Source organism: Primulina eburnea, chromosome 5 (genome assembly GCF_022965805.1).
Source record: "Primulina eburnea isolate SZY01 chromosome 5, ASM2296580v1, whole genome shotgun sequence".
Taxonomy (NCBI): domain Eukaryota; kingdom Viridiplantae; phylum Streptophyta; class Magnoliopsida; order Lamiales; family Gesneriaceae; genus Primulina; species Primulina eburnea.
This window is the reverse complement of record NC_133105.1, coordinates 1,862,497-1,984,392: the sequence shown is the minus strand read 5'-3', so window position 1 is coordinate 1,984,392 and position 121,896 is coordinate 1,862,497. Positions and strand designations below refer to the sequence as shown.

Genomic DNA, 121,896 nt, shown 5'->3' with positions numbered 1-121,896 from the left:
CATTAATAGCTTGTTTATCATGTTTAATAAGATTGGCTTGAGCTCGACTCGTTTTCAAGCTCTTAAAACATACACAATTGAGCTCGAGTTTAAGCTTATAAAATAATTTTAAATAACATATAAAAATGTAAATTTTGTGAGTACTAATGTTTTTATTTGTAAACTCAACAAACGAGTCAAGCTCGAGCTTACGAGCCACCTAAACGACCCGAGTTGGAACTCGCGAGTCTATAAACAAATATGTTTGCAAGCTCATCAGCCAAATATCTTGATGCTTGAGCTTGATTTGATCAAATTATCAAGTTTGAAATCAAGCTTGAGCTTGATTTGATAATGATTAACAAACGAACTCAAACGAGCTTTTTATCGAGTTGAAACATCCCTATTTGTACTTCTTGAACCCATAAGAAGACGCCAAACATTTCGAATAAAAAGATGAGACTAAAATTAGGATAATTTTGTAAAATAATATTGATAAATTAAATTATTTTTGTAATGATTTCTTCATGAATATTAAATTTTATAAAATAATTTGATTTATTATATTTGAGGATATTATTTTCTTAAAAAAATTAGTTGATAATATAGGTTGAAAAAGTGTATAATATAATTAAAAAAAATTGTGTTCATTTCATATATAAAAAAGAGGGGATTGGGAATATATTTTTAATATTAAAGTTTGGACATGGCTGAAACGTAGTTTACAGATATTCCGAGGGCAATTAACAAAGAGTTATTCTACATAAACCCCTTGAATCCAGTTTAATGCATGCGGCTCTCTAAGGACTAGTAGTTAAGCCTTTCCATCGGAACACAATGCAAATCGGATACACGCTTCCGGCGCCAAATCTCCAGCTCTTCCAGGACAGACGCGCCGTCTTTCAATGCTCCGGTTCGCCTCTAAACCCTCAGAATCGAGCTCAAAAACAAGAAAATATCACCACAAAGCACCTTCCAAACCTTGAAAAGTTGTTGCAGACGGAGCCTCCAAAGGAACCACCCGACCAAATACCGTTACCGAAAGAACACCACCTAGAAACTCGATCTAAAGGTTTCTTCGAAAGGTTGAATTTGGCCCGAGTTTGGCCGGCAATGAAGGCTGCGGAGGAAATGTCACCGCGTCATTTAAACAGGCTGCGGCGGCTACTTTCCACGTCGCCGGAATATTCTCCTCGGAATATTCTTGGCATCCGGTGGAGGGAGTATCACGGTAGCAATGATTGGACTGGTTTACTCGACCCTCTGGACGAGAATCTCCGGCGAGAAGTAGTCCGGTTCGGGGAGTTTATTCAGGCAGCGTATCATTGCTTTCATTCAAACCCGTCCATGTCAATGGAGGAAGCTCAAAGGCTGCGCCACGTGGCTCTTCCTGATAAATCTTACAAGGTCACGAAGAGCCTATATTCCACCTCTTCGATCGGGTTGCCAACATGGGTCGATGACATGGCCCCGGATCTTGGGTGGATGACCCAACGCTCGAGTTGGGCCGGGTACGTCGCTGTTTGTGATGATCGGAGGGAGATCCAACGGATGGGAAGGAGAGACATCATCATCGCCTTACGTGGGACTGCCACTTGTCTCGAATGGGCCGAAAATATGAGAGATTTATTGGTTCCAATTTCCCAAGAAGAAGAAGAAAATGGAGGATTACCCAAAGTGGAATGCGGGTTCTTGAGCTTATTCAAAACTCGTGGTGCTAATGGTCATATCCCAAGTTTATCTCAATCAGTAGTTGACGAAGTTCAAAGATTAATCCAAAAATATAAAGGTGAAACTCTTAGTATAACAATAACCGGACACAGCCTTGGTGCCGCCCTAGCTTTGTTGGTGGGGGACGAGCTGAGTGCATGCGCACCTAACATGCCTCCAATTGCCGTGTTCTCCTTCGGCGGCCCTCGAGTTGGAAATCGAGCTTTCGCAAATAGACTCAACTCGAGGAACGTTAAGGTCCTAAGGGTCGTGAATTCTCAGGACGTGATCACACGAGTTCCTGGCATGTTTGTGAGCGAAGAACTCGACAACAAATTGAGATGTTCCGGAGCCAAAAAGTTTCTAGATGCACTCGACAAAAGTATGCCGTGGGCGTACGCACACGTCGGGACGGAACTCCGAGTCGATACCAAGATGTCTCCGTATTTAGAGCCCCATGCAGATGCAGCTTGTTGCCATGATTTGGAAGCTTACTTGCACTTGGTGGATGGGTTTTTGGCATCAAATTGCCCCTTTAGGGCAAATGCAAAGAGAAGTTTATTGAAGTTGCTCAACGAACAAAAATCAAACGTGAAAAGATTGTACACAAGCAAGGCGAAGGGCTTGATCTTGAATCCTGAAATACATAATCTGTCGGCAATACCAAGTTGTTTGCCCAGTCCATCTGGATATTATAATAATAATAAGAGAGAAAAGATTGGATTTTGAAATATTGAAATAGCAAAATCCATTCGTATTAATGCATTTGAGTCAATATCAATCCCCACCATTTGTTGTTTCCTTGCGATCACTTACATTTTTGGTAAAATGCATTTGAATCCCTATGATATTTGTAAGTAGTTATATTTTTTTCTTTTTTTATTTTCTTGCTTATTTTTAAAAATTTTGTTGCTTTTTTGGTCACATGGTACATCATAGTACGTAATTAAAAAGGTGAAATCATAATTTATCTCTGAATTATAATTTCAATCACAAACTTAATCCATCAAAATATATATATATATATATATATATATATATATATATATATATATATATATATATCCATTATAGCTCAATGTCCTATCAAAATTATCTTACCCAATCCATCCCTCAAAATTTAAACTTGTTCATGGTATAAAGAATTATTACAAATTAATTTTGTTTTAATGTTTGGTTATCATTTTAGAACTACCAAGAACAAACCCATGCAACATGTCAAATGTTTCGTCGTCATTTTAGAACTTCGAACCTCCAAATATCATTCGTCTTGCCAAGAATTTCTCTGCATCTCAAACCCCGCTTCTATGGAAGAATTCAAAGCGCATATGCCGCTTCAAACCAACAAGAACTTCCCTCCGAATCCGATTCTTTCACGATCCAATTTCAATCCTCATCACCGCCACTTTATGGTGAGCTAAACCATTGTGCATTTGAGTCTAACCAAATAATCGCGTTTAACAAAATGATTAGCTCTTATATTCAGTATGGGGACTTGGATTCAGCAATGAAAGTTTTTCTGAGCATGAAAATGAGAACCACGGTCACCTGGAATTCAATTCTAGCGGGGTTTTCGAAAAGGCCGGGGATGTTGAAAGAAGCCCAACAACTGTTTGATGAAATCCCCGCGCCAGATACTGTATCGTACAATATCATGTTGGCATGTTATTTAAAAAATTCCGACGTGGAGGAAGCAAAGGGTTTCTTTGATCGAATGCTGGTTAAAGACATTGCGTCTTGGAATACCATGATTTCAGGGTTGTCGCAACATGGGAGGATGAATGAAGCTAAGGAGTTGTTTTCCGCTATGCCAAAGAGGAATCTTGTGACATGGAATGCAATGATTTCAGGATATATAGAAACTGGGGATTTGGAATCAGCATTAGCGTTGTTTGGAAAGGCTCCTGTTAAAGGTGTCATTGCTTGGACTGCTATAATTACTGGATATATGAGAAGTGGGAGAGTTGAGTTGGCAGAAAAGGTGTTTTTCGAAACACCGGACAAGAATCTGGTTACATGGAATGCAATGATGGCAGGTTATGTTGAAAATGGTAGAGGCGAAGATTGTTTGAAAGTTTTCAAGAAAATGTTGGAGTTAAGGATTCGAGCTAATCCATCGAGTTTTAGTACCATTTTGTTGGCGTGTAGTAATTTATCGGTGTTAAAATTTGGGAAACAGGTGCATCAGCTTATGCAGAAGTCCCCTTTGTATTTGGATACAATGGTGGGGACTTCTTTGATTAGCATGTACTGCAAATGTGGGATTTTGAAAGATGCTTGGAAGTTGTTTCAGGAGATGTCGTCTAAAGATTTGGTCACTTGGAATTCTATGATTTCTGGATATGCCCAACATGGGGTCAGTGGGAAGGCTCTATGTTTGTTTGATGAAATGAGAAATACCGGTATAAAACCAGATTGGATCACTTTTGTGGGCATTTTATCCGCATGTAATCACGCGGGATTAGTTGAAGTTGGGATTCGTTATTTTGAGAAAATGCAGAAGGATTACAAAATTGCAGTAAGACCAGACCACTATACTAGCATGATTGATCTTCTTGGTCGGGCCGGTAGGCTGACTGAGGCTGTGGATTTGATCAAGAAAATGCCTTTTGAACCTCATTCTGCTATATTTGGAACCCTTCTAGGTGCATGTAGAATACATAAAAACTCGGAAATTGCCGAGTTTGCTGCCAACAACTTGCTTAGTCTTGATCCTGGGAACCCGGCTGCATATGTTCAACTTGCAAATGTTTATGCTGCGAAAAAGAACTGGGAAAGTGTTTCAAAAGTTCGAAGATGGATGAAGGAAAATAAGGTAATTAAAACACCTGGATACAGCTGGATTGAGGTCAAGAGTGTCGTTCATGAGTTCAGATCAGGAGATAGGCTTCACCCTGAACTGGAACGCATACATGAAAAACTCACCGAACTTGAGAAGAAGATGAAGTTGGCAGGATACGTGCCTGATCTTGAATCTGCTTTGCATGATGTTGGAGAGGAGCAGAAAGAGCAGCTACTTCTGTGGCACAGTGAGAAATTGGCCATTGCCTTTGGGCTAATACAACTACCGTTGGGTACGCCGATTCAAGTATTTAAGAATCTAAGAGTTTGTGGTGACTGCCACGAAGCCACAAAATTTATCTCAGCAATTGAAGGCCGGGAGATCACTGTGAGAGATACAACAAGATTTCACCATTTTCTTGATGGAAAATGCTCTTGCCACGATTATTGGTAACTGGTAAGCCTGAAACAGGACTTCACAAGTCCATGGATGTAACAAAATGCTGATTTGCTATGCATGGATGTTTCAACCCTGTATTCAAAGTTGTCGCAGCTGTATTTAGATAAGCTGCCCTTGGCGTTGATTTTTGTGCATCGATCATTGTAAGCTCATATGTAGTAGTTTACTGGTGAAACGAGGAAGGTTCTCCACTGTTTAATCCCGCTTGTAATGTTAAAATTCTAGGTTTCACCCATCTTGACCAAGCTCTCAGCTAGGACTAGCTTGTCAAACAATTCGATCCATAGCGCTGAAAACAGATAATATACTGGCAATAGATAATTTTGATTTTATTATAATGTTTTATATGCTAGGAAAGGAAGCATGCAATTGATTAACAATATATTTTGATTTGTATTATGTGAAGAGAGTAGTTATTCTGATTTTTTGAGCCTAAAATATATCAAAAGTATATAGTAGCCTATTTCATGACACAGTATATAATGATAATATACGGGTATTTTAATGCAAGCTCCATCACTGCTCATCGTGAATATTTATTTGAATTTTTTTAATTACATTGGGTATAAAACAAAACATTAATCATGTAAAAGTAAGTTTTATGGGTATTGAATTCTAGCGATTTTAAGAAATAATAATAAAATCTATAGGATTGTTTTGGGAGACATGCTCACTAAGAGACAAAATAGGCATAGATTGAGTTAGATTCACTAAAGCGGATAATTCTTGCATCGTAGTTCAACTCACTCAAATTCTCATCCAACGCTGGATTTTTGAATGGTAAACAATATATTTATTTTGATGCATACATTCTGTTGATCGTAAAAATCAGCATTTAATTCGAGCAACAAAACTTGATCAATGTGTTCATTATAGAGGCTCAAATTCGAAATTCGTATGTTCTAGCATTGGTCCAAGCCGAACTAGCTTAGGTAGAATAAAATTGTTTCGAAGATAACACACAAACGGGTTATCCAGCTGCAGCAGAGCACCCACGAGATTTGCACGGATGGTTAATGGAAAGATTTGTGGCCATCTTTCACTTCCATAAGACCTAAACGCTTCTTCTACAGAAATGGTCCTAGATTTTAAGGCCTGTGCAAGTTTCTTGGCGAGTACCACGCTATCTTCTAATGCACAACAGCCACCTTGCCCAAGATTTGGTGTCATTGGATGCCATGCATCGCCAACAAGAACAACATTTCCTACTGAAGCTGGAGGGCTGATTCCAGGCCACAACCAACGATCTACCAGAGGGGTTCGTATGAACATATCATCTGGAGTAGATTTTATGATGTCCAAAAGATCTGAGGACCAGTTTTGGAGTAATTTGTTAGTTTCCTGCCTCAAAATGGAGGGATCGGTTATTTTTGGACCTGTCATTAGGCATTTATAAAAAAATTAAGCATGGGGCTGTGTAGTGTATCGTAGCAAAAAAAGGAAGCTCAACTTCAATCTTGATATGTGGGACTGTATAGTGTATGGTAGCAGGAAAAGGAGGCATGAGTTCAATCTTTAGTGCGTACTGTGTATGCAGATAAGAAATGTTGTTTGAACGACTAAACTCACCCAAATAATGTTGAATTGAACTCTCCAACTAATCATGTATGTGGTTCGGAAAATTACATCTTTAAAATACAAAGCTTACCGTTCTCAATTCAAAGACTACATTCTTTTGAATTGATTTGGTTGGTGCAACAACTAAAACCAAGAATAAGTCAGAATGAAAAGATGAAGGATTTGATAGTTATTGACAAACAAATTACGTAGTTTTCCACGTGGTTATGAATATGTGATGGAGTAGTCCGGGGAAAAAAATAAATGTGTGAAACAAAACTCGCCTACGAAGAAACTGTCATGAGAAGCTATTTCTTCTTCAAGGGTGTGGAGGGAAAATTTAACTAAAAAAACCCAAAACAAAACAGTAATAAGCATAGTAAATGATGGGATAAAATAATCCATGGACTTCGTGGCTTGAACTGACTAATGCCTATGTGAGGTGCACATTTCAAGTCCAGATTGAATGGTCTGTGAACAACTTGAACTAGAAGCAACGGAAATACACGTAACTTGTCCTCTTCGGTAAATTGATTGGTGCCAAAATGAAAAGATTATGGCTATTGGTAGAGACTAGTCACTTGCAGATATGATAATTTTTCTTGTAATTTAATTAGAAACTAGCTCCATTATAAGCGTACCTGGTGAAGGACTGTTAAAGCAGACAAACCAATACACTTTGGTGGAAGAGATAGGTAAATAGCCAGCACGCACGCCTCTGCCATAAACATAACTTACTTTTGACTCCATCGGTTGCCCATCAGGGTAAATTCCAATGCCACGAATAGCACAATGTCCAACGTAACTGGGCTCTGGAAAACCCATCCACTTAGCCACTGGAGATCGTGTTCCATCACACGCAATAACAATCTACAACAAGCTACAACGATCAATGGCCAGTGATAGCAGCACTTACATATAATCCACTAGTCAATGTTATTCTTAGGACCAAAATCAGTATTAAGCATAAATCTTTATCCCATGGCAAATCTAAACACATCAAGAACGAAGTTTGTCAGTCAACCTACCTTAGCAGATATCTGAGAATCATCCTCGAGTTTCAGCAAGATCTCATCCTTTTCACTTCTTTCCATATTTTTAATCTTAGATGAGAATGAAATAGTATTTGGTGGCAACTGGCTAGCAAGAGTCTCCAAGAGCATTCGTCGTTCTACGGCTCGAACTTCTTGACTGTTTCATGGAAACAGTCAAATGTCATATACATAACTTTTGAGCATCAAACAACCGAAAAGGACATCGAAAAGAGTCACCTTTCGTCCTCATCTTTGAATACTGAAGGATCGCAATTCCCTTCCATCTTCTGATTTCACCACCATCCTGTACAGCTGGCAACATGAAATAGTCCAGGATCGACAATTTACACTAGTTCAGAATTCTGTCTCTGGTCCTCAATAGAAGATCGATAACAACTCGTCTAATAACAATTTCTCAATAAAAAATTTATATAATTTTTTCATGACAGAAATGGGTCAATATGATGCAATTTATCAATGCTAAAAATTGGATAGAATAAACATGAAGTTGAAATGAACACACAGGTCTCTTGAATTTCATAGTGTGACTTATTATCACACCACCGCTACAGGGACCGAAACAAGGAACTTTATGACCCATGGCACATTTTGACCAGTTTTTAACCATGTCAATTATACCTGAACAATCAAATGTAATAAAATCCTTAAACTGAACCTGACCGAATGGAATAAAGAAAGCCAAATGCAATTTTTCAAAGACATAATCGTTTATCGAACTTTGCAGATTTTGGGTTTGGGCAACCCCTTGATTACAGGATGAAGGGCCAAAGGCTGGATATTGAGAGGCATAACCAGTGTTTGAAATATATATCCAGGTCAAAACAAGAAATTCAGTCGCTTACATAGTGTCCTAAAGCTAGAGTGTTTTCAAAATGTATCACACCCTTTATTGATAATATTTATGTAAGGCAAAGTTCGCAATCCATTGGCCGAAACCATGAACCTACTGCATACCCTTGAACGTCAAGATATTGGCTTCGCAGCTGGCTTCCCACCCCTAGAGCATCCAACACTTTCCATCCATTTTTGAAAAGCGTAATCGATGTTCCTCCAGTCCTCAGAGACTCAGCCTGCTCCAGCACCACCGACCCAATCCCCACCCTATCATTATCCATTCAACCGACAAAACAAACAAAAATTGAATTTAAAACTCCTTAGTAAAAAGAAAAAAAAAAACTCTAACTCCAAAATCAAGTAGAATCAGCGGTAATTGGAAGAACTTTTAACCTTTGTAGCGAAACAGCAGTAGCAAGCCCAGAAATTCCAGCCCCCACGATGACTATGTCTTCCTTTCTACTTACACCACCAGCTTCAGCATCCGCCATGGACCCGATTATTCTCCTTATTTTGGTGAGGTGGATTGCCTCTGGCCGCGATGAAGGCAAGCTAGACGGCCATCTCGGAGGCATTAATACGACACTCGCCATGGATAACTTTGCTTTGCTTGTTTTGATGATCGTTTGGAGCTTGTGGATATTGCATGAGTGGTATTATCTTATATTTTGAAGGAAATTTATAATATTTTCATGAAATAAAATCGATTTATAAAAAAAAAGTGTAGCTTTTAGAATATATTTTTTCAAAAAAAATTATAATGTTTTTAATTTACATTTTATAAATGTAATATAAAAAAATAAATTTGTTTTATATGACCTTATCATTGATTGGTTTCGTATCTTTATCATAAAAAATCTCAGTATAGGATTATTGTTTTCATTTTAATCTAAATTAACTATATTATAACCATATTATATGGTATGATATTCGGAGATAAATAAAGAAAACATTTTAGAATATTATAAAATCCCATTTTCCCAGATAACTGGGAGTAGTTGCGGCGTTTTGGCTTTCTTTCGGATAGGAGAATCTGTCAATGCATGCATTGCTTGCATTTGGAGACAAATTACGCTATATACTATCGGATGAGACGTCGGAATGATATATGCATGGAACTCGAGAGAACATCCAATGGATTTTCATTTAACTGAATTGGTACGAGACAACGAACTCCGACCAAAAAATATGATCATGTGTTATAAATGACAACACCTGATTCGTAAGAGGTGCTTTTGAATGGGTAGTTACTGAAGTTGCTCGTAATTATCTGGCATTTTCGAGAAGCTCTGCTCTCCGATCATCCCATCTGTCTCTTTTATCATGTTTTGAGACATTATGATATATACGATAATAATGGTGGTGACGACCGGCTAGCCCATTTTCCGATGATGGTGACCTTGTCCTCGGCTTCTCTTCGTATACTGTGACTAAGAGAGCTTTCTCCCGACAGTGGACGATACTCTAAGAAAATCGATCCGATGAGCAAATTCACACAAGGTTTAGTTTGGATGAAATGGAAGTTTACAATTTTTAGGATTGATTGATTGTCACTTCTAAGCTTCATAAATGAGCATGAATCCATCAAACAACATGATGAAAACTCTAAAACTCACCATTTGGCAGTGGAGATTTGGGATGGTATGGACAAGAGGAGCAATTTAGTTTATGAGTTCTGTCAACTTGTGCAGGCCCTTGATTTTTCAGGTAAAACAAGACATGATTCATCGTACTTATCGAAATGTATTTGTCTGATAGCTGAGGCCGTGCGTTGATATCATGAAAATTATTAATATTACTTTTTGAAGTTTTTACACACGAATTTGTTCAAGGACACCAAGTAACAATATAAAAAATATCATAGGACCTAATATAATTTTGGCAGATCAACGGCTGGGGGCAGGGCAGAAGAGCTGCCCTAACCGGATTTACCAACTTTTGTGAAATTAATTTATAAATCATAGTTATAATTACATTTCAAAATACGGGTTAATCACAACCAGAAACATTGAGAAGGATACGACACAAAACAGCCATAGGCAGAAGGTGTGAAACAAATTACGCACACATTTATGTTTGTGCTACTTGAAAAACCTCGTATATGTAACATTAACCAAAAAAGGTATAGAAACGAATGCAAGTTTCCAAATCAGTTAAGTCGCATTTTAGAGAGCTTATTTCTAGGAAACACAGAACGAAACTACTGTCATCCTCACAGTCGGTTTCTCCTCACAAAATCAGTTTCTCCTCTTCTTCTTCTTCTCTTCCTTCTCGGATGCATTCTTCAACTGCAATGTGATCAATTAGGGATATAAATTAGCAAAACTCGAATTAAGCTTTGAAAACAGCTCGAGCTCAACCTTAAGTTCATCTGAAGCTTTTGAGCTTCGTTTGAATGAGGTTAACTTGATCATTATTGTTGAAATTCTTCAAATTTTAGTTCGGTTAATATTACTGCTCATTGTAGCATGAAAGAAAAACTGCATAAATTTATTAATATACGATGAAAATAAATAATCATCTGTTTTTATTTTGGACTACTATAATGTAAAGTATCATATAATTTCAACAAACTAAATAAATTTTAAGCTAAAGCCAAGTAAAATTCAACCTTGCAAGTCGAATGTGCTCCAATGAAAAAGTCCTTACCATGATGATAAGAATACGCACAAAGACAGCAACAAAATCAGTGAAAAGGGTCAGAGTGTGCTTCACGTAATCGAGATCCCCAAAGTGTGCCTTCTCGATAATATCCTGAGTGTCAACTACTATGTAACCTACGAACACCAAGAGCCCGAAATACAACTGCAAGAGGAAAACGAAGTGGTATAAGTTATATGCTATCACCAGTCATGAATGGAGAAGACAGGAACTCTCAGGTCAATAAATTTTTCTCAAGTTTAAAGTTTGAAACATACCAGACGGACATAGGTAAAAATTAAGAGAAGTAAAAAATAAATCATATACCTCAAATTTGAAAAGGGCCATAGAACCACCAAATATTGACGATGCAAAGTGCAACCAGAATAGGATGGACAGACCAGAGGAAAGAAGGCCACCAAGGTACAAGTATTCCCTGCGCCTGGCTACCATGGCAGCTGCTGAGAAACAACCGAAGGCCACAGCACAACCAACGAAAGCACTAACAATAATGCTGGAGCACAAAAAAACTTGTGATATGAGATTCATAATTTAACATAGGAGGGTGGGCTTAGCCGAATAAGAAAACCAGATGTCTATTATCAGCTATTATCAGGAAAAAAGTAAGATCTCATGTGCGTCCAAATAAAAAAAGGCACCAAATAAAGTCAAAACCATATGGACCCGGAATATAACATATACCTTGGGTCAAAGTCAATTGCCAATTCGATCAACGGACCAACTGAGGCCCCTTCAAAGAGTGCTGCGGCCATTAGAAGAGACATCCGCTTTTTCTGTTTATTATAATGAAAGATGATAAAAATTTGAGAACGTGCATGGATATCAGTTTTACTAAAAACTAAATTTAAAATTTCCAAAAATTTAATAAGTTTAATGCCAAGATTTTGAAAAACTTCTGACACGAAAGCATATACCAAAGATTCCAAATAAACCCCAAAATTCAAAGTATTAATTCATCTGCTTCGTATGCTTTCAGAAATTTTCATAAGTAAAACATAAAACTGCTTTCGGCGTAAAGTCAACCAAAAATAGTAAATACCCATCCATTAACTTTTATAGATGTAAACAACTGACAAAAAAGATAAATACCTCTTCATACTGAGGCACAGAGAGTAGCCAAATTATGCTACCCGTGCATCCAAGAGTTGTAAGAAACCCACCAAGGTTAAAAAGAATGTGAAGATAAGCTCCAACCGCAGACGCTACCAGGGCGCAGCATAGTGAGAGGTACACCTGAGATCAGACAGCATTTTCTCTTCAAATATTTGTGGATAAAAGGCCAACAAACGGAAGGAATGATTAAAGGATTCGGAAGAATTCTAAATTATATTTTTCAACACATAAATATACAAGAAACCTTATTGTTAGAATTAGTCAGAAATATTATCATCCCGAAAATCAAATCAACGGAGGAAAATCAAAATAAAATCTTTAGCATCAGTTTAATTCAATACCAACAACCAGAAAAAATTGACGACGTAACCCTAGTTAAATGGATAATCTTTGATTCTCAACGTATGACCTCGATTCCAATCGTCACTCAGATAAAGACATAAAAAAAACTTATTAATTCTCGAAGAAACCATCGACAAATTCGCAGGAAAAAAGGAACCTGTTTGAGATGATTTTGGACGACGGGAGAAATCTGGCGGAAATTCTTAAGAGAATCGTAACTCCACCGATTGCGCGACGAAGATTGCGAATCGAAGAAGGATGCGAACGAATCCATTAGCCTCTCTAGCAAAGGGGAAATTCAATGAAAAGGGAGTGGGAAATGAAAGTATTTAAAAAAAAAGATTCATAAGTCAATTTACTTAAATATTTTTGTGTTTTAAGCTTATATATAATCTGATAATATTAATGATTATTTCGATTTATTATTTATTTTTGTTCGTCGATTGACTGATTGAAGAAGAAAATTTCGACCATATTTTGATCGACCATTGCTTTGGTCTACCAAAAAAATAAACATCGATGGTCGACCATTGCTTTGATCGACCAAGCTTTGGTCTTCAAAGACATAACACTGGTTGATGACCAACATGGTAGACCAAAGCTTTTGGTCTTCCTGAAATGTCGATCAAAGCTGGTCAAATCAAGTTGTCGATCATTTGGTGATCTGATGGTCATTTTTATTATGTTGGTATGATTACATATTAGACATTTTATTTTTGATAATTCGATTTGTATTGATTTTATTTTGGACATGATTGATCTTTTGTTTCGATTATATTTAGTGAAATTCAGTTTTGGTTTGGGTCGACCATGGTGATTTCTGCGGTTGACATTGTGGATCAATATTGATATTGGGTCGACCATGTTGATCTCTCGGTCGACCCATGTTGATTTTGGGTCGATCAAGGTTGCTTTTGGGTCGACCTTTTTTCTAACACATGAATCCATGATTAAAAGAAAAATATGACCGATAATTATTTAATTTTGACGGATAATTATACATTTTTGACCAATGTTGCATGTTTTTAACATATGAATCACATAATTTCACAAGTATGTTCTATAATGTTACATATTATGACATATGAGTCATAATTTCACAACTATGTTACATATGTTTTGACATATGAGCCACAATTTCACAAATATATTCTATTTTTAACATATGAATCACAATTTCACAACTATGTTACATGTTTTAACATATGAATCAGAATTTCACAACTATGTTACATGTTTTAACATATTAATCATAATTTCAAAATTATGTTATATGTTTTAACATATGAATCACAATTTCACAACTATGTTCCATGTTTTCACATATGAATCACAATTTCACAACCATGTTACATGTTTTAACATATGAATCAGTGTTTTAACATATGAATCAGAATTTCACAACTATGTTACATGTTTTAACATATGAATCATAATTTCACAATTTTCAAAATTATGTTATATGTTTTAACATATGAATCACAATTTCACAACTATGTTCCATGTTTTCACATATGAATCACAATTTCTCAATATGTTTTAACATATGAATCACAATTTCATAACTTTGTTGCATGTTTTAACATATGAATCACAATTTCACAATTATGTTACATGTTTGAATATATAAATCACAATTACATAATCACAAGTATAGTATGTTCTATAATGTAATATGTTTTAGCTTATTATGTTACATGACATATAAATCTCAATTTCACAACTATGTTACTATTTTAACATATGAATCACAATTTCAATTGAATTACATATTTTAACATAAAAAACACAATTATATGTTATCACAATTTCAATTGAATTACATGTTTTAACATAAAAATCACAATTACATGTTTTAACATATGGATCATAATTTCACAACTATTATGCATATTTTAACACATGAATCAAAATTTCATTACATAATATTACATGATTTAACATATGAAACACATATTTAACTTGGGTCGACAAAGTAGCATTTATGTATACCAAGAAGAAATTCTTCTTGGTAGACCAAAGGACCACCATTTGGTCGACCAAGAAGAAGTTTCCTCTTGGTCGACCAAGGTGTTGGTCGCCAAGAAAATTCTTCTTGGTCGACTAATTTTTCTGGGTGGAAAGATAGATGGCTCGTAAATTTTAATCGGAGAATATGTGTGTCGACCGAGAAGAAAGAGAAGAAGACAATTAATTGATTAATTTAAAAATATAATTACGGCTAATATAATAATCAGGAGTCAACTCCTTGTTTCTTAAAAAAAAATCAGAGTCCTCATTTTTTAAATAAATTCTTTCTCACTCCTAGCAAAGCAAACGACTTTCAAATGTCTTTTCTTTCTCCAAGTAATAGGGGTCAATTAAAAAAATGGGATTGAAACATAAAAGATTTAAAAAACAAAGACTCTGACTTTTTTTTTAAAAAAAGGAGCTGACTCTTGATTATTACATTAACTCTAATTAAAACCTTTAACATAACTAATTCTCTTTTTCTTTTTTTTCTCGGTCGACACAGAATCTATTTAGAGAAAAAGTAATAGTTCATCCAAAAAATTGCTCGACCAAAATTAAGATAATTTTTTTGGTCGACCAAAATTTTGTTGGTAGACCAAGAAAAATTTTGGTCCACCAAGAAATTTTCTTGGAATTTCTTGGTCGACCAAACCATCTTCTTGGTCAACCAACATAATTTTGGTCGACCAAGAAGAAAGTTGAATGTTTTTTTTTATTATTAATTTTTGTCTTTTATAAGTATCTTATTTTCTTAATTTTTATTGAATTTTGTAGGATATATCTTTGGGTCGACCCAAAAGCAAAGCAACAAGGGTCGACCCAAAACAACAAGGTCTACTTTGTGTCGATTCAGCTAAATATGTGATTCATATGTTAAAACATGCAATATTATATAACATAATTGTAAATTGTGATTCATATGTTAAAAACATGTACATAATTGTGAAATTGTGATTCATATATTAAAACATGTAACATCGTTGTGAAATTGTGATTCATATGTTAAAACAACATGTAACATAATTGGTTGTGAAATTATGATTCATATGTTAAAACATGTAACATAGTTGTGAAATTGTGATTCATATGTTAAAACAACATGTAACATAGTTGGTTGTGAAATTGTGATTCATATGTTAAAACATGTAACATAGTTGTGAAATTATGATTCATATGTTAAAATATGTAACATAGTTGTGAAATTGTGATTCATATGTTAAAACAACATGTAACATCATTGGTTGTGAAATTGTGATTCATATGTTAAAACATATAACATAATTGTGAAATTGTGATTCGTATGTTAAAACATATAACATAATTGTGAAATTGTGGCCCATATGTCAAAACACATGTAACATAGTTGTGAAATTGTGGCTCATATGTCATAACATGTAACATAATAATGTAACATTATAGAACATACTTGTGAAATTATGTGATTCATATATTAAAAACATGCAACATTGGTCAAAATTGTGTAATTATCCGTCAAAATTAAGTAATTATCGGTCATATTTGTCAAATATATGGATTCATATGTTAGAAAAAAAATCGATCAAAAAACAACCTTGATCGACCACTTCCAAGCACTTGGAGGTGGTCGATTGGTCTTGGTCGACCACCTCCAAGCAATTCCAAAACCTTGGTCTTTTGGTCTTGGTCGAACAATTCCAAGACCTTGGTCTTGGTCGACCAAGACCAACCAATGGTCGACCATTGGTTGGTCGACCAAGACCAAAACCATTTAAAACCAAAATGGTTTTGGTCTTGGTCGACCAATTGCTTTGTTTGGAAGCGGTCTTGATCGATCAAAATTTTGGTCGATTTTAAGTGTAGATTGATTTTTTTTTTTCAAGTAAATTGACTAATCCCAATAAATCGAAATAAATGTGAAAGATAAATTATCTTGAGAAGAAGTCGACGGAAACGAGATTTAGATTTGAAGTCGACTGAAATGAGAATGAATACAGTGTTAAAGGTTTCAAAATCAAATTTAATAATATATTTATGTTTAAACGTAAGGACATTTATGTAAATTGACTCATGGATCCTTTTTTTAAATAAATCACTTTTGGATCCCTTTTCCCTAAATTTCCCCAAGTAATAGCGATTTGAATGCTTCAGAAAGACCACGCCAACTTATATAGGCTATTGACAAAAACGTATGTGAGAAGCATGAATCGTATTTGTGGCACGAATATCTTATTTGAGTCATCTATGGAAAAGTTTTATTTTTTATGCTAAGAGTATTATTTTTTATTATGAATATGGATAAGGTTGATCCGTCTCAGATTAGGATTCGTGAGACTGTAGGGTATTTGTCATTTCTTATAACCAAAACAATTTGATTGTAATATAAATTTCCAACCATGGATATATTTATTGTTAATAAATTCAATACTATTAATAATTACAAGTCTGAAACAATATAATATTTATCAAAAAGAAGAAGGTGGAGTGTTCCCGCCAATAAATGAATGCCACGTAATGCAATACATAAAGATGCACCTCAGCCAATGAGATGCGAACGTAGTAAAATCTATATGGGCCCTTTAGCCCAAATAGTCAGACGAAGATATCCTTTACATTACAGTAAAACACGCGAGTTCATCAATTACGAGTTCAGTTTTGAACAAAATTTTGATTAAATTGAGCGAATCGAATAAAATTGGAAATTCGATTTTTTTTTTAATTTTGTAAAAATCAGTTAAATATCGGTTAAACTGAATTAACTGATTTATTTTAAAAATAAAATTCAATTTATTTATAGGGCCAATTTTAAAATGGTATAATGTTTGGGCTATCAAGAGTACGCCCAAAAATCTTTTACCCTACGAAGCCCATAAGAAAATAAATAGTTTTATCTCTAATTGCCCTAGCTGGATTCTAAATTCGATTTCAGTTGTCGCGAGAATCGAACGAAATCCACGTTAACAGCTGAGAGAAATCGACGTTTCTTTGATTGCCGATTTTTTTTTCTCCGGTTGCACTTGTTCTTGAAGCTTTGAATCTCGTCCTTGAGGTGTGTTTTACGTGTATTTATAGTTAATTTCCCATATAAGGAGATCTGACGCTTCATGTAATGGAATAGCTTTCTTTGTTTTTGTTTTTTGTTTTTATCACCAACTTGAAAAGCCAATCTGAGTGATATATATATGAAGGTAAAATTTTTTTTTAGCATATCTTGAATTGTTCCGTTTGAAAATAATGAAAATTGTTCGTTCCTTTGTTTCTTCATCCCACTTTTGCGCATTCTATGTTTTACGGGAACGAATTAGGTGCATTTAGTGAAGATATGTGGAAATTCTCGATTCGTTATCCCTCGTTTAATATTATGTAGACATTGTGTATGAATTTTTACGTCTGATTCTTTAATCGATCTTTTGCTCCCCTTAAAAATTTGGTTAATTTTGTTACAGACTGAAATAACCGAATTTTATTCTGTTCCATTTGTTCGGTTTTGCCGAACAAAATTTGGTTAATTCTGTTTTTTATTCGACTTCTAGAATCTCATTGTGTATCTCTCTATTTCACAGTCCAGTTTGTGGTTTTGGGGTTTGGGTTATGAGTTGTTTTCTAGGATTTTTGTGGGATTCTGTCTTTCAACTCTTTTTTATTATTACTTGTTTTGTTTGTGCGTTCCAAATTCGCCCTGGCTAGTGTGTGTGTTAGGCTAAGGTCAAATCAAGCTTAGTTAATGAAACAATAGTATAAAACCCATTGAGTTGGGGTTTTGGTCATTATATAACTTTTTACGAAAGTGTTCAAGCAAGATTATGGTATATTCATGCAACGGGGTTTCCGTGTTCCTCCAGTATATTTGATTTACGCATGTATATCTGTACATCTAAGCTGGACCTCTGATTTATATGTTATAATATATTCTAATTGCTTGATACTTAATAATTCAGAAGTCTCTATCGTTGACATCTTATATTGATACTTGCATTCTCAAATGTTTTTCCCTCTATTTCTACTTTCTATTATCTGACATTAATTCACCCAAGGTAATTGATTGGAATGATTATTCATCCATCCACTTGTTTGGTCCGCTTTTTACAGGGCACTGTTCTGACCTGTTTTAAGATGGATGAGTATCAGGAAATGGAACGGTTTAGTATGGATAATGACTACGACGATGGTCAGTGGATTGGTGGCGAATTTATCGGGAAGCGCAAACAAAAACGAGCTCAGACAAAAGATGATATCCTTTATGGTGTATTTGCTTCTGGTGATAGTGATTCTGATTATGAGGTGTCTGGTTCAAAGAAACATAGGAAATCCAAGACGACTGATTATACGAGGCCTGTCAATTTTGTCTCGACTGGCTCTGTTTTGCCTAATCAGGAGATTGATCTAGATTCCAAGGAAGATAAGCAAGCAGCTGAGGAAGATAATACCCGACCTATGGGTTTGGGTCTTGGATTTGGTTCATCCTCTTCCAAAAATGCCAACAATGTTGCTGGACATATTGAAGCTGACAAGGATGAAGACGATGATTTTTTGCCTGCTGGATTTGGAAAGAGGATAAAGGAAGGTGCGAAGCTGCGACAAGAAAGGGAAAAGGAAAAGGCCGTGTTGGCTAAGAAATCTTCTCAGGCCATGAGAAGAGAATCGGAGCCATCTGATGTTGGTTCCTTTGAAAAGCATACCAAGGGCATCGGGATGAAGTTGCTGGAGAAGATGGGTTACAAAGGAGGCGGTCTTGGTAAAAACGAGCAGGGAATTTTATCCCCCATCGAGGCCAAGCTGCGGCCTAAGAATATGGGAATGGGTTTTAATGACTATAATGAAGCTAGTCGTTCAGTGTTACCACAATTGGATGAAAAACCACTGGCTCAATTAAGTCAAGCTTCAGAGGGTCGCCCGAAAGAGAAGCTTTGGTCGAAGAGAGCTCCACAGAAAAAGAAAGTTTATATAACTGCCGAAGAATTGCTGGCCAAGAAGCAAGAGCAGGGTCTTGAAGTTTTTCAGAAGGTTTTTGACATGAGAGGACCCCAGGTTCGAGTTTTGACCAACTTAGAGAACATAAATGAGGAAGAAAGAGCCAGGGAAAACAATGTTCCAATGCCTGAACTCCAGCACAATATCAGATTGATAGTTGATTTGGCCGAGCTAGATGTACAAAAGTTGGATAGGGATCTGCGGAATGAGAGGGAGACCGTGGTTGCTTTGCAGAAAGAAAAGGAGAAACTTCAGGAAGAGGCATATCGCCAAAGGAAGCAACTCGATAACATGGAAGAGATAGTTGGTGTACTGGACCGAATAAGTGACCAGAGCTCAAATGGATTGCTGACGCTAAAATCACTTGCTACATCATTTATGGACTTGCAGACTAGATTTTCTGATGATTACACATTGTGCAATTTATCGTGCATTGCATGCTCATACGCCCTTCCTTTGTTTATTAGAATATTTCAGGGATGGGATCCACTTCAAAATCCAAGACATGAAGTGGAGGTGGTATCCACGTGGAAGAAATTGCTTCAAGGGAAAGATTCATTGAGTATCTCTGATGCCACATCTCCGTATAATCAATTGCTGATGGAAGTTGTGTTTCCTGCTGTGCGAATATCTGGGACTAATACTTGGCAGGCACGAGATCCGGAACCCATGCTTCGGTTTTTGGAGTCTTGGGAAGAGCTTTTACCTCCTCATATTCTAGGCATCATACTTGATAGCATAGTCATACCGAAATTATCTGCTGCAGTAGACTCATGGGATCCACGCAGAGAAACCATCCCAATTCATTCTTGGATACATCCATGGCTGCCTTTATTGGGACAGAAGTTGGAAAATTGTTATCATACAATACGTAATAGGTTGGCGAGTGTCCTTCATGCTTGGCACCCTAGTGATATGTCTGCTTATTACATATTGTCTCCTTGGCAAACCGTGTTTGATCCTGCTAGTTGGGAGCAACTGATGGTTCGTTACATCATTCCAAAATTATTGGTAATCATGCATGAGTTGCAAATAAATCCTGCCAATCAGAAACTCGATGAATTCTATTGGGTACGAACATGGACTGCTGCTATTCCTATCCATCACATGCTACAACTGATGGATATCTTCTTCAATAAATGGCAAGAAGTTTTGTATCATTGGTTACGCTCAAGTCCAAACTTTGAGGAAGTAACCAAATGGTATCTTGGCTGGAAAGAACTTCTTCCACCCGAACTCCAAGCAAATGAGCATATTCGATTTAGGCTTAATATTGGTCTGGACATGATGAACCAGGCTGTTGAAGGCATGGAGGTGGTGCAGCCTGGCCTTAAAGAGAACTTAAGTTATCTCAGGGTGCTTGAACAAAGACAATTCGAGACACAGAAAAAAGCATCGGTACAAGCTCAACAGCATACCTCTACTGGCCTGGGCAATGGTATTCAAGCAGATGGTATGGGTGGTGGGGTTGAGATGAATTTGAGGGAAGTTATTGAAATTCATGCTCAACAGAATGGTCTCTTGTTTAAACCTAAACCTGGAAGAACCCAGGATGGACACCAGATATACGGCTTTGGTAACATAAGCATAATAGTAGATTCCCTTAACCAAAAAGTATTTGCACAAAACGAGGATATGTGGTCTTTGGTATCCCTTGAACAGCTGTTGGAGTTGCACAATCGTTCTACTTTGAAGCGACGTTGAGTTTCTGAGTTTCTCACCGTAATCTTATCAATGAAATGCAGTTAAGGTGCTCAATAACTTGGGATTCATAACCTCTAAGGTTGGAATCACATTTATTATGCGTGGAATGAATATGATTGCTGTCATTATCTTGATATATTTTTTTGTATGTGATAGAAGCCTATGTTTGCATACCACTCGCACTAGTGAACTGTCTGGAATTTTCTTTCAAGAATGGAACAGCGCCATTTATACGGCCACATTTGACCCACTTGTCGAGTATTGTATAAATTTTCTTATGATGTGAAAAATGATGATGTGCTATGGTTGTAACTTGTTGTTTTCTGAATGATTATCCATATAGAAATTAAAGTGTGTATTCATGTGTCAATATTTAGTTTTACTAGTAATTTATTATGGCGTTTATTTATTTCAAGTTGCATTTTCGTGTATGTCTCCGTCATTGATAAAAATTACACAAGCATTTGATTGTCATGAGATTAGGGTAAACTTCTTGCGATGGTTACAATAAATTTTTGTACGAAGTATAAATATATTGGAATAATTTTTCATCATCAAATGTTATATTTGAGTTATTTTAAGAGTGTCACATCGAATCGTAGTATAAATAGTATATATAGGGTTGTACTACACTATTGGCTATTTTGAGGCTTTGCTGCTGCTATCAATCATGGGGAAGCTGAGCTTCTTATTTCGCCTATATTTACTTCATGTTTTATGTTTCTGTTCTAAAAAGTCCTTATTTATTTGTTTTCAGTCACTGTGTCCTCGCTTTGTTGGTGGACCCACTGCTGCTGCGCTTAATGCAGGAATCCATCAGGTTGTTTGAATTGAGCTTGGTGTTTTAACTTCTTTTTGTATGTTCTCATTCGGTTGCTGAACTCTACTTTAATTCAAGAAATTACTAGATAGATAGCCTTGCTCAAGATCTTTGTTAGTATTTGCTCAAATTCCCGTGGTTGGACAGTTTTTTATTCTGAGCCTTTAGAAACTGTTCTCTTTGCGGATGCCAGATAGTTCCTTCCTAATAACAGTGTTACATGTGGTGTTTCTGAGTAAATTTCAACGACTGGAATTTAATTAACATTTGAAGCTTCGTTACTTGTATTGCATTTACGTGCAATTGATCCTTTTAGGAAACTCTATTACCAGATGTTTTTTTCTTTTCTGAAAGTGTTCTGATAGTTTACATGTATACCCGAACATCAAAATATCAGTTCAGTTTTGCAATCCGCACCAACAGCTTCTACGTTTTGCACTTTTCTAGAAACAAACAAGAACCCACGGCTAATTGTTCTGCAATGACAGGAAAACATTCCCTTTATTGTGGATCGATTTTTCAGTGGAGAGGATATTTTGGCTTTTTGTTGCTCCAGTGCCACTAAAGAACATGTGCTTGCTTCCAGATATAGATGACGACTGTTACAAATGGAAGCCACAAATATGCTGGAATATCTGCTGAGGTAACGTCTATTAGTAAAATGATGGCGTATTTATTTGGTTACTTTTTTTGATTGGTGTATTTGTATGATAAGATCTCTTAATTTAGATGCACGAAATGACAAAACATTGTTGTTTAGATATTTATCTGGTTCGCTTGTTCTGTTTGTTTTTTGTTTGCGTATGCATGCAAAAGTTCATCCTTTTCCGCATGGGAACACATGTAACTATAAGTTTGAAGCACACGTTTAATGCTGATGTATCAGGCTTTATTCGCCCACTTCTAGTTTCAAATTTGATAATATAATTGTGATATTTCTTGAATTCAATTTGCATATCATATTAGAACTTGTGGTTATGCCAAGCAAAAAGGTTGTTTCATGTTGCATTTTCATTAAAAAGCAATTGTGTATTTCTGCTCGTAAATTGAATCAGGTTAACTGAATTGGAATAAAATCAGTGATCAGTTTTCTCCCATTGGATTGATGGCGGTCGGCGGAACTTGTTGAACAGATCAATGTTGAAACTTGATCTCACTAGCTTAATATTGGCTGGATGATCTGCGATTCTCTTTCAATCGTTTATCATTTTCTATACGGGATTACTTCTGTGTAAACAGAGAAATAGCGAAATCTACTTGCTACCATCTCTGTAAGAACCAAAACAAGAATCTGGAGGAACTGATTATTTACCTGGATAATCTTTCAGAAGCCGTTGATGCAGCATTTTGATGGAGTTGTAAATACAATATTTCATATTTATGAAAGCTTAGATATGCTTAAAAAAATATTGTAGGGTATATTATAATTGTGCCTTTGCCTTTGCCCTTGCCCGTGTATACATTGATATATACGGGTCTGTCAAAAAGATTATTGAGAAATGGACTCAAAATGAGTGTTTTTGTTGTTAATTTATGGTGTTCAACTAAAACTCTGGAGTTCAGAATGTGGTCGAGTGTCAATATGGGCGGATGCACCACCCCTCGCGGAGCCAAAATGTATCCAGATCAGATCAAGCTTGCGAAGGCAAGATTTCTTTATTTGCAATTTCCCAGGGCATTGTGAATCTTGAATGAAGATTGTTGCTGCAATGTGACTTGGTTTTTTAGATTTAAATGCACAACACTCAAAACTCTCTTGCACTATCTATGTATTACAACTTGTTCGGGGGGTTTTGTCAGGATAAAAATAAAATTCGATGGTCAAAATCAATTTCAGTTTAATCCAATTACTTCACTAACCCATGTGTGTAAAATGATGATCAACGATTAATTATGGTTGGTGTCCAATATTACTATTTTTAGCTTAAATGCCCCGATCGCGGTATTAGCATATTGAAAACTGAAAAAGAATCCAATTACTAATATTCATTCCAAACTCCCATATTATAATGAGAAATATAATATTCAAAAGTAATTTTAACAAATTATTTATTGACATAATATATAATTACCCCGATAACATTTTAAATTTTTCGTACTAAACCAAACGAAAAATATATTTTATTTTCCAAAAATATATTTTCCCAATATCAATTCCAGAAACTCTCAAAGGCCCACATAAAACGAAACAATCAAGCCCAATAATAATATGTAATTAATCATTTTCCAAGAAAAAAATAAAAAGCCGAAAGGATGAAGTTTCAGTAACTTTACTACACTCACTGATACTGATTGATTGAGAGAGGGAGAAAGCGTTTTTCGTTATCGCTGAAATGGCGGTGAGAAGTGGTGTTTTGAAGGCAGTTGTCGGAATCGTGGCATTGTGTTTAGCAGCGTACATTGTTGGCCCACCTCTGTACTGGCATTTAGTGGAAGGCCTTGCCGCATTCAGCAGATCGTCTTCCTCCTCCTGTCCTTCCTGCAACTGTGACTGTGTTGATTCTCTGCAGCTGCTCTCCGTTCCCGAAGGTAGTTGCTTTCATTTTGATTTGTTGCACAGCATATGACTTTCTTTCTCAGTTTCGACTGATTTTTTGGGATATATGCATTTTTTGTTATGTTTTATTCCAGAAATTAATGGGAAGAATAATTTTTTTATGTGGTGGTTTAATTGTATATTTTTGAAAAAAGACTTGTTGTTTGGACTAAATAATGCCGAAACTGGAGAGAAGAGGAAGCAGAGAGATTTATGAGCCTAATTCAGTGTTGGAGCTTGATCCGAGTCTCTCAAACTCGAGCTCATTTTGAATAGAATTCGAATCCACTGAACGGCTGGTGGGGAAAGCGAGATCGATAAACCTCAAGATAAAGTTATGGACGAAATCTCCGTTCCCGGAAATAAATCAGGCATAAAACATCTTGAGGCTCTGGTGCTGGATCTGAGTTCAAGCGACGAATTTGAGTTCTTGAACTTCAAGTCTTATAACGGATGGCTATTGGTGAACTATCCAAAACCGTCCTTCCCAAGAAAGAAAGTTTACATTTCCCCTTTTTGTTTATGATTCTGAGAGTTCTAAGATCTTTGGGACCACCTCAATCATGGAAATATTCCTCCATTTTTAGGCAACAAAGGGGAAAGATTGAGAAAGAGTTTCTCGATTTGAAATGGTTTTCGAATGAAAGAAAGTGAAAGGGAATGTAGACATTGAATATCAAGATTTTTTGGTCAATCAATGTCAAACTAACACGGGCCAAAATACGTTAATCAGACAATTTTGTATGGTATTTTTTTATTATACTCTAATATTCATTATCTAATATAGTATAATCTAAATTCTAATATTGCCCTTCAAACTTAAGTAGCCAAGGAGTTTGCTAACTTGAGTTTCTAAATAGAGTCACGAGACTGCCCTTGCCTGGAGAATGGGCTTTGATAAGGATGGCAGCTGGCTGATCAATAGAAATCACTAAAATGAGATGAAGAGTTTCACTGCCAAGATGATAGCAGACAAAAGCGACAATCAATTTCAATGTATGTTATGCATTATTGAAAATCGTCGCAATGCGCAATTTGAATTGCACTATGATTAGATAAACTCTAAGGTAGAGAGCAATGTGAATCAGATCACCTGCTAAGTCAGCATCAAAATAAGCATTTGATATGAGTTAAAATTGAGAAGAGAAAAGAAGACCATGGAACAAGGTATGTAGCTAGTTGCCATGTGGTAATACGAACTGCGAGGAGTAGCCATGAATTGAGTAGCAATATGAATGAAATGCTATATCTGGTCAAGTCAAGATTAGAAAGGTGAAACTTCCAACTGATGGCCTATACAAAGTAGACTCATCTGAAATTGTCCCCTCCAAAGGTGAAAGTTTGATATTGGCGAAAAATGGAGTTGTTGATTGTTTATATCTGTCAAGCCAACATGAGGCGAAAGATCCTTGTCATACTTGGCTTAAAACTAATAATAGCCTGATTTGTCGAAGGAGACTTCCAACCTGATGAAAGAACTCAAATGACCTAGATCCTTCATCCAAAGTGTCTCTCGTGATGGTCATATCATCTACATATAATAGCAAAAGAGGATATCACCAATAAGTTATAAGGATATTGTTAGCTAGAATAGACTGTACCATAGCCGATCCTAAGTCTACTAAATCATTAACATTTGTTGAGCGAGAGTGTACGATCTAGCATTTGTTGTTTTACCAAAAGTTAGAGCTAGTGGTAATGACGCAACTCGAATTTTTTAAACTGGAGAAGCACTAGTATCACGTTTCGATTGTTCTACCAACAGATACAATTATTGCACCCAACAATATTCCTCTCAATAATTGCAATCATTGCAATAAATGAGAATCATACTCGTGGCCTTGGCTCTGATACTAATTGTAGGACAGAACGCTTACTGCTTTACTAAAAGCTATAGCTGATGGTAATGGTGTAACTCAAATCTTTTAAATTGTACAGCAACACAAGAACCACGCTCAGATTGCTCTACAAGTAGAGATAATTATTACACCCAACAAAGAGCGATCAGTTATTGATTATTGAAAGTGAGTTAAGTTGTTTTTAGAAACTCGGGCTTATCTTTTTGAAGGATTCGCAACTTTCCACTGTCCTTGGCAATTAAGATTCTCATATTTACAGAAAAGAATTTTTTTATTGTGGCTTCATTACCAAATGTTAGATATTCTGCTAAATAATCATTGTGTTGGAGTTAGATTTTGGTCGACAATACTTCGAAGGCCCTGTGGATAATTTGGGTTGCCAAGCTCTAGATTTTAATATGTGCTAGTTCTTTTTTTGAATGAGTAGTCTAGAGTCTTGAATAGATCGGCATCAATGTTTTGGCTTGTTTACCAATATTTTCTCATGTGCACCGAAGATGCTTCTCTCCCCCGCCTTAATTTGAGTATCACGGTTTAAAGGTAGAGGTCTTGCCAAACCCCTCATCTATCATTAGGTGGTTTTAATTATTCCATAAAATGGTAACGTTTGCTTTAGTTTCTTGAATTTTGGAACTTTTATGGTGAATTTTTATCTTCAACACCTTACTTTATTTTTCACTTTCGAGTCTGACAGATTGTGCAAAGCACGATCCAGAAGTAAGTAACGACACACAGAAGAATTTCGTGGAGCTACTGTCTGAGGAATTGAAGCTGCGGGAAGCGGAAGCTTTAAAAAAGCATCAGCATGCTGATATGGCGCTACTCGAGGCTAAGAAAATGACATCTCAATACCAGAAAGAGGCAGACAAGTGCAATTCTGGAATGGAAACATGTGAAGAGGCCAGAGAAAAGGCTGAAGCAGCTTTATTAGCACAGAAACAGTTGACTGCTAAGTGGGTGCTGAGGGCTAGCCAAAGAGGTTGGAAAGAAGGAATAACAAATCATCGATCCTAGCCTCCTGGTAATTGGCATACTGATGTAAAATACGAACACCTCAATATTTTTCATTAGCTCGGTTGTTTTGTTGAATGCTAGGTGTTGTTTGAAAGAGAACATCATCATGAAATCATCTGAGTTGAAGCAGATGATCAAATTTCAACACAGAGTTAACATTATTGCTGGAATGATATTGACTTGAAGTTGCAACTATGTATGACGATGAGCCTTCTGATGTTTAGTGAATTTGTTAGTCAAAAGTGACCTTGAATAGAGATACTAGGTTTGATATGATTGACCTTCATGTATATAATGTGTGGAACAGATGACTAGTGATTTCTTATGGTCGAAACTGAACCTTCGACCTTCATGTATAAATTTGCCGGTGGATAAATGGTCTACTAGGTAGAATCTCGTGTATGAATTAGTAATCTATTGTTCAATATGATATTTCAATGAGTTCAGCCATGTTAGTTTTTTGGCTCTTTATATCTTTGGCCGTTATTCTTCAATCTGAAAATAGATTTGGTCCCTCCACTTTTTAAATTTGAACAGATATCATCCTCACCCTCAAAACTTCTGTCAAAATTCAGACGACTCTCCCACAGAATGAATATAAGCCTTATCACGTATTAACTATTTACTGAATTTTGATTTATATAATTTGTTTGTTTTCCTTGTATTCATTTTCATACCAACAATATTAACCATGAAGTTGATGTTGATGTCATAAATATTTTTTTTATCAAGGCAAACTTCATTTTATGTACACGATTGTCGAGTTTGATGGCTTTTGGGCCATATTTAATTTTAGCAAATAAATTCGAAATTGCCTGCCAAAATTTATTATTATTAGACACTTAACAAATAATATCTAGGAATAGTTCAATTTAACTACCGTAACACAATTCATGGGCTAAATTCAAAATAAATAATTTGCTTCTTCATTATTATGCCACTAAATAAATATAGGTACCATCGCTTTTCAAATAAATTATCCATAAGCATTATTCACACAAACTCAAAACAATTTGTGATATTGTCTCAAATTTTAAATTCACGATACAAATTTATAATCCAACTCAACTCATTATTTTTATGTCAAATATATTAATTTTTGTATTAGGCAGTAGTAGGCAACTCACATATATTCAACAAATGCTTTACAAATGTTAAGTTATATACGATGATATCATTACTTATTTCATCAATTTTTTTCCCAATACAAGGATCGTATGTTATGTGAGAGCTTGAAGTAAAAAATTGTATTTTCAAAACATACACGAATTTTTTTTTTATTATAGATGGGACACATTTAATGCTGCTCTTTTTCTTCTCTTAAATAAACAAATGCACATTTGAATTTTTAAAATGATAAATTGGAAGTTTTGAAAGAGTAAAATAAATTATGTGACACATGTTTTTATTCATTTATATATATTTTAGAGCTTTTTCTATAAAATAATAATAATTATATCTGATAAATATTTTAATTTTTACTGGGCTCAAAAAGGCCTGCCACTGTTAGCAGCTCTATTCCTAATTCAAACGGGCCAGATCAGAATCTATCGGCCCAATTTTAGCTTCTACTTTTATATTCTGTTGGGTGGCTGCAGCCCATCGTGGGCCATTTATTCCCTGGACTCTTCACCCAAGTCAACGATATGCCCTTCTAGGAAAGTCAAACGTTCCGTTTTTAGAAGAAAAATGTTAAGAAAAGAAAAGGCCTAGTCCAAGAAATTTATACGTAGTGTCTCCTAAAACTTAAAAAAAAAAAAGAAAAAAAAAATTTGTGTTAGAAGATCTCATGGATCGATTGATTTTTTATTTGGATCACTCATGTATATTTATAATATTTTTTTATATTTAATTAAATAAAAGTTTAACAAGTAGAAGATTATTATTATTTTTTTATCAGAGGGATATTATTTTGTTTCCTATTGATTTTTTTATTTATAATAATCGGACATGCTAATTTTAAGCAACATTGCTTCGATATGTGACTTCTTCCCCCCAAATTCCCAATGCCTTCCAACAATGTATCGAGGAGAAAGCACAATCCTAAACCTTCGCCAACTTCCCCCGATTCATTCCGTGCAGAACCATGGCTAAAGTCTATGCCTTCGTCAAAGGCCGACCTCTCCCGGTTGATCGCCGTCGTTTCCATCGCTGCCGCCGTGGCGGATGGCCTGTAATTTCATAGCCAACTCCATCAATCACCACCCAAAACCCTTCTGCGATAATAACGACTATTCTCTGTCAGGTACACTTATCATTTCTTCAATTTCCCTTTTCTTTAGGTTGATCGAAATGCATTTTTTTCTGCTACCGGTTTCCTCTTTTATTGTAATAAATTACTCGTTGTACGGCTCCGGGATTTCTATATTTGGCAACAAAGAAGCTCACTTATCTACTTCATTTGAACTATTATTCAACTTTCCATTGTATCCACTCTCAAGGTTTGGAAAAATGCTCCTCCCATTTCTGCTGGCGAACAATTTTGCTGACATGTATGCATTTTTTAACCATCGCTTGCCTCAGATCGCTGTGATCCCTGTCCTGAACATGGGCTATGTTATGATGGCAAGATGGAATGTGGCCATGGCTATAGGAAGCGTGGGAAGGTATGTGTTGAGGATGGAGATATTAATGAAACGGCCAAAAAGATTGTGAGTGGTTATTGCCTTTCATTTCGTTCTGAAAAACATACCCTCTTTCATTAGTATTTTGTCAAATTTAACTTGTAATTTTTAACACCACTAGTAACTGATTAAATTGCAGTCAAAATGGGCAGAAGTTCGTGTTTGTGATGCATATGCTCAATTTTTCTGCAGTGGAATAGGAGGCTGTTGGGTTTGTGTCACTTCATCAAATTATTTTAGAATTATATCTACTAAAAAAGAAAATATACCTCTGTTCTTTAACAAGTAAAACGCTATACAGCTGTCTTTATCCTAAATTGTCTTTTAGGTTGGGCAAGATGAACTTTGGAATAAGTTATATGAAGAACAAACGAGGGACAAGGATAAACTGGATGAAGCTATTTACATGTCTGCAAGAAAAAGAGCTAATGAGACCATATGTAAACTTTTAGAGACAAGAAGAAACAGTCAAGGGTAAGCATTTCTTCTGTTTCTAATTGAAGGAAATGGTACTCTTTTTCTTAAAATGTATATTTATATATACACACACTTTTGTTGATTATCTAAAATCCTGTGCTCAGGATGGTAGAGTTCAAGTGCCCGGAGTCGATTGTTAACTATTACAAGCCACTGTCATGTCGTGCTCGAAAGTGGATGGTCGAGCATGCTTTACTTTTAGTGCCAATATGTGCATTGGTATTCGATTTTTGACTACACAGCTTTAAAATCATATATTACAGTATCTACATGATAAAGCTTGTTAATTATATCAAGGTTTGTAGTTCATGGGAGGAATATTAATAGCATCCAGGGCCTACAGAAGGCGTCTCTTGTCTGCTAGAGCTGAACAAGTTTACCATGAGGTATACTCCATTCCAACCCGAATTAAGCCATTATTCTGTTACTGTTTAGAAATTGAACTTTCATCCATGTTGATAGATGCAGAGCACCTCTATCTTTTCATTCATTTATGTAGATTCATTTTTCATAACGTGAATTATCAAGATTCTTGGACTCATATTTCACAAAACTCTCATCCAAGTTGACAGATGCAGAGCACCTCGATCTCAACTCATTTCTGTAGAGTCATATCACCTCCATCATCAAGGTTCTTGGACCCCAATTTCATAAGTTTGGAGTCCCCACAGTGGTCCATGAGTCGGAGAAAATGTTTCACATTTTTTAGTATGGTAGACTGTCCTGGAGCATTTACAAATTGACAATTTTGAATGATCTGGTAACTTACTTTAGGTTTGCGATATACTCGAAGAGAGGCCATTGATGTCTAGGAGTGAAAATGCTGTGGGTGAGCCTGCTTGGGTGGCTGCCTCGTGGTTGCGAGATCATCTTCTCTCACCCAAGGAAAGAAATGATATGGTTCTGTGGAAAAAGGTACAAATATCTTTTAGGTAAGCTATGGGTTTGATTTGCGCTTATGTAGAGCTGGAAAAAGTACTTCTATTCATGGGTTTACATCTAAATTGACTGAATCCAATTACTTAAACTAAAAAAATATTTTATTTTACGACTTTGAAGCAGGTTAAGTCGAAGCTTAGGTCTGCTCTAATCTACTTCGTAACTTCAAAAATGGTTTCCTGTGTCCGATCGGACCTTGTGTTCATTGAAGATCAATTGTCTTAATCTCTTATGAATTTACAGGCATATTTGTGGAACTGATTTTAAAGTTTTAGTTACTATGGTATGCTATTTATAGTTGCTAGTTCAGTCAGTAATTACTTGAAGCACTGTTGCTTCTATCTTTTATGTGATTTGTCAATTTCTTCCTTTAAATGATAATATGCTTTTGTGTTTCTGGCACAGCTTTCCGCTTTTAGAACAAAAGTCCGTTTATGTATTTTAAACAATTTCAATGGTTTCACTTGGTTCTCAAGTATTTTCTAGAGAGAAAATGCATACTGGATCAAATAGCCACCTTTTTAGAGAAGAAAAATGTCAACAATGAGGTTAGGGTTTCTTGGATGTAATTCCGGTATTATTAGTTGATGCACATCCAGTTCCATGGAATTGAAATTGTAAATAATTTGACCTCTCTGTCCTTTAAAAAAAATGTGAATGAAAAAACCTACAGGTGAGTTAGAGGACCTTACAAACCTGTTCATTACGACTTTCGGAGAAGTGCTCACTTTCTTGTTTAGGTCGCTCTCACGTTACTCTTTCAATGTTGTACTTTGTTTTCACATAGAAACTATTTTGGGTTTCTATTGGTCCTATTGGTTTTCAAATTTTATGTTGCCATGTTATTCTTATATAAAATTTACTAAGAAGTACACCATTGTGGATCCATATATAATTGAAGAGTGTGACCTAATGATTAAGCCATTGATAGATATTGTCCTCAAATATGTACCATTTTCTTCCCATACTAAAATTTTCTAACTTTTATTTCTTGTTCCTTAGTGGATAGATTCTGATGCTATCTGTTGTATGAAGTTAATTTTAGGAAGCTGGTCATTTCTATTCACATTTAGTTAAATCTGCTTTCTCCTGTGAGTTGTCACCATATCTGTCAAGCTTCTGTTCTCTCCAGTCATACATAAAAATTGGTGCTTTGATTCAGTAATAACCACTTTGTGAGCTTTCTTTGTCTGCTTTTTTTTCCCTGTCTTCGTAGGTTGAGGAGTTGGTCCAAGAAGATTCTCGTGTTGATCAATACCCAAAGTTAGTGAAGGGTGAATCTAAGGTGGTATGGGAGTGGCAAGGTAATAATTAACATCTTATGTAAGAAAATATACAATTATACGTTATTGGGGAAAGGTGTTGAGCATTCCATAAACATATGCTTTTCAAGAATTATTTAGTTGTGTGATGGCCTGTTGTGATACACGTGCACTATCCTGAGCGGAAGCATAATTGTTGTGCATAATGAGTCATATTACCATCTCCAAGTTTTTATTATCATGGGAGGTAAGTCCCTAAAAAATAAAAATGTAATCATGAACTCAAAGCTGATGCTCACAGTAAAGGAAGTGATTGCTCATTTGCTTCTGTGCATCTGGCAGTTCACATAAACTATACTACTTCCTGATGACTGTGCATATGCAGAATATAATTTATTATTAGCGAGTAACTAAATCATTGTTGTTGCCACGAATATGCAACCTATTTAATTGTTCCCTAGTCCATTTAACTCATTTCAAGTACGATACAGTTTGCCCTGTTATAGCTCCACAATTGTTCCCTCACTTTTCAAGTATCTTGTCACACTCACATGAACTAGTGTGAATGCTTACCATGGTTAGATCTATTAGTAACCTGGTTGGCAAACTATGACTCAGTTAATTGTTCTAAGTGAGGGCTATCACCTGGTCATCTTCCAACATCGAGATCTTGATTAGAAATGCTCCATTTCTATCATTTCCGGTGGATGGGTGCCACAGATTATCTATTTTCTGTCAGATATTGTTGACGAATACTCTCTTTTTAAATCTGAGAATTGATCATGGTTCAAGGTGCAGATCCTGTTATTTCGGTCCACAAATTCTGCCCTCCAAACATAGCATTATATGCCCACTTTGACCATTAGAATCCATAGCTTTATGAAGATAGAATAATTTGATATTATAAATTATTTTGGCAAAATGATATTATATTTTGTTCACGAGAGAAGTTGCCTTTTTGCATCAATGGATTTCTTTGGTCTGACATCTGTGGCTTTACCTCTCTTCACAGTTGAAGGTTCGCTAAGCGCATCAAGAAAAATAAAGGGAAGTGAATCAAAGTTGAAGGAAAACGTGAATTATCCTCTAGTGCGCAAAGCTGGACGCGAGAAATTGAGCCTCCTAGTTAGTGATGTTGATCTTTAAAGGATTTTGCATGATGAAACTATTTTTTAATTTCAACTGTAATCATATTTGGTATCATACATATTGTATTCTTTATGTGAAAGGCGGATTGTTATTATAGTTTAATAAAACCTGTTGCACAAGGTTAAGAAGGATAGGTCAGATAAAGAAAAGATAATTAGCACTCCAATTTGGAACAAAGTGAAGTGTAGTTTCCGACATTGATATGTATATTCCCTCGGTTCAAAATTCAAGTCACTCGTTACATCACGATATTGTGCGCGCACTTGAAATTATAGGATTCTGATAGGAAAGGAAGGATTCTTTTTCCTAGACCACCGCTGATGGAATATAAAACTCGTGTCTTGTCTCGACTCTCGAGCGAACAAGGTGCTTGCTAGTAGTGGTGCAAAAGATCGATGCTGTAAATCATTTTTGTGATTTTAATCTCCGTGCAAGTTAGAGATTTTACTTTTCAAGACCCTAAAATGTTTAACAAGTTGTGTCACTTTATTATTTTATTTTGTAGCATGATAAGTACCGTATTTCATATCTTTCCGTCACAATTTTATAATTGATTCAACAATTTCTAGTCTTCTTCTATCTGGTGCAGCAGCAATGAGTAGTCCTATTGCTCACGGAAAAAGTAAAGCTGTGAAGCCCATCCGACCGATTAATCAACTAGGAAACAGATCTCATTATTAAGTCAAACTGTGCCAGACACAATACACTTTCCCTGCATTCCACCGACATTGATATACCATACAATATATAAATTTCTAAAAATAAACAAAAACCCAGCGAAGCCTCAGATAGTCGATCTTACATCAAAGTAAATGTTCAGACGGTAATTCCAGATAAAATCAACAAATGATCCTCATAGGCTTCTGTTTAACTTAAAAAAAAAACACTAATTCCAAGTGAATGTAATCGCACAAATCGGCTCCGAAGATGAACCGAAAATAATCAATCTGCAGATTCCTATCAACATGCGAAATTGTGAATTGATTTCGGCCCAATCAAAGCATCGCCGATCATTGCCGATATTCAGCTATAGGCGACGTGGCATCGGACCATGAACGAAAAAATCCCAAAAAACATATTGAAAAAAAAAAGTTAAAACAATTTCAAAAAAATATATATCATCGCCAAATCAAAATCCCAAAAAATCAATAAATTAATTATGACGACAAACTCATTACTGTTGGGATCACATCATCACGTAGAGCAGCGTAACAGTGAAATGGAAAGACTTGGCATGCCTACGCAGCCCAAAGACGATAAGCATCGGTCCGTTGCCCTAAATTAATTAAACGATTAAAACACAAAATTGAAAGAGGGTCAAGTCATCAAGACTACACAAAACTGCATATTTCCAGTAAATTGATGTCAAAAGATAACCGGATTTAATGAAAATTATTAAGTTAAGGAAGCATCAGTTCTCCAAGGTGATTTAGCATCAATAATTCATATTTCAGCCGCAAATTACCCATTGTCACATGAGATTCATCCTTTGCTTCCTTACGCATAAAAAAGATTAAAAATTGAAATGGATATTTTGGTTCCAAAAAAATTAATATAATCTAAGATGGATGGATGAAAGACAGCAGCGATCAGAACCTGTCGGGATTCACTGTTGACATCAGGATTTAATCAGTGGATTGACAGACTTCATGAAATCTATCTTCACCTCGCCAATTTGAAGAATTTAAAAACTAAACGTCATTAATGTATTGAAAAAAAATTTAAGAAAAAAAGAGTAATTAAACTGAAAAAATTTGTGAAAGCTCAGAACTTCTTAGAGGTATTAAGCGCCGTCATCGACGAAACATCTCCGGAACTAATTTCAAATCTTCGTCATGGCAAATAAAACTTGATTGCAAAAAACAAAATGGAAAAGCATAAAAAAAGAGAAAAGAGATTTCTTTTTTTCAATTTAGAAATTGGAAGAAGTGCAGAGAAAAATGGGAAGAAGAATTCAAGAATATATAGAGAACGCACGACAGAAACCCTAGATCGTTCAAAAAGTTAATTTGTTTAAATTGCGACGGCGCCTCAAACCCTAATTGGGTGGGCATATATATATAATTAATGTTCGGGTAAAATTATAATTCTGCCCTTGAAAACTTGTAATTTTCCATTTGCTCCTTAATTTATATTTCTTCATATCGTGAAGCCAGTCATATTTCTTATTCCTATTATCAGATTTTTTTAAAAATTTCCTTAATAAATAGAAACTTTATTTTTCTTCCATGCTTAACGTATGTTATTTTTTCTAAAATAATTTTAAAAAGATACAAATTAAATTTCAAATCTCAATCACTTAAAAGAATTATAACATATTTTTAAATTTCAAGAATCAAGCATTTATACATTTTCTATGTTTTTCCAAACTATATTACTAATTAAAAGTTTAATCATATCTACTTCTTACATAAAAAAAAAATTGGATAAATATAACATAATCAGTAGAGATATGCAAGAACAAACTATTTCGATTGAAAACATTTTGGAACACAAGAATCATAATATAGAACACAGGTTGACAGCACAGTAACTGCAAAAATTGAAAATTTTATTTCGAAAGCACGGAATATCTAGTTCATTAGACTCCATCTTCTAACTGTGCAATGATACTAACAAAGACCCGATATCCCTGGCACATGTCCGAAAGCAGGCAGTACTCATTCTTTGCATGGTACGTCGCCATTAGACCTGCACATTGCACCGAATCTTGTTAATGAATGCGTGAATTTGTCTTTGTCAACAAATATGGTACAAGTATACTGTGTCCCCGAAACGCAACTCAGCTTTAACCTTTCTAGCCCGACACTGTATGAAGATTTTTCTGGGAAATCTTCATTTTCTTTAAAATTACTATACAGAAAGATGCATCTGGTATCTTGAATAGATATATCCATATGCTGTAGATAGGCTGGTTACTTGGTAAATAAGGGGTATCAGCAACACAAATACTTGCACCTCGATGAGCATACACAGCCTATTTACTTGTGCTCGTTAACATTCAATTTTTTCATAAAAAGGACAAGTGAATTCACCATTTTCTGATTTGCTTTCATTTAATTCCCATGTTTGAAATTTAGCCACAGGCCTAAAGGAATGGGTTTTCAGATATCGACCTTCAATCTCAACGTTGAAGACAATGTCAAAACTTTCCATAGTCCTCCCCATACAAAACTATTACTTAGACCCACATTAAAAATATAGAGGCAGTCGTACTCGCTCTCGCTACATTAAAAACATAGCAATTAATTTTCATACAAACTGCTTACTTATGGAACCTACAAACCATCATCATTTATGACTACAAAATCACAGACTAATAGTGAAATTTCTTGTCAGGGACTTTCCTGAAGACAAATATAAAGGATATATATAAAGGTGATCGTAGCAGGATATCAACTAATAGTAGAAAAGATTAAAAATCTTGTACGTAGTGAGTGGATCGTACCATAACCAGAAGTCTGAACATCGAAACCTTCATCCTACAGTAAGACGTAAGAATGCAGATGAGGTGGAGAAAATCACATGTTTCCAAAACCCAAAAACTCACATAAATGAACTATTATACCTGTAATTCCCGTATGAGAGGCAAGCTACCGGTGATAGAATATGGTTTTACATGCCCAACAACTTCTTCGGTAGCTTTGCATAATACGTGGAAACCACGAGAATCAAGATTACAAGCTACTCCAGACATTGCTTCGTCAAAACTTATATCAATTCTGCGGAATGAAAGAGAGAAGAATAGGCAAGAATCCAAAGAAAATAGAACCGAAACGATACGATGAATTTACAAACAGCCAGCTGGAAAAAGAAGAAAGAGACAGTTAAGCACCTTCCCCTGAGGTTCTCGTCAGGTAGACAGTATTTTGAAACAGGCCCTCGAGTGTCCAGCTTTTCTATGTTGGTGTTCAAGTCATCAACATATTCTTCAAGCTTATTAATCACATCAGTTACACTGAAATGAAGAATTTATTAGGAATTCTTTTCTTTTTCAAATTTTATGAAGTTTAAAAGCTTTCAAGGATCTCAAACAAACAGTGAAATGTGCAATACCCACCTATAGAATGGGGTCAACCTGAGACAGTACAGTAAATTGTCAGATGTCAATCACAATGTGATAAAGATTATGTAATAACCTCAAATTTAAATTCAACCTAACATCTCCAGAAATTCTACACTCGGCTGGAATCTGATTGATGCCGCCCCCTGGATCTGTCATTAATATAGTGACTTAGGAGAGAAAGGCCCCATAACAGACAAACAAACTATAGATACGCCAGGTACCATGTTTACGGTGGAGAACTTACAATTCCACTGAGTTGGTTTCATGGTTGATGGTGTTGCAAAGCCATATATACTTTCACTTGGATGTGGTGGAAAGTCTTTGTAAAACCGTGACTGAATTTCTTTAAGAGCTTCCATAGCAAGCTCCAATGGATTGATTGCCTGCAGGTATTCAGTAAGAAAAAGACAAAGTAATATGAAATATAATATGCAATCGTGGTATTAGCGTAACATATCTCAATTGCTAGAAATAAACGCAATTATGCGATCCAACTATAATTTCAGATTCATTTCAGAAAGTGGACGTCATTGTTTAACAGATACCTATTAGGATAAAATTACGTTTGATGTCGATTTTAAACTCGAAACCATAGAGAGCTAACACTGAGAGGTTGCTAAATAAACAACGATGCTGTTATTAACAAAAGTGTAACTTTTATCACTCGATATCATGAAACATACCAAAGGTAACGCGTTCATGCAAAGTCTATCATATTAATCCTTTCAAATGAGTTTATATAAGAAAACTCTAACAGGAAGTACTTTGTGGGGTAGACCACTGTGAAATAGCTTCCCACTAACATGAAGCTTCCATGGTATCATGCCACCAGTACCAATACATGGCTGTTTATCCGCGGTGTCAATCCAAAACCTGCGAGGAGAAACAAAACCACTTATTTATCAGTGACATCATTTGAATTTCCTATCAACACACTTAGTTCTAGAATTGATCATTGGGTTGGTCAAATATCCGTGGCACGTGGATTCAAATACTTAGGATGATGCAACGCACAATGGTCCGTGCTTTAATTTATCAAGTAATCCAGCTCTCACTAATGCATCAACTCCAACTTGAGGAATAGATGAGTTCTCTTCACTAGCAATAAATACTGCAACCACAGTGGATTTAAGTGTAGGGTTTGACTCCCCAAGCTTCCGCAGTAGTTCAGTCACAAGGGCAACATGCCCCAAACAGTCAGTTGTTCCGCGCCCTCTGAGTTTGTCTCCTTCAATGCTCAAAGAAAAAGGATCAAAATCCTGCACAAAGTAATACAAAGTTTGCAACAGGATCTGAGTGGAAACATTTGCCTATTGATTACACCAACACATCAATATAGCTGCAGATTCCAATTTTATATAGCACATTCCTCTTTTTAACTGTTTATAGAATCCATAATCAAACCTAAATAAGAAGAAAGGATTTCCTGATTAATCAAGGAAAAAGATCATTCCTTCCACTTTTGAAACTTAGCTAAAAGTTAACCTTAATTAGCATTTGTTAAAATACATCTTGATTCTTATACCGATAATCGATAGCATTTTTCAAAAGATGAGAGCGTTCAAAGCAATGATTTTAATCTAATCACACAAAAGGTGAATTTTGAGGTAACAAATATCAGCCTAGAACAACAAATTGTCCACATTTTCAATTATAGATGGAACTTGAAGTCATAAAACGATAATACGAGTTAAACTCAAAATGAATTTGTCCTAATCGTAAGAAAATTAAATCCCAACAAATACTTCACTGCCTTCACATATCTGCATCGTATATATGAAAAGAAACAACCATCGGCACCAAAAAGTACAAAGTTTAAAAATAGCATCTCCTTCCAATCAGCCAAAACATGAAAACAAAAATAAATAAATAAAACTATAAAATCCAGCACCACAGGCAAAATATCCATAGAAAAACACGAGAAGCACGTTAAAATCAGTGAAAACACAGCATTGGTCTAGAGTTTCAAATTCTAAAAATTGCACCACATCATAAAAACTCAATTTACCAATCGGACACATACAAAGAACTTTCATTCTCTTCATACTTGCAATCACAAATATAAATATTCACTCTCCAGTCTCCATAAGTCGAGCATTTCATTTACTTAAAAGAACCGAAAATCAGCAGGATAACCAATAGCAAAACCATTCCAGAGGTCGTAACACCCCCACAGGAAAGAGCACAAAAAATAACGTCCCTTTCGATCAATCAAATGATACAAACAAAAAACATACCAAGGAAATATAAAAAAGGGACACACGTAAATCAGTGAAAACACAGGATTCTGAAAACTAAAGCTAACTGGAAATGCGACACATACCCAATCAGAAGGGTTGGCAGTGACGACGTCCATGTGCATACCAACAAAAGACAAGATCTTCCCGGGCTGAGTCCCGGGGTACTCAACAATGAGATTCCCTCTGTTGGGCTTGTAAGTAACGTGGTTCAGGACAAGTGGACCGCCGCCAGTGGCGGTGCTGAAGGGGCGGAGGACATCAAGCACGTGCCTGACGATCCTGTCCTCCTCCGGGATGAGCTCCGGCGGGTTGTTCTGCACGTATTTGGACTCCCCGATCAGCTTCCCCAAAAGGGCGACAAAGGAATCCTTGTTCAGGTCCCCAAGAGTGTGCTCGACGCTTGCTGTCGCCATAGCCGCTGCGTACACTCCAAGCAGGCCAACTCAACTATAGTACAGAAAAAAAGTTGGGCTTTGGGCTTACACTCAACTCACGCTGACTTATTCTACCCGTGAAATTCAAGTTCTCGCTCTCCCAAGAAAAGCTTGAGAAATGAAAATAGGTAACTGCGTGGGCCTATCCATGTCATCATTTCTTTTGTCTCATAATCGTGGGAATTTGGACTAGTCGCCAATGGAGATAAAAAGATAAAGAAGTATCATGCTTTAAAAAATATTTTTTTACACATAATTAATTTCCAAGTACTTTAATTTAATTTTATACATAAAAACAAGAAATTTGAAATATTTTAATTCGGCTTCCGAAGGTTCTTCCAATTTTTATTTTTATTTGTAAAAACACCAAGAAAATGGTTGCAATTCTCAAATTTTACTCTGTATTTATCGCTATTTTTAGGCCGCCTTAATTATTTATTTTACCAACACTATATTTTTAGCTTACACCAATGGTTATGCTGCTATTTGGTCTGATCGAGTTCTTCAAGTTGGTATCGTATTCTCGTACCTCATAAATTATAAAAATCATTCCTCGTAATTTCACATAAAATGCAGGGATTTGATTTACAAACTATGCTACCCACGGGCGGAGCCATGTGTTGCTCCGTTACCTGTTTTTTCCGATATATTTTATACATTAAATTTTGTTTTATTTTCCGTAAGTTTTGTGACTCCATTTATCAATATGAGCTCATTCATAATTTACAAAATTTTAATCCAGATAAAAATAAAAACTTGACTCTGCCACTTACGTCACGTTATGCCTGGACTCATTATTATTATATGAACGAAAATAAACATTTATAATAAGCATTTCTATCTCTCTCACACATCATCTTCTGTTTGTATGACGTATCTGTATATTAACATCTCCAGCTGTCCCATTCCCTCGTGTTTGACTGTCTCAATTCCTAAGATTACATTTATTAACATCTCCAGTTGTCCAATTCCCGTGTGTCTGTCTTAATTCCAAAAATTACATTTATTATTATAACATGTTAACTTCTTGGTTCTGCTTATGCGTACTTTTTTAAAAATTCTCTTAGGACTTTAACATGAATAATATCAATACCATACATACAGACTTTCTAGTAATACCTATGGGCAATGAGCGACTGAGCAGAAAGCCAAACGCGTGGTGGAAAGAATAGAGCGAAATAGTCAATAATGCCAGCGCGGAAGAAGAGAAAATACCAACCACATTCATACACAAACAAGAGAAGGAAATGTTCAATCCCATCTCAAGAATTGAGGAAAAGATATAAAAATAAAGCTCCAAACTCCAGAAGTAGTTGAAAATTTAACTGTGTAAATATTGGGAAAATAGCAAGCAATCAGCATCACTATTCAAATGCAGTCATTATTTGTTGCTACACAGCACTGTAATGCCCATCAAACATAATATCACTACAAGGAGCAAGAATTCACAACTTACAAAAAAAGACATGTTACATTAATAACTGAACAGGTGCTAAAGCGCAAAACAGCATTGATGAGAACGACAAGGTTCAATCTACATCAGAAAGCCTGCAAGAATTTGAAACTTCTATTATCCTACATGCTACATGCTAAAGATCTATCCAAGTAAAAGAACCAGTTGTGCGCTCTTCATCTCATCTCATTGCCTAAATTAAAACCTGTCGACGAAATAGACAAACTACAGCTGTAAAATAATACAAATGCCAAACATGGCAGTATACACAAACAACAAAATGGCAAAGAACCAAGGCTGTATACTACAAGAAGGGTAACTTGCATCCCATTTGCCTTGCATTATCAACAGAGTATCAGCGGAAGAATTCGAATCAGCATCAAGAAATATAGCGGCATCACATAGCTCATTTATTTAATCTGATGTCAGTACTAAATGTTTGGAGCAAATTACTCCCTCCAACTCGGGCTTGGAAAAGGGAAAAATCCAGAAGGTGATAGAGGGAAACCATAACCAGGGGAGGGAGGTAGTGGAGGCCCAGGACCCAAAATCCCAGACTGGCTAGCCGACGAGAATGAGAAACCCGGTGAAATTGGGGGAAGATACTGGTAGCCTGGAGAAAGAAGAGGATAAGGTGAACGAGGTGACAACAGATTCCAGAAGCCAGTAGGAGAAGGCACAAGAAATTGAGAATTTGGAGAGGGTAAAGGGGGAGGAGTCCCATGCATCCTAGGTGAAGGAAAAGTTGGTGGAGGACCATTCAAACGAGGTGATTCAAGAAGCGGTGTAGGGCCATTCAATCTAGGTGATGCAAGAAGGTGTGGACCTCCATTAATTCTCGGAGAAGGTAGCAGAGGCACAACAGGGTTAGGATGTGGATACGGTGGACGCAGAGATTGGGGTTGCTGGGGATCCTGGTCCATGATAGAATTTTGAAGGTAACGCATGTAAGCAGATATAGGAGACTCGGTAGTATTGGTCCAAACATCGGTAGGGGTTGGGGGCAACCATGCGGTTGGTGAAGGTTGCCGATCAAAGTGGTGATGATGATGAGGAGGAGGGGGTCTCATATAGTTGTTGGCATTAGGAGGTTGTGCCGAAGGCTGTACTTGTGCTACCGGGTCCCGTAAATGATAATGAATTTGAACAGGAGGTCGACTAGTTGGCGCCAAAGGTGGAGGTCGAACTCTCTGTAACCTGTTATTAGGGGGTTTAGGTTGGTTTTGTAGAGGCCTGATTGGTTCTCGGGATGGTGAACCTGTGAGCTGCTGAACTATGTTTCGAAAATCGTTCTTATTAATATTATAGACACGGGGCTGAGGCTGCGGCCTGGAAGGGGTGGCAAAGTTAGGCTGGTGCAACGGACTTTTCTTAATGCTTTTACCAAACTTGTTTACCCCAAGATGATCAGCCTGCCTGCTATTTTGTTGATTGCTGGAATTATCCATAGCTTTTCAGACAGCTCAAGCGCATAAAAATTCGACCTCTTACTTCAACAAAAACTACTACTTCCCAGAAACAGTGCATCAAATCAATCCAAAGGCGCAGCAATTAACCCAGATCTTATTTTATCACCTAAAAACCAAGAAACCCTTCGAACCCGTCAAATTATCGATCCCCATACATCCCAAAAATCGACCAAGAAAAATAATATCAACTACGACTAGTTAGAACAAAACACAAATAGACCGAAAAGAACCAGCTGAAGATCGAAGGGGGAGGAAATTTACTCCTTGCACCGTGGAAGAATGGACTCCAGTTCCGTGTGGATTTTGCAGAAGCGAAGCTAAATCTAGAACGAAAATGGTGAAGGGCGTTTGGTCAACGGGAAAGTGGAAGACAAATAGAATGAAAAATTGAAAATCGATTATTTATTTATGAGTTAAAAAAGTATGAACACGTGGTTTCCCCGGCTGCTCCTCAAAGGAGCAGGGGATAGCAGCACAAAATTAATTAAAGGGAACCCCGGCCCTTATTTTAATTAAAAATAATTAATAATGGACCGGGCCAGGCCTTCTTTATTTATTTATTTATTTTTAAAAGGTTAGCTCTTCAATGGCCCAGTTTGTATGAGAGTACTAGACAACTAATAGAAACAATTCTCGTGTTGCTATCAATATGGGCCCGAAAGCCTATTTGTTTCGGCCTCATTTGTGTCACGGTACTAAAATAAATTCTTATATACTTTTCGAATGAAATAATTTATACCCGTGTATGTAATTTAAATTATATTTTGAAATTATTTCGTGAATTTATATGCGTGATTAGATCGTTAAAAAATAACTTATACATCACAAAAATTGTTTCACGTATTTATTTGCATGATGGACTTGAAACCTCTCTCTCTTGATTTTAGTTATTATCTTCAAGAGTTATCTAAAGTGGCCATTTAAAAAGATAAACTTTATTTTGATAAAGATTAAATGTTGTATGTGAGACGAGTCAATCTAACAATAAATATTTCCCAAATTCATCGTGGCCCAGCTCTATTTTCTTCTCACCAAAGATCAAATCCAAGTTTCTCACGCGCTCCAGGTATAACTTCTCCTTCAATGACCCCACCGATCCATCTTCTAAACCCCACATTTCATCAGATTCCGGGCCCGAAAATCCCTCTATTGTAGATGAGTGGGTGAAAAGTCGGGTCCTTAGCCCGAACCCACGTCTAAACTCATTGGTACGGATCCCCCGATTGATGATGATGAATGGGGTGGTTCTGCTGTTATCTCGTGTAACCCGGTTGTGAACGAGGAAGCTGGTGGGAACGTGGTGGAAGAAGAGAGGCTTCGGGAGCTGAAGCGAGCTTTGGTGGATACGGTTTACGGGTCGGACTTAGGATTTCGGGCCTCTGCCGAAGTTCGGGCGGAGACCCTCGAACTTGTATCACAGTTGGAGACCGCCAATCCAAATCCATCGCCAGTCGAGTGCCCGGAGTTGCTTGATGGAAACTGGGTTTTAGTGTGAGTTACTCTTCAGTTGCCATTCCTTTAACAATTTTGAATTTCGTGAAAGTTTACATTGTTAATTGTTATTATCCCTTCAATGGCTCAATGCTGCCTTTTATGCACTTATTTGTGCTTATTTGAATTGCTATATGGGAAGATTCCCGGTGGTGAACATAGATGTGAACGTAGTATGCATATGTAATGAGATTATGATCGATGAACATGGTACTAATGAATAGAGATCCGTGGATTGTTTCCCATATTATGCGGTTCTAATTCCTAATAAAAAATTTCTTTTCAAATTCGATGGGAATGCTTAAGCCACTGACTCTAGGAGTGAACGTGGTGATATTTTTATTTTTTAAGCGGTATTTATCAAAAAGTTGAGGAAAATTACTATATATATACACTCAACAACGAAGAAGACCTAGCGAAGCACAGCTACAGTGAAAAGGGATGCATGATTTGATATGTAATTTTGAAGGAATACATTGTATGGTATGTACATCTCTCTATATGACTACATCACTCATACTAGAATACATGTATAACTTTTTTTAATACTTACTAGCTGTATGGAAATATCTAGAGTCCAGGGTTTATGTAAGCACGAATTCTGACTTGACGAAGTATTTTCAGGTGCCATCTTTAGAAAGCCTGCATTTACTTAGCAATACAGCAGAACCTCTCTATTCTCATTCTATTGGGACCGAAGTTATTTTATTGCTGTTATGACTTAATTGAGTTGTGGTTATGGAATTTTTATTTTTATTTTGATTTGATTATTCTTGTTGCAGATTATAAAGGGTTAGAATATGTACCGTTTTAATATAATTGGTAAGTATAATTATTTTGGAAAATTAAATAGAAGCAATTTGAAACTTCTAATTATTTGTATGCAGTGTTAAAACTGTGCAAAGTAATCTTAGAGGTTTGAATTTGTATTTGTTCATCACCTTTTCGATTAATTTTTAACTTGCATTGCATAGATAGCATAGTTTATGCAACATTGAACTGATCAAAAGCGATGCATTTCCTAATTTTCCTTTTCTCCTCAAGAAAATTCAGTATACCAACTCAACTAAGTCAAAGTGAGAACTGATCCATTTTTCCTCTACAAATACAAATGTTGTATAAACTACGTTATCTATACAATCTGCTTGAGTTTAATTTGCTGGCATAGACTTGTCTTACTGGAGAGCAAGGCTGTGTAAACGTAGAATTTTGGTATGGAGGCTTAATGTGATACGGTACAATCGAATACATTTGCATGTAACTATACGAAGTTTGCAAAAAAGTAATTGTATTTCTTTTGACTCCTATTTTATGCTGTGCTAGTAATCAATACCTTTTCATTCCATGTAGGATAAATGCTGAATAAGGAGGTGGTTTTCCAAAGAGATTGGAGTACATCCAGATTATTATAGAATAAAAATCAATCAATTTTTCTCCTTGATATTTTGTAAACCACATAGAAGTTCCAGAGCATGCATGGTCATTGAGCTGTTGTGCTGTGCCTCAAAATAGACATACATATAATTAGTGTGGTTTGGGTTTAATTAATCTGATTTTATTTGTAGCTGAAGTTTCTTGTTTTTATTTTATACTAAACAAGGTGGGTACCGTTACTTTGACGAATTTGGCATGAGGCCTTTTTCAGCAATAAGGGCCTTTTTAATAATTCCTGTAGCTTGTGCGTTCATGTCCTGTATTGCCACTAATGAAAAAGTTTAAAATATCACCGTCTCTACTTTATGACCTTTTTAGTTGTTTCCATATGTTCCAACGATTATGAAGCCTGTTTAAATTTTGTTTGAATCTAATATTTACCGAGTAATGAAAAAAATGCAATGTTTCTTTCATTGATATTTTCTCAGCGCGTAGCGCTTGTGCTTCAGGAATTAAAAATACTGAGTAAATATGAAAGAAGCAGATTGATTTAACAAGTTTGATAAAATCTAATGATTTTTTCTTGGTTATGCGCCAGGTTCACAGCGTTCTCCGAACTATTACCCCTTCTCGCTGCTGGCAGTATTCCGTTTGTGATAGTCGAAAAGATTGGTCAATCAATCGACACTCGTAGCCTTACCTTAGAGAATAGTACCACATTGTCGACCCCTACTTCTACTTTGTCTTTTAGTGCTTCTGCATCCTTTGAAACCCGAAGCCCATCAAGAATACAGGTAGAACATTCTAATACTCTACACCGTGTTCCATTACACGACACAACAGGATCACCATTTTGAAAAGAACGTGGTTTATCAAATAACTGTTTGGTACAGCCACATTTGAATTGTTATTTGTTCTTGAATCTGTATCATAATGGATGGTGATTGACAAAAGTCCCAAATGATTTGATATGTGGATAAACAGTTTGGCACTTTACTTAAATCTGAAAGCGCTCTCTTCCTGCTTTTGTTCAAGTATTATACGTCAAAAGTTCACTGTGTGTTAGGTAACTCAATAGTGTGATTATGAAGCGATTGAAAAATCGGCTTTATGTATTTTCACCAGGCAAAGTTTTGCAGTTTGAATTTAAGGAAGGGTCATTTAATCCTCCAGAAATCAAGTCCAGCGTAGATCTTCCGGAGAACATAAACATTTTTGGTCAAAACATAAACCTGTCATCCGTGCAGCAACTTCTCAATCCACTTCAAAATTCAGTGGCAGGCATAGCACGAGCTATTTCTGGTCAGTCTCCGCTTAAGATTCCAATTCGTGGTGGGCAAACAAAATCATGGCTTCTGACGACATACCTTGACAAAGATATCCGGAATTCTCGTGGAGATGGTGGCCTTTTTGTTCTAGTGAAGGAAGGGAGCCCACTTCTAGATTGATAGCTAGGTACCTTTACATAATCTTTGTGACGAGTGGCTGTTGTATATAATTTATATATGGCGTATCCTTCTCGACGAGACATTGCTAAATGAGGGGATTCCATTTGTTTATGCTAGGCGGAGTTTGCCTATTCAGTGTATGCTCTGGTACTACTACTCAACAGAAAAACATGCCTTGTAAACAAAGAAGAGCTAAACTTTTGCCAATCACGGGTAAAAAGTCTCGACTTAATAGAGGTGTAGTTAAAAAAAAGTTATTTCAGAATAATTATTTCTTTGTTACAGTTGGTATAGAGATAAAACACGACTTTAAAAATTACCTCCAATAACGTTTAATAGCTATTTTACAACAAGAAACCGGTAATGTTAACGCATGTACAACTGCACTTTACTGTGCACATGGGCAAGAGTCAAATGGTGACCCTAAAAGATCGGTGGAACCATTTAAATATTCAAAAGAATATGAACTTTAAGTCACAAGCTTGCTCGACGCCGAGTCTCTTAAATCTACATGATATGTTTCACGTATCATAACACTAACTAAACTTCAACTCGAATAGCATACTAAAAGGGTCACATACTAAGACGAAGAACGACAACTGATTCGCGCCAAAGTTTGATGGTTAGCTATGCATAGAGACAAGTTTTACATGTAAGCGTTATCCCCAACTCTTGAAGCCCTTTAATCAACATTTTGGAAATGCAAAGTAAACCTCACATAATGAATGATCTGCATAATTAACGTACGAAAAATGTTCCAATTAACTTTTCACGGTCCTTAGAATCCTCTACAAAGGCAAAATACTCTTCTTCTTTTTTTGAGTTAGCAGCATTTGTTGTTTCTTGTACCTTCGGAATTTCATTAATTCAAGTGCATATCATGCATGTTGGGATAATTAATTTAATTTGTGGCATATATCACACCATATTAATGGAAATACACTCGATATGTTTCCACAACTCTAGCTATTTTATTATTATTATTATTATTACCATTAAATATTTTCTCCCATTACACACATTTATATATTACTTGTTTTTGAAGCACCAGTAGTTATGTATTAACAATGCTTGCCTTTGCCGGGATCGTGCGCGGTGTTTGCCCCCCCTTCACAGTAATCCAACATTGCAATCAGCTCTCTTTTCACCTGCTGGCTTCCCACAAAATCCACCATGAACGTGCGTAATGCGTGTGAAGTAACAATTAATTACTTCTTACAAAACTAAAGCTTGCATGGAATATATATATTTGTTGCATTAATTATGTAAAAATATATATCATGATATATATATGTATGTATGTATGTATGTATGTATAGGTGTGTGTGTTTATGTTACATACCTTGTGATGAAGATTAGGGAACCTTCTCTGTCTTCGAGTTCATATTCCTGGCCTGTTTAACAGATAACAAACATGGTTCTTTTAGTAGTCATCATGGATCGGAAATTTTGTTCTCAAATCATTACAAAAAGCACCAATGAGATTTGAAAGAGTACTTCTCTCAACCTAAAGAAGAAACACAAGAAGATGCCAATATTAGGAGAAATACGAGAAGAAAAATCTTCATGCTTCGAGGATTTCTACAATTAATTTAGACGTGCAAAAGTAACATTTGTGCGAAATGGGCGCCTGTGTGCTTTTTTATACTTGAAGTTGTATGGAGCCATTATATGCATATTATCACTCAAAAGCCTGGTTGAATAAGTTTATGAAACCAAATTCCCACAATGTTTTTTTCACTCTCAAAGTCAAATATGCCATGCTATATAGAGTACAAAAAACTTAGATCGATATACGTTTTTGTAAATAATAATAATTATTATTAGATATTATCCATGTGGTTGGGACTACGCCAAATTCATGTCAAAATCATCTACTTCGCTCATACAATATCAGTACTTTTTGGCACAATCACCGCCGAAAAAACGTTTATATATCATCAAACTCATTGATAGATATTACACTATCGATGATCATAGTCGGCATGCATGATGTGGTTTGACTGTATTTTCAATTCTCAGTGATTGGACAGAAAGAAAGCACTTTGGATGGAGGAGGCACATGCATGAAGATCAATTATCTAAAAGTTGTTTCCACTATATATATGTCGTTTGTTCATACAGATAACAGACCATTCACGAGTGAATGAAACTGTACGTGGATGTCGCATCAGCAAACTTGGGGATAACGATTTGGGCAGGTTTCACAGTAGTACGCCTTAATTCCCACTTGGACATATAAACAAGATGCCCACTGTGAATTTACTTTGGGTCGTGAGTTTTTTTTTTCTTTTTAAACGATGGAACCTCCTGTTTATTATCTTTGATACATATTTGGATAAATCACGAGCCAATGCATGCTGTAGCCAGCAAACTTTATTATAATATGAAATATGGGAGTTTTTGAATTCAATTTCATACATTACAATACTATTAATTTTATTTGGTTAAGTTATTAATATATACATTAAAACTATTTTTTTTTTTGTAATAGGTATAAAATTATTTTAAAACTCATAAGTTATTATAATATGAAATATGTGAGTTTTTGAATAATTATTTTATCTACCATATAATATTTCATCCTTTGTTCTTTTCAAATACTAGAGTATATATTATTCATGTATAATAAATTATTATCTAAAATTCATGAAGTCTAACTGTAACACATTTTAAATTTGAAACCGTAGATAAAAGAACTTGGATTTGTGATATTTTATTTTAATATCTGAATAACTATATAATGTAAAAATAATTACAAATAATAAAAATAATAATGTTAAATTCTAAACCAATATAAATTGTATATCGATATATCGATATTTATAATCATTATATTATTATATTATGCTATTTTAATTCACGAAACATGTTGAATTTTACTTTTGGTTGTTGAACTTGAAAGTATAAATATGACAATGTAGTAAAATTCACTTGAAAGAAGTATGTTTTTTTACCATACGACGACTTCCAGAAATATGAGCTGAAATTGTTTGATTTTTACGAGGTAAGTTCTTCATAGCAGAGATAAATTTAAGAATTGATGTATATGTCGTAACACTTTAAATTGTATTTATTTTTCATCATCATCCCAACAAAATGCGTGGCTAGTAAATAACAATAAATTAATAAACAAACCATTCTTTCAAAATTTCATTTACCATGAGATACATCTCATTTCAAATTCCAAACATATATGCAAAATATTGCATGCATGTTCTTCACTTTTTAATAGCTAAAAAATAATATCAAAATAAATAATAAGAACAATAATATTGCACAATTCTTAACAAATAGAAAATTGTATTAATAATATAATAACCATCATTAGAGTATTCAATGGCAAAATCCAAAAAAATATAATATATTTCCAATTTTGTCCCGGCTCCTCTAATTTTATGTTATTGACTTTTCTGCCCTCGCTTTTCATCTCTATCTGAACCCAGATCTCTTCAGAAACTGTACGCATTCTCCTCTCCCAACACCGATAAATTCTTTGTCTGTACTGTACTCTTGATGCTTGTATTTTTTTGGAAGAACAAGGTACCCATTCACGAAGATGCCGAAACCCTGTATTATGTGGATTATTTGCAGTATTTGTTTGCTTGATTTAGTTATTTGAACATGAATGGGTATCGAAAGAAGAAAACTTTTCATGCCCGGATTTTGAGCTTTAAATTTGTAAATGAGGCATAGTTTGTACCTGATGGAACTTGCGCTCGATTATATCTGGCCAAGATCGGATGGAAATATTATTTTATTCAAGCTTCGAATCGAGTTTAAACTTGAATTTGAACTCAGCTGGTTTGGTTGGGGGCCCTCTTTCAAGTGTTGTCTTTTCAGCTACAGCTGCCTACTTCCCATGATTTCTTTCTTTTGAGCGCCGTTTGATTTTGTTACATATGATTTGCGAAGGCTGATTATGTGATTATCAGGTTGAGATACACCTCGTGGTAAAAAAAAATTAGTATTTGATCATCAAATATATGTAGGAGATGCATTTAATTGTGGTAACCCAATGGTGCAATTCGGTGCTAGCAAAATGTTGAAACTTCTGTGCTTCTGTGCGTTTAATTTCAAACTTATGTGCTTGTTCATACTCCGCTTTGTATTTTGGTACGCCTTGCTTAGTTTCGTAATTCGAAGCTCCGATGATGATATTAGCAATTTACGCATCGTTCCAATTTCCGAACTGCTCAACCATGTATAGTGGTAGTGCTGTAGGTGGAGTTGAAGGGACAACTGAGGAGCTTGTGTATTAATTATATATATATATTTACAAATTTTGGTTTTTTATTTTTATTTTGTTGAATCTGATTGATAATATATTTGTTTAATGGTGTGATGATGCAGAGGGTTGTTAGCGAATAGAGTGTATGATACAGCAAGAGGAATTTTTGTAATCTTATTTCACTTATCGATGAATACGGCTATGTTCCGAATGGCCCAAGGGCCTATAACACTAATAGGAGGTATATATGTTATTGATCATCGAATAAATATATGTTATTGATCATTGAATAAATATCATCACCTCTTTTGTTACATTTCTACCTATATATGGCTTTTCTCATGTCTGCAGCCAACCTCCTCTCCTGAGTTCCATGGTTATGAATGTGTACAATCGGACATGTGATTACGAGTTGGTTGCAAAATCCCTTATGGATTTGCTCAAGGAGCACGAGTTTTGGAATTCGGGCAATTGATGCAAGCTTAATCTCTTGTATAAATTGTATGTTGTTGTGTGTCTCGTATTTTTCGAGTTTGGCTCTTATTTTGGTATTGTAGGAAGGGATGCATAAGGTGATGATACAAGATGCAGAAGGTTCAAGCCACACATTGTGTCGTTATTATGCAATGTGGGATCAACCAAGGCCAGAGTAATCAACCATTGTAAGAACGTATCTATCTTTTGTTTTTACTTTTCGAAATTTCAAATTCACAATATGAAAGAATTGGTTGAGAAATAAAATTCTACACTTCAGGACAGGGAAACGGCTTCCAAGCTTTCAAATAGTTGTGAGAGAACACGACTTTTTTGTGAATTGGCAATTGGCATCAGCTATAGAATCTGGTTGGGACATTAGCACTAGATGGATGAGGTGAACGTTTAGTTTGTGTTTGAATAATAGCAACGAGAAATTTCGAAAAAATAATCTTTTACATGGCCCTTTGTGTGTATATTTTTCTTGTATAAGGTTATATATCTAGAAAATATAAAAATATACGCCACATGATTTCGTCCTATGGTATCTTTGTCTGAGCATCGTTTTTGAGGAATGAATTTGATCTTACAACATTAGCCACAACATCAGTCATACTGTTAGGTCGGTTAGGGGGATCATCGTTGAGCTACAATAGCTCGGTTCTTGAAATATTGAACACCGACAAATTAAATCGAGTTTGGTTAAAAACCAAGCGGAAAACACTCGAAATAATCCTTCGTAGAAACCGAATAAATATTTTGGAAACCATTTAAAATATATGCAAGTTGAATGAGTAAAAATATTTTACTTGAAGCATTTTATCAAACACTTGGTATGCAATATTTTGGTATTTGAAGAACACATAAAATGCTTCAACAATGCATCATTTAAACACTACGAAAATGATAAGTAAATGCAATAAACAAATAGACACGAATTTGTTTATGGATGTTCGGAGATTTCAAACACTCCTACGTCACCCCTTGGGAAGGATCCACTAGAAGACTTTGATTTATACAACACGTTTTACAAACCCATTCAGCTAGGACTTACTCCACTGCCTAAACTGAACTTCTAGCACTCAAGATTGTAGGCAACACCTCACAATCAGCATATTGTTTAATGTCTCATATGCAAAGACTACATACACAAGTTTTACGTCTTTGTGCAAGACTCACTCAACTAATCTTTGAAGTTCAACTCTCTTGTATATGTGTGAGTGATTGTGTGTGAGGAATTTATCAATTACAGTGTACATCTCAAATGTATCCTCACACAAGGGCTTTTGCTCTCAACTAGCTGATTTTTTCATGCTAACTGCCCATGCTTTGAATCCACTTCAAAGCCCTTGTTTGATCTTCAAAATATTGTATTTATAGGCTCCAACACTGATATATATGTTAGACACAATAATATGACCGTTTGAAAAGTTTATGTACTGTTTCTGGAATTGCAACGGTCAAATTCAGCTTGATGGGCATTTTCCCGACTGGTCAACTCTGGTCAACTCAGCTGGTTCAGTTCAGTTGGTCAGCAGCTGGTTCAGTTCAGTTGGTCAGCAGCTGGTTCAGTTGGTTCAATTTCAGCTGGTGTGCTGAAATTAGCCTAGCTGATTTCAGTTTGTGCTGAACCAGTAGCTTCATCGTCATTTATCAGCATCGTAAGCTTCGATTCAGACTTTGACTTCTAAGAATGATTTGTAGATCTTTGTCTTATCTTTCCAACGCATACTGAATCGCTTCGTTTCGATAACCGAGCTGAGAGATATGAGCAAAATACCGCAGCTGCTCAAACCCAACTGATTGCTGTTTTCGTGTGATCAGTTCGGTAATTGAGCGATCAGTTAGACCATGATAACATCCGATTTGGCCCAACTGACGTGAAATACGACTTGTTCCAAATTGAGTTTTATGATCAGTGTAATTGGCGGATTGTCATTTGAATCATCCAGCTGGGAGATATCATCAAAACACCGAAGCTCGCCGGAAATTCAGTTTGTGCAGAATTCAGTTTCAGCTTGCTTCTTGAGTTTGCAACTTCACACTTGAGTAAATATGTTAGAAACACAATAACAAGTTTTGTTAACATCAAAATCAAGATTGCGAACATGAAATGTTCCAACACATACCAATGGATTTGAATGCATTCATTCTCAAGTTAAGATTTAGAAAAGAATCTGTTTTTATCGGCTCATTCAGTAACTTTTAATTTTCTTCTGATATGGCTTAATTTGTGCCGTTTCACCTTAGATGGAACTTGACATATCATCTATGGCGCATGTTACTGGGAATTCTAGAACAGCTGCATGCTTTAGAGACGCAGCTGAAGCTAGAAAAAAGACTATAAATTCAATTTTGTGGAATGCAGAAACGGGACAATGGCTCAATATTGGCTGAGTGATTCGATGCACATAGAATCAAAGGTACCATCACTTAGATTTGAATATTTCCTTGTTTTGACAAAAAAACAATTTTCAGTGAAAGAATTAATGAAGGTTTAAGGTAGTTTTTATGATTATTTACGACTACCTTAAAAGACTGTTTTCAAACACACAGGAAAATTGCATCTTAATCTTGGGGAATGGGCAGGAAAATATAACGGAATATTTTATCCATAAAGGTACTTTTTTAAAGCATAATTTGAGCAGTCTCCGTATTTGTAGGGTTGTCGAATTACCTGAATTTGCCTTATGATTGATATCTTGTACACGAGGTCGTACTATGATTCTACAATTATTTTCAAAGATGCTCTTTTTTCCATTGTACTGAATCTTTATAATATAAAATTGAGCATCACTAGGTGATTCTGATTTTCATATTGGTAAAATCGTAGCACTACAAAATTTGCCCCTGATCCATAACTTTGATAACATCCAGTTGTTGGCTAGGCATATTAACAAGTCTGGCAGGCGACATGGTCTTTTATTGCTTTAAGTATCATTCTTATTGCTCTGCATCCTTTTTCATATTGATTTAAGTATAATGGCAGATCTTATTTGGGTACGACTGACGAGTGGAATGAGTTCATTACTTGTGGAAGAAGTTTTTTTTTTTTTGCTTCTCCTTTTCTATGAATTATGTGATTGTGTGTGGTTAACATCTTTGAGAAATTGGGGGAAGTCGTAAGTGCTTGGAGGGATACCATCTGTGAAGGACAGAATTACCTTGTACGCCAACTCTGGGATCTCACTGGAGATATCCTGGTAATGTTTCTAAACCCAATTTTTAAGCATGCGTATTACCTCTTTGTGATTGCTAAGTTGTTTTTTGGATTATATCTCATTTGTTCTTAGTATATTTATCTCTATTTCGTCCATATTTCTTGAAACTATCCTTTATATGGGTTTGTGGACACAGCCAAATTTTGGTGCCGTCTTGGCATCAAAATATTTAACTTATGCAATCAATAATTGAGTCACAATTGGAAAATGTTTGCAGAGTCACTTCTCTGGCATATGGATGAGGATAGAGGTAAATTTTAGGGCATTTAAGAATTAAACAAAGAATGCAGATTCAGGTGCCTTGTATGCATCTAAATTTATTCTAGTGAATTTAAAATTTTCTGAACTATTAATGTGTTTTGACGCTATTAAGACTCCACTATGAGTAATCTACTTTCTCTTGTATATAAGCCCTTTTTGCCATCTCTATTTCCCGTTGTAAATCATCTTAATGCATGTCAGATAGTTGAAGGTTCGTCTATTGAACTTTATTTGCTTCGTCTTTGGGCTCTGAAAACACGGCTTAGCGTTCAGAAATGACTAGCATTGGCTTGAATATTTTCTAAAATAAATCAAGTATCAGTCTCTGTTTTAAACCAATAATATGCCACGAACAGCTTGATCTATACTATGTTAGTTAAGAATCAATATTTTAATTTCATTTCATTTCCTAGTTTCCATCCAAGTAAATGTGCTCAAAAGTACTCGATGAGTATGTCATGTTCCTCATTTTAATGTTACGTCAATTTGATAAATTAATTGGTTATCTCGAGCAGAGAACCTTGGCCACTTGATGGTGTGAAGTTTGATACGTTAAAAGAGAAGAATTTTAAAAGGATACCTGAAGATCTAGACAAGGATGTTGGTGAGTGTTCCAATTTTTATATTTGACTTCAAGTACTTGTGATCATCTCATACTTGTTTCTATACCAATTTCTATCCTCTCGAGGAATACCGATTAAACTTTGAATTGTCGCCCCTTAGAGCCTAATTTTTTATCGTAAAAGAGCAGAATGATCTGTATGAAGCAGAGGAGAAAACCGCTGCATCTGATTCAAATGTGTCAGAAATTGATTCATCTGTGGAGAATAATGATGTAGAGGAAGAATACGGAGAGGACGAAAATGGAGAAATGCCTAGTGCTGATCTTGGAAGCGGGTGGGGAAGAATCATTTATGTGCCATTTCGAAGGGGTAATTTAGTCGACTTGGATGTGTGACATTCGACCAATGGGCAAAGGAACAGAAGGCTCCTTTGACCGTGTTATCATCACGCAGATGAAGAATCCCACTTTGCAGCATCAAGCTCGGCGATCAATCTGGGGTGACTTGTGGCCACTTTGGAGCGAAAAAGCTCAAAAGTTTTACATGGAAATAATATGGAAAAGCTATCATCTTCTCACTGTCAGTGTTTGTACTAGGTTTTTTTACTTCTCTTGTAAAAATATTTACATCCACTTCCTATCCAAGAAGAAGGTGCAAGTGGATGGATATCGTTTTCAGCATGTTCTATGTATTTTGGTTCGTTTTATTTTTATTATTATTCCTAATTGGCGTTGGAAATGGGTTAAGCCAACACTTTTCCAAATTCATTGAATTCAATCTTATTCATTGAATTCAATCTTTAAAAAACAATCAAAAGTTAAAAGGGAAAAAGAAACACAGGACTTTTTTTTTTTATCTCCTTTTTTTTCTTTTTTTCTTTTATTTTTTGAAATCGATCTTTTTGATCTTTTAGGTACCTGACAACATTTTTGAAAAAAAAAATCTGAAAAATTAATGTCTTTAAAATCATCCTCAACAAGAGTAAAAATCTGTAAACATTATTTATTAATTTTTTAGAAAGAAAATAATCACAAGTATTTTCGAATTTGTCGATTCTTCTCTAGCTTAAATATTAACCTCATTCATTTAAATTTTATTTTCCATGCAGTATGTGATTGTTATTATATTTTTTATTTTGTAGTTATAATAATTTTATAAAAAGAGAAAGTAAAGGTAAAAAAGAAACAAGAAAAAAAAATCAAAAATTTGTGTGAGACGGTCTCACGGTTCGTATTTGTGAGATTGATATCTTATTTTGATCACCCATGAAAATGTATTATTTTTTATGTTAAAAATATAATTTTTTATTGTGAATATAGATAGGATTATCCGTCTCACGTATTAAGACGGACTCTAATGAGATTCACTCAAAATGGAATAGGATGTCCATCCGGATAGCAATCAGACAATTCATTTCCTTTCTTGGATCCTCACCAAATTGATGACTATAAATATAAAATATATTAGCTTGGCAGACGGCTACTTGGGCTGACAAGCTAATCCCACTTCGCTCCTTTCTCTGCATTATCACTCAACTCGAACCCATTTCGATTCAAAGTTCCACGAGAAAGCCCCGTTACGTCAAAATCAAGACTTGCGGTGGGTTTGATGTGTTTTTTTTATAACTCAATTGATGAAGAATTTGGGCGACGTTTAATTGTGAGTGCCTTTTCAGTTCTTGTTTTGTGAGAATTTGATGTTTTACGAAAAGTTGTGAATGTTCGTTCCCCGTTTAGTCTTGTAATTGCTGATAAATTTATCATCTTGAGCTGCGGATGCATATTTAATTTCGATTTTTCTCTATTTTCAGAGCCTGTTTTATTACTTAGCCGTGCTCTATAATGACCCAGCTATGGCTTATGAACTTTATGCTTTTATGATTCCGATTAAAAGCATTAACATATGCTTTTCTCGCTGAAAATTTGGTTGATAATGAATACGAGGGACCATACCATAGGCATGATTCATGATTTACTTCTGAAATATGTATGCTTGTCTTGCTCCACCGAGCGAAATTTTCATTTCAATTAAAAATTTATCCTTAGTGGTATTAGTAACTTTCCTGGTCTTTTCATTTCCGCTGTTTAATAGTCCATTATATATTTCATTACGTGTTTGAATTTATTTTGTTGTTGACATGGGCAAAGGTGCTTTGCTTATTTTGGTTTGAATCTTCATGTTGTGGGGAGATATATTGTAAAATAACTGTGTTGGTAAATGTTAATATAATGCAGTTCATGTGCATGTGTTCTTATTTGAGAATAAGCATCTCTATGTTCTGAACGTCTTTTGCGTGCTTGAGCTTGACTTTTACATAAGGTGCTATTTGCATCCTGTTCGACTTTGCGGTAGTAATTGATGTATATTTATCTTGCTGGATATAGTGAATGCCTATTGATCTATCCTTTGTCTGGCTCATTAAAATTAAAAAATAGCGTGCTTAAAGTTTTATGAAGCATGGTGTTTGGTGAGTTGAAGTGTGATGTATAGAAAAGCAGAGGTCAACTTGCTTAAATTTGACGACCAGCGTACGAGTGATGTTGCTATACGGTTAAGAAATAAGGTTGGAAGACAGGAACTCTACTATTCACATTCACTTATTCTTAAAAGCAAGAGCAAGTACTTTGCAGATAGACTTTCGAACCAAAGTTCTCATGCTTCTGTTGAGATAGAGTGCTCGAAATTTGATTATGATCGCTATGTCAAACTTTTAAAGCTACTTTATCTTCCTTCAGACTCGGTTTTGGACACATGAGATTCTGTTCAATCTGCTCTTGGCATTCTTCAAGTGGCTGAAACCTTACAGTGTGAAGCAGTAATCAACAGTTGCATTCAGTACCTGGAGGCTTTACCTTGGGAAGATATTGAGGAAGGTGAGATTGTTAAAGTAGTTTCACGATTAGGTCCAATGGCCATGCCTATACTAGCAAGAATCCAACCCGAAAATATAAATGCCTCGAAAGGTGTTCTAATATCTGCAATTCGCCTTGCTACCTCTACTGACAATCCTTTCCCTCCTTTTGGAGACGAGCTTAGAATTTCAGCCCAAGAACAAGTTGATTTCATGCTCCGGGATGATGAAGATATGCCGTTGGTCACAGCTGATAATGAGGTAAAAAGGGAGGCAAGAATTGGCCTGTCAAATACATTTTCTTTGTTTGAGAGAGAACTATCCTCGGTTATGAAATTTGACGTCACATGCACAGTAGCTGAGAGTAAAATTATGCAGAATTTATCTGATATTGAATGGATGTGCAATATTCTACCTAAAATGGGGCTTATGGATGAATTTGTTGTCAAATGGATTGATTTATCTGATAATGTATTGTTGGTTGTCGAAGACAAGAAACTCGAAAATATCATGTGGCATTTAAAAGTTAAGATAATTGAAGTGACGTCAAAAGTACTTGATGCGGTAGGATATGGGAATGTGATTCTTCCAGCGCCACGACGAGTGAAGCTGCTCAAATCATGGCTGCCGTTCATTAGAAAACTGAAGCCTATTCTTGATTCAATGATTGCCAAGGATATGGATTTCCCTTCCAAAATGGACGAAGATACGTGCCAAAGCATCGAAGGGGCAATACTTTCCTTAGTTTTGGCGCTACCATCTGATGATCAAGCCGAAATTCTTGCAGATTGGATGAGTACAGAGCATGTAACGTATCCTGATCTGAGCGAAGCTTTTGAAGTATGGTCTTTTAGAACGAAATCTGCCAAGAGAAGATTAGTTTCAGGTTTGGACAGCGTTGATGATGCTGCTGTCATACTCTGATTTTCGCGTGTTTTTTTTTTTAGTTTTAACTTTTATGAATCTCTTAGCCTGGGGGTGTTTAATTAATTAACCTCCATTTTACCTTGGTTTTATACATAATCTGCCTAGTTTTTATCTATGTAGTAGACACTTTTATCCATGTCAAACCCATTCTTCTGCTCCCTGTACACAAACGAAAAGATCATCTCCTTGGCTATGGTGACAAAAACAGAGGCACCGAAAACGTGGTAGAAACCCAGCGTGCCTGTGTTTAGTAAATACAGCAAATATCCTATCAGGATAAGAGTTTGCTTGAGGTTTTTGAGATTGAATGTTCCGAAACAAGAAAATCTGTAGAAGTGAACATGATGGATAAAATGGAAAACATGCCAAAGAATGAGAGGGGAAGGAGTTACTCAGCTGTCGAGTCAGTGGTGATTAGTGAAGGGTGGTGCGACACCTGAGTGCTCAGCCATCGAGCAGGCCATGGATGGTGGTGCTTTGGGTGTGTGTTGCAACCATGGATTCATGGACCAAGATGTCAGAGAAAGATAAGGAATGTCGGATAAAGCTTTGGGAGGCAAATGAGTAAGGTTCATTTTGTTGAAAAAAAAAAACTTAAATATAAAGTAAATAAAAAAATAAAATGTGGAGGAAGGCTATAATATCTGTCCGAGCTCAATAAAAGTATAAAACAAACATCGAAACTCCGGTTAACGGCTTATGTTATTTTGTTTATTTCTTAATTTTTTAAAAAATAAATCGTACGTTTTGCTACAATAACAGCGATATTCTTAGTGGACGATAATAGCTCCTTCCTTGCATGATCTTTAACTGTGGCAGAACGTCGGGCATATGAGTTTTTACGCTATCTCATATTCACAACAAGGCACACAAAACCATGCTCATGCAGAATAGACCATGCATGACATCGGAAACGTCAATTCTGGTGAGCGTAAAGTCCATTGACGTAGGTGAGCTCCTCAATATCTATTAGGGAAGCTAATATGTTAAAAGAAGTTTAAAAACAGAGTATTAATATTATCCTTTCACTTCCGACCGAAACGGAAGTTCATGCACATTCAATTTTTTTTAAAAAAAGTTATCTATGTATACGTACCTTTTGAATTCAGTTACCTTGTCTAGTTCGATTTGTTAAAAAGTGTGTATTCAATTTACTTTGCGTCTGGAAACAGTTCGGTTAGTGGGTTTTAATTTATTCATCCAAATCTTTTTTTACTTTCATATTTTTCAAGTAAAATCTTTATTCAGACACTTGAAACTTTGTTAACTCTACAAAGAAAATTTCTCCGCCTAAATTTAACTCTACACTTGAAACTTTGTAAATGGTATTAACGAAATGTCATTACTTTATAAAACTAGACATCTAATAATTAATTAACGAAAGATTTAAAGATTGAATAATAATGATAATAATATTTTTTAAAAAAATAAATATAAATGATAGCTGAAGTAATTTATAAAGTTCTAGCAGTATAAATAGTATGGACTAAGTTCAATTTGATATAGTATTAAAAATTAAAAATCAACCATTCGATCTATTTATGAAAAAACTAATTCAACTGAATGAACCTTTGTGATTACCCTTATAAGAAATAAATGTTCAAATTTTTATTTTTATTTATAAGAAATAAATGTTTAAATACAACTTTGGAGTATTTTCCTGGGGATATAGTAGAATTATCGATGTCATGCAAAATCATTTGGATTCAATCTGCGTCGTTAATTGCCCCCGTATCGTCTTTAATAATGACAATTCATGATAATTAAATTCGGAGATATCCTAATAATATACAATTATTATTTTTAAATGCACCCAATCATTTGGGAACAAATTAAAATTTATTAAATCAATATAAAATCTAAGTTGACTTAAAAATTGAAATCTATATTTTGAGAATTTTTTTTTCCCGAAATATTTATTTTCTCAAAGCCAAATTATGGTAAATGAAAATTTATATATCTAATGTTGGCAGCAAAGTCCATGGAGGTCTTATTAGGAAATTATGAGAGTTTGTCTCACGTTAGAAGTTTATGACTTTTAACATATTCTTTGTATATTGTTTTGTGTGTTAGATTATAGTTAGTTTAAGTCAATTAAATCATTATCTTCATCGCCACTTCAAATACCGGTTGAATTAACCCATATAATTTCAAATTTATTTAAAGAATATTGATACAATAATATATATATATATATATATATATATATATATATATATATATATATATATATATATAAATGCTAATATTACTCAAACAATACGATTTTATGTAATCCACGAGTTTTATAAAAAAAAAGATGGAATCACATAATTATCATAAGTTGACGAGTTAGATCATAAACAAGATTTGAATGTTATGAATTTGAGTTTTTTTATTATTACAAAAATCATTGTTACTAGTAATGATATTATTATCGGAGGTATCAGAACGAGTTCGGTGATGAAGATAACATTCTCATACACATCATCGATTTGCTTCAAGGATTTGAAAAATCCACAAACTCGTTCAATTTTGGGTTTTCTCCAAAAGAAAAATTGTCATCTCTATCACCCTATGTGATCCAATGGATGTGACCTATTGGATTCGTTGAAATCTGAGAATAGAGACACAAATATTCGCACATAGGTCCCTCCAACCTTTGGTATACTACAAATATACTCTGTATCATAAAGTAATTTTTTTTAAAACAACCATAAACTCGAAAATATGGATATTTTCGTAGGGATGTCAAAATACGACACGATTCGTCAACCCGACGCGACCTAATACGAAAAAAATCAGGTTCGGGTTGTGTCGATTCGGGTTAGTGCCATATTAGACGGGTTTCGGGTTGGGTCGCGGGTTGACCCGCAAATTTTTTTTAAAAAAATATTACCTGTATTTTTATATATTGTATGTTTGAACAAAATTTATTGTATATTTATATGATAAATTTTCATCATTTAATATTTATTTTGCATATTTTTATTTTTTTAACAATTTTTTATTTGATTTAGTAAATATACTTTTAATTTTCTACGATTAAACTTTCAAATTTAAATCGAAAATTTTGTTATTATGTGTTTAAATTAAAATATTATTATTATTTTGTATTTTTTTGAATTTTTGTCATTAATTTTTTAAAAAAATTTAAAAAATTAATAAAATCTGGGTTATGCGGGTTAGACGGGTTGAGTCGGGTTATACGAGTTCATGTTCGGGTTAGGGGGTTTTCGGATTGCTTCGGGTTCGGGTTGAAAAAAAAATAAAAAAATTTCGCGCGTTGACCTGAAATCCGACTCGGCCCGACCCACCCGATTGACATCCCTATATTTCGTCTATTTCATATTACTGCATTCGCGGGTTCAACAACTGTGATATTGTATAATTTTGTAAGAAATCATAGTTCAGCAAACATTCTGACATCACCAACCTCGAAAACGGCCAACACTCTCCTCTATTCTTGTTTCGAAAAATTCCATAAAAACAATAGTTGTCATAAATAAGTTTTTTTGTTTTAGGTGAAAATCTTCCACAAAGATATTCCAGACAAACAGAGAGAACCCATTAATGAATGAAAGGAAATGCATGAACACAAACAGGTACAACAGGTACCATGTATTTATTTATTATTTATTATTTAATAATTATAATATATATTTTTTAAAATTGCACTAAACCTTTATTTGATCACATTATTGTATACTAAAAAAATAGTAATAAACATTAATTAAAATCATTCTTATGTAGTGAACTAATAAACCATAAATCAGCTTATTTTTTTGATTAAACATGTATAATGCTGAGTGTATTTTACATTATTATGTAAGGAGTATTTTACATATTTATATATTAATTTATGTTAGTATAGAATTTATCTTTTTATTTATTAAACCTCTTATTGGTCATTTAATTTTAGATGAATTTAAAATAAAATAATATTTACAAATATAATTTTCAATAATAAAATATTTTTTTTTAGTCAGGGCTGTTGTATGACAAACGAAATATTTTTCAAAGACACACAAAATAAAATAAAAATCTCCGTAACGAAATACAAATATATTTAAGAAGATATTACCACAAAACTAATTCATATGGCTTCCAACCCTTTTATATGCTATAATTAATTGATTTGAACAATAATAAAAACTTTCTTTCAAATAATATAATTAATTAGGATAAAAAATTAATATGATTATTTTGAGTTTATAAAATTAGTAAAATTTAATGTAATCTGATTTTCATAATCACAATTTTAAAAAACAGTAAGCTGAGGATTACTATTATTATCGTCTAACTGTTTAGGTGATTGTCTAGACGGTTTTTTTTTTTTAACTAAATATTTAATTTTTCGTGTTTATCTCCGTATTTTTTCAATATTTTTTTTATATCGAATTTAAAACCAAAATCAACGAAATATTTTTTTTTATATTATATAAATTGATAGAAAAATACGTGAAAGACGACCAAATATAACTCTACGTAACACTGTTTATATCTATAGAGATCCTTTTGCCCCCTACACCCGATATGTACAGACATATTGTATTCATTATCTATACAATAATTTTATTTTATTTTTTTATAAGTTTCCCTTCTATCTATACATCTATACATTTAACTTTACCTTTTATCTTTCTTGTCTTCTATCGATTATATCTTTTCCCATCTCTACTCTTCGTCTTTGCGTTTCTTTCTCCTTTTTAATCCATTTGGGTTCAGAATTCAGACAAACATCCAACAATAATCTCTTTAGTTAGTATTTTTTGTATGACACTGCTGTTTCTGTTTTCTGTTAGCTACTTCAAACACTCTCTCTACCTTCGTTCTTTTCCCAAAACAAAAACTGGGTTTCACTTTAATTTTATTTCTTGCAGCGCTCTCTTCGATTGCTGAGCCTGAACTTCCTTACTTCTGTGGAAAAAAGATTTGATTTTTTTCATAGGTGTTTTTTTTTTCTTTTATTGGATTTAAATAAATATAGAAGAAAGTTGAAAAAGAAGAGTTTATTTTGTGGCTGAAAGTTGGATCATAGTGATTTCTTGGTGAGCTAGCTTCTGCAAAGGAACTGCTGCCTCTGCATTCTTGGATTGCTTCTGCAAAATGGGTACAGGACAAAAGATTGATTCAAATACAAAAGAGACACTAAGGAATCTTTGTTGCAGTAATGGATGGAGTTATGCCCTTTTCTGGGGATTTGATCACACAAATTCTTTGTAAGATTGTTAAATTTTCTGCATGTTTCTATTATATGTCCTAAATTTTTATTTTTTATTACATTTTTTCATAGTTCATGTGTCGTTAATCTTGATTTGAAGGTTAGGAGTATATAGAAATTTTACTATAAACCATTCATTTATTAGTTTTCTTTTCAGATTTTCTAACTGATATATTATATAGTATATCATGGCTACCATTTTTTCCTTCGTATTTTTCATTTAAGTACAGTTTCTTCTGCATGTTTTTTTTTTATTCCCTCTAAAGAAAATCAGGAAAAAGTGCCATCTTTTTCGAATTTCTGTTTCTGTTTTTTTTCCCTTCATAAGTCATTAACATCACCAAAATTACGAAGTGAATTTATTTTGCTAAATGTACTTTTCTCGGATCAATGATTACATGTCGTCTTTAGGATGACAATATGTAATATTATGTATTAAAGTTCTCATTGAATATGATTATTTTATTGCATAAATAAATGCTTTGCCTTTACTCTACTTTGGAGATCTGATATCAATAATTATTTACATTATATTATTTTTATTTGCATTTATACTGTTTCCTTTTTAATTATTTTCTGCATATTGTATTGATTATTTTAATCTACTTAATTTTTTTTTAATATGTAGCCTGTTTTGGGTCATTGCAGGTTGTTGACATTGAAAGATGAATATTATGAGGAACAAATGGGAGCTATGATTGATAATATGCTGCTACAAGTGCATGTTCTTGGAGGAGGGTAAGCTTTATTAATATTTATATATAATTTATACCAATATTGAATTTTACCTTATAAGTTTTCATTTTATTTTCTTGAAAATTGAAATTATTTTTAATGAACACCATACTAAAATTCAAGATTTTTTTTAACAGGGTCATTGGTCAAGCAGCATTTACTAAAAATGATAGATGGATGTTTTCTGAATATCACAATGAGAGACAAAGTTCTTTAGGATCATTCCAAAGTCTTGAGGTTTTTCAGGTATAAATCAAGCTGGCCTTCCATACATGTTCCCTTAGAATTTTAAATTGCATGTTATTTCAGCTGTATAATTCTAATGGAAAATGATTCCATGTCGTTTTACAGGATGATTCTGAATTGTATTGCCAATTTTCTATGGGGATAGAGGTGCTAACTATTTCTTTTAGCTGAGAAAATTATGTCTTTTTCAATTGTTTCTATCTTGATGTACAAGCTAATCTTGGTGATCACAAAAATTTATTTGCAGACTATAGCTCTAATTTCAGTAGAACCATGGGGTGTTGTGCAATTTGGTTCCACTCGCAAGGTTAGTATTCATCTCAATGATACAATGTAATGCACGAAAACACATTTTTCGAGTCATTGAGATTTGTGTATTCAGATTTTATTTGCAATTTTAAGAATGTTAAGGATATATGTCGGGTAACATATTATCCTCCCTCTGAATCAACTCTTTTTACAGTAGCATGTGGTTTATAGATGCATCCTATTATCCATGATTACCGTCACGGTGTAGCTACATGCACTATGACAATCACAACCCATCACCTTGATCATATGTGTTTTCGAAAAGTGTCTTAGCTCCCATCTATCCTCTTCATGAGAAACAAGCACACTTACTTGATTGAAGCACCAAAATGCTTCATGCAATGCCTGCTTTGTGGGCGGCTAGGAGCTTTACAGCATTAGATTGAGGATTCTAGATTCACGACTTTGGTCTGATGAAGAATCACAGATGGAATCAATCCAATACTTCTTAACACCTTTATGAAGGTTCACCAAGCATTTATTTCGAGAAACACAATCAGACATTGCAATATATACATCAATCTTTCCCCTTAACTCTCAATTCTTTCACCTCTTTACTCTTTTCTCCCGAACATTGATTTCCAACATCAATCTGGAAAGGAAAAAAGCTATTGTTGTATTTGTAATATTAATGAAGGTTCCTTTTTCAAATCTCGTTTACTTTTTATCTCCCCATGGAAAGGTTAAACACTCTTATCATGATATAATATAGTGATTCTAGCTAGATCGTGCTTAAATAATAATCTAAGGGAGGGCTCTACCTTATTATGAAGATCACAATATATGGTGTATACTTAATTATATTGCTATCCTTCTATTGACAGTCCAAATTTTGATGCAGATTCTCGAGACAAAAGATTTTGTAGAACAAGTGAAAGGACTTTTTAGAGTAATGGCTGAAGGTAAAAAATTCCAGTCGGCAGAAAATGAGCCCGCGTCTTCCAAAACTCAATTCCATGAGTCCACTACGCAGTTTATGTCATCGCTATCACATGGCATTTCACATTCCATGAATCAAAATATTCTAAGTGATGCATTCTCTGAAGATTTTCTGGACTTGAATAGTTCGATGGTTGTCTCATCTCAGCTAGATAATCTCTTCTTGGAGTCGGGGGACATTTTTAATTTCCCAGCCACCAAAGAGCTTAGCAGTAATAGTGAAATTTCAGCTGTAACTTCATCTTGGCCTCATTTGACATCCAGATTGAGTGAAAATGCAGCTCTCTCAAGTTTAAATGCCAATGTCAACTCGGCTTCCACTTCATCACTAGAGCAAGATTTCTCCGAGGAATTTACACACTCTCGATATTCTGCTTTGTTGCTTGATTCATCTAATTGTGGGACTCAAAGGCCATCTGGCCTATTGACATTGGAGGAGTTATTTCAGGAGAATGATTTTGAAGAGGCCCTGTCAAAATCTTTCCCAGGAGATGATCTTTCTAAGTGGTTTTCTCCCTTGAGAGGCCAAAACAACACCTCATTCCCAGCTGTACTAAGAAGTAGTGATCCGAGGGGATGTAATTCTCCAATCAATATCCCCGAAAAAGTTGTTAGACATTGTCTGAGTTCTATTACAGATACATTCAGAACGGATCATGTAAAAGAAACACAACAGGATTGGAGTGAAACTTTGATGCCTGTTGTGGATTGCGATGACTTGAATTTTGGTGCAGATGACACCAACTGCATTTCTCAGAAGTGTGTACAGTCCGATGTCGGGACGATCTCTAATAGCTTGTTCTCAAAATTAGGCCTTGACCGCATTTTAGATGGTTCTGCTAGTAATTCTTGTACATTTTCACAATCAAAATTTGATATTCAGTCATCCTCTTCTGCTAAAAGAAGAAAACTAGAGAGCTATTTGTCGGGCCATGACCAAGTTAATTATCAAGACTCTCCTATCTTCGATGAAAAAAGGAAATCGCTTAATAATGCGGCCTCTTTGAAAGAACCAGGTTTGTGTATCGGTAACAGATGTAGCTCGAGTGCTCAAAACTCTAGTATGTCAAGGGGCCCAGATGAGCTGAAAAAATCTGGGAAGAAAAAGGCTAAAACTGGGACCAAACCGAGGCCAAAAGATCGTCAAATGATCCAAGACCGTCTTGTGGAGTTAAGGGGACTCATTCCTAATGGTGAAAAGGTATATGGAGTTAATTATTGGTTTGATAAATCTAAGTAAAGTAGGATTTACTTTTTTTTTTTACTAGATGTTGATTGATGTAACAGATGAGCATTGACCGTCTATTGGAACGAACCATAAGACATTTAAACTTCATGTCTGGTCTCATAAAGCATGCTGAAACTCTGAAAAAAATTGACAAGCCAAAGGTGAAAATGTCTTTTCTTATTGTCTATATGGCATTCTTTAGTTTTTTAACACGGGCTTGGACATTGGTATTGGTTATTAGATCGATTGGCTAGCATAATTTTTAATTATGTTTGCTGATTAACAGAGTGGGGTTGTCTCAAAAGACAATTTTGATAATTGTGGCGGAGGTGGAATTACGTGGGCATGTGAAGTAGGCGAGCAAATGATGGTTTGTCCTCTGAAAGTTGAGGACCTTAGCAATCCTGGTCAAATGCTTATAGAGGTAAGATAGAACTATGACACACAAAAGGACATCGAAGAATCTCTCTCATCTTATTTTGTTGCCTGCTCAAGGCAAAGTTCAGAGTTAGGCATCTGATTATTTTAGCTTTTAGCATATGTATTCTCCATATTTAACCACTTTCAATTCATCATATTTAACTTTTCGCTGCAGATCCAATGCGAAGAACAAGGTTTCTTTTTGGAGATTGCAGATTTAATCCGAGGTTTTGGCTTGGTTATCCTCAAGGGAGTGCTAAAAGCTCTTGAATCTAATATTTGGGCTCAGTTCATCGTGGAGGCTGAGGTAAAAACTAAAAAATGAACTACTAAATGCAATAAAAAATCCAAGGCCTCAACATTCCTTTCTTCCTTAATATTTTTGTACATTCATGTAAACTTAACTGCTTCAGGAAAACCGGCATGTCACACGCCATGAAGTATTCTCCTCCCTCATTCAGCTTTTGCAGATGACTTCCCAAAGTACAGCAAATGCAACAAATGATCCACTCGGTAGAGTCATCAGTTCGGGCATATCCTTGTTCAACCATCACAAACCGACCATTTCATTTCCTGTCAATTTAATCAGTTGATACTCTTTGGTTGAGTGAAAATGTACCTGTAATATTACTGATTCTGAAGGACTTGGCCTGCTGCAACGGACAGATCGCCAGCGGGAAATGGATAAGGGGGAGATCTGTGTGTCACAATTCATTGGTCTTTCATCCCCTTTTGTTGTCCATGTACGATCACGAATCTAAACTAGCAAAAGTGTGACAGGTAAATATCAATTTTTTTAGGAGGATTAGTGTGTGCTTTTATAGTGTGTTGGGAAACATTTGTGACAGGGGAAGAACGATTGTGTTTTTCTGACTGATCTTCAATGTTTCATTCATGAATGCTAACAAATCAAGTATTTATTAGGCTAATTTCTGATTAATCTCACAATTATTTAGCTGTCTTTTGTTATTTATGTCATAATAATATCATATCACTTCAAATGTGGTACAACGATAATTATAGGAAACTCCAAATATTTATTGCTAAAATACTATATAATATGACAATCGGAGATGGCTGATTAGTTCTTATCTATTTTTCAATTTTTATTATAAAAGATTGAACAAAAGGGATAATTTGTACATAATTAAATAGACTGCACATGTAATTTTATTTGTACTTTTTGAAATTAAATAAAAAAAAGGACAAAATTCGAGTCGATCGTGGTACTAAATAGACTTGTAACAAAACATAAAATTCTAGAAGTTCCTAGTTTCCTCAAACAAAACAATTACGAGATTCGTTATCGGAGCGGGACAAGGTTTATCTGTGAACAAGGTACGGTGCTTGCCAGTTGCCACTGTTTCAGCCGCTCCTCCGCCTTGGGTCGCCGATTCTGCCCTAGCGAAATAATTTCAGATGACGGACAATATCATCACCTCAACAATCCCTCAATCAACGCAACTCACCGCTAACTCCCGCATAATCTGTCGCGTGTAAGTCCACTTTCAGTTCCTAATCTTGTTTTTGGCATTTAGCTTCGTTGATTACTTTAAGGCTCGAAATTCATTTTTTTTGTGCATACTTATCTTTTTATTACTACATTTGGTTGAGTTTGGTTCGGGATTGAGCTTTATCGTTTATTTTTTTAGTATGGTTTACTTAACTACTATGTGGGTGGATGTGTACGGCGACGGGCAGACATAGTCACACAGGGATGATTGAGAAACCTCTGTGCAGATATTCACCTTATTCTATTACAGTAGATGGGATGAGGATGGATGGGTGGAGTGTTCTAGATATGAAATTAAGTTGGAGGGGATTGTTTGGGGTGTTAAAATCGGAATCCCTGGAAGAGTTCAGTTTTAATGCAACCACTTCAAGCAATCTCGTCTTGCATTTTGTTTTTGATATATTTCATATTCTTGGTGGATCCAAGGATTTAACGTTCAGAAAATGAAGGATTTGAGACTATGAATCTTGTCTTCTGAGGATGGTTGTGACCATAGCTTTTATTCTGATAACAAGCATGCAGTTGATATTTCAAACGTTTCAAGTTACCTACTCCCTATAAGGAACCTATAAAAAAATTATTTAATTGTGGTATCCATATTGTGTATATTTCCTGAGCAACTTTCTGAAAGTGAGCACTTTGTTGCAGGTGTGAAAAACAATTTACACAATATACATGCCCTCGGTGCAATATTCGGTATTGCTCTCTGCAATGTTACAAGGTATTTAAATTTTTTGCTAGGATTTAACTATACAACAGTGAAGTAATTAATGTATTTGGATTCCGTGGCAGATTTGGAAATTTGTCAGATCATACATAGTCTTTAATTTGGCAGAATTATACAAGTTTCAATAACGTGTTAAAATTTTCATAGAAGTGAAAATTGATAGTATTGATGTGCTCTTTGTTTCTTCCCTTCCTTTATGAGATAATATTTCCATATGGTATTCGTGGCAGTCCCATAATCTTCGTTGTACCGAATCTTTTATGAAAGAAAATGTTGTTCAAGAACTGCAACAACTGCAACCTGACGAAACAAGCAAAAAGAAAATGTTGGACATACTTAAACGGTTCCACGAGGAAGCGGAAACAAGTGGCATGGATAGCGATGGTATGTTGATCCTCCCTTTAGTTTTTCTTGCTGTCATTTGCACTGTGAAGCTGTCTTCTTGAAGTGCATCATTCATTTCGATCGGAGGAGACTATCCAAAAATTCTATTCTATTCCAAAATGTTAGATATTGTAACTCAGTCAATTTCCATTCTTATTTCTTAACTACAGAGTTGGATTCTTTTTTATCGGAGGAGACTATCCAAAAGATTCTTTCTGGTATGTTGTCTATATTGCACATGGTTTCTTTCTAATGGCACCAAAATGTATCCTGATTCTCTTTATCTTTTACTATCTGGCAACTTTTTTTTTGCTTTCTTGACAGGGGATCAATTAGGATACGATGATTTATCTACTGAAGAAAAGAAACATTTCCATCGAGCAATTGCCTCGGGAGAGCTTAGCAAGATGATTGAACCATGGAATCCTTGGTGGTTAAGGTTTTCTGCCAAATATATATCACTTAGCTTGGATGGGACCCAATTAGTCAGACCTGTTGTGAAACAAGATTTGGTGGCATCTTCTGAAGATGCTGCCAATGGTGATCAGTGGCACGACATCCCTTCTGGGCCTGAAACTCCCATTCCACCTCTGAACCAACTCACTACTACTGAGCCATCTCCACTTTTAACAGTGCATGCTGTTGACATTATATACAGTTATTGTTTCACCCTTCGTCTTTACAATGGGGATTGGAAATCCGATGCCTTTGAATCAGCGACAACTCTACTGACTGTATCTTCTGTTTTGGGTCAACTTGCACGCCCGGAGACTGTGTTTGAAGCTTTGTTGCATTGCTTGGAGCGTACATGCTCTACTGCTTACAAGCACATGGGTGGTTTGCCGTTTGGATTGATGCTCTTGGATGATGTAACTAACCTACTTTATCTTGGAGGTGCAGCTTTAGTCTGCTTGTTGTGTGACTTGCAGAAGATGATTCAAGCTGCCGAGAGACAGCTTAAGTCGGAGAAAATGAACAAGTCGAAAAGGGCCGAACTGAAGACCAAGTTTAAGCCTGTGGAACGGAAAGTTTACTTCATGTTGAGTTGGGTTCACGAGCAACCAGCTGAGGCGTGGTCCATCTTGGCCAGTGTTGTGAATGCTGAGAAGTCTTCTGTTATGGAACATGTGGATAGTAAAATATGCTCTGCTAAAATGAAGGGTGAAGTGGGACGAAACAGTACACCATTGATCCAGGAGGTTCAGAGCTGCCATGACTGAATTCTATTGTGTGTTCTGTGGCTAGCTTTGCTATTCATGAATGGAAATCCACTGGGCATTTTCTCGTTGACGGGACCTTTCACATTCAGATTTGGTGGTGCATCGAACAAGATCGGCTTGAGAAAGTGTTAAATTATTGGTAATTTTTGTAAAATGAATTCAAGATATTTTCTCTATATTTTTTTATTTGTTGGTTGTAGTATAAATTCATATACAACTAATCAAAGCCGACGACATTTTGATTTCCTGATGACTATGAGCAGGAATCAGTTTGCAAAAAATTACTTTTAACATAAAAAAATATTGAAAAAAACACAATGTAATATCATAATGTACACAAATAATTAGCAGTAGGGATGAAAGTTGAGCCAACCTTTTCGATAAAAGAAAGCACACATATTACAACATGTTTGATTACGTTTGCACCAGATTACATCATGCGAGTTCTATGCAGTGTTGTTAATTTTGTTACCATTTGTAACAAAAAATTTATTTAATAACTTATATTTGTCATTTTCGTAATTTTGGTCCACACTATTATCATATTTCCGTTTTGATTTACTATTCTTGTTTTTTTTTTTTCATAATTTTATTATTTTTTCGACGTGATATCTGTACAAAGTATTATAATAAGTTGATGTGTAAGTATCACATCAAATTACCAATGAAATTTAATTATCAAAATCACAAAACAAGCCGTGTACAAGCAAAAATACAGTTTGCCCACTACATAAAATAAAATGAAATGAGAGGAGTATATAGTCGGATCTTCTCTTTATCTGACCAAATAAATAACTAAAATGATGTATTGCGAAGAAAAATATATTCATTTTTAGCGATGAACACAAAACCCCGTTTCGATAATAATTTCAGCCAATTCAACTAATTCAACGAGCCCTAATTTCACCATTCGTCCCAAATCGGTTTGATTCAAACGTGTTACTATCCGAGAGATGGGGGATGTCTCTGATAAACTGGCGTATTTTCAGGCAATCACTGGCATCGATGATACTGATTTGTGCACTGAAATCCTAACGGCTCATGGCTGGGACCTTGAATTAGCCATCTCCTCCATCACCGCAACAGAAGACCACCGTCCCTTCGCCCCTGACGTCACCGACACTGCTGTCTCCCCTACCACAACAGCAGATCGAGAGTCCCAAGATATAGGCTTAGTACTTCCACCCAGCGGCAATAACAATCGACCCCCTGGCCTCGCTTGGAAATTGATCACGCTCCCTTTTTCCATCGTTTCCAGTAGCCTAGGGTTGATATCCGGCGCAATTGGCTTCGGTATCTGGGCAGCAGGTGGTGTTTTGTCATACTCACTCGGCACGATCGGCCTCTACGTCCCCGCGCGGTTAGGATCCGCTCCTCCGGTTTCGGTGTCTCAGTCTGCAGCGGAGGCCGTGGATTTTGTATCGAGATTTGAAAGGAGTTATGGGAGTGCGCGTCCCAATTTCTTGGCCGACAGTTTCATGGACGCATTGCAAAGGTCTAGGCAGGAATATAAGCTATTGTTTGTATACTTGCACTCGCCAGATCACCAAGACACCCCAGTTTTCTGTGAGAATACTTTGTGTAATGATGTATTTGTGGCGTTTGTGAATGAGAATTTTGTGGCGTGGGGTGGAAGTGTTAAGGCTAGCGAAGGGTTCAAGATGAGCAATAGTCTGAAGGCATCCAGGTTTCCCTTTTGCGCTGTGGTTATGGCTGCAACAAATCAGAGGATTGCATTGCTGCAGCAGGTATAAATGTGGCCTGTATAAGAAGAAAATATGTACCCATGTTCTAGGATATAGGAGGACAGCCCAAATTTAGTTATGTGTTAATTTAACAACTTTGAGTTTTGAGTGAAAATTTTATTGTTGCTATATCTTTAGGCTTTTGTTTAGAGATATTGACGTTGAATGCAGGAGATGTCACTGGGTTATTGATTTTTTGCAAAAATGATATTTCTAATTTTATGCTCGATGAATCTTCTACTGATTTTCTAAATCTTGATAACTTTTGGTTATGGACTTGGTGTAACATCAAAACTCATCCCCTTATTTGTCCCTCAAGTTTGTGATTTAAATGGTATTCAGTTGGTAATATCACTATCATTGCATAACTGGTCAAAAGTTTGTTCCCCTCTCCCCTCTCTCTAGAGGGAGGCATTTCTTAGTCTTGTGGTCTCATGTTAGCATTTCCTTTATGAATTGTTTCAAATGGATTTAGAGGTAAAAATTATCTGGATCATTGTCAAATGAATTTCATGAAGATTAGCTTTCAAATTTTGATTTTACATATCCAGCACTCTTTTCTGTTGGTACTATAGGTCAGCTATTATTTGGAATTTCTGCTTCAGCAATATTTGCACTTATACTTTTTTCCGTTGTAGATAGGCCCTTTTTTCCTGTAACTTTTTAATTTACTTGAAGGAAGAAATTCCATGTTTCCTTATGTGATATTAATCATATTTGATAAATAAACTCTCTCGAGGATAGGGCATAATTTAAGGAATAAATATGAAATGGTCCATATTGGTGATATATTGATTTCTTTTGCATTTAACTTTCTTCTCATATCTTGATTTCTTTTGGCTAATGTTCTTGTCCATCATGATGTTTAACTGAGAACACGAGGCTTGTGACCACTGTCACATATCCTTGTTCTAACGTTGTTATTGTGGTTTCATTCTGGTTTGCTCATTTCTTAATCTGTAAAGACAAGAAAGAGTTTTATCAAGTTGTTATTTCGCTTTTATCTATAGTATATCCTTTGGTTGACCTCTCGTTGCAGTCACTACTGGATTTTGTTATACGTTATTGCCAGCTTTAGAAAACTGAGCTCTAAGGAAAATATTTGGTTAAGAAGAAATTTTTTTCTATTCTCTATGATATAGTTCGTTGTCCCACGAGCCTTTCTTTATCTATTAAGTGGTTTTAATCTGTTATAGTTCATGCATTTGTTGTCGTCTTTTTAATTGTCAATATCCATGTAATCGGTGTCCCACAAGCCTTTCTTTATCGATTAAATGGTTTTAATCTGTTGCAGTTCATGCATTTGTTGTTACCTTTTCAATTGTCAATATCCTTGTATGGTTCTTTCCTTTGTGAAGTTTGAATGGAATAACTAAAATGGAAAGGGGAGGAATATTAAGATTTTAAATGAGTCCTACATATAAAAGACTTTCTTATTTTTTTATGAGAATTTTCGTTGCGCAGCCCAATATGCTATTTTCTGAGATGCTTGTTTTTCTCCCTGGGCTCCGTCTTAAATTTGGGTTTTATGTTGTGTTCTCATTAAGTTCTTTTCTCATTAATTGCTTAGATCGAGGGCCCTAAATCTCCTGAAGAAATGGTGACAATGTTGCAGAGAGTGCTTGAAGAAAGTGCTTCTGTTCTTGTTTCAGCCAGGCTCGAAGCCGAAGAAAGAATAAACAATATGCGTCTAAGAGAGGAACAGGATGCTGCTTATCGAGCAGCACTTGAGACTGATCAAGTATGTCGTACTGTAATTTGGTCATTTTAATTTTAGGTCAACTTTGCTGAAGCCATCAGTAATGTTCCTTTGTTGTCCCTTAAAATGTTGCCTGTAGAATTACATCTCTTTAACTTTCTTTGATGTTCTTTGTTAGGCTAGGGAGCGCCAGAGGAAAGAGGAGCTAGAAAAACTGGAACGTGAAACTGCTGAAGCTGAGAGGAAAAGGAAGGAGGAAGAGGTAGCTCGTGAAAAAACATTGCAGGAAGCTGCTGCGAAAGAAGCTGCACTAGCTAAGATGCGGGAGGATAAATGTTTATCACTAGGCGCAGAACCAGAGAAAGGGCCTGATGTTACTCAAGTAAGCCCATGTTCTAGAGTGTTTCTTTTAATTAGTTGTACTGGAGTACTGAGGTGCGTATGCTCAAGTTAATCCCAAATTTTAATCATGGTCTGTTAAAGTTTATTTTAAAGGCTACAGCAAGTTATTTTATCACATTACCAGCCCATTTAATCCCAATATTTCCGTGATTGAAAAAAAGGAAATTGTGGGGCCTGGGTCTCATACTAAAGTAAATATTGATTTTGGGAAGCTTTGAAACGCTTTAAAGAATTATTTATTTACAATTTTTAAATTTAAAATCAAATTACAATTGGACAAAATCTTGGCTGTATTTTGAGTCTTTGACTAATAAAAAGGTCATCGATGTTTCTTCAAACCATTTCAAATCTTCCCAACAAAATCTGTGTTTATTGTTTAGTAGGAGACTTGGTGTCCCACAAGGAGTCTGTAAGTGCTTGGTTGCTAAGCATAGTTGAAGAAATGAGATTGTAAGAAATTCACGAGTATTTAATTGTTTTGTTCCACCAAAGGTAATGAAAACCGAAAAACAAATCAAATAAATAGGTAGGAATCCCTTCTCCATTTCCCGTAATCAGTGACCATCTTCATTCTTGCGTGCTCACACTAGTGACTTTTACTATGAGTAGCATGCTAGCTGTGGCTTTGGCCCTGTCATTTTCAAAAGAAGCGAAAGCTTATCTGTTGGCGTTGAGACATTTCCAGAGGAACGGCGTCGGTTGACATTTAGATCAATGGTCCTAGAACCCAACAGGGTTTAGGTGTTCTCTGCTACTGCCTATGTTTGTGACACCTATTGTCTCTTTTCAGGTTTTGGTTCGTTTTCCTTCTGGAGAGCGAAAAGATAGGAGGTTTCATTGTACGTCAACAATACAGTCTCTGTATGACTATGTTGATTCTTTAGGCTGTTTGGAAGTTGACAGCTACAGGCTAGTCTCCAACTTTCCTCGTATTGTTTACGGGCCGGAGAAACTTGCTTTATCACTTAAAGAAGCAGGATTACATCCTCAGGCGAGTCTTTTTGTGGAGTTGAACTAATGAAAGCTAGAAAGCATGTATTGAGGCGTGATCAAGAAATCCATGCTTTTTGTGGTAGGAAATCTTGTAATATTGAATTCAAAGACAGATTCAGCATGATGAAATGTGACATTATTGTTTCTAGTGCAATTGTTCGTCAATGACAGTTCTTAAATTGGGATTTCAAATATCGCCATCGATTCGAGGAAAAATTTGCAATTTGATGGGTTAAATGCCTTTGGGTATTATTACCCGCAAGTGCAAGTATACAACAACTTTGTGTGATCGCACAAATTCAACAGTCTCGTGGAGTAAACATTGCTCAAATTAGACAATCGAATCTATTAACAGACCCTTTCTGCTGAACACCTAATGGAAGATCCAATCCTATGAAAGCGGAACACTTGTATCTCATCTCTATTCTCTCTTATCAATAATCTTTGATATACATGAATGCACCGGTAGAAAAAAATTTGATTTTGTATGCGAATGAAATTATACGATACCGTGTAAAATGAGTAAATTGATAATTAATAATGGGGACAAAACGAGAAGAGGAAGAAGCATATTATTGCATCAACATATTATTTAAAGTGATCTAGGAGGCTTCTCCAGCAAAGCTGAAAGAAAAACTTCATCCTTAGATTTGGGAGCAAGTGCCCACTTGTGTTTCCTATATCTAAACTGCAAAAACATATACATGTACTCATCCAAGTCTTTCCTTTTACAGAAGAACCTATCGATCCATAGCAATCCACCAGGCCTCAAAACACGATCCCAGTCGAACAAGATGAAATCTAACAGCTGTAAGTCGAGCCATCCATCCATAAAGCCTGCAGTGTGAATCAAGTCCATCGTGTTATCAAAGAAGGGTAGGCGTTGGTTCAATGTCAGATATAAATGGATCAAGCCTCTTAAAGCAATGGTTTCACTAAAAGGGGCTCCTAAGTTTAAGGCTGTCGAAACTACGGTCACGTTTTGCTCTCTCATTCGTGCTGCAAATGTCCCTGTGCCTATACCAAAATCCAAACCGATTCTTATCTCCCCCGGTTTGATTGATAAAACATCTTGGATCAAGAAATCTATAGGAAGGGTAGTGTTTGTAATCCACTTGAGTTTTTCCTTTTCCATTTCGAAGCATCCGGTGCACTTTGAATAACCTCGTTTTGGATTCTTGCTAGATAAGCACTCAAAGTTTCTGCACTGATAATTACTCCACCTCACATTTCTTCCCTCTGGTATCCTCCAAAGTGACTCGTTGATCGAATAAGGTCTCAAGTATAGTTTAGAGGCTCGTGTCAAGCAACGTCTTCGAGGCAGTGGATCACACCCGTGAACCATAAGCTTTTGACCCAAGTTCCAATCATCTTTACAATAAGATCCAACATCATAATCCATATACTCTTCCAATTCTTTCTTCATAAGCACGCAAGCATGCCCTATCGTGTTGTAGACATTGTCGGATCCATATATGTTGATATTACCCAACCTATTCCCTTTAGGTGTTATGTACTTCCGAATCTCCTCGACTACGAAAGTATTGATCAAAGGATCCTCTTTTATAGTAATGTTTTCGCTCCCTTCGATTTTCGGGAAACGAATTTGCCTGAGAGCAATGTAGGCTCTATAGATTGGCCTAATCACCTCGTCTTCCAAGAACTCCTTGTACTCCAAACTTGAAATACTGACTTTGTTGTTATTCATTCGATGCACGGCTGATTCAAGATTCTCTTGGAGGCTTTCCATCTTGTTAAGCACTTCATCTACTCGAGCTGCTAGAGCTCTGAAATCGATTTCTTGAAGCACTACATGCTTAACATCATAGAGATGGGGACATATATGGTCACTGTGTAAGAAAACTCCTGCAGAGTAGAGCTTACCCAGTGTGGATAAGCTCACGATTATAACAAGACCTCCTAGCACAACTTGAACCCAACCCATTATTCTTCCTATTCTACACGAAGGAAAACACGACACCATTCTTTTTCCCAAACCCAAAATACTGCAGAACCATAAAATGGGGAAAATGTGAAATTTGAAGATATATACTCTAAATTCAAACAATGCCTTTGTCGTGAAAAAACCAAGATGAAATAATTAAAAATAGAAGTCGCCTTGGAACAAGTCTTTCTCGCACTTAGTTCATAGCTGGAAAAACTTGGATCACAATCATATACAAGTAGTGACCATTGTTTTAGAGAGAAATCGCTGGATAACTCGTGAAAGGGACCAAAAATTCAGCAAGAAAATACGGCGAGTATCGATTAATGTGCTACTATTAATTTACATGCAAGAAACACATGGAGGAGTAAAAATAATTTTTATGGACGTTGACCGGTGCATGAATCTGGGCTGATATTGCGCCAAATGAGTTTGGATTATGACTGGTTTTGATTCAATTCAAATATATGAACTTATAATTCCAAAGTGGGGAACAACATTTTCAAATGAGTCCCCAAATGCAATTGGGGCTCCAGATTTAACAATGACCCTTACCTTTCTTGTACTCTCCAGAGTAGACGAACGTAGTTTTTGGTATAAATGACAAGAGTGACATATCCACCTATAATTAGAGGTGAGGAAAATTTCGGTTAAATCGAATTAACCGACTGAATCGAATCAATTCGGAAATTCGGTTCGGTTATTTCGGAAATTTTGTTTTCAAATTAAAAAGAATCGGTTATATCGGTTCGGTTACGGTTTTCAAAATTTTGAAATCGGTTAACCGAATTAACAGATATAATAAATATTATTATTTAATAATTTTTTTTATCAATTTTTATAAGTATTTTAATTTTAAATTCGATATAATATGTATTAATTGTGTTCAAATAAAACTTATACATTTGTGATGTGTGTGGTTTTATGTTTTTATGAATTTGTGTAAACTGTAGTGTTCAAAAAAATTATATATATAATTAAAAGTAAATCACAATTTTTTTTTTAAAACTAATCGGTTAATTCGGTCACCTTATAAGTATATCAACAACATTCTCTGCAGATGCATCAATCATAAAAACTTCGATTTTTAATATAACATCAATAATAATAAACAAAAAATGAAAATATAGAGTTACATCAACTCTTTTAATTCGGAAGAATTTCCAAGTACCTTGTACCGACATAGGAGTTGTAAATGAACCTTAAATTTTCTACAAATTTTACGTTGCTGTTGTGTATGATTCATATTAAAGGGCAACAGTTTTAGATATACACACATTTTTCTTTTTTAATCTTACATTGTTTCTATCTAACTAATTTGTCCACGTTTCGACACAAATTTATATTTTCATTATTTTAATTTATATATTTTGTGATGCATGCTAGGAGAAAAAAACAATATTTTCTTACACACCAATAAATGCATGAGTGAAGGCCATTCCCCAATTAAATCAATCGAAGAAATGGACGAAAAAGACTCATGTTTTTATATTCAAGTTGTGTGAGCAACGACATTGTTCAGCATACCCCACCCACCCCCCTGCCCCAAATAAATTGCGCAGCAGTAAGCAGATATAATTTACCCATATTTTTATTAAATGAAAGCAAATGTAAAATCATAAAATGGAATTTTCGTACAAAATTAAAAATTAAATTAAAGAATTCATCAGAGAAATTTATTATATCCATATATTGATTTTTTTAAAACTTAAAACTTGATTTCACATTATTAGCACCGACATAAATAATTGTAATACATATATATATATATATATATATATATATATATATATATATATATATATATATATATATATATATATATATATATACATATTTTAATCATTCGAATAAGATATTAATTGTAGGGTAAACATTTTAATTAACTCAACACTTTTAATCTTTAAACTTTTGAAAACATAAACAAATTAGTCATCATTGTTAATTTTATGGTTATATATAATGGTAAGGGCTAATTCTGATATTTGTTATAATTTAGGGACAAAAAAAGAACAATTTTTTTTTAATGTAAGAGTATTAAAATATAATTTCTTTAATATAGCTTTTTTATATAAAAATATATAATAAATTTTTATTTATATATAATAAAAATAAATATTTTTATAAGGTATATATGTGATTATTTATGGTCTTTAATTTTCCTATAATGTTTAGAGTGACTAATTTAAATATTAATTTCGAACTAGAATTTAATAAATATCACAAATTAGTCCCTACAATTACGTTTAACAATAAAATTAATGTTGAGTACTAATTATGTATCGTTTTTTAATATGCATATTTTTAAAAGTTAAGAATTAAAAGTGTTAATTTGAAATATTTAAAGACGAAAGTTTCAGCAAGAATGCATATTGATGACTAAAAATTTATATATTTTCATTAACTAGAAAAATGCACGTGCGTTGCACGTAAAAACCTAAACTACTGAAAATATATGTATGAAATTTTGATAATATTTATTTGAATTAAAACATGGCTAATAATATTTCTCAACTGAAACAAACCAAGCCATATAAAATAAAAAAATATGACCATAGACGGTATATGAATCAGAAAAATTATCTTATCCATTCGACACGCTTTCCAATATGCTTCTTGATTGATTTTGACAACTCAACAACTCTTTGTCGTAGTTTGTTATAATATGCATATAACTATTTTGGTATGCTCAGCAAGTATCTGATCGTCTTTAACATCTTTTATGTTATTTACAATCTTTATCCGGGATCTGACATGCTCATAATTTGCTTCTTTATCACGACATTTTTTCGGTTTTCTACATTGTTTCTATCTGATAATCTTATTTTTCCGAATATTTTTTTGTTGTTAAATGATTTTTCAGTTTTTGAAAATCATCAACTATAACTCCTAAGAAAAAATGCTTTTACTCGTGATAAGTTTTCACTTGTGACTAAAAGTATGTATAACATATATATTTTTCAACAACATAACCAATGAATAGTGTTGCACCTTCTTCAAATATTGTGATATCATTTTTATATATTTAGTATCGATATTACAACATATAGCTATAAAGTTAACAAATTTTTAACAACTATTTCTCAATCACTGTGAGAAAAATACTTGAAATCTCTTCAAATGGCTATATCCTAGAATTGTGTTCTCATTTAATTTGACGCAATTCAAGAAAGTCATCTTGATCGTCATTTTTTGGAAGCTTTGAAATAATGATTACGTGCATCATGTCATGAGGATGATATAGTTTCAATATCATTTGTTGCGTTTAGAACATAATATTATATTATTCATTGAAACAAAACAAATTTTCTTATATCGAGTTTATATTTTGTTTTATAATATTTTATATCTTGTGGAACGATATACAAAATTAATTATTGTATTTTAAAAATATTGAGAAGAGATACGAATAATGTAATTAAGATATGCATATGAGATATCATTCAAATATATGTCAAAGTATTTGTCTTATTCAATATCTCATCTAATAATATAACCACTTAGATTTCATGAGCATTTTATGATAGTCAAAATTAATTTGATGAAATATTGTAGAATTTTATTTGAATTTCAATATTTGGTTAAGTGAATTTATTTGACGAGGAGTTTTCTATGCTACCATCATATATGTTATGAATTAGCTGGTTAGACACTTTGACTAAAAAAGAGACAAAAACAATCTCGTAGTCATCTCGAAATATATCGAGATAATATTGGAGGAAATAAAGTGAAACTGGGTTAATGTCTCAATAAAATGCACAGAATTGATCTATTATATTGTGTCAATAAAGTTTTAGAATTGTTCTCATACCATTATAAATAGAATGAGAATTATGCACAATTTGTTTTTCATGTATTTCTTTTTCTGAATGAAGAATTTTTTCTTTTTGAAAAACTATTTTATTGCAAAATATTAACATTTTATATGACATACATATGTCGCACAACCATGAAGTAGCAACATAATCATTAATAACACTTAACGTACACATAAAATTCTTAAATTTCTTCTTCATTGTGCTTCGTTGAAATTTAAATCTGAATCATTCTTGATCTTAACATTTTGCTTTAAATATGATTTAATATATATGTATATGTTTCATGTTACTTAGTTGGACCTAATTTCAAATATCTATAAAAAAAATGTGCTTGAATTATATCATACAGAAATTAGGACATAATATGTAGGACCGAGCGCTTGCCGTTTTACCAAAAGCTCTAGTAGTAATAGTGCAAATCAAATCTTTTAAACATCACATCTGCTCAAACACCATGGTTCGACCGATTTACCAAGTAGGGACAATTATTGCACCCAACAATCTTCCTCCCAAGAATTGAACTCCTTGCAATTAATGAGAATCGAACCCGTGATCTTGGCTCTGATACCAATTATAGGACCGAGCGCTTGCCGCTTTACCAAAAGCTATAGCTAGTAGTAATGGTGCAACTCAAATCTTTTAAACCGCATAGTAGCTCAAGCACCATGGTTAGACCACTATGGAGCAACATGTCTCTTTTTTTTCATCCACTATGTTTGTCTTAACTTTTTTGTTCGAAATTTGACGCATTTCGTAGACTATATGTATGAAAAACCAAGAAATTATATAATTCACATAAATCATTTATTATTCTCTTCGTACAACAGAAGACCCAGAATATGTGGCTTTGATTGGTATACTCTCATACTTATTTTTATATAAACTAACCAGTTGCCGCCAACAATACTAACCAAAACGTATAAAAAAATCTTAACGCAAAGAACCTCGATAAGAAAAAAAAATGATAACTCAAAGTTTAAAAATAATTTATTTAGTACAATAACAAAGAAATTGAAGTATATACGAGCAATAAAGAGCATAAATCACTCTCCAATTAAATATTAACTCATATTATTCACAATTTGTATAAATTTTCCAATATTTTTTTCAAATAAAGAGAAGACGCCTTATTAATGTCATTGTTTTATAGATATTCATTCAACTTCTTTAAAAAAAACACAAATGAAAAATGGTGACTTGAAATCATAATAAAACCATTTAGAAAAGCAGCCGTAAAAATATAATACAAAGTCACACAATTTTTCTTAAACCATAGAAAAATATTATATTATTGACAAAATATATCTAGCAACAACAAAACATGCGTTAACTTGTGATATAATTAAAATTTAGAATAATGCATAATCATTGAATTAGAACAAAATCGCATTCCAAAAATCTATTGGATATTATATATTTTAATAATTTATCCATATTTATCGTTTATCAGAGGACTCTTAGACCGACCAAATTTTGTAGTTCACCTATTATTTTCATAATAAATAATATTACAAAAATAATATAAGCAAGAACATAAAAACTCAAATTAAAATGTCTTCTATCAATCTAAGTAAAAAAAATTGATTAGAGAATATAATAATATCGTAAAAAAATTAAATATTGATTTATAGACAGAAGTTTGGAAATATATTTGCCCCAATAAATAAAAAATATTATCTCTTGATATTCTGATACATAAAGTAAAAACGAAGAAATATTTCAATTTTTTTAGTATTTTGTAAGTCACTTCAAACTAAGTAATCTAAGTAAACAGAAAACATGCATTATGTGTTTAAAAATTAAAAAAATATCTCAACAATAAAAAATTGAAAAATAAACATTTTTGTTGGATATTTGATTTTGTTTATCTTTTCTTTGTGCAAACAAACAAATCACATAAACAATTCAAACACAATTACATGATCAATACAAATGACATATAACAATCAAACATGTAACGCTAAGGTAAAAAAACTCCTCTCATTGCAAGAACACAAAATAATCAAATAGAGCATATTATTTAGTAATATTTCATTTCTCTCAATCACATATCTCTATTGACACATAAAGAGTCTGAAAATATTTTTATTTTAAACGACAGAAAGAAATTTTGTATGACATTAATATTTATTAATAATTTATTTTTATTCAGTCCGATTCATCTCCCTTTGTCTTCCTATTATTATTTGACGGCAATATATAAATTTAACTAATAAAAATTAAGTTTAAAATTAAATTAAAATAATAATTAGTTTGATTGAGTTAAATACACTATTAATGATCTTATTAAACTAAGATAAAAAATGGCTTAAATAACACCATTAACATGACAAATTGTAAAACAAAAAATAATATAATAGTAAGCTCACAACTGAAAGTCATATATTTAATAGATTAATTAATAGATAATATATTATTTAGTAATATGTATTTAGCATCATATATTGAAAATTGATTAAATAACTTAAATGTTTGCAATGAAATCACTTACATACAGATATTTTCTCTCAATCACATATTAATGTTGATATATAAGTAATCTATATATATCTACCTTCTAAATATGAAAAAAAATGTTTTATATGACGTTAATATTTATTAATAATTTAATTTTATTCAATCACACTCATCTCTATTTGTTTTCCCATTATTACTTTAATGTTCGTAATATTAACAATTTATTTAAATTTATATCATTATCATAGTGATTTTCTGTGAATTTGATGTCAATGTAAATATTAAAGTAAATAATTTTAAATTTAATTTAAAAATAAAAATATATTAATGATTATTATTAAATTAATAGATGAAAAAATAAAAAAAATATGTATTTATGATAGTGCTTTTATGTGAATTTGATGTCAATGTAAATATTAAAGTAATTAATTTTAAATTTAAAAATAAAAATATATTAATGATTATTATTAAATGAATAGATGAAAAACAAACAAAAAATAAACATGTATTTATGATAGTGATTTTCTGTGAATTTGATGTCAATGTAAATATCAAAGTAATTAATTTTAAATTTAAAAATAAAAATGTATTAATGAAATGATTATTATTAAAAGAATATATGGGAAAAAAAACATTTATTAATGATTATTATTAAATGAAGGTAAGATTAATATTTATGTAAATTATTATTATTATTAAATGAAGATAATGATATTGATGAAAATTCACAATTCACATTCATATATAGATTTTTATATAGATATAGATATAGATTAAATCTCGACATATAAATTTATAATTTCTTATTTTATGTTTTGTTAAATATAAATTTTTTTGTATTATTTGTAAAAACTAAGATTATGAAAAATATAAGTAATACATAAATTGTAAAAATAAGTTCGAAACCTCTATTAGCATAATTTTTTGTATTATTTATATTAATAAAAGAATGTATAACACTATTACTATTATTTGTAAGGAATTTTCACAAAACCAATTCATTTTATAAATAATAATATTATCACATATTGATTCGAATCATTAGTTGTTAAACAAATATTTTGATATTATTTGTAGTCATGCCATGAAAATGAGTGAAAGAGTGATAAATAATAATTAGTCAATGTATTAATAATAATTGATTAATAATAATTAACTAATTACACAAAAGAAAAACAAAGTGTCATTAAAGTACAATTTTAATGAGGATAATAGAGGAAATTCACAATTCAATTGGTATATTTATATAGACTAGAAAAATGCACGTGCGTTGCACGTAAAAAACTAAACTACTGAAAATATATGTACGAAATTTTAATAATATTTAAATGAATTAAAACATGGTTATTAACATTTATCAACTGAAACAAACTAACCCATAAAAAATAAAAAAATCATGACCATAGACGGTATATAAATCAGAGAAAGTATCTTATCTACTTGACACACTTTCCAATATGCTTCTTGGTTGATTTTGACAACTCAACAGCTCTTTGTCGTAGTTTGTTATAACATAAATATAATTAATTTGATATGCTCAACAAGTATCTGATCGTCTTTAACATCTATTATGTTATTTACAATCCTTATCCGGGATCTGACATGCTCGTAGTTTGCTTCTTTATCACGACATTTTTTCGATTTTCTATATTGTTTTTATTTGATAATCTTATTTTTCCGACTATTTTTTTGTTGTTAAATGATTTTTCAGCTTTTGACAATAATCAACTATAACTCCTAAGAAAAAATGCTTTTACTCGTGATAAGTTTTCACTTGTGACTAAAAGTATTTATAACCTATATATTCTTCAACAACATAACCAATGAATGGTGTTGCACCTTCTTCAAATATTGTGATATTTGTGATATCATTTTTATATATTTAGTATCATATTATCAACATATAGCTGTAAGGTTCATAAATTTTTAACAACTATTTCTCAATCAGTGAGAGAAAAATACTTGAATTTTTTCAAATGACTATATCTTAGAATTGTGTCCTCATTTAATTTGACACAATTCAAGGAAGTCATCTTGATCGTCATTTTTTGGAAGCTTTGAAATAATGATTGCGAGCATCATGTCATGATGATGATATAGTTTCAATCTCATTTGTTGCGTTTAGAACATAATATTATATTATTCATTGAAACAAAACAAATTTTCTTCTATCGAGTTTATATTTTGTTTTATAATATTTTATATCTTGTGGAACGATATACAAAATTAATTATTGTATTTTAAAAAGCTTGAGAAGAGATACGAATAATGTTATTAAGATATGCATATGAGATATCATTCAAATATATGTCAAAGTATTTGTCTTATTCAATATCTCATCTAATAATATAACCATTTAGATTTGATGACCATTTTATGATAGTCAAAATTAATTTGATGAAATATTGTAGAATTTTATTTGAATTTCAATATTTTGTTAAGTGAATTTATTTGACGAGGATTTTTCTATGCTATCATCATATATGTTATAAATTAGCTAGTTAGACACTTTGACTAAAAAAAGAGACAAAAACAATCTCGTATCACCTCGAAATATATCGAGATAATATTGGAGAAAATAAAGTGAAACTGACTCAATGTCTCAATAAAATGCACAGAATTGATCTGTTATATTGTGTCAACAAAGTTTTAGAATTGTTCTCATACCATTATAAATAGAATGAGAATTATGCACAATTTGTTTTTCATGTATTTCTTTTTCTAAATGAATAATTTTTTTCTTTTTGAAAAAAACTATTTTATTGAGAAATATTGACATTTTATATGACATTCATATGTCGCACAACCATGAAGTAGCAACATAATCATTATATAACACTTAACGTACACATACAATTCTTCAATTCCTTCTTCATTATGTTTCGTTGAAATTTAAATTTGAATCATTCTTGATCTTAACATTTTGCTTTAAATATGATTTAATATATATGTATATGTTTCATGTTACTTAATTAGACCTAATTTCAAATATCTATAAAAAAATATGCTTGAATTATATCATACAGAAATTAGGACATATTATGTAGGACCGAACGCTTGTCGCTTTACCAAAAGCTATAGCTAGTAGTAATGGTGCAACTCAAATCTTTTAAATCGCGCAGCAGCTCAAGCACCATAGTTCGGCCGCTTAAGCAAGCAGGGACAATTATTGCATCCTTGTCGTTCACCAGAGGACTCTTAGACCTACCAAATTTTGTAGTTCACCTATTATTTTCATGATAAATAATATTACAAAAATAATATAAGCAAGAACATAAAAACTCAAATTAAAATGCCTTCTATCAATTTAAGTAAAAAAAATTGATTAGAGAATATAATAATGTCGTAAAAAATTTAAATATTGATTTATAGACAGAAGTTTGAAAATACATTTGCCCCAATAAATAAAAAATGTTATCTCTTGATATTATGAGACATAAGGTAAAAACGAATAAATATTTCAATCTTTTTAATATTTTCTAAGTCACTTCAAACTAAGTAATCTAAGCAAACAGAAAACATGCATTATGTGTTTAAAAATTAACAAAATATCTCAACAATAAAAAATTGAAAAATAACCGTTTTTGTTGGATATTTGATTTTGTTTTCTCTTTTCTTTGTGCAAACAATCAAATCACATAAACAATGCAAACACAATTACATGATCAATACAAAAGACATATAACAATCAAACATGTTAACGCTAGGGTAAAAAAAAACTCCTCTCATTGCAAGAACACAAAATGATCAAATGGAGCATATTATTTAGTAATATTTATTTAGCAGCATTTATAAAAAAAATTGACTAAATAACTTAAAAACAATGTTTGAAATCACTTAAAGACAAATATTTCTCTCAATCACATATCTTTATTGACACTTAAAGAGTCTGAAAATATTTTTATTCTAAATGGGAGAAAGAAATTTTGTATGAGATTAATATTTATAAATAATTTATTTTTATTCAATCCGAATCATTTCCCTTTGTCTTCCTGTTATTATTTGATGGCAATGTATAAATTTAAGTAACTAAAATTAAATTTAAAGTAAATTAAAATAATAATTAGTTTGATTGAGTTAAATACACTATTAATGATCTTATTAAACTAAGAAAAAAAAATGAATTAAATAACACCATTAATATGACAAATTGTAAAACAAAAAAATAATATAATAGTAAGCTAACAAATGAAAGTCATATACTTAATAGATTAATAATAGATAATATATCATTTAGTAATATGTATTTAGCATCATATATTGAAAATTGATTTAAAAAAATATATATTAATGATTATTATTAAATGAAGGTCACATTCATATATTTATATTAGTATAGATTAGTATAGATAGATATAGATTATTTGTAAGGTTTTTTCACAAAACAAATTTTAATCTCGGCTATTGAATTTAAAAGTTTAGTAATTAGTAAATAAATAATAAAGATAAGGATTAAAAGTTTATTAATTAGTAAATAAATAATAAGGATAAGGACAAAAGAGTAAATGCATAATTGTAATTAATAATTAATAATAAGGATTGAATTTAAAAGTTTAGTAATTAGTAAATAAATAATAAGGATAAGGACAAAAGAGTAAATGCATAATTGTAATTAATAGATAATAATAAAGATAAGGACAATAGAGTAAATTCACAATTCAATCTGTATATTTATATATATATATAGATATAGATATATAGATATAGATAATAGATTAATAATAGATAATATATCATTTAGTAATATGTATTTAGCATCATATATTGAAAATTGATTTAAAAAAATATATATTAATGATTATTATTAAATGAAGGTCACATTCATATATTTATATTAGTATAGATTTGTATAGATAGATATAGATTATTTGTAAGGTTTTTTCACAAAACAAATTTTAATCTCGGCTATTGAATTTAAAAGTTTAGTAATTAGTAAATAAATAATCAAGATAAGGATTAAAAGTTTATTAATTAGTAAATAAATAATAAGGATAAGGACAAAAGAGTAAATGCATAATTGTAATTAATAATTAATAATAAGAATTGAATTTAAAAGTTTAGTAATTAGTAAATAAATAATAAGGATAAGGACAAAAGAGTAAATGCATAATTGTAATTAATAGATAATAATAATAAAGATAAGGACAATAGAGTAAATTCACAATTCAATCTGTATATTTATATATATATAGATATATAATAAAGATAAGGACAATAGAGTAAATTCACAATTCAATCTGTATATTTATATATATATAGATATATAGATATATAATAAAGATAAGGACAATAGAGTAAATTCACAATTCAATCTGTATATTTATATATATATAGATATAGATATATAGATATAGATAATAGATTAATAATAGATAATATATCATTTAGTAATATGTATTTAGCATCATATATTGAAAATTGATTTAAAAAAATATATATTAATGATTATTATTAAATGAAGGTCACATTCATATATTTATATTAGTATAGATTAGTATAGATAGATATAGATTATTTGTAAGGTTTTTTCACAAAACAAATTTTAATCTCGGCTATTGAATTTAAAAGTTTAGTAATTAGTAAATAAATAATAAAGATAAGGATTAAAAGTTTATTAATTAGTAAATAAATAATAAGGATAAGGACAAAAGAGTAAATGCATAATTGTAATTAATAATTAATAATAAGGATTGAATTTAAAAGTTTAGTAATTAGTAAATAAATAATAAGGATAAGGACAAAAGAGTAAATACATAATTGTAATTAATAGATAATAATAAAGATAAGGACAATAGAGTAAATTCACAATTCAATCTGTATATTTATATAAGGATAAGGACAAAAGAGTAAATGCATAATTGTAATTAATAATTAATAATAAGGATTGAATTTAAAAGTTTAGTAATTAGTAAATAAATAATAAGGATAAGGACAAAAGAGTAAATGCATAATTGTAATTAATAAATAATAATAAAGATAAGGACAATAGAGTAAATTCACAATTCAATCTGTATATTTATATAGATATAGATATAGATTGTTTTTTTTTTTTTTTATCATAATGATATGATAAAGAATACGAAGTGTTGGAGTAATCAAGTTATTTTTTAAAATAGTAAAAGATAAAATAATGTAACTTAACATTTTTAAAAAAATTAAGTTAATATGAGATGTAAATAGTAGATTTAAGACAAAATAATAGAACAATATATAGAAATTAAGTTCTCATAACAAAACATTGAGTGTGGATCCAACTAACCTATGTATGATTGATTTGTCTTCAAACTACCTACCTAACCAAACCAGTCTACCATTGTATCAGTTTTGTCATTTATCAATGTTAAATATCTGATTCCTTCCTATGCTGAGAAGATTCATGATTTGAAACAGATTCCACCATACATAATTTGCAGCACTTATCCTTTCAAGAATTCGACAGAAAATGGAGTTCTCCGATCAAATAACTCATCCTCTCATAAGTAAGTCTTTCTTTCGATAATAGACGCATGATCTTGAAGGACTTTTAACCAAGAATAATCTTGTAACTTGCAGCATCAAAAAAAGATGAGAGCAACGACCCTTCATCCAGCTTGTATCAATACTCGGAATCGGAAGAAGAAAACTCACCAATCCCACAAGTGGCCCTCACGGTGTCAACAACAGATGACCCTTCCCTCCCAGTTCTCACTTTCAGAATGTGGTTCTTAGGCACACTTTCTTGTGTTCTTCTATCATTCCTTAACCAGTTCTTCTGGTACAGAAAGGAGCCATTGTCCATCACGGCCATCTCGGCTCAGATCGCTGTGGTGCCATTAGGCCAACTGATGGCTGCAAAGATCACGGATCGTGTGTTCTTCAAAGGGAAGAGATGGGAATTCACGCTGAATCCGGGGCCGTTCAACATGAAGGAGCATGTCCTTATCACCATATTTGCGAATTCAGGAGCCGGAACCGTGTATGCTATCCATGTTGTGACTGCTGTTAAGATTTTCTATAAGCAGCACCTCACCTTCTTTGTTTCCCTCCTCGTTGTCATCACAACACAGGTATTTATACAGGATTTTCCATTCGTCCTGAGTTACGTTTGAGTTCTTATGGTTAATTTGTAAATATTACAATTATATGTGATGAGTTGCATGATTGGGTGTTGAATGTTAGGTACTGGGATTTGGATGGGCTGGCATATTTAGAAGGTATCTAGTGGAACCAGCAGCAATGTGGTGGCCAGCCAATTTAGTGCAGGTTTCACTCTTCAGGCGAGTTTCCTGCATTCTCAAAAATTACCAAGACAGTTTGCAGACGAAAAATTACTATGAAAGTCATACATCAACAACATTTTATTGTACTTCAATTTCCGAAAAAATATGGTCAGCAGAAATTATTGTTAAGATAAAAATTGTTGTCATTTGATATTTAATTCAACAAGTTCTCGAGGTCCAGATCCAATCCTTATGTCCAAAAACAAGAGGGTTTTTTTTAGTGAAAAAGATGTCGTCGAGTTTTCAATTTAAATTTGTTTTTTAAGGTTTAAAATGAAAAACGTGATTGTCTTACTTTTGTCTAATATTGCCTAAAATGCACTTCCTCGTTTCCAAAAATATATAATTGTATTCCATTCTAATTATTACATCTCACATATGATTCAAAACGTAGACAATCACATAATTTGACACTATTTTTCCATCAAATCCTAGTTATAGGTATGGAAATACCCAATTTTTTCATTTAATTAACCTCATTGAAGTATGTATTTGTTATTTTTAACAGACATAACAAACATTGTGACAGGGCTCTTCATGAGGCCGAAGAACGACCTAAGGGCGGCATGACTCGAACTCAGTTCTTCATCATAGCATTCATCTGCAGTTTTGCTTACTACATATTCCCTGGCTATTTGTTTGAAATGCTTACCTCCCTCTCATGGATATGTTGGATCTTTCCTCAATCAGTTCTAGCCCAACAACTTGGGTCGGGTCTGCAAGGACTCGGGTTAGGAGCTATCGGGCTCGATTGGTCCACTATTTCATCATATCTTGGAAGTCCACTAGCAAGCCCATGGTTTGCCACAGCCAATGTAGCCGTTGGCTACTTCTTTGTTATGTATGTTGTGACTCCCCTTAGCTATTGGTTCAACATTTATGATGCCAAAACCTTCCCAATATTCTCCGATGGTCTCTTCACCTCGTCCGGACAAGTATACAACATATCTAACATAATCGACTCGAACTTCCATTTGGACACGGAGGCATATATGCGCCTAGGCCCTCTTCATCTCAGCACTTTTTTTGCCATGACATACGGTGTTGGATTTGCTGCACTCAGCGCTACAGTCGTGCATGTGCTTCTATTCCATGGAAGGTACTTAATATTCGGCGGCCAAAAATGCACTAGGATAAATGAAAATCTCTTTCTATATTATGTATGCTAAACATCAACATATGAGGTGGAATTATGCATTAAATTTAATATATGTGGTGTCAAAACTTGATTTTCCCAATAAAAAACTTTTCTTTTTAATCTTATCTAGATCGTGTAAGAATGCATGTGTGATCTTTTTACTAAATCGCGGTTTGAATCATGGATTGCGTTATTCTAGGGAAATATGGGAGCAAAGCAGATCAAGCTTTAAGGAAAACAAAATGGACATACACGCAAAACTGATGAACAAGTATAGGCAAGTACCCGAATGGTGGTTTTGGTGCATTCTTGCGGCAAATATAGCTTTAACTATGTTTGCATGTGAATACTACAATGAACAACTTCAGCTTCCATGGTGGGGAGTCATCTTAGCCTGCGTAATCGCCATTTTCTTTACCCTACCAATCGGGATTATTACTGCTATCACAAACCAGGCGAGTCTTCTTTCTTTTCCTTGCATTTATTGAACCTTTTGGAGTAAATTTTCGCAACTTACAGAGGCACACTTTTTGCAAAAATGACAGTCACCTGGCTTGAACATCATAACCGAGTACATAATTGGGTACATATATCCTGGATATCCTGTTGCCAACATGTGCTTCAAGGTTTATGGTTACATAAGTATGACACAAGCTATTACTTTTCTTCAAGACTTCAAGCTTGGACATTACATGAAGATCCCTCCAAGAACTATGTTCATGGCACAGGTAAATATGATCCCAAATTGTGTGTAGGGGTAATTAATACAGAGGGTTGAGTAGGGTCAGCAGTCCTCTCCAGCCTCCCTCGATATATGTGGCTGCTAATGCAGAAGATAATCAAGTTTGATGCTTGGACTATCAGACCGATTTCAGAAACTTTATTTCCACCCTCACCTCCAATTATCTTTTAGCACAGTTTCAAAAGTTGAATATTATAATTGGTACATTAACAGAGACGAGGCACTTCTTTGATCTCATGAACTGCATTAGCAATTGTTGATAGGGGAATGTATGAGCGGCATCGTCCTCATAGCATGTATAATTATCTATATGATACGCACTAACGTGACTATAAGATTTAAAAGATCTGTGTTACATATTTATTTTCAACGATTACAAAGACAAATTCTCTCTTTTATATTTGTTATATCGATTGTTTCATTATGTTTAAAAGTGCATTAACTGGGAAAAAATAACATATTTCTAGGTTGTGGGCACCATTATAGCTGCCTTTGTGTACTTGGGAACAGCATGGTGGCTAATGGAAACCATTCCAAGCATATGTGACAAGACCACTAACAGTGTGTGGACTTGCCCCGGTGACCACGTATTCTACGATGCTTCTGTGATATGGGGATTGATCGGCCCTCGAAAGATCTTTGGAGATCAAGGAACATACAAAATGGTAAACTGGTTTTTCCTCGGTGGAGCCATAGCTCCTCTGTTAGTGTGGTTCGCTGCAAAAACCTTTCCAAATCACGAATGGATCCGACTCATTAACATGCCCGTCTTGATTGGTGCCACCGGGAACATGCCTCCGGCAACAGCTGTGAATTACATAACTTGGATAATTGTGGGATTTTTGTCTGGTTATGTAGTGTACAGATACAGGCCGGACTTGTGGCAACGACACAATTACGTTCTTTCGGGTGCGCTGGATGCTGGATTGGCCTTCATGGGAGTTCTGTTGTACATGTGCTTGGGACTTGAGAACATTGGACTTGATTGGTGGGGAAACGATCTTGATGGGTGCCCGTATGCAGCGTGCCCTACAGCAAAAGGGATAGTTTACGAAGGGTGCCCCGTTGTATATTAGCATCGAAGGGGTTTGTGAATTATTACAAAGTCTGCATTTATCAATTTCGACTTTCATTTTTTTGCACACAAACTTTGGTGTTGTAAAGACAGTCAAAATTAATTCCATAGTGGAAGATCAAATTCATCCATTCTCCTTTCTACCTCCTTTACTCCCGGTGCAACGAATCACACCACTCTAATGTGTGAACTGAATGACTAAATATATATATAATTTTTTAAATCCCTTTTATGCCTTTGTCTTTTACATCATTTTTCTATTGGCAAAAACTTGTTGTCTGAGATGGTCTCATCACGGTCGCATTTGTGAGACGAATCTCTTATTTGAGTCATCCATGAAAATGTATTACTTTTTATACTAAAAGTATTATTTTTTATTGTGAATATCGGTAGGGTTGACCCATATCACTGATGAAGATTCGTGAGACCGTCTCACAAGAGACCTACTCATTTCTATAACTACACGGCATGCTTTTGGATTCACACAATTTTTTTGCAAAGTTGTACATTCACTGTGAAAAAAATTGTCAATATATATTCACTCTCTTATGGATTAATAACCATTTTGGCCACTCTTATTTGTCGCTTTTCTCGAATCGTCAAAAACAACAAATTTTTTTTATTATAAAAAAAGACACTTTTACACTATGAGAGACCACATATTACTTCGTGTAATAGTATCTCACATAAGCCGAAATCCAGATATTTTATTGAGGTACAACAAAAGTTGACAACACTATTACTTATAAAGTCTGCTTACCTTTGTAAATTTCACGAATTTTTAGAATCAATTTCTTCTCTCTTTCGTAGACGTCTTTCCCGCTACAGTAAATTAGAGTACAAATCCATGGGACAAATCAACAGATTTGAAATCTCAAATCCATCAGGTAGCCAAACAATTCAAGACAAGCAGGCTTAATGAATTTGAACAATTCAATTGAAAGCTCATTTGACTGCCCCTTCGTTTCATGTTCACCATGGGTAATGATAACGGAGAAAGCGTTGGGAAATAGGCGTTTAATTTCATGGAAATAGAGGCGTGGTTGGTTGTTACCATTTCGGGATTCCATATCTAAAATATCGGGTGGAGAATATGGTTCAACCAGACTACCGATCGAATTCAAGTTCTGCCAAATATAATATTCGTAATAAAAACGAGGTTTGTTTAAAAATATTTATATATCATAACTCTTCACCTTCTTTTTTTTATATTCGAAAAAAATGAAATAAAACTCTTAAAAATGGGATTAGAACTTGCTACTTCATAAGTCCGACGGAAGAACCAAACCAAGTATACTACCTTCTAAGAGGAACAACAAGAGTCCAAGAATGATAATTCATAAAAAGATGTGAGATATTGTTCAGTAATCGTAATCTTCATCTTCATCTTCACTCGAGCGTTCTTCATCTTGGACCAGTTTCTCAGGGTCGTTCCAATCCTTTATCTGATTTCTAAAATTTTCGGGAGCCGATGAGAGATTATGGCGGCCCTTTTCTCTATCCTTTATAAAACAAACAGAAATTAAAAGAGATCAAACCAATGAAAGATTAACCAAAATCTTTATGTATATCTCTGTGTTTGTACCTCTTCATAGTTCTTGTCATTCTTCTTATGCGTAAGAGACGAAACACGTCTTGCTGCCTCATTAAATAACTGGAAGCCCTGAAGATCTCCATTTTTAATACTTGCTTCGAGCTGCCAACAAAAAATAATAATAAATGATGATATAAAGTGTGGAATAAAATGGCTTCAAGAAATTGGTTTTCAGAAAATTGATGAGTGAGATTTAAAAGTTATAGACCTGAATGTGAGCGATGCAAAGAAGAATGCTAGCAATTGGCAGCCAGCTCTCCTCTGGAGATATTGACAAATTTGGCCTGTGGCACAAGAAGATCAAAATATGTGCTTCAATGATAATGATAACATTCAAATACTGGCACAATAATGCTATATGAATTATACACATTCCAAATATTTATAAGTCAAGCCAAGCCCACCAATGCAGCAACTTATAAACAAGTCATATGAATGCCACAAATGCCTTATAAACAAGACAAGCCAACTAATGCAGCAATAAACAAGTGTTCTATAACAAATATAGAACAAGGGCAATTGAGGCTCGTCATCAGTGTCGATCCAGTGTAACGTATTTACTGAATCCAGACGACTTCACCATCTCTGCATTTCAAGAACATCAAACCGATTGAGAGATTTTATGCATCAAATAATTGTAGGTGACTAGGTGTGTAAGCTCGTTCAAGTACAATAACATTCCTCCCATAAATATGCAAGTCTCGTTCTCACTTCTTACCAGTTATTATCTCCCAAAACCATTTCACACCAAAAAGCACACAAGATTCACTCAAGAAAGCAACGAGTGAAAGGATCAAACCTCAAATAAGGAGCGAAATAGACAAGAGCATAGACTGCATAGCGTCGATTTCCGGTATCCAACCAAGCAAACACCCAACTCTACGTGAGCATAAGAACAAGCATATAAAAATGAATACATAGAAAAAATAAATCAATCATTACAATTATCGAATCACAAATAAGCTCAAAATAATTTATACCATCCAATTGAAATAAGGGATGAAGCTAATGATTCCCATCACGGCGAACCTCGCGTCAGCCGAGTCAATAAGTGATTCTGCTTCCACATCTTCCGGTGATGGAGCCACAGGAAAAACCAGAGAGTTAAGTATACACGCGCCGATTGCCACGGTCACCGGCGCGTCGGCCGAGAACTCCGCTCTACACTTCCCACCCCTTAATCTCCTCTAATCAAAACAAAGAAAAAATTAACTTCAGAAATAAAGAACGTATTTTTCCGTTAGAATACTAATTATATGTGTTCCTTCGTACCTGTCTGAGTATTTTGAATCGATTATATCTGGTATGACAAGGTTTGAGGGAGGGTATAAAATAGGGTTTTAGCGAAATGGAAGATGCCGGAGATGCGGTGGAAGTGAGAGGGATCATTGGTCAGCGGCGGTGGCATCCAACGTGGGGCGGAGGTGATGATCGGAGAGGATAGTTGCTAATTAGAATCTCTAATTTCAACTGAATCGATTAGTAATAAGAATATCCTCGAGGATTGGAATCACCTCGGCAAGGTATTGAAAACTGTGCCAAAGACTAATTTTGGTCGGCCAACACAATTTATTTTTATCCATAAATTTTCCAACTTAACATAATAGTTTTTAAAGTATGTTCGTGTCATAATTTCCTATTCTCATGTTATATTATAATAGTGATACTTGAACATTCTCTATCGACCAAGTACCCAAACAGAGAACAAATGTTCTTGCTTCGTATATCATGTCCTTGGAGCTGATCTATCAATTGGAAATGGACTCAGAAGTCCCACACTGATGCAGAAGTCTAAGGCTACTCCAACGAATGAAAAAATCAGAAGGCTCTCAGAAATGTATACTGCACCATCAAAAGCGTGCGACTTTTGATACGGGTTGATTTCAAATTCCCCTCAAATTTGAATCTTATGATTTATGAATGAGCAATTGTAACTACTTCACATATATCCAATATTGGGTGAGTGAGGAATTTTGGGATCCGGATCAAGATCTCATCACTTTCTCATTTTATAGAGGGTTTATTCCCTTCAGTGACGAGAAACCGTGATCTGTAGTTTCTCTGCTTTCCATTTGTGTACTTTCATCATGGCTCATGCCATGGCATAACAATTTTAGCAAGTGTATTACCTTTGACAAAGCCAAAGGCAGCAACTGTCCCTGATTTTTTATGAAAATTGTCCAAGTCTCTTCTGACAGCATAGCGGAAAATTGATCCAAAGAGTGCACAACTGACAAAGGTGATTGCCAGTGGAAGAATCAGCGGTGGACTGCTTCCAGCTCCAGCCCAAGTTAACGAAATGGGAAGTTGTGCAAGAACGCCGATCAAAGCAGTGATTGATGCAGCTTTGATAGATTCCAGTCTGTCCTTATCTTTGTCTGTGACTTCACTCTGTTTCGGTCGAGTCGACCTTGTCTTGTTCTGCCAACAAACGCTCTGCTTCTTCCGCCATCAATCTTGCTTCCAATATTTCTTTCTGGCATTCTGCAATCTTCAATTTTTATATCAGTCAGCAAGCAGGATTGTTAAGCCACAAACAATTACTAGTATATATTTTAACTGATCAGCGGAGTTTTGGTGGGTATGGTTGGCTCAGCTGGAATTATTCAAATTACCCATTTTCAAACAAAGAACCGTTTTTGACTCGTGTTTGGTTGAGGTTAGAACATCTTTTACACCACCTGATGCTTCATTATAACAACTAATATTTTACCAAACCATGTTTCCGTGACCAGAACTGTCAAACAACCATGGTTCGCTCGTCATGATATAGGTTTTATCATACATGAACTGGCAGAAGAAGCTTGTATTGTTCCTCGCTTGGAGGCCAGACACATGAAATCGAGTACTAGTACCATTTTCATTGCTCTCCCCGACAAGCCCGGTAAAAGAGTGCATGCAAAGTGAGCCGTGTTTTCTTTCTATATCATCCTATAGGAGCAATCATCTTAGTTGACCGAACTTCTAGTAAAACAGTGTTTTGCTATAATAATTTTCTTCTCACTCAAATTACATGATTATGCGTACGACTTCTCTACATCCACCTCAAACTGTTAATCTTACAAGGTTTCTTTCGCCTTAGTCAAAAACCAATTCAACCAGAGGATCAGCCACGGAACTCACGTGAATTCAATTTGAATCCTCATACTACCACATTACAGATCAAAAGAAGAGAGAACGATCATACCACAAATAGTGTGATTTTTATAGAACTGCAACTTCAACGCTTTCCAAAATACTTTATTACCCAAACTTAGCGAAACATTTGCATCTTTTTGTTTCAGTTTAATCTAATTAAACGGAAATTGACTTTCCTGCTAAATCAACAATCAGAACATACGCAGACTTGGACAAGCATGCAAGTAGGTCACCAGTCAAAAAAATTCCAATCTTTTTTGTGAGTTTCCAGAAAAAGTTTAATTTTTTCTCCCCGAAAACAAGTAAACAACAGCATTGTACTTCTATACCTCAGAAGCTCTTGATTCGAGCTGCTTGAGATAAATCTTCATAATTCTTGCCTCGATTCCTTGCTTCTCAATCTCAGCAAGCAATCTCTTCGACCTTTCAACCCTCTGCGAAGCTTGTTCGAGTACTTGTAACAAAACCCGGTTCTCTTCCTTGCTCAGCAGTTGCTCCACTCTATCATCCACTGTATCGGACAGCAAATCCTTCAAACTCTCCCTATTTTCACTTTATGGGCCGCCGTTTCTGCTGCATTTCATAGTCAGGGTTGTTCTCGAAATCGAAAAAAGCGCTTGATTGGAGAATTTAATGCTTGAGGGGGTGAGGACAAATTTATCTTGGAGCAGAGCCGCCCTCCTGAACGTTGGTGGAGGGATTGTGATTATGGCGGTTTTCATGAGGTGATGTGTGTTGGAAAATCGATTAAAACAAAGGAAAAATAATGTTTCTCAAAAACTAATTTGGTCATATGATTAAAACAACAGTGTATTTGGAATCGTGGAATTCAAGAAACTTTGATAGGATTTGGTATTAAAAATATCATTTTTAATGTTTTGAAATATAGAATTTCAAAATGAGATTGATATTTGATGAAATTTGATTTAATTAGGTGACATTTTTGTAAAATAGGAAGGATTTCATGAGATTTAAAAGAACTTGAGTCATAAAAAGTAATAAAAAAAAAATTTATTAATAAATTTTTATAACTTGCTCATAATTTTTAAATGTTCTTCTCAAATTTTGTAAAATACCATTTATCCAAAAATACATATTATAAATTCAAAAACATTTATATCATATATATATTTTTGAGAAAATTATTTGAAAATCAATTTTAAATATTTTATATTAAAAAAATATATAAATAATACATTTCGAACAAGAAAATGTTCACACGTCAATCATTTTAATTTTAATTTAATTTATTAAAAAAACAATTTTTTTCATCTTGAAACTCATAATCTCACTAATTGCTTCACTACAATTTACACAAATAATGCGTAAAATTCAAAATAGTCCAGACTTTTTATCAATACTTTCTTCAACAATGTATTTTTTTTATCCCTTTCTCATGTTTTTTTGTGGTACTTACTTATTCTATATTAAATGGTATTATTCGCTCAAAATAAATATAATAATCTCTCAGAAAACAGAAATCAATTCCATCTCATGTTTTTGCAAAAATGTATAGTTTACTTCTTGAATCAAATTATATACCATAAGATCAGAAGGAATAAAATTTGTTTTTTTTTCTTGACATTTTATTTACAGGGGGGATAAAAGATATAAAAGAAGTCGTCCTTACACAATTAAAACAATACATAGAGTCGAAGTCTGTTTGTTTATTTCGACCATAATAAGTCATCGAAAAGGGATGGATAAATAAACAGGAGAATTTTTTTAATGATTTAGAGAAGTTTTACATTCAATAAAATTGGGACGACAAACGCCGATAATAAACCTCATTTGATTAGCTATCATCAATAAATATACAAGTCTCCTGGAACAACAAGCTCTCTGGTTTCTAAAGCGCAAGGCCTCCGACAAAGTATTTCCACATGAATTACCCAGTTATTACACCTGCCAAAACATCACTCTTACCCCGTGCAAAAATTGTGTAAACTAGTCGAATAGCATCAATCCAACCCTCCAAAGCTTCCCAAGAATCACTAACCTGCCGAACAAAATTGAAAAGATATTTTAGACACAGAAAAAGCTTTGTAAAAATCGAAAGTGAAGCAACACATGCTCTCCAAAACCATTATTAAAAAGAAAGATATACCAAGAAAACTGGTTCATCAATTGTTTCAATGCGGAGGCCTGCACCAGGTGGCAAGGTTAAATCCGCACAAGCTGAAACACAGATTATATCCGTGACATTCACCTTTATTGCATGTTTGCTAACTAGTGAATCTGCTGGTTTTGATAAAAGGCTTGGTGAGGATTGCCTTTGCTCCAGTTTGATAATCTGAAAGTTGCAAATTATGATTACAATCAAAGCAAAAATAATAATAAATTTGTTAAAACCTCGAAAGATCATAGTTAAAGGCTAGCATTCTAGTGTGTCACAAATAAATAATATAAAATAAAAAGTAAAATTACAACTTAGAAGGCAACCAATTCAAGTTATTGATTTATTAGAACACCTAGTGCTCGGGGAGGGGAGAAAGCCTGTAACAGTGAGCTGCAAAAAGTTTCCTTCCCGCAGAAAACAGAATCACAAGTAACAGTTAACTCGATTTGTAGCAGCATGCACAGCATAAAGATGAAGAGATGTGAGGCTGACAGTAACTTCTGTGGCAACATCACCCACTTTTAAAGTTGGGCCTCTTTTTATTACTGGATGGGCTAAAGATATTAAATTTCATCAAGCTAATTGATAAAATTAGAAGACGATTGAGGGGTATTATTGAAATTGGCGAAGGAAAAAGGGGTTAATTATGAGTTGAAAATAGAATGCTATGAAATACTTGGATTACTTATATTCAATCATAGATTAAGTCTTAACAGTTATCAAGAATCGAATGCTTGAGAAGAAAACTACATTGACATCCATCTACCTGTTGGAGACCTTCATGATTTAGTACAAACTGAGAACGTTTCCAATCACCATGAGGTGCAACCGGAATACCCACTGGTGGTGCAGTCAGATATCCAACCTTGAGATACGGTAGAGGCAGCTGAAAAACAAAATTCCAGAGTTTCAGATTCTCTATCCACATATAGCACAAAGCGTGTGACTAATGAAGGTAAATGGTAATAAATGTTGAGAAGCCAGAATACTAACCATAGAGCGTACAAGCTTCAATGCACTAGTGTAAACCTGTTTGACATCACAGATATTTTAAAACTCGCAAAAACTCAACAAGGTAGGGATAATGCCCAAAAAAAATTTCAACAGTTGAAAAAGAATTTGCTAAGACTTTAGCTTTTAGCGATTATGAGTGGAAAACATGTGGATGATTGTACCCACCACATAAAAATTTGGATGTCCATTGGGTTTTGAAAATTTTCACTGGGCTGAATGGCACGGATATAGGAAAGAAACCCCTTTATAATCTCAGTGAAGGTCCATTTTTTTTATAAGAAGAAAGTAAAATAATATATTTTCAACAAGATGGAAAACTGAGCAGATAGAAAGAATGGACAAAAGGAAAAATAAATTCATAAAAGAGATGGCTTGGTAAGGATAGAGTCCTGTGAAAGAATACTAGAGAAGAATATGCAGAGTTCAAGGTTGTGTTGCACAGGATTTTAATGCAGCTGGAAAATTTTGTTGAACAACAAAATTAGTATTACAGTAAAAACTCTGGGATATAATGCAGGGGCATCATTCGAGCACATAACAATAGCGAAAACTGACAGAGATGTGAAAAGGTAAAAATAATGCTTAAACCAGACGTGGTTCGAAAATAAATGCATACTGAGTAATTAGATTTCAGTGAATGTGCAGCTGCAATGTAGATAGCAGACTGGCTATATAACTCGTCAGGAGTGACCGCCTTTGTACTAATGTGACCTCCAGTTCTTGAAATGTCCTCTGCTAATCCATACTGCAAATTTGTCCCACATAACAGCATACGTCATATAGTCAGTCCACAAATCACATTATGATCAGAGGATACAACTATAATATGAAGATATTGCCAGTGTGCTGTAAGGTCACGAAGGAATAGGCAAGTGGTTAACTAACCAGGACAGTTCCCAAATTATAAATTGCCCGATGGAAATCAAACTGCAACTGAATCGCAGCACGAAACTGCTATGCACAGATGAAAGGCATTAGGTTATCAGAAAAAAGGGAATCAAATGCAAAATTAATGTTTAATAACACCATTCAGGCACTCCACCAGAGCCAAGTGAAGTTCATACCTTACTGATAGCAGTTTTCACTATGGTCTGTTTTTCACGAGCAGGAACAATGGCACTCAGTTCCTGAAACATGGGTTTGACATATAAATGAAAGGAAAAGAATTTCAGGCACAAACAAGTATTAAAATGCAAAATAGCTATCCAGTTATTATATCACAACAGCAATATACAACATCAAAAAATAAAAGAGGTTCTCAAAAGGTATATATAGTTCTTAAGTACCTGCAAAGCAAGTCCCCAATTGTTAAGCGCCTGAATTTTTATCAGAAGATTAGATAAAGTTAGAAAAATAGTAGTTAAAAAAACAGCAGAGATACACTTAAGATAAAAAGTTAAATAATAATGTGGAGATCTTGAACCCAAAAAAGTGATTCAAGGTTAACTCTTAATTTGATTAAGAAACTCAAAAATTACCTGGGGACTGTTCCAATTGAGTCGAACTGCCTTTTCATAATTTTTTGTAGCCTGAAAATTTAATTACAAAAGAAAATTTTGTAACTATTTATTACTTGTATGGGTAGCACAAATGTTTTGGTCTGCTAGTCAGGCGTTCCCTATTGTCAGAAAAAATCGGATAGTAGATTCACCAGCATCATTCGCATAATAGATTCACCAGCACATGATGCCTACTCAAGTCAAAGTTCATGAGAGGAACATGCTAATAAATTTATGTACACAACATTATAGACTCATATAGCATTATATAAAAAAAAATTATAAAGGATTCAACCTGTTTCCAAAGTTCTTCAGCTTCCTTTGTACGGCCACGCATTTTTGCCCGATCAGAGATTGCTATAGCCCAGTTATAGTAAGCCTAATATCACGTGTCAAGCTTTAAAAATCTTTTAATTAAAAAAGGACACCTCATATTAAAAAAAATCTACAAAAGAAATAGGAATAAACAATGTATAACAGCTTAAACAGACAAGTGATAGTAAATATAATACATGACATCAAGAAAGCTACATGTGATAGCGATGTTGGGTATGAACATATATAGAACTTCCCATCTGAGTCATGTTTCAACAAAAAGATTCAAGTGCTTAAAAGCTCACACCAACCATTAAATTCGCGCTATCTTAGCCAAGTCCTGGCATGAAGATGAAAATTCTAGTAGAAAACATTTGCACTGCACTCACGTATTCTTGTCAACAATCACATATATTATTGTAAAACGAGGCTCACCGTAATTCTTGAGCACTAAATGACACCGCAAGATTCTTCTTTCTATTTTAACAATCAACAATGCCTAAATGGAAGCATGCAAAGAGTAACAGAAAACACTACATCTGTTGACACATACATCATTTAACGTAGGGCAGAGGCTGGTAGCCTCCTCGTACTTCTTACACGCCTCTTCAAGTAAAGCATCCTTAGATGGAGAACTGGATTCTGGACTTACATTATCAGCACTTTCCTACATGCACAACAGTTCAAAGTATTCAAACACTAACATCTATAAGAGGATGGGACTTCAAGTATTGACTGAATGGTTCAAGGAAAATTATCCAATAATTTAAATCGAGTAACTATCCATGTGATTACTATTAATAGATTTTCAATTTGACTTAATATAATTAAATGTATCTGTTTGAATTAATTTTCCTGCAGCCAAAACAAATGAAAATAGGAGAAAAACAAGCGCTTGACCATATTAGATAAGTCTAATTTAGACATTCAGACCTGAAGAACCAGTGCCCAATTGTATAAAGCATCATAATCCTCTGGATTTCTCTCCAGCGCACTAGCATATCTGAAAATAAATTTCCAATGGTGTAAGCAAAATATGCAGCCTGTCACTGAAAGGGCTCCAAAGGAAAACAATGCTCCAATGATGTATAGCGAGGATAATCTCATGATTGTGAATATTTATGATACATTTCAAGCAATTAATTACTCATCTTTAAAAGAAAAAAAAAACAAGTGCAATTAATATATGAGCATAAACCCAAAATAAATTAACATAACTGTGTATTTCACAAGGAGGTCAAAAATTAAAATCAAACAGTAAGAAGGGAGTTCTTTGCAGCTACTAAAACTGTTGTGATATAAGATCTGGTGCGATTACAAAAAGAATACAGTGGAACCACCCCACCCACCCATACACACTAGTACAGATTTCAGTAACGCAATCCATATCAGCAAGGAAATAGAGTAAACTCTTAAGGCAGTATAAGTGATTTGATCTATAACTCATTAAGAAAGGAAGAAAATGAAATAATGTGTGAACTGAAATTCGTCCGAATAATGTGGTCCAAAAAAATTGCAACTACCTTCTGGCAGCAAATGTAAGAACCTTTTGACGAGATCTACCTTCTTCATCAAGACCAGTGACACTACTAATCAGCTCCATAGCAGCAGTATTCTGTTCAGTTTGCTGTTCTGAAATTGGTTCACTGAAACAACAAAAGAAGCCACAAATAATAGTCAGAGCTTATTCGCTCAGTAAATTAAAAGAATAACGGACCTTCCCTGTTATATGTACTATGAAGAGAAGGAATCAAACAGAGGGAAATGGGGAATGGTCACTTTATACCACCATTTTCGCAAACAAGAAAATCTATATCAGCTTCACATACAAAAATATCTGAGCGAAATAAGATTAATGATGCAAAAAATTAGGAGACAAATCAAATGTGAAAATAAGGACGGGAAAAGGTTGCTTGTAGCATAGGAAAAACATTACAGTTGCATCACAGATAGCATTTCTTAGTGTGTGTAAACGTAATAACATCTAATGCCATGTAGCAAACACACAGACCAGAAGGAAATAAAAGTTTAGTTAACATTGGGGTGCATGAAAACAACACAAACTGTGCTCTTTACGGAGAATCACTCGTCATAAACTAATCTAAATTAATGAAAAGATATTAGATAAAAGGAGACACAAAAGAAAATGAGAGCAATGCAGAGAAAAATGTGGTTCAGGTAACAAAAACATTAGCTTTCTGCAGCCTTAATCTAATCAGAAACAACTTGGAAACTCGAAATAGAAAAACTGGTTAGACTTTAAAAAAAACAAATATGAACCATATATTGATGGCCTTGAAATATCACCACCATTTCTAAGACAAATCAATTTTTCTTCGAGAACCATGCACCAAAACAGTTTTGATTGTGTTGAATTAGAAAGCGCAACTTAACCCCTATTGCTTCTCAAGCATCCAGACAGTACCCTCGCAAATAACTAGCATCATACTGATGTATACACTTTAAGTGAGTTTGCCTTTTCCCGTAAACATATGTATGATATAATGATTAGATTGTACTTATTAGCCTGTAAGTCGCCAAATCTTCAAGATTCAATTTTTTTTACATAACTATGGTTCTTGAAGATCTAAAACTGAAGACATTATTTCTGTATCAGCTTTTTTCCCAAAATTCCAAGAATTAACACTTAGGCCATGAACTTCTAAATCCTAAAACACCGTAAAGCCACAAGTCCACGGGCTTTTGATTAAATAAATTCAGTCAAACTCAGAAAATGATCTCCTGAATTGGTCGAACAATAATGAACCATTATTTCGTTTCCTGAAACGAACAGACCTATGAGGAGTATCCACCTCTCTTGCGTCGTCGTTGTCGGGATCTCCATTTTTCAATTCATTCAACAATTCTCGCATGGTAAAGGTCCTATTCCCCTCTTCCTTTGCCAGCTTCGCTTCGTTCCCCGTAGCTTCGTTAGATTGAACGGCACGCGAGTCCACATCGCTTAACTCTGACGAAATTTCTTCTTCTGGCGATGCTTCCGTGTTGACTGGTCGATCATTGGCGAGATTGGGGTCTGGCTCAGAGGCTGGCGGTGCGTCAGTAGCTTCGGGATCGGAGGCTGGAGGTGGGGCAATGGCTTCGTCACTGGAGGCTGCCGGTGCTTCAGTAGCTTGGGGATCGGAAGACGGTGGTTCGGGAGTAACTACAGTATCGGAGGATAGCGGTGCAACAGAAGCTTCGGGTTCGGGATCGAGTCTTCTATTTTGTAATTCCGATGGATAAGCGTTTGAAGACATGGGGATTTGGCCCGTTCTACTTCGAAGCAGCTAAATTCAATCTCGCAGGCTTCTTTTCTTTTGTCTCATCGGGTTCATATCTGTGGAGACTTTTTTATTGTAATTTTTGGAAATATTTTCTGGTTTTTTTTTTTTTTTTTTTGGCCCTTCTGCAAAAGTTATTTTATATAATTTAACATTTTCCGTTAAACACTATATATTATATTGTATAAAATAAAATTATAATATGAAAATTACTTACCATTATCACATTAAAACACTCTGAATTGACTGGTAGGTGAGATGAGAAAATTGAGGATGCATCAAAAAAGAGTAATTCGGAGAGGATATGAAATCCGCCAAGATTATGCATATTAAAACTCAATATAGATACTGGCCGTGGATGATAATAGACATCATTTTAGCATTGGTGGCGCACTCCGAAACAAACAAGATCGACTGTTATTATCTTTGAGAAGCAAATCAACATCTCATTTCAGTGGTTTATGGTGAACTTCTGGCTATTCGAGAAGGTATTATTCTAATTCATGACAAAGACTTTATTGATGTTCAAGTTGCAACCGACTCTTATTGGCAGTTCAAGCAGTCACTACCACTCGGGATGATATTGGTTATACGAGCCTTTGTGCAACAGATATTAGAGAGCGTATGAGTGAATATGAGAAATCTGAGCTTATTCATGTTCGTCGTACGGCAAATAACGTAGCTCATAGCATTGCACGTTTTGCTTTTGATTTCCCTTCACCATTTGTTTGGTTGAATGATGATTTTTCTCCTTGGTTGCTCAAGCTTGTAATGGATGATTTGAATCGATAAAATTACAAGTTTTATCAAAATAATAATAATAATAATAATCAATTTGGAGGAAGTGATTACATCGAATAGTTTCTTATTTATTTCAAATTTTTTTGCCATATTATATCCATTAACGGTCCAATTCAAGATTCAAATGGTCTTAGACTTAGTGGATAGGATTCAACGAATTGATAAGCAAAATATATTATGAAAGTAGATAAACCTTTTTATTATAAAAATGGAATAAAATAAATATATGAGTTAAAAAATAATAATACAATAGCCCTTCGTTCTCCTATGTAATATGAGCTTAGGTTCCGACCATTCTTGACTGAGCCTTTCATATAGTAATTACCTATTGGTTCAAAATCTCGAAATTGTCCTGCTCACATTTTAATCCTAATAATATGCATACAATATATTCTTAAACTTGACCTTAAAAAAGGGAAAACTCATTTTTCCTAAAATTTTGTCATGTTTTGTACAATACAATTTATACGTTAGTATTAGTATTTTTATTGATTTATGCCTTTATTTAATGTAATAGAGTGTGCTCGAATATTCATATTTTATAATTATAAAAAAATAATCTTAATAAATCTCATATCACAATTAATTTATTTTTTAGAATATTATATTTAATAATAAATTTAAGAAGAAAATATACACAATATATAATAATCATATGATTATTTTGTTTGTGTGCACAGTGACTAATATTCATATGATTATCAAATACATAATATCCAAATAACTTGACATTTGTAAAATTTCAAATCTAATATCAAAATCATTTGTTTTATAAACAAATCGATTCCCAACACCAAAAATTGGGATTGTTATTGCATGCGTGAAATCAAATATAAATAACTGTATGGTCTTTATATTTTCTAAAGTTTTGAATTTGATTCGATTCTCATTTAAATCTCCGTAATATTGACTGTGATTTAGTTTTAATTTAAATCAAACCTTAATTGAAATAATTTTTTTTAGACGATGTCAATATTAATTTTATTAGTCAAAATTTTAATTTAAATACAAAGACGAACTACTCTGTTTTCCTTTCTTTCTTTTTTTCTTTTTGTTTTTATGAATATAAACTCCTTGTGACGTTCTTCTCGTCTCCCATAAATAGATTCCCATTCTTCCATAATTTCCTCACCATCCAACTTTCATTAGTGATTATTCATTCAGATTTGAAAACCATCCTCCACTCCTCCCAATTGCGAAACACAACAGCAAAAATGGCTGCCGAGGCGACTGGCGACCGTAGCATAGACAGCTTTTCTAACAAGAAAAGAGGGGCTTCCGATGATCAATTGGACCAGCTTGCCCCGACCAAGAAACATCAATGGAGCAAGGTGTTTCCGATGCATGCGGTGGACCCCGTGGAGGCGCTGGCCAATGCCCGCCACGAATTCGGCGAGCACGGCGGCGTTAACATGTCCATCGAGGCATCAGCCACCTTCACCGTCATGGAACCAGAAACCATGCCCAGAATGTTCTCCGGAGAATTGGGGCCCGATCGGGATTTCTTCATCTACAGCCGCCACTTCAACCCCACGGTGCTTAATCTCAGCCGCCTCATGGCTGCCCTCGAAGGAACGGAGGCCGCGTACTGCACCTCATCCGGCATGTCCGCCATCTCCTCCGTCCTCCTCCAGCTCTGCAGCTCCGGTGGGCACATGGTTGCCTCCCGCACTCTCTATGGAGGGACCCACGCTCTCCTCACCCACTTTTTCCCCCGCGCGTGCAACATAACCACGACCTTCGTGGACGTCAGGGATCTGGAGATGGTGAAGAGAGAAATAGTGGAAGGCATAACAAAAGTTCTGTATTTCGAATCGATGTCGAACCCCACACTGACGGTGGCTAACGTGCCGGAGCTATGCAGGATAGCGCACGACAAGGGGGTAACGGTGGTTGTGGACAACACGTTCGCACCAATGGTAATGTCTCCGGCGAGGTTGGGGGCGGACGTGGTGGTGCACAGCATCTCCAAATATATTAGCGGTGGCGCCGACATCATCGCAGGTTTGTTCTTGATTTGTTCTTTCGCGCAGGTCCTAAAGAGTAGATTGGTCTCATTCAAACTAGAGATTATGTTACATAAATTTTTTGCAAGTCCGAAATTAAAATTATAGAACCCAAATGACTCGCTCGTGACCTCTGTTTTACTAAGATCAATCTTTTATTAATTATATTTTATAAATAGAATTGTAAGATTTACTATAATCTTATCATATATTATATCGCAATTAAGTACGATTAGGAAGTCATTTTCGTATTTGATGGAATTTTTATCGTATTTTTAAATTTTAAATTAAATAATTACTATTATTCTTTATTTAAATTACTCATTATGATGTCTAACCATATTATCCATAATAAATGTAGTCATGATTACAGTCAATGTGGGATTATGGTTTTGTGTTTGCTGGCCTCTTGGAAAATAAATCCATCAAATTTTACTAGCCGATATATCAAAATTATTTTCTAATTACGTTATTTAAAATTAATGTTTTAAACTTAAAGATAATAAGCACGCATGAAAAGTTTGATCATGACAACTCTTAATGGCTAAATATAATGATGTTATGTACATTCTTGTTGCCTCTTTTTGAATAATAATAATATTTAATCTTATGTCATGTCGTTATTATCTTCATTTTCCTCACCACTCAAGGGTCTCATCTCTACAGGTGATATATTGTACCGTACCAAATTTATATAACGTATATCGTACTGATAAATACGGTACAAGAAAATTTTATATCGATATGATATACCGAAAATTTCAATACATATAAATAGCATACCGATTATATCGAAATTATACGGTATACCGAGATTTCGGCATGGTATCGGTATATACCGTTTTATACCCAAAACTTTAAATTTTATAAATTTATTATTTTAAAATATTATATATTTTAAAATTTTATATTTTTTTTCAGTATTTTGGTATTCTGATATATACTGAAATTTTCAAATTTCATATCGTTACTGTACTGAAAAATTCGGTATCATTATCGTACCATATTGAAATCTTCGGTATACTGAAAATTCAGTATTTTTCGGTACGATAATCTTGATATGCTAAAAATTCAGTATTTTTTCACTCCTACTCTTATCGTGTGGGTCTATGTTATACAGAGAGCAGTTCTTTCGATTTTTGTTTTATACAAGATGATTGAGGATCCTTTCACTTGAAATCAAAATTGTGGGATTCATCGATATTTTTTAGTTTTACGTCCAAAAACACCAAGAGTTAGGGTAGACTCACCTCTCATATCCTATGTTTTGATCACGATCGGCACATGTATATCTTTTTACCCAATAAGCCTGCCCAAGGTCATTGTAACAGTCGATTATTTTAGCCACTTGAATTCATGTGATTTCCACATTAAAGTTCGAGGGGATCACATGTTGATGCAGCAGCTTTCTTTTGGTGTCACATGTCCCCTGGCGCTCTTCTTCCAGATCTTGGTTCCCGTACATTGAATTATTACGGTAAAACGATTCATGTATAATATTCCCTTTTCAGAGGAGTGGGTTCAAAACGCTGGCAAGAATATTGTAAAAAATCACAGGATGAGCTACTGTTGTTGGTTATGTGTGGTTAATGATTTCTCAAAAAGTGGTGGCTATGTCAGATAATTAGGAATATATAATTATACCATTTACTGGTATTTTTGCTATCTTGATGTTGGATTCTGACTGTTTTCAGAATCCAAACGGTTTTGGGTTGGTGAGTTTATTTGGATATCAAGAAATTAGCTCTATATAATATGAAACCTGCAAATTTTGAAATTATATGCCCCTACCCTGGCTCAGGTTCTGTGTGCGGTCCAGCCAACCTAGTGAATTCTATGATGGATGTACATCAAGGGGCTCTCATGTTATTGGGGCCGACCATGAACCCAAAAATGGCGTTCGAACTTTCCGAGAGGCTCCCCCACTTGGCCCTTCGAATGAAGGAGCATTGCCGTCGGGCATTGGTCTATGCTACCAGGATGAAGAAGCTCGGTCTCAAAGTTATCTATCCAGGTCTCGAAGATCACATTGATCACACCCTGCTAAAGACCATGTCGAATAAAGATTATGGTTTCGGTGGCATTTTGTGTTTGGACATGGGAACCGAGGAAAAGGCCAACAGGTTGATGGGTCTTCTTCAAAACTGCACTCAGTTCGGGCTGATGGCCGTCAGCTTGGGCTACTATGAAACCCTTATGTCGTGTTCTGGGAGTAGCACGAGCAGCGAAATGAATGAAGATGAGAAAGAATTGGCTGGCATTTCTCCAGGGTTGGTGAGAATGTCGATAGGCTATTGTGGCTCATTGGAGCAGAAATGGAGCCAATTCGAGAATGCCCTTGGTCGAATGCAGGACCCCAGTTTACTTGAGAAGAAGTAACTTATTTTATCGCAAACTATTAGTAATTAGACTATGCAGTTAACTTTGTATGTTTGCTATGTGAATGTGTGAGGTATTTGTTACTTAAAATTACTTTGGATGCTCTGAATTCTGATGTCCATTTTAAGCACCCACCATCTATATATATGTGCTATTTATTGTGGTAGAGCTCACAATTAAAATGAAAATGACAATTATCAGTGATTAACATATTTAATAATTGATATGATTTTAACATTAACCGTCAATTATTAGGAGAAAAACATTATTCTCGATCTGGAGAATTCTATTTAAATTTTTATATGCTAAAAAATAAAAACATGCATTCAGACAAAACAATATATATATATATATATATATATATATATATATATATATATACTAAGCGTGGGGACTTTAGAATAACTACATTTGAGGACACCAAAATATTTAATTCCTTAATTACCCTTCTTACTATACTTAAAACTTTTTCAAGTCACTCCATATTTTAAATAAAAAAAATCAAAATAAAACTTCCTTTTTAAATCAAACTACTTTTCTAAATTGAAAATAATTTCGTGTTAATTATTTAATATTATTTGATCAAATTAAAAATAATAATAGCACATGCATTGCATGTGCATATTTTACTAGTGTATATATATATATATATATATATATATATATATATATATATATATATATATATATATATATATATATATATATATATATATAACCAGGGTTTGTATGTTCGTGGATTGGGCCGATGACAACTTTTTATATTGGGTGCATAAGTGATTACTACCACAAATACAGGAACAGCCAGTGGCCCATCTCCAATCTTGCGAACATGGACTCCTCCTCACAGACCACAGCATCAGCGGCAGCTGAAGCCGGCGGCGTTTCGCCCGGCGGTAACGGCGCTATGATCCATCAGTTAGATGACTTATCTCCTATGCAATCTTCCGCTGCCACCGGAGTCTCCGCTGCAGGAATTCATGCGGACGATCCGAAACAAAATTTAAATCAGGTCATTAATTCGATCCAGAAAACCCTAGGCATCCTACACCAGCTCTACCTCACCGTTTCATCTTTCAACGTTGCTGCTCAGCTCCCTCTCCTGCAGCGCATGTAATTTTACATACAATGTTTTTACTCTCTTAATTTTTTATATCTATCACATTGTTTGATGCTAGGGGACATTGAAAAGATCTCATCAATTTGTATTCATTCGATAACTCCATGGATCCGAGTGCACTGTTCAGTTATTTGATGTAACAATCTGTCTAGTTTGATTTACGAGCCATTTTGCTTTGATTTCTGTTCTATTCCTGGCTTAAGGAATACTTTGGTGTCGGAGCTGGATAACATGACCAAATTAGCTGAAAACTGTAACATTCAGATTCCCATGGACGTTATAAAGTAAGGTTTTTGTTCTTGATCTATTGACCCATGGTTTTGTTAATATCAATATGTTATCGTGTTTGATTGAATTGGGCGCAGTTTGATTGATGATGGGAAAAATCCAGATGAATTCACTCGGAATGTATTGAATGGCTGCATTGCCAAGAATCAGATTGCTAAAGGGAAAACAGATGCCTTTAAGGTTGCTATTTTCCTTGAAAACTTTCATAGATAGACAATAAGAATGCTTCTGTTTTGCCTATGGCCGTTTACCATTTTCACATCTCAATGTGCCCTGAGATAAATGAAGCCGATGACATAGTGTTGTGAAGTTGTGATTAGTCAGAAGAAAGCTTGCAAATGAAGGGTATTTAAATGGCAGAATAATACTATATTTGATTTGAGCCTTTACTAATATCTTAGAAACGCGAATACAATGATACATTTAACCCTTTCTTGATTTTAACACGCATTTTAATTCTTCCGCACCACTACGCATTAGTGTAGATATTCTAATTTCTGCACATTTCAATCTCAAGCGTGTATTTTTTGTTGTTGCTCCGTATATGATGCAGGGACTGCGAAGACATCTACTTGAGGAACTAGACCTGACATTTCCTGATGAAGTTGAAGCTTATAGGGAGATACGTGCATCATCTGCAGCTGTGAGCTAGATTTAATTCCGGTTCATCTGTTTTCTTTTTAATGATTGATTAGTTGAATTATTATATGTTGTTTTACCTTTTCACCATGTTTTTTTTAATTATTTTTTGGTGGGAACATTATTCTGCTTATATGGCATTTTATGAGGGACACTCTCACCTTACTGTTTGATTGCATGGACAATTTTAGAAAATCAATGAACCTGTTGAAACTTATGCAGGAGTCCAAGCGCTTAGCGCAATTACAGAGCGTTCTACCAAACGGAGATGTAAAAGTTAAGGCTGAGAATTGAGAAACGCAGTGTTCTGAATCAGATAGTTTCGACAGTTATTGCTGTAAATTCACGGTCTGTTCTCCTAGATCTTGTGTATGTAATGTGGCCAGTATATTATAGTATTCATAGAGAATTCTAGCTGTAATTACAAAGTGATGCTGCTTTGTTTTTGAGTTATTGTAACTTTTTAAGAATATAATATCTGCTTCCTTCCGAGTTATTACCATCAGAATCTTCTTGTAATGTTATGCACGCAATAAAAATGTGATTGATGAAAACAGGTTTTGATGTGCTAGCTATCTCAGGAGCGAGTCCGCGACACCGGAAATAGATCTCCCACATGCTTCACATTTTTTTGTTTTCAAGTGAGATCTTCGATCAATCATCTTATACAACACAAAAACCGGGAGACTACTCTTTGTGCAGTATAGACTCACCCCATCTCATGGTATTACATATCTTTTAACTCTACCCTTTTATTCTGCAAAAGATAGTAAAAGAATTTTTTTGTTATTTTTAGCTTATCAAATTCTAATTCCAGAACTACTTATTCAATAATCTGTAATAATTTAAAATTATGATGATTTAATATTTCTCGAAAAATAACTTCCTAGGATCCCACGACATGTGGGACAGATACTAGTGGAACTGATTAATCTAGAAAATAGCAAGGAAAATGGTGATCAACAAATCAAGTGGTGAATATTTTAAAAATCTTCCTAGAGTACGAACAATTTACATAATGTAATATTCTCAAGAACATTTGTCTCAATGATTCATACGGTTGGAGGATTCATTTCTCATCACCCATGAATATTTATCGGACGGCTTTATTTTATATTAAATAAACAATTATTTAATACTAGATGGAATTGTTTCATTTTCTTGTAGTGTCAATAGTTACAACCTTTTAGAAGATACTCATACTTCTAAAGCTTGAAGAAAGTAGGCTCAAATTAGTGGACAACTAAAACCAAAGATGAAAGCTAATTAATTAATTAAGTTTCGTTTATTTCTGGGTACATTTTTAGTCAAATATGTAGTCAATTTTCTATGATCGACTCATTCATCATGTATCAATTATGAACATCTTAAATAATCGACTGCTTTTGAGAGTAATGAAAATCAGATCACTCCTGATTTCATATTCTTTAAAATCAGTACTTGTTATCAACACAACAACTGCGAGATTATATTCAAGTCGAATTTGTTTAAAAATCTCGTTCTCTTGGCATCTCATCTAAAATATACAAATCTCACAGTCATCGTAATTCCTCTGACGAAATGAATCTCGTTCTCTTGGAATCTAAAATATACAAATCTCACAGTCATCGTAATTCCTCTAACGAAATGAATTCTTAGCATGCAAGTTGTTTAGTATTTTGATTGATTACAAACACGACGAGATCTGTAAAATAACACGGCAGATATATCATTTCTTCGCTTTTATGAGACTATATAATATATATTTGTCCTTTTATTATTATTGTTAATAAAATAATTAAAATAAATAATTTTTTTTCTCCCTTAGACAAACAGCCTTCTTGTTTCGATCTCAATTCTCTATTTATCAACATCCATATATCTTATCATTATTCGTGCACATACTTCATTTCTTTCTTCTATCAATGAGACCTCCAAAAACCCTAATTTTTTGCCATGTATGGAGGAGTGGGAGGCTTAAGTTTTGAGGGGAATGTTGTCTGGTTCGAGGACATCAACAAGAAGTAGCACGTTCAAACGTAATCAGAAGAGAAAGGATCAGAACTTGTTCGTTCTTGAACTGTATATATATATATATATATATATATATATATATATATATATATATATATATGCTGTACTTGTTTGTGACCTCGGACCAAATATATATATATATTTTTATCTAAAATTTTCTGATATTTTTTCCCGATTCATATTATGGGTTTCTCCCAAGGATAGTAGAATTTTGTTAGATTTTTGAAGATCTTCTTCGTTTGAGCCAATTTCGATACTGCGTGTTGAATCTATAAGGTTGTTGGCATGCAAGAGCAGATTGGAGTAATGATTAAAGACTTTGAGACCAGTGGAAAATAGATTACCTACCTATATGGAACTTTTTCCATCATTGCCTGATGATAATTTTTTGAATATATATATTTTGTCAGTTGACTATATCCGGTTTTTGTGAGGATGCTTCATCATTATCTGCTATCTGCTCTGAATCTTTCTGATCCTCCCCTTCCATGATATTGACCTTTATTTTTATTTTTTTCCTTTTTCTTTTGCAGCTTCTTTGTTGAAACTTTTTCCCCCGTGTACTTGAAAAGTTATTTCATGCTTAAATTAAAAAGATGGAAACTTGGCTCTGCTTTTTGATTGATAAAAGAAACAGAAGGGCTGGACTGAGTTTCAATTCTTCTAAATTTAAAATCTAGCTAGATCTGTAAGCAGGGGGATGGATAGAATTAGCTTACTGTCGGTCACCTTCTCCATTTTTTATATTTTAATTTACCTAGTACTTCATCGATCTTTCAAAATTAAGTGATTTTGAAGAACTTTAGCTTTGATTGGAAGAAGCTTGTGGATCCAAGCCCATCAAGTGATCTTGGCTTCGGTTGTCATCTTTTCAGATTGGCCCTCAAGGTATATATATATATATATATATATATATATATATATATATATATATATGTTATGGGAGAGACTGAAAATTTACTCAATTATTGCCAAATGAAAAACATGCGTTGAACTTTGATGAAATGAATTTACCTGTAATAATTCATAAGTATATCGGTTTCTTTTTTCTTTGTATTGTGCATCTTTGGACATAAATCTGGTTTACATGTCTGTGCTCTGTATTGCTTGAAAATAATGATCTCTGGACATGTTTGTGCTTTTGTTTTGATTTTAGTTAAGTCAAACATGCATCTCAAAATCCGAAGAAATTATATCTCTGTACAGGTGAATCAGTTCGCTGGCCACATCAATTAATCCAGATCACTTTATTTGACAGAACTGTCATCCTAAGTAGTAATTTCTTGTCCGCAATATTAAAGTCATGTATATATATTGAATCGATATATATAGGTAATATATATATATATATATATATATTTCGGAAGGACTCGTCTCGCATATATAAATACATGAGACCATCTTATAAGAGACTTATTCTAAAATGAACTCGAGATCATCTCATACTCACACGAGTAGGTCTATTGTGAGATGGTATCACAGATCTTTATTTTCGAGACGATTCAATCTTGTACATATTTACAATAAAAAATAATATTTTTGTCATAAAAATAATTTTTTTTATGGTTGACCCAAATAAAATATCCATATTAAAAAATTCACTCGTTAAACCGTCTCAGTAGAGTTTTTGTGCTCTCAAATATATAAGTTTGATTAATATATCAATGGGGAACTAAAATTAACTTACAATATTTTAGCATAAAATTGATTGATTTTATCTTATTTATTTCCAATAAATTTGTGATAGTCTATTTGAATAATTGTAGGCCTGGATGTTATTAACAAGTTTAACTGAATGAAAGTAATTAAATTTTCAAGATTGAATATACACTCTTAAATGTAGACCGCGTTGAAGAGTTATTGCCTATTGGAGGGAGATTCAGGAGAGAGAATATAGAATGTTTTGGTGATATAATGGGCCGGGCTTCTAATGGCTAATAAAATTAGTGGAGGCGCCAACAAAAATTATATAGGCTTAATTATATTTTGGAGCCCACTAGCCCATTATGACGCTAAAATCGTTTGAATAGACAACAGAAATCATTCAATTGGAGGCTAGTGGTTTGGGAAATTTAGTACTCGTTGGTGAGTAATGAGCCCATGCAAGTTACATCATCCAATATATATATATATATATATATATATATATATATATATATATATATAGACATCATTTTCATTCTAAAAAAGACAAAAAATTTTATGAGACGATCTCACAAAATTTTTTGTCAATGGTGAGCTGCCAATTCAAAAAATTACACTTTTGTTTGTTTTGTTGCATGAGATCCCAATTAATTAACTAATACCTTCAGCTCCATAACCACCAGCACTTATTCAAGAAAAAATCTCACATGAATTAAGAGCTCCACATGTAGTAGCTAGCCATGCCATCAATGTTGGATGGCTACGTGCATGGATTTAAATTTGTGGTCAATTACCTGCACCTCTAAATCACACTTTTATCAATAACGCAAGCATTTAATTAATTCTACAATTAATATCATAATCCTTATAAATTGCAAGTTAATATGAGATTATCTTGAAACGAAGATTGAAATTATCCTGATCCGATCCATTTATTGACAAAGATGGCTGATCAATGTATATATTTAACGTGATAAGGATTGATTGCTTTAAATCTGCCACAGGTTGGCATGAAATGTGGTTCAAAGAATGATCACAACCTTATTTGTGCCTTTAATTACATCACAACCTTATTTGTGCCTTTAAATAAGATGTCCAAATTCTCACGTCCCGAGCTCGAGCACGTGTGACTGTACAATAGACCCCTATAACAACTATATAATATTCGTCCTTGTTTTACGAAAATGATTAACCCAAGTTACTATAGAAGTCCATTGTAGTCTATTATTATAAACTCATTCTAAATCTTTAATTTTTATCATGTAGGACTAGATGTATCATACAAATGTTGTTAGTTTGTCCATGCGAATGGGTATTTCGATTTCTACGTGAAAAATGAAGGTTAAAAGATAGAAATTAACCACTGTAATCAACTCAAATTTCACAATGTTGTTATTGGGAACACATTAATTGCATGTTTAAATTCAAATGTACATGTCACAAGTTGCGAGTATATGCAACATATATATTTTTAGTGTGGTTAATTAACACTTGGATAATAGACGGGGGG

General features: G+C 34.2%; 19 protein-coding genes, 3 long non-coding RNA genes, 4 other non-coding genes and 4 pseudogenes across 79 annotated transcripts in view; 15 read left to right on the top strand and 15 right to left on the bottom strand.

Moving 5' to 3' along the window:
* The first annotated feature begins 785 nt into the window (after positions 1-785).
* LOC140831575 (phospholipase A1-Ibeta2, chloroplastic-like) lies at positions 786-2,450 on the top strand. Its single transcript, XM_073195316.1, has one exon. The coding sequence runs from the start codon at positions 817-819 to the stop codon at positions 2,416-2,418; it is 1,602 nt and encodes a 533-aa protein (XP_073051417.1). The 5' UTR covers positions 786-816; the 3' UTR covers positions 2,419-2,450.
* Positions 2,451-2,866: 416 nt separating this feature from the next.
* LOC140832180 (pentatricopeptide repeat-containing protein At4g16835, mitochondrial) lies at positions 2,867-5,276 on the top strand. The gene has a single exon (XM_073196047.1). The coding sequence runs from the start codon at positions 2,912-2,914 to the stop codon at positions 4,922-4,924; it is 2,013 nt and encodes a 670-aa protein (XP_073052148.1). The 5' UTR covers positions 2,867-2,911; the 3' UTR covers positions 4,925-5,276.
* Positions 5,277-5,700: 424 nt separating this feature from the next.
* On the bottom strand, positions 5,701-9,044 carry LOC140832179 (monooxygenase 2-like; annotated as a pseudogene).
* A 1,381-nt stretch (positions 9,045-10,425) lies between these two features.
* LOC140832178 (bax inhibitor 1-like) lies at positions 10,426-14,848 on the bottom strand. Its single transcript, XM_073196046.1, has 7 exons — positions 14,795-14,848; positions 12,650-12,772; positions 12,127-12,270; positions 11,719-11,810; positions 11,344-11,530; positions 11,026-11,181; positions 10,426-10,664 (listed from the first exon to the last, which is right to left on the bottom strand). Exons 2-7 carry the CDS (start codon positions 12,764-12,766, stop codon positions 10,614-10,616), a joined length of 747 nt encoding a protein of 248 aa, XP_073052147.1. The 5' UTR covers positions 12,767-12,772; positions 14,795-14,848; the 3' UTR covers positions 10,426-10,613.
* Positions 14,849-17,375: 2,527 nt separating this feature from the next.
* LOC140832175 (septin and tuftelin-interacting protein 1 homolog 1) lies at positions 17,376-21,976 on the top strand. The gene is made up of 3 exons (XM_073196041.1): positions 17,376-17,530; positions 18,571-21,235; positions 21,914-21,976. Exon 2 carries the CDS (start codon positions 18,595-18,597, stop codon positions 21,154-21,156), a length of 2,562 nt encoding a protein of 853 aa, XP_073052142.1. The 5' UTR covers positions 17,376-17,530; positions 18,571-18,594; the 3' UTR covers positions 21,157-21,235; positions 21,914-21,976.
* Positions 21,977-24,194: 2,218 nt separating this feature from the next.
* Positions 24,195-27,768, top strand: LOC140832177 (uncharacterized). Of its 2 annotated transcripts, XM_073196044.1 has the most exons (3): positions 24,195-24,505; positions 27,066-27,392; positions 27,467-27,768. In XM_073196044.1, the coding sequence occupies exons 1-2, from the start codon at positions 24,310-24,312 to the stop codon at positions 27,383-27,385; spliced, it is 516 nt and encodes a 171-aa protein (XP_073052145.1). In that variant the 5' UTR covers positions 24,195-24,309; the 3' UTR covers positions 27,386-27,392; positions 27,467-27,768. The 2 variants fall into 2 exon arrangements, with proteins under 2 accessions (XP_073052145.1, XP_073052144.1); XM_073196043.1 differs by having other exon boundaries at positions 27,066-27,768.
* Positions 27,769-29,354: 1,586 nt separating this feature from the next.
* Positions 29,355-34,082, top strand: LOC140832176 (uncharacterized). Its single transcript, XM_073196042.1, is given in 10 exon segments — positions 29,355-29,550; positions 29,552-29,630; positions 29,909-30,036; positions 30,149-30,220; positions 30,338-30,483; positions 30,591-30,705; positions 30,792-30,872; positions 31,261-31,401; positions 32,642-32,729; positions 33,700-34,082. Coding segments are annotated over 10 exon segments (1,143 nt in total). The 5' UTR covers positions 29,355-29,391; the 3' UTR covers positions 33,834-34,082.
* Positions 34,083-34,612: 530 nt separating this feature from the next.
* Positions 34,613-34,699, bottom strand: LOC140833241 (small nucleolar RNA snoR77Y). Its single transcript, XR_012118372.1, has one exon. It is a non-coding gene; the product is annotated as a small nucleolar RNA snoR77Y (small nucleolar RNA).
* Positions 34,700-34,734: 35 nt separating this feature from the next.
* Positions 34,735-34,887, bottom strand: LOC140833247 (small nucleolar RNA snoR2/U65). The gene has a single exon (XR_012118378.1). It is a non-coding gene; the product is annotated as a small nucleolar RNA snoR2/U65 (small nucleolar RNA).
* A 352-nt stretch (positions 34,888-35,239) lies between these two features.
* On the bottom strand, positions 35,240-35,334 carry LOC140833238 (small nucleolar RNA Z101). The gene has a single exon (XR_012118369.1). It is a non-coding gene; the product is annotated as a small nucleolar RNA Z101 (small nucleolar RNA).
* Positions 35,335-35,421: 87 nt separating this feature from the next.
* Positions 35,422-35,507, bottom strand: LOC140833243 (small nucleolar RNA snoR14). Its single transcript, XR_012118374.1, has one exon. It is a non-coding gene; the product is annotated as a small nucleolar RNA snoR14 (small nucleolar RNA).
* A 780-nt stretch (positions 35,508-36,287) lies between these two features.
* Positions 36,288-40,694, bottom strand: LOC140832174 (acetylornithine deacetylase). Of its 2 annotated transcripts, XM_073196038.1 has the most exons (10): positions 40,226-40,692; positions 38,917-39,161; positions 38,667-38,775; positions 38,147-38,285; positions 37,994-38,051; positions 37,897-37,914; positions 37,672-37,794; positions 37,405-37,558; positions 37,285-37,318; positions 36,288-36,527 (listed from the first exon to the last, which is right to left on the bottom strand). In XM_073196038.1, exons 1-10 carry the CDS (start codon positions 40,553-40,555, stop codon positions 36,418-36,420), a joined length of 1,320 nt encoding a protein of 439 aa, XP_073052139.1. In that variant the 5' UTR covers positions 40,556-40,692; the 3' UTR covers positions 36,288-36,417. The 2 variants fall into 2 exon arrangements, with proteins under 2 accessions (XP_073052139.1, XP_073052140.1); XM_073196039.1 differs by lacking the exon at positions 37,897-37,914 and having other exon boundaries at positions 37,976-38,051; positions 40,226-40,694.
* Positions 40,695-41,910: 1,216 nt separating this feature from the next.
* LOC140832172 (protein HAIKU1-like) lies at positions 41,911-43,766 on the bottom strand. The gene has a single exon (XM_073196037.1). It carries the CDS (start codon positions 43,475-43,477, stop codon positions 42,479-42,481), a length of 999 nt encoding a protein of 332 aa, XP_073052138.1. The 5' UTR covers positions 43,478-43,766; the 3' UTR covers positions 41,911-42,478.
* On the bottom strand, positions 41,911-44,085 carry LOC140832173 (uncharacterized). Its single transcript, XR_012118077.1, has 2 exons — positions 43,760-44,085; positions 41,911-42,234 (listed from the first exon to the last, which is right to left on the bottom strand). It is a non-coding gene; the product is annotated as an uncharacterized lncRNA (long non-coding RNA).
* LOC140831863 (plastoglobulin-1, chloroplastic-like) lies at positions 44,085-48,043 on the top strand (annotated as a pseudogene).
* A 664-nt stretch (positions 48,044-48,707) lies between these two features.
* Positions 48,708-49,553, bottom strand: LOC140832170 (uncharacterized). 2 transcript variants are annotated; one of them, XR_012118075.1, is made up of 3 exons: positions 49,319-49,553; positions 49,154-49,205; positions 48,708-48,962 (listed from the first exon to the last, which is right to left on the bottom strand). It is a non-coding gene; the product is annotated as an uncharacterized lncRNA (long non-coding RNA). The 2 variants fall into 2 exon arrangements; XR_012118076.1 differs by having other exon boundaries at positions 48,708-48,959.
* A 1,666-nt stretch (positions 49,554-51,219) lies between these two features.
* On the top strand, positions 51,220-57,267 carry LOC140832167 (uncharacterized). Of its 47 annotated transcripts, none has more exons than XR_012118051.1 (8): positions 52,165-52,283; positions 52,394-52,704; positions 52,797-52,913; positions 54,885-54,939; positions 55,073-55,136; positions 55,350-55,719; positions 56,514-56,602; positions 56,750-57,267. XR_012118051.1 is itself a non-coding variant. In XM_073196029.1 (7 exons), exons 3-7 carry the CDS (start codon positions 52,628-52,630, stop codon positions 55,448-55,450), a joined length of 414 nt encoding a protein of 137 aa, XP_073052130.1. In that variant the 5' UTR covers positions 51,226-51,354; positions 52,394-52,509; positions 52,600-52,627; the 3' UTR covers positions 55,451-57,267. The 47 variants fall into 47 exon arrangements, 13 of the variants coding, with proteins under 13 accessions (XP_073052130.1, XP_073052123.1, XP_073052131.1 ...); XR_012118052.1 differs by having other exon boundaries at positions 56,745-57,267; XR_012118046.1 differs by adding an exon at positions 55,955-55,987 and having other exon boundaries at positions 56,514-57,267.
* A 748-nt stretch (positions 57,268-58,015) lies between these two features.
* Positions 58,016-60,416, top strand: LOC140832166 (BTB/POZ domain-containing protein At3g05675-like; annotated as a pseudogene).
* Positions 60,417-64,944: 4,528 nt separating this feature from the next.
* Positions 64,945-70,480, top strand: LOC140832164 (transcription factor bHLH157-like). The gene is made up of 10 exons (XM_073196020.1): positions 64,945-65,540; positions 66,191-66,280; positions 66,415-66,523; positions 66,629-66,670; positions 66,771-66,830; positions 67,674-68,972; positions 69,059-69,160; positions 69,286-69,423; positions 69,595-69,726; positions 69,833-70,480. Exons 1-10 carry the CDS (start codon positions 65,428-65,430, stop codon positions 70,010-70,012), a joined length of 2,265 nt encoding a protein of 754 aa, XP_073052121.1. The 5' UTR covers positions 64,945-65,427; the 3' UTR covers positions 70,013-70,480.
* Positions 70,481-70,677: 197 nt separating this feature from the next.
* LOC140832165 (uncharacterized) lies at positions 70,678-73,514 on the top strand. The gene is made up of 5 exons (XM_073196021.1): positions 70,678-70,915; positions 71,581-71,653; positions 71,890-72,043; positions 72,214-72,261; positions 72,368-73,514. The coding sequence occupies exons 1-5, from the start codon at positions 70,839-70,841 to the stop codon at positions 73,261-73,263; spliced, it is 1,248 nt and encodes a 415-aa protein (XP_073052122.1). The 5' UTR covers positions 70,678-70,838; the 3' UTR covers positions 73,264-73,514.
* Positions 73,515-74,040: 526 nt separating this feature from the next.
* LOC140832163 (plant UBX domain-containing protein 10-like) lies at positions 74,041-78,287 on the top strand. The gene is made up of 4 exons (XM_073196019.1): positions 74,041-75,011; positions 76,579-76,749; positions 76,886-77,089; positions 77,900-78,287. Exons 1-4 carry the CDS (start codon positions 74,217-74,219, stop codon positions 78,125-78,127), a joined length of 1,398 nt encoding a protein of 465 aa, XP_073052120.1. The 5' UTR covers positions 74,041-74,216; the 3' UTR covers positions 78,128-78,287.
* A 361-nt stretch (positions 78,288-78,648) lies between these two features.
* On the bottom strand, positions 78,649-80,341 carry LOC140831574 (probable methyltransferase At1g29790). Its single transcript, XM_073195315.1, has one exon. The coding sequence runs from the start codon at positions 80,084-80,086 to the stop codon at positions 78,695-78,697; it is 1,392 nt and encodes a 463-aa protein (XP_073051416.1). The 5' UTR covers positions 80,087-80,341; the 3' UTR covers positions 78,649-78,694.
* Positions 80,342-92,587: 12,246 nt separating this feature from the next.
* On the top strand, positions 92,588-96,667 carry LOC140832162 (oligopeptide transporter 7-like). Its single transcript, XM_073196018.1, has 7 exons — positions 92,588-92,801; positions 92,875-93,368; positions 93,481-93,578; positions 94,111-94,680; positions 94,919-95,174; positions 95,265-95,447; positions 95,929-96,667. Exons 1-7 carry the CDS (start codon positions 92,765-92,767, stop codon positions 96,535-96,537), a joined length of 2,247 nt encoding a protein of 748 aa, XP_073052119.1. The 5' UTR covers positions 92,588-92,764; the 3' UTR covers positions 96,538-96,667.
* A 1,091-nt stretch (positions 96,668-97,758) lies between these two features.
* LOC140832160 (uncharacterized) lies at positions 97,759-99,668 on the bottom strand. 2 transcript variants are annotated; one of them, XM_073196015.1, is made up of 6 exons: positions 99,403-99,668; positions 99,111-99,317; positions 98,930-99,009; positions 98,339-98,414; positions 98,122-98,232; positions 97,759-98,038 (listed from the first exon to the last, which is right to left on the bottom strand). In XM_073196015.1, the coding sequence occupies exons 1-6, from the start codon at positions 99,517-99,519 to the stop codon at positions 97,898-97,900; spliced, it is 732 nt and encodes a 243-aa protein (XP_073052116.1). In that variant the 5' UTR covers positions 99,520-99,668; the 3' UTR covers positions 97,759-97,897. The 2 variants fall into 2 exon arrangements, with proteins under 2 accessions (XP_073052116.1, XP_073052117.1); XM_073196016.1 differs by having other exon boundaries at positions 97,759-98,033.
* A 172-nt stretch (positions 99,669-99,840) lies between these two features.
* LOC140831862 (uncharacterized) lies at positions 99,841-103,059 on the bottom strand (annotated as a pseudogene).
* On the top strand, positions 100,640-101,544 carry LOC140832161 (uncharacterized). The gene is made up of 2 exons (XR_012118040.1): positions 100,640-100,789; positions 100,904-101,544. It is a non-coding gene; the product is annotated as an uncharacterized lncRNA (long non-coding RNA).
* LOC140832159 (protein HLB1-like) lies at positions 102,880-109,580 on the bottom strand. Its single transcript, XM_073196014.1, has 14 exons — positions 109,012-109,580; positions 107,739-107,861; positions 107,149-107,218; positions 106,769-106,882; positions 106,196-106,279; positions 105,880-105,930; positions 105,688-105,717; positions 105,466-105,528; positions 105,287-105,352; positions 105,018-105,146; positions 104,381-104,416; positions 104,154-104,273; positions 103,376-103,561; positions 102,880-103,267 (listed from the first exon to the last, which is right to left on the bottom strand). Exons 1-14 carry the CDS (start codon positions 109,470-109,472, stop codon positions 103,157-103,159), a joined length of 1,644 nt encoding a protein of 547 aa, XP_073052115.1. The 5' UTR covers positions 109,473-109,580; the 3' UTR covers positions 102,880-103,156.
* Positions 109,581-111,381: 1,801 nt separating this feature from the next.
* LOC140832157 (methionine gamma-lyase-like) lies at positions 111,382-114,850 on the top strand. The gene is made up of 2 exons (XM_073196013.1): positions 111,382-112,301; positions 114,105-114,850. Exons 1-2 carry the CDS (start codon positions 111,512-111,514, stop codon positions 114,680-114,682), a joined length of 1,368 nt encoding a protein of 455 aa, XP_073052114.1. The 5' UTR covers positions 111,382-111,511; the 3' UTR covers positions 114,683-114,850.
* Positions 114,851-115,421: 571 nt separating this feature from the next.
* Positions 115,422-117,283, top strand: LOC140832156 (mediator of RNA polymerase II transcription subunit 10b-like). Of its 3 annotated transcripts, none has more exons than XM_073196011.1 (5): positions 115,427-115,795; positions 116,006-116,086; positions 116,168-116,270; positions 116,644-116,753; positions 116,952-117,283. In XM_073196011.1, the coding sequence occupies exons 1-4, from the start codon at positions 115,431-115,433 to the stop codon at positions 116,740-116,742; spliced, it is 648 nt and encodes a 215-aa protein (XP_073052112.1). In that variant the 5' UTR covers positions 115,427-115,430; the 3' UTR covers positions 116,743-116,753; positions 116,952-117,283. The 3 variants fall into 3 exon arrangements, with proteins under 3 accessions (XP_073052113.1, XP_073052112.1, XP_073052111.1); XM_073196010.1 differs by having other exon boundaries at positions 115,430-115,795; positions 116,644-116,733; XM_073196012.1 differs by lacking the exon at positions 116,006-116,086 and having other exon boundaries at positions 115,422-115,795; positions 116,644-116,733.
* A 4,610-nt stretch (positions 117,284-121,893) lies between these two features.
* The window catches only part of LOC140832155 (probable lysophospholipase BODYGUARD 3), a 2,977-nt gene continuing 2,974 nt past the window's right edge, over positions 121,894-121,896 (bottom strand). For both annotated transcript variants that reach the window (XM_073196008.1, XM_073196009.1), the window contains exon 4: positions 121,894-121,896. This exon is cut by the window's right edge and continues 476 nt beyond it. The gene's annotated coding sequence lies outside the window, so the exon portion shown is untranslated.

What these genes read in the sequence shown, in the direction of transcription:
- LOC140831575 (XM_073195316.1), top strand. Translation starts at nt 817, where the DNA reads ATGCAAATCGGATACACGCTTCCGGCGCCAAATCTCCAGCTCTTCCAG.
- LOC140832180 (XM_073196047.1), top strand. Translation starts at nt 2,912, where the DNA reads ATGTTTCGTCGTCATTTTAGAACTTCGAACCTCCAAATATCATTCGTC.
- LOC140832178 (XM_073196046.1), bottom strand. Translation starts at nt 12,766, where the DNA reads ATGGATTCGTTCGCATCCTTCTTCGATTCGCAATCTTCGTCGCGCAAT. An exon ending in TCCAAAATCATCTCAAACAG is followed by an intron (nt 12,271 to 12,649) that starts GTTCCTTTTTTC and finishes GTCTGATCTCAG; the next exon opens with GTGTACCTCTCACTATGCTG. An exon ending in CTGTGCCTCAGTATGAAGAG is followed by an intron (nt 11,811 to 12,126) that starts GTATTTATCTTT and finishes TATAATAAACAG; the next exon opens with AAAAAGCGGATGTCTCTTCT.
- LOC140832175 (XM_073196041.1), top strand. Translation starts at nt 18,595, where the DNA reads ATGGATGAGTATCAGGAAATGGAACGGTTTAGTATGGATAATGACTAC.
- LOC140832177 (XM_073196044.1), top strand. Translation starts at nt 24,310, where the DNA reads ATGGCGGTGAGAAGTGGTGTTTTGAAGGCAGTTGTCGGAATCGTGGCA. An exon ending in GCTGCTCTCCGTTCCCGAAG is followed by an intron (nt 24,506 to 27,065) that starts GTAGTTGCTTTC and finishes CGAGTCTGACAG; the next exon opens with ATTGTGCAAAGCACGATCCA.
- LOC140832174 (XM_073196039.1), bottom strand. Translation starts at nt 40,555, where the DNA reads ATGGCGACAGCAAGCGTCGAGCACACTCTTGGGGACCTGAACAAGGAT. An exon ending in ACAGTGGTCTACCCCACAAA is followed by an intron (nt 38,286 to 38,666) that starts GTACTTCCTGTT and finishes GAATACCTGCAG; the next exon opens with GCAATCAATCCATTGGAGCT. An exon ending in GACGAGAACCTCAGGGGAAG is followed by an intron (nt 37,559 to 37,671) that starts GTGCTTAACTGT and finishes TTCATTCCGCAG; the next exon opens with AATTGATATAAGTTTTGACG.
- LOC140832172 (XM_073196037.1), bottom strand. Translation starts at nt 43,477, where the DNA reads ATGGATAATTCCAGCAATCAACAAAATAGCAGGCAGGCTGATCATCTT.
- LOC140832167 (XM_073196029.1), top strand. Translation starts at nt 52,628, where the DNA reads ATGCAGAAGGTTCAAGCCACACATTGTGTCGTTATTATGCAATGTGGG. An exon ending in GGCCAGAGTAATCAACCATT is followed by an intron (nt 52,705 to 52,796) that starts GTAAGAACGTAT and finishes TCTACACTTCAG; the next exon opens with GACAGGGAAACGGCTTCCAA. An exon ending in CGATGCACATAGAATCAAAG is followed by an intron (nt 54,940 to 55,072) that starts GTACCATCACTT and finishes TCAAACACACAG; the next exon opens with GAAAATTGCATCTTAATCTT.
- LOC140832164 (XM_073196020.1), top strand. Translation starts at nt 65,428, where the DNA reads ATGGGTACAGGACAAAAGATTGATTCAAATACAAAAGAGACACTAAGG. An exon ending in GTGCATGTTCTTGGAGGAGG is followed by an intron (nt 66,281 to 66,414) that starts GTAAGCTTTATT and finishes TTTTTTTAACAG; the next exon opens with GGTCATTGGTCAAGCAGCAT. An exon ending in AAAGTCTTGAGGTTTTTCAG is followed by an intron (nt 66,524 to 66,628) that starts GTATAAATCAAG and finishes GTCGTTTTACAG; the next exon opens with GATGATTCTGAATTGTATTG.
- LOC140832165 (XM_073196021.1), top strand. Translation starts at nt 70,839, where the DNA reads ATGACGGACAATATCATCACCTCAACAATCCCTCAATCAACGCAACTC. An exon ending in TCCCGCATAATCTGTCGCGT is followed by an intron (nt 70,916 to 71,580) that starts GTAAGTCCACTT and finishes ACTTTGTTGCAG; the next exon opens with GTGTGAAAAACAATTTACAC. An exon ending in GCTCTCTGCAATGTTACAAG is followed by an intron (nt 71,654 to 71,889) that starts GTATTTAAATTT and finishes TATTCGTGGCAG; the next exon opens with TCCCATAATCTTCGTTGTAC.
- LOC140832163 (XM_073196019.1), top strand. Translation starts at nt 74,217, where the DNA reads ATGGGGGATGTCTCTGATAAACTGGCGTATTTTCAGGCAATCACTGGC. An exon ending in GGATTGCATTGCTGCAGCAG is followed by an intron (nt 75,012 to 76,578) that starts GTATAAATGTGG and finishes TTAATTGCTTAG; the next exon opens with ATCGAGGGCCCTAAATCTCC. An exon ending in AAGGGCCTGATGTTACTCAA is followed by an intron (nt 77,090 to 77,899) that starts GTAAGCCCATGT and finishes GTCTCTTTTCAG; the next exon opens with GTTTTGGTTCGTTTTCCTTC.
- LOC140831574 (XM_073195315.1), bottom strand. Translation starts at nt 80,086, where the DNA reads ATGGTGTCGTGTTTTCCTTCGTGTAGAATAGGAAGAATAATGGGTTGG.
- LOC140832162 (XM_073196018.1), top strand. Translation starts at nt 92,765, where the DNA reads ATGGAGTTCTCCGATCAAATAACTCATCCTCTCATAA. An exon ending in TCGTTGTCATCACAACACAG is followed by an intron (nt 93,369 to 93,480) that starts GTATTTATACAG and finishes GTTGAATGTTAG; the next exon opens with GTACTGGGATTTGGATGGGC. An exon ending in GTGCTTCTATTCCATGGAAG is followed by an intron (nt 94,681 to 94,918) that starts GTACTTAATATT and finishes GCGTTATTCTAG; the next exon opens with GGAAATATGGGAGCAAAGCA.
- LOC140832160 (XM_073196015.1), bottom strand. Translation starts at nt 99,519, where the DNA reads ATGATCCCTCTCACTTCCACCGCATCTCCGGCATCTTCCATTTCGCTA. An exon ending in TCCCTTATTTCAATTGGATG is followed by an intron (nt 99,010 to 99,110) that starts GTATAAATTATT and finishes ATGCTCACGTAG; the next exon opens with AGTTGGGTGTTTGCTTGGTT. An exon ending in ATGACAAGAACTATGAAGAG is followed by an intron (nt 98,039 to 98,121) that starts GTACAAACACAG and finishes TGTTTTATAAAG; the next exon opens with GATAGAGAAAAGGGCCGCCA.
- LOC140832159 (XM_073196014.1), bottom strand. Translation starts at nt 109,472, where the DNA reads ATGTCTTCAAACGCTTATCCATCGGAATTACAAAATAGAAGACTCGAT. An exon ending in TCTGCCCTACGTTAAATGAT is followed by an intron (nt 106,280 to 106,768) that starts GTATGTGTCAAC and finishes ACGTGATATTAG; the next exon opens with GCTTACTATAACTGGGCTAT. An exon ending in ATCATGAAGGTCTCCAACAG is followed by an intron (nt 103,562 to 104,153) that starts GTAGATGGATGT and finishes TGCAACTTTCAG; the next exon opens with ATTATCAAACTGGAGCAAAG.
- LOC140832157 (XM_073196013.1), top strand. Translation starts at nt 111,512, where the DNA reads ATGGCTGCCGAGGCGACTGGCGACCGTAGCATAGACAGCTTTTCTAAC. An exon ending in TGGCGCCGACATCATCGCAG is followed by an intron (nt 112,302 to 114,104) that starts GTTTGTTCTTGA and finishes ACCCTGGCTCAG; the next exon opens with GTTCTGTGTGCGGTCCAGCC.
- LOC140832156 (XM_073196010.1), top strand. Translation starts at nt 115,431, where the DNA reads ATGACAACTTTTTATATTGGGTGCATAAGTGATTACTACCACAAATAC. An exon ending in GGAAAACAGATGCCTTTAAG is followed by an intron (nt 116,271 to 116,643) that starts GTTGCTATTTTC and finishes TATATGATGCAG; the next exon opens with GGACTGCGAAGACATCTACT. An exon ending in TACGTGCATCATCTGCAGCT is followed by an intron (nt 116,734 to 116,951) that starts GTGAGCTAGATT and finishes AAACTTATGCAG; the next exon opens with GAGTCCAAGCGCTTAGCGCA.